General features: G+C 39.9%; 3 protein-coding genes and 1 long non-coding RNA gene across 4 annotated transcripts; all 4 read right to left on the minus strand.

Moving 5' to 3' along the window:
* Positions 1-4,191: 4,191 nt before the first annotated feature.
* On the minus strand, positions 4,192-48,817 carry LOC117300282 (mucin-2-like). The gene is made up of 42 exons (XM_033784016.1): positions 48,782-48,817; positions 48,221-48,444; positions 45,983-46,094; positions 40,193-40,219; positions 37,187-37,348; positions 36,857-37,033; positions 36,138-36,749; positions 35,810-36,001; positions 34,969-35,580; positions 34,641-34,832; positions 33,800-34,411; positions 33,472-33,663; positions 32,631-33,242; positions 32,303-32,494; positions 31,462-32,073; positions 31,135-31,326; positions 30,294-30,905; positions 29,966-30,157; positions 29,125-29,736; positions 28,797-28,988; positions 27,956-28,567; positions 27,628-27,819; positions 26,787-27,398; positions 26,460-26,651; positions 26,075-26,236; positions 25,484-25,573; positions 25,216-25,437; positions 22,856-23,017; positions 22,526-22,702; positions 22,257-22,418; positions 20,327-20,821; positions 19,571-19,747; positions 18,660-19,067; positions 16,135-16,313; positions 15,369-15,482; positions 14,875-14,932; positions 12,199-12,549; positions 11,575-12,012; positions 10,024-10,055; positions 8,659-8,763; positions 6,433-6,481; positions 4,192-4,478 (listed from the first exon to the last, which is right to left on the minus strand). The coding sequence occupies exons 2-42, from the start codon at positions 48,350-48,352 to the stop codon at positions 4,192-4,194; spliced, it is 11,514 nt and encodes a 3,837-aa protein (XP_033639907.1). The 5' UTR covers positions 48,353-48,444; positions 48,782-48,817.
* A 153-nt stretch (positions 48,818-48,970) lies between these two features.
* LOC117299833 lies at positions 48,971-51,645 on the minus strand. Its single transcript, XR_004520110.1, has 3 exons — positions 51,558-51,645; positions 49,743-49,958; positions 48,971-49,000 (listed from the first exon to the last, which is right to left on the minus strand). It is a non-coding gene; the product is annotated as an uncharacterized LOC117299833 (long non-coding RNA).
* Positions 51,646-51,850: 205 nt separating this feature from the next.
* Positions 51,851-98,328, minus strand: LOC117300283 (SCO-spondin-like). Its single transcript, XM_033784017.1, has 26 exons — positions 98,270-98,328; positions 94,263-94,418; positions 89,927-89,991; positions 88,445-88,543; positions 87,337-87,402; positions 87,010-87,187; positions 85,256-85,401; positions 82,842-83,309; positions 82,023-82,148; positions 80,328-80,436; positions 78,449-78,706; positions 76,236-76,446; positions 74,565-74,946; positions 73,924-74,054; positions 72,497-72,606; positions 72,283-72,338; positions 68,887-69,154; positions 67,338-67,387; positions 65,970-66,035; positions 61,124-61,396; positions 59,963-60,273; positions 55,977-56,133; positions 54,886-55,126; positions 53,259-53,507; positions 52,494-52,552; positions 51,851-51,879 (listed from the first exon to the last, which is right to left on the minus strand). The coding sequence occupies exons 1-26, from the start codon at positions 98,326-98,328 to the stop codon at positions 51,851-51,853; spliced, it is 4,323 nt and encodes a 1,440-aa protein (XP_033639908.1).
* Positions 98,329-102,525: 4,197 nt separating this feature from the next.
* LOC117300284 (mucin-2-like) lies at positions 102,526-112,068 on the minus strand (the record flags this gene model as incomplete). The annotated part of the gene is made up of 22 exons (XM_033784018.1): positions 102,526-103,028; positions 103,728-103,781; positions 104,682-104,960; positions 105,642-105,878; positions 106,011-106,172; positions 106,340-106,576; positions 106,709-106,870; positions 107,043-107,279; positions 107,413-107,574; positions 107,748-107,984; positions 108,116-108,277; positions 108,451-108,687; positions 108,820-108,981; positions 109,150-109,386; positions 109,519-109,680; positions 109,847-110,083; positions 110,216-110,377; positions 110,549-110,785; positions 110,918-111,079; positions 111,251-111,487; positions 111,620-111,781; positions 111,948-112,068. Coding segments are annotated over 22 exons (4,368 nt in total), but the record flags the coding sequence as incomplete, so codon positions are not given.
* Between the last annotated feature and the right edge of the window lie 2 nt (positions 112,069-112,070).

Raw genomic sequence — 112,070 nt, forward strand, 5'->3', positions numbered from 1 at the left:
TTGCCACCAACATTTTTTAAACTTTACTGGATTATAATATTAAAGTTATATATTCATGCATAAATCATAAAACAACTTTTAAAACAAAATTATCAGCCTTTTTAAAAGACCGGGCAAGTTCTGTATGTATTCAAAATGTTTTGGGGCACTTTTGATTCATAACTTCAGTTATTTTAAACATGTAAAGGAAAGATGTTGCACACTTTACTTGGGTCTAATGTTCAAACACACTTTACACATTCTTTATTGGGTTCCTGAAACTACCATCTGGGCCCATACAGCTCCTTAGGCAGGAACAAAAATATGCTTGATTTTGTGCTAAGCAGAATATCAGTCATAAAATTGTGCACATGATTTGGTAGTTTGGCTGGGTAGCCTCGTTCAAGTGAGCAACATTTTGTTGAGCATAGTTACTTTTTCTGCTTAGGTAGCTCTATGCAATTGGACGCTGAGCTATCCAGCCCTTATTTTAGTGGTCTTTGAGAAACCTTTGAAGGAGGCAACATTACAACAGCATGAGGCAACAGTGGAGGCCGTGACCACAGTGTAATTTCAGGCCTGATTATATACCTGTCAAACAATTTCAAACATGAATAACTTGTTAACAATTTTGTTTCTCCCATCACCTTTGATAAACTCTTCTGAACAAAACTTATTTCTGGTTATTGATAATTTTTTGGATACAAAGACAAATTAATATGGTTTGTAATTAACCATCTACAAACATCAAACCAAATAAGTAAATATAAATACTCAATACTTTGATGATACACAACTTGAGAAGAAAAAAACCGATGTCATAATTTATAAAGACTTAGCTTAATTGATTTCACACAGGCAGTGGCTTATATAAGGTACGTCCTTCCATGGCGAAACAGCCCAACTCAAAATTACTGGTCCGTTGAGATCATTTCTTTGTAAATTGAGGGTTGTTTTCCATTTCAAAGTTTCAAAGGCACGCTATGCATGGACGCGAACATAACTTGTCTTATCTTGGCTTCTTGTTACACTTTCACCCCGTTTTTATGGCAAATAGCTTATTTGTATCCATACACCCCTCTTAATATTTATGCATGACGTCATAATTCTTACCCAAAATGAGGCTATGGGCGCATGTCTGCCACCACTTGTAGTGGCTGCGCCCATCGCCTCTTTTTGAGCTGGCATTATGACATACCTCATGCATAAATATTAAGAGAGGCGTTTAGAGTTATATATAAGACTAGAGGGCGCACTGGCCTAAATACGTGGCCCCGGCATTCGCACATGTAGCCATTTTCCAAGTTGACAAAAACAGCACCGCACAGCTATGTTTGTGCGGCCATGTATGTAAGATGACAAAACAGCTTCGCCAATAAACACAAATTCCAACGTGTACATCATATTCAAAGTGCGTACAGAGTGGCGCGCGTGTCTCCTTGCGATCCCGTCGCGTTTGTGCAAGCAACATCACCAGTGCGCCCTCTAGTTCTTATATATAACTCTATGCTTATACTGTGTTTTTGCTTTTCTCAAATGTATTTTTTTCTAGTTGGGCTGTTTTTGTCATAAAAGGGCCACATAGCGCGGATTGGTTGCACTCCACCATTGCAGTGCAGTGCAACAGAGACTGGAGCCTTACCAAGGCTAGGGCTATATAGCCCGGGTTGGTTGCACTCCACCATTACAGTGCAGTGCAACAGAGACTGGAGCCTTACCAATGCTAGGGCCACATAGCCTTGGTTGGTTGCTCTCCTCTGTTGCAGTGCAGTGCAACAGAGACTTGCGTCTTACCAAGGCTAGGGCCACATAGCCTGGGCTGGTTGCACTCCTCTGTTGCAGTGCAGTGCAACAGAGACTTGCGTCTTACCAAGGCTAGGGCCACATAGCCTGGGCTGGTTGCACTCATCTGTTGCAGTGCAGTGTAACAAACACTGGTGTCTTACCAAGGCTAGGGCCACATAGCCTGGGTTGGTTGCACTCCTCCATTGCATACGTATAGTGCAACAGAGACTGGCGTCTTATCAAGGCTAAAAAAGCTAACCTTTACAGCAATTAGGCCCTATGTATACAGGCCTGTATGCTTCGTTGTTGAAAGGGCAAGAGCACCAAGGCATTTTCTCCTTGGTAAAGGGCTCCCGATGAAGAAATTGTACATTTCTACTGGAGCATTTCAAGGGCACCAAGGCAAAGACCACGGGGGCATTCAGGCAATCGCCTTAGTTGCCGCCATGAAGTATCAGGCCTGAATACATATATCTTTTTTTTCAATCAAACTCAAATATTAAAAGACACTATTTTCAATGTTGTACCAAAACAAACAAAAAATCACTTTGCCACCAGATACTAAAAATGTTTACTTGATTATTAATTAAATTTAAGTATTCATGCAATTATAAGCAAAAGGGTAATTCAATCTTAAAACAACTTTTATAACAAAAAAGGGAAAATAACTTACAATGCTAACGCAGCAAAAGTACTTTCCTCGGCCATGGTCATAAGCGATGCTAGTAATAGTCTTTTAAAAAGACCTTGTAAGTTGTGTGTGTATTGAACATTTTGGGGGAACACTTAACATGTCAAGGAAACAAGTTGTACATTTTACTAGGGTCTAATGTTCAAATACACGCAAGACTTGAACAGTCTTCATTGAGTTCACAAAACTTCATGTAAACATTCTTTTGTCCTTCTGAAAATTTAAAGAAATAGAAAGGATTGACAAGTACATGTGTATAAATTCTAGAAAAGTATTTCATCTGAAAGCTCACCAACTCTTAAGTTCATACCAGTACCAATCCTCCAGAGAAATATTTCATCTGAAAGCTCACCAACTCTTAAGTTCATACCAGTACCAATCCTCCAGAGAAATATTTCATCTGAAAGCTCACCAACTCTTAAGTTCATACCAGTACCAATCCTCCAGTGAAATATTTCATCTGAAAGCTCACCAACTCTTAAGTTCATACCAGTACCAATCCTCCAGAGAAATATTTCATCTGAAAGCTCACCAACTCTTAAGTTCATACCAGTACCAATCCTCCAGAGAAATATTTCATCTGAAAGCTCACCGATTCTGAAGCTCGTACCAGTACCAATCCTTCAGAGAAATATTTCATCTGGAGGCTCACTGATTCTAAAGTTTATACCAGTACCAATTCTCTGGTGAAATGTTTCCATGTGAAAGCTCACTGATTCTTAAGTTTATACCAGTACCAATTCTCTGGTGAAATGTTTCCATGTGAAAGCTCACTGATTCTTAAGTTTATACCAGTACCAATTCTCTGGTGAAATGTTTCCATGTGAAAGCTCACTGATTCTAAAGTTTATACCAGTACCAATTCTCTGGTGAAATGTTTCCATGTGAAAGCTCACTGATTCTAAAGTTTTAACCAGTACCAATTCTCTGGTGAAATGTTTCCATGTGAAAGCTCACTGATTCTAAAGTTTATACCAGTACCAATTCTCTGGTGAAATGTTTCCATGTGAAAGCTCACTGATTCTTAAGTTTATACCAGTACCAATTCTCTGGTGAAATGTTTCCATGTGAAAGCTCACTGATTCTTAAGTTTATACCAGTACCAATTCTCTGGTGAAATGTTTCCATGTGAAAGCTCACTGATTCTTAAGTTTATACCAGTACCAATTCTCTGGTGAAATGTTTCCATGTGAAAGCTCACTGATTCTAAAGTTTTAACCAGTACCAATTCTCTGGTGAAATGTTTCCATGTGAAAGCTCACTGATTCTTAAGTTTATACCAGTACCAATTCTCTGGTGAAATGTTTCCATGTGAAAGCTCACTGATTCTAAAGTTTATACCAGTACCAATTCTCTGGTGAAATGTTTCCATGTGAAAGCTCACTGATTCTTAAGTTTATACCAGTACCAATTCTCTGGTGAAATGTTTCCATGTGAAAGCTCACTGATTCTAAAGTTTATACCAGTACCAATTCTCTGGTGAAATGTTTCCATGTGAAAGCTCACCGAGTCTAAAGTTCATACCAGTACCAATTCTCTGGTGAAATGTTTCCATGTGAAAGCTCACTGATTTAAAGTCAGGCCTGTTTAGCACTTAAACAAAAGGCTCGTTTTATTTTTGAAGTTAAACTGTAATCAAGAATCTTCCCTTGACATTTTGTTTTCCTAGTTGTATTTTTTGAGGGAGGCAAAGAATGGTTACAATGATTAAATGTTGTTAACTGCTCTTTCTCTTCTTAGAGATTTTCGACACAGCTTTTACAGGTACATTCTTCTATCACCTGATAGGTATGACTGTAGGTCGTTTGATCATCACACTGCATTTCAACAGTATTTTCACTCAATCGAGTTGGACGACAACATTCACAGAAACTTCCCATCTTGAGCTCTATTGTGGTTTGGGCGTAAACATAAGATGGACAAGACCCAGAGCAGCTCGTCTCACGAATCATGTTGGCGGAAATGCAGTTTTCAATCACAAGGTAGTTTAGGTTGCTGTTGTTTTTGCAACTCGGTATGGGAACTGTTGAGAAAGCAGAATGATCATAGGATTGTTATTGACTTTACTGATTGAATAATTTGTAGATGGGGCTTCTAAAAACACTTCAATTTTATTTATGGGGATGCGATGTAAAAATGTAAAAAGTTGGGTTTTGAGGCACGTGGAAACTCATGACAAATGGCCATCATCAAGTCGAGTGCCATGTGGAAGCTTGAGCCTGCCCAGTGATTTCTCTCCAGATGTTTCGATCCAGCATGCAGGAGGGTAGTTTCTCAGCGCTGGCCAAGCCCGGTGTTTCGCTTCAGGGTGTCAACGGAGAGACATCTTCTCTCACGAGAGGCCTTGCCTGGTGTAGGCTCCCAGAAGATGGTTGGGCAAGTGGCAAGCTCCAAGTGGCGGACACAGTGGCAGGAGGGGCTCGTTAGCCATGGGAGGCAATCCACCTAGGAGAAGGCACTCTGATTCCAAACCCGGGCAGGAGGGGCTCGTTAGCCATGGGAGGCAATCCACCTAGGAGAAGGCACTCTGATTCCAAACCCGGGCAGGAGGGGCTCGTTAGCCATGGGAGGCAATCCACCTAGGAGAAGGCACTCTGATTCCAAACCCGGGCAGGAGGGGCTCGTTAGCCATGGGAGGCAATCCACCTAGGAGAAGGCACTCTGATTCCAAACCCGGGCAGGAGGGGCTCGTTAGCCATGGGAGGCAATCCACCTAGGAGAAGGCACTCTGATTCTAAACCCGGGCAGGAGGGGATCATTAGCCATGGTGAAGGCAGCCGTCCTAGGAGATGGAAAACTTCGACTTCAAACCAATTGTCTTGGGAGAGGAGTTGCGACCACCCAAGTACTACCTCCGCAATTGAAAAGCCTGAACAATTCTATTGAGCCCCTCTATAACCAGTACCTCTCACGTTACCAATTCAGGTGATTTTACTCTGTGCATCACTAGAACTACAGCACTACATGTTTCAACCCAGGCTGGAATGTAGCCCCAGATGTCGCGCAAGACCCCAAATGTCGAGCACGAAAAAAAGATCAGCATCAGTGGCGAAGTCGCAAAACACCTTCCTAATCGTTCTTTCGCTAGCGATTTTGGTGGGAAAAATTGAATTCATAATGCCTAAGCGTGAGGAGGGTTGGCCAATAAGAAGATACACTTACCATAGATTACCATATGAGATAACCTAGATACGACGTGCGTGTGCATACGCGGCGATATTGTACCTACGCACAAATATTCCCGGTTTTTCATGGATAAGGACGCACTGAGTCACGTGCTCAGGGCAACGAACAGAAAATGCATATATAAATATTTCATGATCATGAATATTTTAAAACTGACTAGATATAACAGAGTTGTTAAAGGCGCTTCGCCCCTTGCACTGGTCTCTTTTCGCGCATGACATTTGGGGGTTCTGCCTGTGTGCGCCTTGAATGAAGGCTATGTGGACTGCTGCTCTGTTCTGTGGGCCTTCCTTTACTTTTTCTAATTTGAATTTGGAAGTTTTGATAAAGTCCTGAAATTAAAGACAGTGGACACTATTGGTAATTGTCAAAGACCAGTCTTCTCACTTGGTGTATCTCAACATATGCATAAAATAACAAACCTGTGAAAATTTGAGCTCAATCAGTCGTCGAAGTTGCGAGATAATAATGAAAGAAAAAACACCCTTGTCTCACAAAGTTGTGTGCTTTTAGATGGTTGATTTCGAGACCTCAAATTCTAAACTTGAGGTCTCAAAATCAAATTCGTGGAAAAATACTTCTTTCTCAAAAACTATGACACCTCAGTGGGAGCTGTTTCTCACAATGTTTTATACCATCAACCTCTCCCCATTACTCATTACCAAGTAAGGTTTTATGCTAATCATTATTTTGAGTAATTACCAATAGTGTCCACTGCCTTTAAGGAAAAACAAATTCTGGGGAACTCAAAACACTTGTTTATAAGTGCTGTATGTTTGGAGGGTACTTACCACAGACTGGGCAGCAGCTTTCTGTTGGAGCACTCTCCATTGTTGAACCCTAGTTGAGATAAGATACAAAAATAGGAGTATAAGAGATGTCAAATTTGCATCGGGGATAAAGAATATTAATTTGGGTTTTTACCCATACACCGATGTGTGTTAGCACTGTATACTCAGTACTTTCCCGAGTCTTGTGAAAAAATTTCACAGGCATGTTACTCGGGTGGGATTCGAACCCACAACCCTTGAAATTCTAGAGCAGTGTCTTACCAACTAGACTACCGAGGTTGCCCGGTAGCTAGAGGCAGTTTGAATCCTATGTTTTGGCAGTGGGTACCGCAACGATTATAAGAGATGTTAAATTTGCATCGGGGATAAAGAAAGGAGTATATAAGCCTATGTATGGTTGAACAGCACTATCTGAAATGTGAGCGGCTGGAAGAACAACCAGTGATTGTATAGATGGCTTGTTTTCTCAACGTCTTGATTTGGAATATGGCATACCACAGGGATCGATAGTGGGTCCCGAACAGTTCAACATCTTCACCATTCCTTTGGGTAACATCCTGCGAAAGCATAGCTTACAGTTTCACATCTACGCAGATGATACACAGGTATTAACCCACATCCCAATGACTTAACCACAAGGAATTGAGTTGCTTATGACGTCAAATGAGTAGGGCACCTTTGCCTAGAGGTCGAAGGGGGTTGTCTATTGGCCAATCATATGCGCAGCGCGTACATATATGTGCATTTCTGTTATTTCCTCATCAGTGTACAGTACCTCCAAGCATGCAACTGCAACTTCACCAAAAAAGGGGAAATTACAAAATGTTACTGCTTTGTATAGGATTTTTCAATTTTGAATGGTATAACTGAGATTAAAAAAGAGAAAATCAGCTGATCCGAAGAAAAGTGGCATGCCTGTACCCACAAATGGTGGCTTGATGAGGTCAATGCTTAAGGTTTATTCTAGACCTGGTACATCCTGGGCTTACAAAATACAGGTTTAGACACACTGTGGACTATTTTCCTTCTCTTTGGTCTTTACATCTTTCAAGAAAATTTAAAGGAGCAAAGACGCTAAGCTGGAGAATTTACAAGCCAGCATAAAAGCTGCTCACAATTTGAAAAAAAATCAAAACGTTTGTGCTTACTACATTTAGCAGACAAATCTGCTATTAAAGCAGGAATGCATTTGGACAGAAATTCCTTATCCTTGGCAGAAGACTCTGCAAGTGTCATTTATATCAAACAAGAAAAAATCTTAAACAAGTTTTTCCTTGCCATCACAATATTCTTTTTAAATTTTAGTTTAATCAAATTCTTCAAAATAAAATTTTTAAATTTGTCTATATTCTAATAAGGGAATCAATGTGTGGTGAAGAGGTTTTAAACTAGTGGTTGAAACCTGCCGAGGCCTGGTTCTTGATAATTTTACCGAGACGAAGTCCCTTTCATAAATACCTCTTTGGTCAAAAACATCAACACTTTTGGGTCAAAAAGTAAAACAAAATGCAATAATTATAATTGTTAAATGATTTCTTTCAACACAACACCCCTCCAGCTATGAAATGGTAAGGCCCTCAGGTAAACAACTCCTTATAAGGAGATTGCTGTGCGCGTCGTGCGTATCATGTGACGTGGCACAACTGTTTCAGCCGTTGGTCTCGACCAATAGGAATGAAGAAACTGTCTTATAAGCACAGGTGCAAGCTCGCTTGTCATGCCCATGTTTAAACACTTTTTACTGGTGTTATATCATCCATTTAAACACCCCCACGTGATGCCCTCTCAATCAATCAGAATGGATAAACTGTCTTAGGCATTTATGAATACAAATTTAAGTATTTAAATCGCGCATGTAAAATTCATTATGATTGGGACCAGCTTGGTCGGGAATATTCAAACAAACGTAGAGCAGAGTCTAAGGGTTGTTTAATTTACTTGAGACTAAAAACACGGCAGCATCAGGGATGTGATACATATAGGTTATTGAAAAAAAAAAAAGATATAAGCGCAAAGGGCAAAAGCATGCGAGCTCGAAAGCATGCTAGCTCGAAAACTTGCGAGCATGAAACCCAATGTTAACATTTATCTTTGGTTTTAAAAGCCCAACTCTGCTATCTGGGGCATTTTAATAGTTGGTGTTTTTTTTTAGGGGGGGGGGGGCAAAAACCCCACAGAATTTCGTTTGACATTTTGGGAAATCACATCGCTGCAACATGAACTTACCTCTGGACACTCGATTGGGTCACACTCCGGTTGTTTCACGATAACTCCGCCCTCCTCGCAAATTCCATAATGGCATGGCTCTTCAATGATTACAATCTCTCCTTTCTAAATGATTAAACAAAATTATCTGATTATTTTCAGGGGGGTGAGATTGTTTTGAGACTAAAATTACTAAAAGAGAGAAAACTTTGATGAGGAGATCAAGAATCAGGAATGTACAGGAAATTCCATTTAAGAGGTTTCCTGACTCTCTGATCTGCACCAAAACATTAACTCATCGTGCAGTGCAAAAACAATGTATCTCGATTTCAACAAAAATATGGCACAAAAATGCTCCATGCAAAGATGGCGTCAAATACTATTTGAGGACAACATTTAACACTCACATAAAGACATTAATCAGAGTCAAATCATTGGTCTCTGTGATGGCAGTTTCATTTCTACAGAGCAACTCAAGAAGACCAAGTGTGATCAACCAGAACCCTGACATATCACTTGCATTTTAATACCGCATGCTTACTTTCATCTTAACAAGTGGATATACCTAGCCCCCCGAATCCAACACAACAGAAACCCAGAGATGCCAAACTCACTTCATGATGTTTGAAGCTCTGAAAGGAGTGGATAGTAAAAGGTCTTGATGTTTCAATAAATATACTGTGCTTGTCTTCAGGAGACAAGCACAGTTTACTCTTCAATAAAATGAGTCCCCACCGGCTCTTTTAAAGAGCCAACACTCCTCCCCACAGAGATAAGTGGATGCTCAAGTAGACCCAGTAACTGGGGCGCTGTACTCCTTTTTTCAAAATGTTGTCATTATCGGTTGTAATTGTCATTATTGACAACATTTTGAAAAAGTAGTATGGCGCCCTAGTAACTGGGTCTAAGGTTCAAGCAGGTTTACTCGTTAGAGTCTTCACTTCCTATTAAAAAGCATTTAAAGGTAAAGTCATAGATTGGCTTTTCCCGCTACAATGGAGATTTATAGACAAAACAATTTAAAAAGATACATTAAAAGTCGACAAGTGAAAGCTTCATTGTCACGTAAGAGTGTCAAATCTATCCCTGTTTAGAAAGAGGACAGCAGATACTGTCTGAATATCCGGCAGCAGTATTCATGAACGGACACCAACCCAGAGAAATCTGATAATTATTTTATCTCAGATTAAAAAGTTTTATGATTCATAGATCAACAAAAAATTTGGTGAACAATAATCCAAAACATAATATTTTAAAGGGAATCATTTTTCAAAAACAATTTATACTATCAACAACTGCAGAGCTTCTCCATCAACAAAGTGTTTAAGATTTGAGTTTAGAATTAAGAAATCTGAGTTATCCAGAAAAACAAGGGAGTGTGTTTACCTTATAATATGAGCCAAGATATCCACATGGTTCTAAACAGGATAGAACAAAAAAAAACAATTTTAAAAAGAAATCATCCAGAATTAAATCATTCACCTATTTCCCTAATCCTTAAAACTTACTGACTGAAGTTCAGTGACTCATAAGTTATATTTTTCATCATTGTATTATTCTGGTAATAAACCAAAGATGCCGTAAAGCGAACTTTGTTATGTAACCAAAGAGAGCCTGTAAACAAGGGTGCTTGCTATTGTGGCTAGAAACACTGGGGTTTACCCCAAATCTTCCACCGAGTGTTCTGGATTCGTTTACGTGTACCACCAAATCCCAAAGACAAAGCAATTGTGGTGAAGTATCTTGCTAAAGGACACAAATGCCAGGACTGAATTGAACCCACACTCTGCTGATCAAAAACAGCAGAGCTTGAGTCTGGTGCTCTTACCACTAGGCCACACCATGCTAGGTGGAACAGTAAGGCAGCCTTGGGCTCGTTGGGGGATTTAAAGGAAACAGCAGAGCTTGGGTCTGGTGCTCTTACCACTAGGCCACACCATGCTAGGTGGAACAGTGAGACAGCCTTGGGCTCGTTGGGTGATTTAAAGGAAACAGCAGAGCTTGAGTCTGGTGCTCTTACCACTAGGCCACACCAAGCTAGGTGGAACAGTAAGGCAGCCTTGGGCTCGTTGGGGGATTTAAAGGAAACAGCAGAGCTTGAGTCTGGTGCTCTTACCACTAGGCCACACCATGCTAGGTGGAACAGTAAGGCAGCCTTGGGCTCGTTGGGGGATTTAAAGGAAACAGCAGAGCTTGAGTCTGGTGCTCTTACCACTAGGCCACACCATGCTAGGTGGAACAGTAAGGCAGCCTTGGGCTCGTTGGGGGATTTAAAGGAAACAGCAGAGCTTGAGTCTGGTGCTCTTATCACTAGGCCACACCATGCTAGGTGGAACAGTAAGGCAGCCTTGGGCTCGTTGGGGGATTTAAAGGAAACAGCAGAGCTTGAGTCTGGTGCTCTTACCACTAAGCCACACCATGCTAGGTGGAACAGTAAGGCAGCCTTGGGCTCGTTGGGTGATTTAAAGGAAACAGCAGAGCTTGAGTCTGGTGCTCTTACCACTAGGCCACACCATGCTAGGTGGAACAGTAAGGCAGCCTTGGGCTCGTTGGGGATTTAAAGGAAACAGCAGAGCTTGAGTCTGGTGCTCTTACCACTAGGCCACACCATGCTAGGTGGAACAGTAAGGCAGCCTTGGGCTCGTTGGGGGATTTAAAGGAACACGTTTCCTTGGATTGGTCGAGACCAACTCGTCCGATCCAAGGAAAAATGTTCCTTTAAGGCAGTGAATCAACATTGAGGTAGCAGATTCTGTTCCCACACGAAGTGAGTAGAAATTTCATCTGAAACTGTCTTCTTTTGAATCAACTACCTTCAGCCATGTAAATTTACCGCATACGTGTAAGTGACAAACGGATCGTAAAAGCAAATTCCCAATGTTTGCGGCTCAAACTTGATTGTTACATAAACCATGAAATTTAATCAAAAAACCTTACCCTCTTTGTCACAGCCAAAGGGCTTCACTTCGAAGCTGGAAGATGCATTGGGATGCACCAGGTACACTTTTATAGCGGTTGCAAAAGTGTTTGGTGGTAGGCGGATCTTAGTGCTTGAGTCGCCTTCAAAGATATAACCTCCATCTGAGTTGTTAAGGCGTTCAAACCCATCTCGAATGTCGTAATGGGTTTCAAAAGCAACTGTCACTTTCTCTGAAGGATTTGAACTCTTAATGAGGACTGAAGTGATTTCAATCGTTGTGTTGATGGTAATGATAAGGTGGGATCCGGTGTGTGGATTGCTGACTTGTGTTGAGGGGTTGGAAGGTGTCCAACCAGCAACTGGTATTGGATTCGGTGTCCCCAAGTCGTTACCATCTTTGTATTTTCTTGTTATTTCAATACTTGGACTATCATCAAGATCTTCATCACAGGGTGCTGGTGAAATAGATCAAAGCAATAAATCAGATCAACAAATACACAAATCATGATGACAAAGGAATTATATCTTTAACATTTACCAACAGACCTTTTCACTAAAGCTTGTCGATCACAGCATGGAGGAATATCACAGTATATAGAACAGTTTTATACAGTGTGTATCAAATTTAAAACTTAACATACATGGAGTTGTTGACACAGTAGTGGTTGTTGTCTCGGTCGGGGTGGTCGTTGACTCTGTAGTGGTTGTTGACTCGGTTGGGGTTGTCGTTGACTCAGTAGTGGTTGTTGACTTGGTCGGGGTTGTCGTTGACTCTGTAGTGGTTGTTGACTCGGTTGGGGTTGTCGTTGACTCGGTAGTGGTTGTTGACTCGGTTGGGGTTGTCGTTGACACAGTAGTGGTTGTTGTCTCGGTCGGGGTTGTCGTTGACTTGGTAGTGGTTGTTGACTCGGTTGGGGTTGGGGTTGTCGTTGACTCGGTAGTGGTTGTTGACTCGGTCGGGGTTGTCGTTGACTCGGTAGTGGTTGTTGACTCTGTTTGAAAAAGTAAACCATGGAACATGAAAAAGAGGAAATGGGTAAGACTGCTGTTTTTTATTACTCGCCTAAAGAGCTGTTTAAAAATATCAGACTGCAAACAACTTCAAAAATCTTTAAGTGATCCTGTTGTTGTTACTGCTGCTGTTGTTGTTGCTGCACTTGTTGTACTTGCTGTTGTTTTATTCGCTGTCGTGACAAATAGTGAAATAGTTAAAAAGAGACACATTTTTTAATTTTTGTTTAGCAATCTTAGGTGTTGTTGTAGGCACTGCAATAGAAAAGCACAAATAAACCCATAGTTCTTTAAAGATACAGCCCTTTCTTTTAATCACCTACAAGACACTTTGCTTTTATTGCTCCAAGCTCCTCCTGAAGGTGTTGTTCTCGTTTGTAATGGCTGATTGGAAAGCAATGAAACTCAAGGATTTTCTCACACAGATGTTAGGTTCCTGGTATCCAAATATAACCAAAGTAGCAATTTTAATCAATGTACAAAGTGCCTTGAAGGGTCTTGGTACTTTTTGCAGGACACAAGAAACAATGTTCACAGGTCTACACTAAATTTAAACACGCTTCAAAGATAATTATTGTAGAAAGCTTCCCTTAAAACAGTATTTACTGAGGTGCTGTAGTTTTTTGAGAAATTAGTAAAACAAGTCCGAAAATAATTTTCATCTCAGTCAGATGAAAATTATTTTAGCATGTAAAACACATTTTCGTGACATTTCTTTACTCATTTCTCAAAAACTGCAGCACCTCAGCAAGTAATATTTTAATGGAAGCCTTCTAATATCAGTATCTTTAAACTGTGTAAGTTTAATGTAAATCTGTGGACATTGTGTTTTGTGTTTACTAAAAGTACCCAGACCCTTTAAGCTCTAATAAAAGACCTCATGCTCCCTCCTTTAGATTATGCGTTACTCGAGTAAATAATAAAAAAGCCACTGAAAAAAATCCTCTCCCTATACATTGTATCTCAACGTATACATAAAATAACAAACCTGTGAAAATTTGAGCTCAATCGGTCGTCGAAGTTGCGAGATAATAATGAAAGAAAAAAACACCATTGTCACACTAAGTTGTGTGCTTTTAGATGGTTGATTTCGAGACCTCACATTCTAAACTTGAGGTCTCGAAATCAAATTTGTGGAAAAATACTTCTTTCTCAAAAACTGTGTCACTTCAGAGGGAGCCGTTTCTCACAATGTGTTATACCATCAACCTCTCCCCATTACTCATTACCAAGTAAAGTTTTATGCTAATAATTATTTTGAGTAATTACAAATAGTGTCCACTGCCTTTAAAGTGATCCCCTGGCTGTCGCTTTTCAGGAAGTATCGTAATTTGGGTGTGATGCCTGGCTAAATGGCAGTAAACGGTTATATGCCTTCTGACTACGACCCCTGAGCAACGATAGTGCTAAAAAAGGGACACCGCCAATATAGGGCTAGACAACACAATTGGTAGAGCACCAGAATGTTAATCCAGACGTCAATGGTTCGAGTCCCTCTCTAATCAACTTTTTCTTTGTTTTACACCCCCCCAAAATTTTGTTTTTGTCATTGAAAGCTTTCAAAGGCATATTAATCTAGATCTGTAGCTTCAGGGCTTTGGTCAAACGAAAACTTAAACCGAAGGTACTTTTAGTGCCTTCTACAGTTTTGAAAGTGTCAGCTATTGCCGAAAAATATGTTTTACATGTATAGTAAGTAGGATTTGAAACTTTGCATGGTGGAAGTAAGATATAGAAAAGTTTGCGGTAACACCATGTAATAACAATCTCTCAATGAGTTGGGGTGGTTCTAAAAAGAACCGTTGGATTAACATGTATAGTGTAAAAGGTTTTCTCGATACGAGTAGCAGCAGCATCATTACAAAACAAATTGTAAGGCGGACCAACAGATTTCCTCCAACTTTTGAGAGGAAAAAACAAATTTAACAATAGACAGATACTGTATGGCCCTTTATAATTAACTTGATGGTGAATTTCTTTGGTGGTATGTAGTTTTGGTTGTCTGTTCTGACTAAATTTGTGTGAGAAGTCGCCAGACACACAAGGCCTGAAGGCCACTTCAAGGTGTGGGCTACAATTTATTTTTTCCAGAGGCCCTTGCCACCTACTCCTAGGGCTGAAACAGGGTTACCCCTTTCACAGTTCATATGAATGTTGGCTCGGGTATCTTCAATTCGAAGCCTAGCCGGTAGAGCAGAAAGCACTACCTCCTCAATTTGCCGCATCAGAACGATGACAAAATTTTGCTGTTACGGTTAAGGCAGCACAATGAAAATAAGAATACATCCTTAGAGACTCATACCTACCTATTGGAATGCAGTGGCAGCATCGTAGATCATCTGGATCTTCATTAACAAGTTGATACTGTTGCAATAAAAAATTAAAAAACAGTTACAAAAATACTTATTACTTGGCATTATATATACTTATTTGTCAAGTCGGTTTTAATATTTAGGAAATAACATCTCAGGTACATGTATAACCCTCAAAAACACTAACTTATTAAAATGTTACATCGGTGACAATCAGATGACGAGTTACATGTACAGTATGTCCTTTTTACAAATAATGATTGATAGTTTAGTGCAGAAAGGATGTAGCTCTACTTAAAACTTCTGAATGATCATACAAAACCAATGAGGATATGACCCTGTGACAAATGTAGTACAGCGCATTTTTTGTCCCGTGTCTCAAAAAAAAAGGTCAAGATCGTTTATTGTCTGTTTCACTGATATCCGCATAATTTGTATTACAATGTGCAAGATATGACCTTTTGATCTAGTTCTGTGATGTCACTTACCCCTTCGTCGCACCCATCTTCATACTGGCAGTATTCACCACAGCTGGCATTACACAGAGCATAATTCTCCCATTTACACATGATGCAATCACCTGTATACCAAATCTCATCGATCTAGATAAAAATAGCAACATGTGAAAAAGAGAAGTCTACGATCTCAACTTACAAAACCCCCTAAAAAAAACAAAATAAAAAAGTATACCTTTAGTTTTCAGGCCTGATACTTCACAGAGGCCATGAAGACGATTGGTGCCCTTGCCCTTTCAAAAACAAAACTGCAGGCTGGTTTTCAGCACCCCTTCATTGTTTTAATCCGTAGTAAATAGGGTGCGTTCAATTAGCTTCCCCAGGTTGACCCGATCTGCCCCCCCCCCAGTCGGTTCAAATAGCGTTGACGTCATTCCGGGGGGGGGGGGGGTCGACTGGGTCAGCCCCAAGTGCCCTGCTTTTGGAACAGGTCACTTGGGGTTGGCCTGAGGTGCATGACATCACCAAGAGAGGGTGAGTGATCATTCGATTAGCTCTTGTCAAGGGCTCAGGCACCTATAGTTTGTGTATTCCATGCAGATATGGATCATTCTCCTTGGATGCACATAACCACTTGACGATATCTCGGCAATGCTACCAGCATTAGAAACAAGCATTTGCTGCGGTCTGAGGGAGGGATTCAAACTGGGGCCCACAGAGGAGAAAACCTGGGGAAAACAACCGCCGAGCAAACCTGACCCTCTTAAAAGTGACGCGATCGCATGAATTGTCTACTTACCCCGTGATCGGAATTGTCACATGGGCAGTTAGTAACACATCTCCCGCTCTCCTCATCCCAGTATTGGCCAGGTGGACAGCTACATCCAGGGATACATATTTCAGGACATGGCACAAGTGGCTGCTCACATGTACGGGGACACGGACAGTCTTGATAGGTCATAGGTGAACAATCTGTCACTGGAGGAAAGACGAAAACCAGAAATTTTTAATAATAACAGTCGTTTTATATACATGTAGCGCTTTATACACCATCTGAAAGCGCCGTTGTAGACCTTTATCATGGTGCAGCCATCTTGATTTTCTCCCATTCAAATCAATGTGACCAAACTGAGGCTGGAAAGTGAATTAAGGCCCGGTCACACAGGCCTCGATAACGAGAACGAAAATGAGAACGTTAAAAATGTACGCCCTTGATTAGTTTAAAGAGCGTGGGCGCAGTCTGCGTGGAGCACTTCAACCGATATAATGCCTTCTCTTTGGTTCGTTATCGTTTTCGTTATCGCTGCAGTATGACTCGGCCTTTAGTCTGGTTCCTTTTGGTACATTGAGTATTAGGCCTATCCGAATTGGCGACTTTGGCTATAGCTACGGCTAGATCAGCGCGTCTGCCAGTGTTGAAGAAAAGCAGACGCGCGCACCCTAGCCGTTGCTGTAGCCGAAGTCGCCAATTCGGCCTTAGAATCGGTTACTTCTCCTGGATACAGGGAAACTCGGAAAGTATACATCCTTTGTTTTTACATTGAATTACTTGGATTGTTAAAGACCTGCTTGAACGAAAATGTCAAGTCGTAAACTTTGCTGAAATTCACTTAAAATGTTTTCAAAGAATAGGGAAATCGAGTCATATGACTATAAAAAGATTTCAATTGTGTAAAAAAACAATCATTTTGAATGCCCTTATCCAGTGCTTTTCTGAGAGATTTGCGAAAAGCCCTGTTACGTAATCACTCTCAAAACGTCATCTCTTGGAGCTCCAATTTGTAAAGCCGCTTTGTTGCAGCGTGGAGGCATAACAAAGCAAGCTCCCAGAGATGACGTCAGCGGCATTGTCCTTTGACGCGCGCTCTCAACGGCAGAAGTGTTTTTAGTTTTTCCAAAATCTTTAGGTTGGGGCCTGATCTTTTAATCGATAATTACGAAAAATTCAGAAGTGTGCACATATCAAAATTACATTGAAATGGTGAACAAGTGCATTATAAACAAGTTACAATACCATTTCCGTTGAAAACATTCCGCTCAGGTAGCTGTTTAAAGAGCCAATAAAGGATGATCTCAATATTTCATCTATTACCTTTTGATGGCCAAATAGACATCGCAGATACCGGTTAATAACCATTTTACTCTCAAAATTTGCATTTAGTAATAAATATCTCGAGTCAAAAATGCACCCAGCCACGCGGCTTTTTCAGCCGAGAGTCAAAAACGGCTTATCTATTATAATGACCCTGGACGCAAGTGACGAATTTCCCCTATTGGTTTTGAACAAGGTTCTCCAGCTTTGGCATTTCCACATCAAATAATAGCCGCCACTGACGTCACGATTCCTTTGTCGCGCGGGTTTGTTTGACCCCACGTTTTTCAGAAATTTGGCGAGGAGCGTTCTGGAGAAAACCCATATTTACCATGTTTTAACAGGAGGTAAGAGACTCGTTATATTTGTTATGTTTCTTGGATGGACTGCAGCTGTTAGAAAACTGTAATATCTATATATTTGAGCTCATCCTTTATTAGCTGTTTAAACTTGATGGGTAAGCAGTTGATTTGCCTGGGACATTTAGCAGCACTACAGTTTTGTTAGTTACACTAGAAACAAAAAGGAATGGACGCCTCAAAAGGGCAGAAAATGGTAGACGCGCATTGTTTAGAGGTGTGTGAACACGTGCACCATTCTTTTCAATCAACAAGTACCCCCGGAATTTGAGCCAAGTCCTAAAGGTGAAAGGCGAGGAAACATCGACCAAACATCAAGTGTAGTGGCCGAGCGGTTAAGAGCATCGAATTCGAACTCTGGTGTTTCTGATCAGCAGAGTGTGAGTTTGAATCCCCAGCCGTGACACTTTTCTCCTTAAGCAAACACTTAACCATTGCTTCATCCTTCAGATGTGACATGAAGCTGTTGGTCCTGTGTGTTGCGGAACGCATGTAAAAGAACCCCGGTGTTCCTGGCTGTGGCTGCTGTAGTTGCCTAATAAGGTCTCGGAATACATCACTTCAATAACCTTTTCTGTAAAAATGAATGGACTATGCACCTTCAAGCCTTGTTGATACATGTAGACACATTGTACGTGTGCTTGCACGCACTTCACACGCGGCGACTTTCCACGTCTACCATGCTGGTGGGCAATAGGTTTATGTGTAAACGCCGCGTCACCTAAAATGCGCACTTCACTGAATAACGCACAGTGACATTGCCCACCAATATAGTGCACCCAACATTATTCTGATGATGACGTGAGGTGGACTGGGTCAATATAAGACTTAAATTATTATTAATCTTATTACATTAATATCAAGGACACCTACCAGGAGTTGTTGATACTTGTGTTGTTGAAATGATGGGTTGTGCAGTCGTGGTCGGTAGAGTCGTAGGTGCTGCTGTTGTAGTTTCACAACCAACGTGCACAATCTCACAACACTTCAATCGAATCTCGTAATCAAAACAAAACGGAGGATAACTTTGATCTGAATGTATGCACCGGAAACCATCCGACTTGGTACACGATGAGCGCTGGCCAGCCCATTCGCTTGATATATCTCGTCTTGTCTTTACGACGCAGATGATATCTGTCGGTAACTCGCAGAAGCTGTAGAGCTTTCTAAGATCACTTATGAGCTCATACTCATAGGGTATATCTGTGACCTTGGCACCGTCGACTTCATCATCTAGCCAGTCAGTCCATGTACAGACTTCCTCATATTTCGGAACACACGCTAAGAACAAAAAAGGGTTGATAAACATTTAGCAATCTGAAGGGCTCCACAGCTTGTCAACAAATGTAACTCCAGGCACTATGGACTACACTCCCATGTTTTCTCCAACACCCAGATTCAAACAGGGTTAACTGACGGCAGTTTAAAAAAACCGTGTCCCCGATGGTACTTATTTTGACAAGGTCCCTTCATTCAAGGTACAAGGTGTAGCATGCAGCATCAGAGTCCAGCTTTCTCAAGAAGCTGATCAGAGCATACTGATTGAAACGTCGAGTTGAAACCAATGGTTCTTTTCAGAACCGACCCAACTTATTTAGAGATATTCATTTCATGGTGTTATCGCAAACCTTTCTATAATGTACAAGGTCTATTTTTATGTTTTGTTTAGTTCCTATAACTAATTGCTACATATTAGTGTTTTATAACGTAGAACATTTTTATCATTCCTGTTATTGCCGCGTGTGCTGTCTGGAAGCCCACTAAGGTAAAAATACAAATTATACCTGTAGTTGTTGAGACTGTCGTGCTACGAACCGTCGTTGTCGATTCGGGCGTACTTGTGACCACAATGGTTGTTTTGGATGTGGTTGGCTGGGATGTTGTTGGGCTTGCTGTTGTCACTTCTGTAATTGTCTCAGTTGTGGTTGGAAGTGGGGTAGTCTGTGCAGTTGTTGATGGAACTATGTTAAATAGAAAGAAATGTAGAGGTTATTCACTGTCTTAAATAAATAAATTGTCATGAATTTTGTGTATTTTAAAGGCAGTGGGCACTACGGTAATTACTCAAAATAAATATTAGCATGAAACCTTACTTGGTAATGAGTAATGGAAAGCTTTTGATAGTATAAAACATTGTAAGAAACAGCTCCCTCTGAAGTAACATACATGTAGCTTTCAAGAAAGAAGCAATTTTCCATGAATTTGGTTTTGAGACCTCGGAATAAGATTTTGAGGTCCTGAAAGCATCTGAAACCACACAACTTCGTGTGAAAATGCTTCTTTCATTATTATCTCGCAACTTCGGCGACCAATTGTGCCCAAGTTTGTTATTTTATGCTTATGTAGAGATACACCAAGTGAGAAGACTGGTCTTTGACAATTACTAATAGAGTCCCTCGGATCAAATGCTGATTTGTTGGTAGGATTATTACAAAAGATATAATAAAGGTCTCAGCTGATTAATTGATGAGAATAACAACTGTCACAGCATTTTTACAAGAATGTTGCAAATTCCGACACTCAAAACCAAATTTACTCACTCGCTTCTTCGCAGCCATCAAAGCTCACTGTATAACCCAGATTACTGGCAACATAATCTCCCTTCACAATGTAAACGTTCAGTCGTGTAACAAAGGGTGTGTCCTCCGGAAGGCGAATCTTATCTCCAGTCAGACCGTAGAAGATGTAACTATTATCAACACTCATCAAATCGGTATCGGTGGATGTTCCGCTCAACGTGTATTTGAAGGCAACACTCACTGGATGCTGTATGCCATCATTGGAATTGATTCGCACGGAGGTGATTTTAACCCCCACGTTAAAATCAACCACCATGTGCGGTCTATCGTAAACTTCCTCTTCAAGATCAGGCATTGGTAGATTGCTGGGGATCCATGGATCGTTTCGGAGAAGTTGCACGGTTGTTGCGCTGGAGAGGTGTCGTTGGACGATGACTGGCTCGTAGTCGTCCAGATCTTCGTTACAATAACCCTCGGTGGTGGAGAAAGGTTGGGTCGTTTGTTTCGGAGTGACAACTACAACCAATAAATAATATTAATAAACTGTATGTTATTTTGTATATGTAATAGGAATAATAATGGCTCTATTTTCTGTCTTACACACAATTATCCGTTTATTTCACATTTATGTCAGTCATTTGTGTGTGTGTGTCCATAGGCTGGGGAACAAAAGCCGCTGCTGTACCCCAGACACTGTCGTTTGTTTTAAGGGAGGGTACACGTTTGGTAATTACTCAAAACAAATATTAACTTAAAAACTGACTTGGTAACGAGCATTGGAGAGCTGTTGATAGTATAAAACATTGTAAGAAATGGCTCCCTCTGAAGTAGCATAGATTTTGAGAAAGAGATAATTTCTCACTAAAATAATAGCTAGAAGTGTTTTATTCCTATCTGAAAGCACAAAAATTCGTCCAACAAGGGCGTATTTTCTCTCATCATTTTCTCGCAACTTTGACGACCAATTGAGCTCAAATTTTCACAGGCTTTTTATTTTATGCTTATGTTGGGATACACCAAGTGAAAAGACTTGTCTTTGACAATTACCAAACGTGTACCTTCCCTATGAACTCCACTTTTGTATAACTTTTATAAAATGTAGATGTTCTATAAAATTTACTTCATTATATTATAACAATATGCTCCAATCATGTAGTTTTAATACATATATGAATATATATAAAATCATTTATATTTTATGTTGATGTTTGTTTGTAGTAACTTTGCTCGGCACCTCTGAAAAACAGTGTTTCACTGACATGACTGAGAGGTTTTCCCAAGGTAAATAATAAACAAATAAATAAAGGTAGGATGTAGGCTTGGGGATCATCCGGATCATCAGAAGCCTGGCTGGTTGAGCAGAAAGCACTACCACCACACTTTCCATAGGATCCGCTAAATCACAAGCCAAAACTCATGCACAAAATGGTACCATGCAGGGCCCAATTTCATGGCTATGCTTACCGTAAGCACAGAATCGGCGCTTACGGAAATCAGGGAATTCTGTGCTTACGGCAAGCGTATTTCACGGGCTAGCGGTAAATTTTTGCTTGTGCGAGTGCGTACTCCACATTACTAGGCATTCTACGCTTACAAGGTTAGCGCAGAAGTTCGGTGCTAGCATGTCAAACGGGGAATCGTGATCGTAAGCGCAGAATTCAGCGTTAAGCAGAGCCATTAAAATGGCCCAGTTTATAGACAGATCCAGTAGGCTCCGCCCACAACGCATGTGTGAGCAAAAACATGTGGGGCTCTCCAATGCCTTTCTGCACAACTCTGCCGCGCGCGCCAACATACTCGTCGCATGTCGGACCTTATTTGTCGGACCTTAGTTGCGTTGTGATTGCTCAATACACAATGGGGCGGAGCTTAGTGCATCGGTCTTTTACCAACCGCATAATGTAAAACCTTGGGTTATCTTAAGAAATTTAAAATCTTCAAAATAGCGTACCTGTGGTTGTCTCAACTGTGGTTGTTTCTGTTGTGGTTGCTTCAGGGGTGGTGGTTGTTTTGGTTGTAGTCAATACTTCAGTTGTTGAAGGAGGGGCAGAAGTTGTAGGTGCTGCAGTGGTTGTCACACGAGTAGTAGTTGCTTCAGTAGTTGTTGGGACTTCTGGAAAAACAGATAATTATAACCGGTCAATTCAAACCTTCAGATAGGGCAGTGGTAAGTATTTGACTTTGTTCCAAGTATATTAAAGCGAATAACTTCAATCTTACCTGTCGTTGTTGGCTGTGTAGTGGTGCGTACAGTAGTTGTCTCATCAGTAGTTGTTGCTTCTGGAGTGGTGGTTTGTACAGCAGTGGTAGTGATAACCTCGGTGGTTGTAGGTGCACCTGTAGTTGTGGGTGTAGTGGTGGTTTCACGTGTCGTTACAACAGTTGTAGGCGCTTCGCCTACGATGTTAATTAAATTGTAAAGATGACTTTACTAACTGGTATTTCTGCAAAGCTTGCCTTATACATGTATAAACACAAGAGGGCAACAAATCTGTCCAGACAATTAATGAACTTTAAACTTATTTAGGTCTAGGAATATTGACATTTTACCTGTTGTTGTCTCCACAATGATTGTCTCTGTGGTGGTTGCCTCAGGGGAGGTTGTCACAATTGTTGTGCTGACTTTTTCAGTCGTTGAAGGAGGACCAGAAGTTGTAGGTGCCTCAGTTGTTGTCACACGAGTGGTACTCTCTATGGTTGTTGTTGGCGCTTCTGGAAGTTACAAGACAGTTTTTAAATTGGTTACTCTACCGGGGTTTGAAAATTCATTATTAAGTTTACTCTCAAATGAACAGCCAACCAGCATCAATATGTAATGTTCTTGTATACGTAGAAAGAATGACAAATGTAGAGGATGCAGGGAGGCGGAGGGCATCAAAGCAACTCTATCATCATGTAAATAAAGCTGTTAAAACTTCTTTATTACTCGGATGCCCTGGCTGCCGCTTCCCAGGTTGTATCGTAATTTGTGTGAGATCCCTGGCAATATGGTAACGGTTGCATGGCTTCCGACTGGCTGCCCAGAACAAAGATATTGACAAAATAGAGACACCGCCAATATAGCATAGATAGCTCAGTTGGTAGAGCGCCGGCATGTTAGTTCGGAAACCGTTGGTTCGAATCCCACTCTAGTAAAATCTTTGTTCAACCCCAAAATCATTTAAAAATTTACCCAGTCAATTTCACTATAGACCATTTGACCTTTGTTTACAATAAGTGTGACCTTGTACATTCTTTAAGTATTCTGGCAGGCACTGTACTACACAGAGCCTATGGGAAAGTTGACATTTTGTGTCGTAATTTCCACATAAACAAAAAGTTATGAAAGTAAAAGCTGGACAAGTTTTGAGATGTGCCTCCTTTCATCATATCAAAAGTTTATAAGAATTAGACAGTGCAATCTCCATAAAATATAAGATTTTATATTTTCTTCCATTGAGCTGTGTACAAATCATGCCTGCAGGAAGTCCGGGCTCTGTGGCTCTTTTGTAAACATGTGATGTCACAGGTCACATCGTCTATAATAATAAGACATTTGTAAGGCGCCAAATGCGAATAAGACAGCTACTCTTACCACAGCCAAGGAACCACACAGTAATAATTCAGTGTCTTGCCTAAAAACACAAGAAACTTTGTCGATAAACCCAGGATTTCAATCAACAGGCAACCCAAACTCGTTCATCTGCAGATAACTCATTACGAGAAAGAAGCAAGAAAAGAACATCCTTTTCCTCTGGCAATTCACACCTGTTATCTATGGGTGCTTTGATTAGCTTCCCTGTGTCGACCCCAAGGTGCTCACTCGGGTGAGCCCCTGACAAGAGATAATCAAATGATCAAACGCCCACTCGTAGTGATACATGTATCATGCACCTGGGGCCAGCCCCCAAGTGACCCACTCCACAAGCAGGGCAGTTAAGGCTGACCGGAGTGAGCCCCTAGAATGATGCATAGCTATTCGAAAGTACCTGGGCAGACCGGGGAAGCTATACGAACTACTCCGTGTGTACATTGTAATTCTTTTTCCAAACACTTAAAGGCAATGGACACTATTGGTAATTACTCAAAATGATTATTAGCATAAAACCTTTCTTGGTGACGAGTAATGGGGAGAGGTTGATGGTATAAAACATTTTGAGAAACGGCTCCCTCTGAAGTAACGTAGTTTTCGAGAAAGGAGCAATTTTCCACGAATTTGATTTCAAGACCTCAGATTTAGAACTTGAGGTCTCGAAATCAACCATCTAAACGCACACAACTTTGTGTGACAAGGGTGTTTTTTCTTTCATTATTATCTCGCAAGTTCGATGACCGATTGAGCTCAAGTTTAATTGTTGACAATTACCAATAGTGTCCACTGCCTTTAATTAATAAAAATAATAATGATGGACATTTCTAGTGCGCTATGTCTGTCAATGATGACACTCCTGGTGCAAAAAACAAGAACTCTGCTAATACACAATGACACAAGACAACCAAAAGTTTGGAGGCAAAAGTTTGCGAAATAGATATGTTTTGTGATGATTTTTTAATTAGGAACAAGTATCTGCTTTTCTGAGTTGAAGTGGGACGCTATTCCAAAGAGATGGCCCGGCATGTGAAAAAACAGCGATCACCCCAGGAGTGCAGGCAACGTGGAACGTTCAGAAGCAAGTTGTTTGAGGAGCAGAGCTGTCTGGTAGGTTTGTACACATGGATTAAGTCGTTGATTTTCAAGTCAATTGGATCTCAATTAGATCATGCACAAACTAGTATGGCTGCAGACTGCCCCAAAGTAATGCAAAGTAAACAGACCCACTTTTAAAAAAGGACGTATACCTTCCAAGGTTTTGTGGCAAAACTTGGATTTTCATAATAGAGCTTTCCCATACTGTTTTTGTTCAAACGAGTATCACAACAAGGAGTTTTACCAGAAGTTGTTGCCGCTGTAGTGGTCGTCACAATTGTTGTGGCCTCTTTTGTCGTTCCCTGAGGAGTAGTTGTGTAAACAATAGTCGTAGAAGCTTCTTCAGTTGTTGTTGGAGCCTCTGTGGTTGTGACTTCGCCAGTCGTTGTTGGCGATGCAGTTGTGATAATTGTTGTTGCTCCAGTAGTCGTGGCTACAGTTGTCCCAACCTCAGTAGTTGAAGGAACTAAAAACATAAATCATTTGAATTTTTCCCCTGATTATTAAAAGATACACAGTTCTTTGAGATAAGACAGTTGTGATAATTGTTGTTGCTCCAGTAGTCGTGGCTACAGTTGTCCCAACCTCAGTAGTTGAAGGAACTAAAAGAATAAATCATTTGAATTTTTCCCCTGATTATTTAAAGATACACAATACTTTGAGATAAGACATTTGCTTGATATTGTTTAAAGGCACTGGCCTAGGACACTATTGATAATTATTCAAAATAATTGTAAGCATATAACATTTACTTGGTATGTAACAAGCAATGGAGAGCTGTTGACAGTATAAAGAATAGTGAGAAACGGCTCTCACCTCTGAAGTAGCATAGTTTTTGAGAAAAATGTAATGTTCTACCTAAATATTTGAATTTGATTTCAAGACCTCATAATTAGATTTTGAGGTCTCGAAATCAAGTATCTGAAAGCACAGAACTTAGAGTGACAGTAGTGTTTTTTTCTTCCATTATTATCTTGCAACTTCTACGACCAACTGAGTTCAAATTTACACAGGTTTGTTATTTTATGCATATGTTGAGATACACCAAATGAGAAGACTGGTCTTTGACAATTACCAAAGGTGTCCAGTGGCTTTAAGCTTACCTGCAGTTGTGCTAACAGTGCTTATCTCTTTTGTAGTTGTTTCTGGAGAAATTGTCACAACCGTTGTTATGACTTCCTCAGTCGTTGAAGGAGGGCCAGAAGTTGTAGGAGCTGCAGTGGTTGTCACACGAGTGGTAGTTGCTTCAGTAGTTGTTGGGACTTCTGGAAAAACAGATAATTATAACAGATGAAATCAGACCTAGGGATGGGGCAATGGTAAGTATTTTGACTTTGTTCCAAGTGTATTAAAGCGAATAACTTCAATCTTACCTGTAGTTGTGGAAAAACAGATAATTATAATAGGTGAATTTAGACCTTGGGATGGGGCAATGGTAAGAATTTGAATTTGTTCCAAGTGTATTCAAGGGAATAACTTCAATCTTACCTGTAGTTGTTGGCTGTGTAGTGGTGCGTACAGTAGTTGTCTCCTCAGTAGTTGTTGCTTCTGGAGTGGTGGTTTGTACAGCAGTGGTAGTGATCACCTCTGTGGTTGTAGGTGTGCCTGTAGTTGTGGGTGCGGCTGTGATTTCACGTGTAGTGCTGACAGTAGAACTGAACACCTCTGTGCTGGTAGAAACTGAAATTTAAAATGCCACACAAATGTGAAAAGCAGGCATTTGTTCTCTAAAGATGCAGAGGAAAAATCTTAACACAGATAATTTACATGAATATTTCCCTATAATTTAAAAGTTAGCTTGAAGATTGGATTTACCTGTCTCTTCACAGCCGTTGAAGACTATTTTATAACTTGCATCAGCATTTGGTCCAACAAGGAATACTTTCAGTCTTGTTATGAATGGCAAGCTTGATGGTAAAGAGATTTTGGTGTCAGTCTTTCCGATAAAGATGTTTGAATTTGCTTCATCGGCAAGTGGTAGGTATTTAGCACGGTCACTTGGCTGAAACTCAAAGGCAATGGTGACATCCTCAGGCACTCCATCTTCATTTGTGACAATTACAGATGTAACTTTACTTCTTGGGTCGAAGGTCACAGTCAAGTGTGATCCTTCATGTGGAGTTTCAGTGCTCTCTGGAGGACTGTCTGGTTTCCACCATTGATCGGGTGTAACCAGTGAAGAGCTGTCAGAATTTTCTCTTGAGACTGTCACTTTGTCATAATCATCAAGGTCCTCAGCACATTCTTCAGGTGTGGTTGACGGGCCAGCTGTGGAGGTCACAGTGCTTATCTCTTTTGTAGTTGTTTCTGGAGAAATTGTCACAACCGTGGTGCTGACTTCCTCAGTCGTTGAAGGAGGGCCAGAAGTTGTAGGAGCTGCAGTGGTTGTCACACGAGTGGTAGTTGCTTCAGTAGTTGTTGGGACTTCTGGAAAAACAGATAATTATAACAGATGAAATCAGACCTTGGGATGGGGCAATGGTACATGTAAGTTTTTTGACTTTGTTCCAAGTGTATTAAAGCGAATAACTTCAATCTTACCTGTAGTTGTGGAAAAACAGATAATTATAATAGGTGAATTTAGACCTTGGGATGGGGCAATGGTAAGAATTTGAATTTGTTCCAAGTGTATTCAAGGGAATAACTTCAATCTTACCTGTAGTTGTTGGCTGTGTAGTGGTGCGTACAGTAGTTGTCTCCTCAGTAGTTGTTGCTTCTGGAGTGGTGGTTTGTACAGCAGTGGTAGTGATCACCTCTGTGGTTGTAGGTGTGCCTGTAGTTGTGGGTGCGGCTGTGATTTCACGTGTAGTGCTGACAGTAGAACTGAACACCTCTGTGCTGGTAGAAACTGAAATTTAAAATGCCACACAAATGTGAAAAGCAGGCATTTGTTCTCTTAAAGATGCAGAGGAAAAATCTTAACTGAGATAATTTACATGAATATTTCCCTATAATTTAAAAGTTAGCTTGAAGATTGGAATTACCTGTCTCTTCACAGCCGTTGAAGACTATTTTATAACTTGCATCAGGATTTGGTTTAACAAGGTATACTCTCAGTCTTGTTATGAATGGCAAGCTTGATGGTAAAGAGATTTTGGTGTCAGTCTTTCCAGTAAAGATGTTTGAATTTGCTTCATCGGCAAGTGGTAGGTATTTAGCACGGTCACTTGGCTGAAACTCAACGGCAATGGTGACATCCTCAGGCACTCCATCTTCATTTGTGACAATTACAGATGTAACTTTACTTCTTGGGTCGAAGGTCACAGTCAAGTGTGATCCTTCATGTGGAGTTTCAGTGCTTTCTGGAGGACTGTCTGGTTTCCACCATTGATCGGGTGTAACCAGTGAAGAGCTGTCAGAATTTTCTCTTGAGACTGTCACTTTGTCGTAATCATCAAGGTCCTCAGCACATTCTTCAGGTGTGGTTGACGGGCCAGCTGTGGAGATCACAGTGCTTATCTCTTTTGTAGTTGTTTCTGGAGAAATTGTCACAACCGTGGTGCTGACTTCCTCAGTCGTTGAAGGAGGGCCAGAAGTTGTAGGAGCTGCAGTGGTTGTCACACGAGTGGTAGTTGCTTCAGTAGTTGTTGGGACTTCTGGAAAAACAGATAATTATAACAGATGAAATCAGACCTTGGGATGGGGCAATGGTACATGTAAGTTTTTTGACTTTGTTCCAAGTGTATTAAAGCGAATAACTTCAATCTTACCTGTAGTTGTGGAAAAACAGATAATTATAATAGGTGAATTTAGACCTTGGGATGGGGCAATGGTAAGAATTTGAATTTGTTCCAAGTGTATTCAAGGGAATAACTTCAATCTTACCTGTAGTTGTTGGCTGTGTAGTGGTGCGTACAGTAGTTGTCTCCTCAGTAGTTGTTGCTTCTGGAGTGGTGGTTTGTACAGCAGTGGTAGTGATCACCTCTGTGGTTGTAGGTGTGCCTGTAGTTGTGGGTGCGGCTGTGATTTCACGTGTAGTGCTGACAGTAGAACTGAACACCTCTGTGCTGGTAGAAACTGAAATTTAAAATGCCACACAAATGTGAAAAGCAGGCATTTGTTCTCTTAAAGATGCAGAGGAAAAATCTTAACTGAGATAATTTACATGAATATTTCCCTATAATTTAAAAGTTAGCTTGAAGATTGGAATTACCTGTCTCTTCACAGCCGTTGAAGACTATTTTATAACTTGCATCAGGATTTGGTTTAACAAGGTATACTCTCAGTCTTGTTATGAATGGCAAGCTTGATGGTAAAGAGATTTTGGTGTCAGTCTTTCCAGTAAAGATGTTTGAATTTGCTTCATCGGCAAGTGGTAGGTATTTAGCACGGTCACTTGGCTGAAACTCAACGGCAATGGTGACATCCTCAGGCACTCCATCTTCATTTGTGACAATTACAGATGTAACTTTACTTCTTGGGTCGAAGGTCACAGTCAAGTGTGATCCTTCATGTGGAGTTTCAGTGCTTTCTGGAGGACTGTCTGGTTTCCACCATTGATCGGGTGTAACCAGTGAAGAGCTGTCAGAATTTTCTCTTGAGACTGTCACTTTGTCGTAATCATCAAGGTCCTCAGCACATTCTTCAGGTGTGGTTGACGGGCCAGCTGTGGAGATCACAGTGCTTATCTCTTTTGTAGTTGTTTCTGGAGAAATTGTCACAACCGTGGTGCTGACTTCCTCAGTCGTTGAAGGAGGGCCAGAAGTTGTAGGAGCTGCAGTGGTTGTCACACGAGTGGTAGTTGCTTCAGTAGTTGTTGGGACTTCTGGAAAAACAGATAATTATAACAGATGAAATCAGACCTTGGGATGGGGCAATGGTACATGTAAGTTTTTTTACTTTGTTCCAAGTGTATTAAAGCGAATAACTTCAATCTTACCTGTAGTTGTGGAAAAACAGATAATTATAATAGGTGAATTTAGACCTTGGGATGGGGCAATGGTAAGAATTTGAATTTGTTCCAAGTGTATTCAAGGGAATAACTTCAATCTTACCTGTAGTTGTTGGCTGTGTAGTGGTGCGTACAGTAGTTGTCTCCTCAGTAGTTGTTGCTTCTGGAGTGGTGGTTTGTACAGCAGTGGTAGTGATCACCTCGGTGGTTGTAGGTGTGCCTGTAGTTGTGGGTGCGGCTGTGATTTCACGTGTAGTGCTGACAGTAGAACTGAACACCTCTGTGCTGGTAGAAACTGAAATTTAAAATGCCACACAAATGTGAAAAGCAGGCATTTGTTCTCTTAAAGATGCAGAGGAAAAATCTTAACACAGATAATTTACATGAATATTTCCCTATAATTTAAAAGTTAGCTTGAAGATTGGAATTACCTGTCTCTTCACAGCCGTTGAAGACTATTTTATAACTTGCATCAGGATTTGGTTTAACAAGGTATACTTTCAGTCTTGTTATGAATGGCAAGCTTGATGGTAAAGAGATTTTGGTGTCAGTCTTTCCGATAAAGATGTTTGAATTTGCTTCATCGGCAAGTGGTAGGTATTTAGCACGGTCACTTGGCTGAAACTCAACGGCAATGGTGACATCCTCAGGCACTCCATCTTCATTTGTGACAATTACAGATGTAACTTTACTTCTTGGGTCGAAGGTCACAGTCAAGTGTGATCCTTCATGTGGAGTTTCAGTGCTCTCTGGAGGACTGTCTGGTTTCCACCATTGATCGGGTGTAACCAGTGAAGAGCTGTCAGAATTTTCTCTTGAGACTGTCACTTTGTCATAATCATCAAGGTCCTCAGCACATTCTTCAGGTGTGGTTGACGGGCCAGCTGTGGAGGTCACAGTGCTTATCTCTTTTGTAGTTGTTTCTGGAGAAATTGTCACAACCGTGGTGCTGACTTCCTCAGTCGTTGAAGGAGGGCCAGAAGTTGTAGGAGCTGCAGTGGTTGTCACACGAGTGGTAGTTGCTTCAGTAGTTGTTGGGACTTCTGGAAAAACAGATAATTAAAACAGATGAAATCAGACCTTGGGATGGGGCAATGGTACATGTAAGTTTTTTTACTTTGTTCCAAGTGTATTAAAGCGAATAACTTCAATCTTACCTGTAGTTGTGGAAAAACAGATAATTATAATAGGTGAATTTAGACCTTGGGATGGGGCAATGGTAAGAATTTGAATTTGTTCCAAGTGTATTCAAGGGAATAACTTCAATCTTACCTGTAGTTGTTGGCTGTGTAGTGGTGCGTACAGTAGTTGTCTCCTCAGTAGTTGTTGCTTCTGGAGTGGTGGTTTGTACAGCAGTGGTAGTGATCACCTCTGTGGTTGTAGGTGTGCCTGTAGTTGTGGGTGCGGCTGTGATTTCACGTGTAGTGCTGACAGTAGAACTGAACACCTCTGTGCTGGTAGAAACTGAAATTTAAAATGCCACACAAATGTGAAAAGCAGGCATTTGTTCTCTAAAGATGCAGAGGAAAAATCTTAACACAGATAATTTACATGAATATTTCCCTATAATTTAAAAGTTAGCTTGAAGATTGGATTTACCTGTCTCTTCACAGCCGTTGAAGACTATTTTATAACTTGCATCAGCATTTGGTCCAACAAGGAATACTTTCAGTCTTGTTATGAATGGCAAGCTTGATGGTAAAGAGATTTTGGTGTCAGTCTTTCCGATAAAGATGTTTGAATTTGCTTCATCGGCAAGTGGTAGGTATTTAGCACGGTCACTTGGCTGAAACTCAAAGGCAATGGTGACATCCTCAGGCACTCCATCTTCATTTGTGACAATTACAGATGTAACTTTACTTCTTGGGTCGAAGGTCACAGTCAAGTGTGATCCTTCATGTGGAGTTTCAGTGCTCTCTGGAGGACTGTCTGGTTTCCACCATTGATCGGGTGTAACCAGTGAAGAGCTGTCAGAATTTTCTCTTGAGACTGTCACTTTGTCATAATCATCAAGGTCCTCAGCACATTCTTCAGGTGTGGTTGACGGGCCAGCTGTGGAGGTCACAGTGCTTATCTCTTTTGTAGTTGTTTCTGGAGAAATTGTCACAACCGTGGTGCTGACTTCCTCAGTCGTTGAAGGAGGGCCAGAAGTTGTAGGAGCTGCAGTGGTTGTCACACGAGTGGTAGTTGCTTCAGTAGTTGTTGGGACTTCTGGAAAAACAGATAATTATAACAGATGAAATCAGACCTTGGGATGGGGCAATGGTACATGTAAGTTTTTTGACTTTGTTCCAAGTGTATTAAAGCGAATAACTTCAATCTTACCTGTAGTTGTGGAAAAACAGATAATTATAATAGGTGAATTTAGACCTTGGGATGGGGCAATGGTAAGAATTTGAATTTGTTCAAAGTGTATTCAAGGAAATAACTTCAATCTTACCTGTAGTTGTTGGCTGTGTAGTGGTGCGTACAGTAGTTGTCTCCTCAGTAGTTGTTGCTTCTGGAGTGGTGGTTTGTACAGCAGTGGTAGTGATCACCTCTGTGGTTGTAGGTGTGCCTGTAGTTGTGGGTGCGGCTGTGATTTCACGTGTAGTGCTGACAGTAGAACTGAACACCTCTGTGCTGGTAGAAACTGAAATTTAAAATGCCACACAAATGTGAAAAGCAGGCATTTGTTCTCTTAAAGATGCAGAGGAAAAATCTTAACTGAGATAATTTACATGAATATTTCCCTATAATTTAAAAGTTAGCTTGAAGATTGGAATTACCTGTCTCTTCACAGCCGTTGAAGACTATTTTATAACTTGCATCAGGATTTGGTTTAACAAGGTATACTCTCAGTCTTGTTATGAATGGCAAGCTTGATGGTAAAGAGATTTTGGTGTCAGTCTTTCCAGTAAAGATGTTTGAATTTGCTTCATCGGCAAGTGGTAGGTATTTAGCACGGTCACTTGGCTGAAACTCAACGGCAATGGTGACATCCTCAGGCACTCCATCTTCATTTGTGACAATTACAGATGTAACTTTACTTCTTGGGTCGAAGGTCACAGTCAAGTGTGATCCTTCATGTGGAGTTTCAGTGCTTTCTGGAGGACTGTCTGGTTTCCACCATTGATCGGGTGTAACCAGTGAAGAGCTGTCAGAATTTTCTCTTGAGACTGTCACTTTGTCGTAATCATCAAGGTCCTCAGCACATTCTTCAGGTGTGGTTGACGGGCCAGCTGTGGAGATCACAGTGCTTATCTCTTTTGTAGTTGTTTCTGGAGAAATTGTCACAACCGTGGTGCTGACTTCCTCAGTCGTTGAAGGAGGGCCAGAAGTTGTAGGAGCTGCAGTGGTTGTCACACGAGTGGTAGTTGCTTCAGTAGTTGTTGGGACTTCTGGAAAAACAGATAATTATAACAGATGAAATCAGACCTTGGGATGGGGCAATGGTACATGTAAGTTTTTTTACTTTGTTCCAAGTGTATTAAAGCGAATAACTTCAATCTTACCTGTAGTTGTGGAAAAACAGATAATTATAATAGGTGAATTTAGACCTTGGGATGGGGCAATGGTAAGAATTTGAATTTGTTCCAAGTGTATTCAAGGGAATAACTTCAATCTTACCTGTAGTTGTTGGCTGTGTAGTGGTGCGTACAGTAGTTGTCTCCTCAGTAGTTGTTGCTTCTGGAGTGGTGGTTTGTACAGCAGTGGTAGTGATCACCTCGGTGGTTGTAGGTGTGCCTGTAGTTGTGGGTGCGGCTGTGATTTCACGTGTAGTGCTGACAGTAGAACTGAACACCTCTGTGCTGGTAGAAACTGAAATTTAAAATGCCACACAAATGTGAAAAGCAGGCATTTGTTCTCTTAAAGATGCAGAGGAAAAATCTTAACACAGATAATTTACATGAATATTTCCCTATAATTTAAAAGTTAGCTTGAAGATTGGAATTACCTGTCTCTTCACAGCCGTTGAAGACTATTTTATAACTTGCATCAGGATTTGGTTTAACAAGGTATACTTTCAGTCTTGTTATGAATGGCAAGCTTGATGGTAAAGAGATTTTGGTGTCAGTCTTTCCGATAAAGATGTTTGAATTTGCTTCATCGGCAAGTGGTAGGTATTTAGCACGGTCACTTGGCTGAAACTCAACGGCAATGGTGACATCCTCAGGCACTCCATCTTCATTTGTGACAATTACAGATGTAACTTTACTTCTTGGGTCGAAGGTCACAGTCAAGTGTGATCCTTCATGTGGAGTTTCAGTGCTCTCTGGAGGACTGTCTGGTTTCCACCATTGATCGGGTGTAACCAGTGAAGAGCTGTCAGAATTTTCTCTTGAGACTGTCACTTTGTCATAATCATCAAGGTCCTCAGCACATTCTTCAGGTGTGGTTGACGGGCCAGCTGTGGAGGTCACAGTGCTTATCTCTTTTGTAGTTGTTTCTGGAGAAATTGTCACAACCGTGGTGCTGACTTCCTCAGTCGTTGAAGGAGGGCCAGAAGTTGTAGGAGCTGCAGTGGTTGTCACACGAGTGGTAGTTGCTTCAGTAGTTGTTGGGACTTCTGGAAAAACAGATAATTAAAACAGATGAAATCAGACCTTGGGATGGGGCAATGGTACATGTAAGTTTTTTGACTTTGTTCCAAGTGTATTAAAGCGAATAACTTCAATCTTACCTGTAGTTGTGGAAAAACAGATAATTATAATAGGTGAATTTAGACCTTGGGATGGGGCAATGGTAAGAATTTGAATTTGTTCCAAGTGTATTCAAGGGAATAACTTCAATCTTACCTGTAGTTGTTGGCTGTGTAGTGGTGCGTACAGTAGTTGTCTCCTCAGTAGTTGTTGCTTCTGGAGTGGTGGTTTGTACAGCAGTGGTAGTGATCACCTCTGTGGTTGTAGGTGTGCCTGTAGTTGTGGGTGCGGCTGTGATTTCACGTGTAGTGCTGACAGTAGAACTGAACACCTCTGTGCTGGTAGAAACTGAAATTTAAAATGCCACACAAATGTGAAAAGCAGGCATTTGTTCTCTTAAAGATGCAGAGGAAAAATCTTAACACAGATAATTTACATGAATATTTCCCTATAATTTAAAAGTTAGCTTGAAGATTGGAATTACCTGTCTCTTCACAGCCGTTGAAGACTATTTTATAACTTGCATCAGCATTTGGTCCAACAAGGAATACTCTCAGTCTTGTTATGAATGGCAAGCTTGATGGTAAAGAGATTTTGGTGTCAGTCTTTCCGATAAAGATGTTTGAATTTGCTTCATCGGCAAGTGGTAGGTATTTAGCACGGTCACTTGGCTGAAACTCAACGGCAATGGTGACATCCTCAGGCACTCTATCTTCATTTGTGACAATTACAGATGTAACTTTACTTCTTGGGTCGAAGGTCACAGTCAAGTGTGATCCTTCATGTGGAGTTTCAGTGCTCTCTGGAGGACTGTCTGGTTTCCACCATTGATCGGGTGTAACCAGTGAAGAGCTGTCAGAATTTTCTCTTGAGACTGTCACTTTGTCATAATCATCAAGGTCCTCAGCACATTCTTCAGGTGTGGTTGACGGGCCAGCTGTGGAGGTCACAGTGCTTATCTCTTTTGTAGTTGTTTCTGGAGAAATTGTCACAACCGTGGTGCTGACTTCCTCAGTCGTTGAAGGAGGGCCAGAAGTTGTAGGAGCTGCAGTGGTTGTCACACGAGTGGTAGTTGCTTCAGTAGTTGTTGGGACTTCTGGAAAAACAGATAATTAAAACAGATGAAATCAGACCTTGGGATGGGGCAATGGTACATGTAAGTTTTTTGACTTTGTTCCAAGTGTATTAAAGCGAATAACTTCAATCTTACCTGTAGTTGTGGAAAAACAGATAATTATAATAGGTGAATTTAGACCTTGGGATGGGGCAATGGTAAGAATTTGAATTTGTTCCAAGTGTATTCAAGGGAATAACTTCAATCTTACCTGTAGTTGTTGGCTGTGTAGTGGTGCGTACAGTAGTTGTCTCCTCAGTAGTTGTTGCTTCTGGAGTGGTGGTTTGTACAGCAGTGGTAGTGATCACCTCTGTGGTTGTAGGTGTGCCTGTAGTTGTGGGTGCGGCTGTGATTTCACGTGTAGTGCTGACAGTAGAACTGAACACCTCTGTGCTGGTAGAAACTGAAATTTAAAATGCCACACAAATGTGAAAAGCAGGCATTTGTTCTCTTAAAGATGCAGAGGAAAAATCTTAACACAGATAATTTACATGAATATTTCCCTATAATTTAAAAGTTAGCTTGAAGATTGGAATTACCTGTCTCTTCACAGCCGTTGAAGACTATTTTATAACTTGCATCAGCATTTGGTCCAACAAGGAATACTCTCAGTCTTGTTATGAATGGCAAGCTTGATGGTAAAGAGATTTTGGTGTCAGTCTTTCCGATAAAGATGTTTGAATTTGCTTCATCGGCAAGTGGTAGGTATTTAGCACGGTCACTTGGCTGAAACTCAAAGGCAATGGTGACATCCTCAGGCACTCCATCTTCATTTGTGACAATTACAGATGTAACTTTACTTCTTGGGTCGAAGGTCACAGTCAAGTGTGATCCTTCATGTGGAGTTTCAGTGCTTTCTGGAGGACTGTCTGGTTTCCACCATTGATCGGGTGTAACCAGTGAAGAGCTGTCAGAATTTTCTCTTGAGACTGTCACTTTGTCGTAATCATCAAGGTCCTCAGCACATTCTTCAGGTGTGGTTGACGGGCCAGCTGTGGAGATCACAGTGCTTATCTCTTTTGTAGTTGTTTCTGGAGAAATTGTCACAACCGTGGTGCTGACTTCCTCAGTCGTTGAAGGAGGGCCAGGCGTTGTAGGAGCTGCAGTGGTTGTCACACGAGTGGTAGTTGCTTCAGTAGTTGTTGGGGCTTCTGGAAAAACAGATAATTATAACCGGTCAATTCAAACCTTCAGATAGGGCAATGGTAAGTATTTGACTTTGTTCCAAGTATATTAAAGCGAATAACTTCAATCTTACCTGTCGTTGTTGGCTGTGTAGTGGTGCGTACAGTAGTTGTCTCCTCAGTAGTTGTTGCTTCTGGAGTGGTGGTTTGTACAGCAGTGGTAGTGACAACCTCGGTGGTTGTAGGTGCACCTGTAGTTGTGGGTGTAGTGGTGGTTTCACGTGTCGTTACAACAGTTGTAGGCGCTTCGCCTACGATGTTAATTAAATTGTAAAAATGACTTTACTAACTGGTATTTCTGCAAAGCTTGCCTTATACATGTATAAACACAAGAGGGCAACAAATCTGTCCAGACAATTAATGAACTTTAAACTTATTTAGGTCTAGGAATATTGACATTTTACCTGTTGTTGTCTCCACAATGATTGTCTCTGTGGTGGTTGCCTTAGGGGAGGTTGTCACAATTGTTGTGCTGACTTTTTCAGTCGTTGAAGGAGGACCAGAAGTTGTAGGTGCCTCAGTTGTTGTCACACGAGTGGTACTCTCTATGGTTGTTGTTGGCGCTTCTGGAAGTTACAAGACAGTTTTTAAATTGGTTACTCTACCGGGGTTTGAAAATTCATTATTAAGTTTACTCTCAAATGAACAGCCAACCAGCATCAATATGTAATGTTCTTGTATACGTAGAAAGAATGACAAATGTAGAGGATGCAGGGAGGCGGAGGGCATCAAAGCAACTCTATCATCATGTAAATAAAGCTGTTAAAACTTCTTTATTACTCGGATGCCCTGGCTGCCGCTTCCCAGGTTGTATCGTAATTTGTGTGAGATCCCTGGCAATATGGTAACGGTTGCATGGCTTCCGACTGGCTGCCCAGAACAAAGATATTGACAAAATAGAGACACCGCCAATATAGCATAGATAGCTCAGTTGGTAGAGCGCCGGCATGTTAGTTCGGAAACCGTTGGTTCGAATCCCACTCTAGTAAAATCTTTGTTCAACCCCAAAATCATTTAAAAATTTACACAGTCAATTTCACTATAGACCATTTGACCTTTGTTTACAATAAGTGTGACCTTGTACATTCTTTAAGTATTCTGGCAGGCACTGTACTACACAGAGCCTATGGGAAAGTTGACATTTTGTGTCGTAATTTCCACATAAACAAAAAGTTATGAAAGTAAAAGCTGGACAAGTTTGGAGATGTGCCCCCTTTCATCATATCAAAAGTTTATAAGAATTAGACAGTGCAATCTCCATAAAATATAAGATTTTATATTTTCTTCCATTGAGCTGTGTACAAATCATGCCTGCAGGAAGTCCGGGCTCTGTGGCTCTTTTGTAAACATGTGATGTCACAGGTCACATCGTCTATAATAATAAGACATTTGTAAGGCGCCAAATGCGAATAAGACAGCTACTCTTACCACAGCCAAGGAACCACACAGTAATAATTCAGTGTCTTGCCTAAAAACACAAGAAACTTTGTCGATAAACCCAGGATTTCAATCAACAGGCAACCCAAACTCGTTCATCTGCAGATAACTCATTACGAGAAAGAAGCAAGAAAAGAACATCCTTTTCCTCTGGCAATTCACACCTGTTATCTATGGGTGCTTTGATTACATTGTGTAGCTTCCCTGTGTCGACCCCAAGGTGCTCACTCGGGTGAGCCCCTGACAAGAGATAATCAAATGATCAAACGCCCACTCGTAGTGATACATGTATCATGCACCTGGGGCCAGCCCCCAAGTGACCCACTCCACAAGCAGGGCAGTTAAGGCTGACCGGAGTGAGCCCCTAGAATGACGTCATAGCTATTCGAAAGTACCTGGGGCAGACCGGGGAAGCTATACGAACTACTCCGTGTGTACATTGTAATTCTTTTTCCAAACACTTAAAGGCAATGGACACTATTGGTAATTACTCAAAATGATTATTAGCATAAAACCTTTCTTGGTGACGAGTAATGGGGAGAGGTTGATGGTATAAAACATTTTGAGAAACGACTCCCTCTGAAGTAACGTAGTTTTCGAGAAAGGAGCAATTTTCCACGAATTTGATTTCAAGACCTCAGATTTAGAACTTGAGGTCTCGAAATCAACCATCTAAACGCACACAACTTTGTGTGACAAGGGTGTTTTTTCTTTCATTATTATCTCGCAAGTTCGATGACCGATTGAGCTCAAGTTTAATTGTTGACAATTACCAATAGTGTCCACTGCCTTTAATTAATAAAAATAATAATGATGGACATTTCTAGTGCGCTATGTCTGTCAATGATGACACTCCTGGTGCAAAAAACAAGAACTCTGCTAATACACAATGACACAAGACAACCAAAAGTTTGGAGGCAAAAGTTTGCGAAATAGATATGTTTTGTGATGATTTTTTAATTAGGAACAAGTATCTGCTTTTCTGAGTTGAAGTGGGACGCTATTCCAAAGAGATGTAAATGTAAAGAGAAAATTATTGAATGAAATGAAAAAGTAGCTGTTAGGAACTGCTTCCCAACCACAGAGAGTAAATGAGGCTGTCAGATTGCGCATAGTTTTGTAGAAGACAGCCCCAACAGACAATCTACATGTGCAAACAAGGAGCAAGACTAACAGGTAACAAGAAAATATTTACAAAACACGAACCGGGTTGCTATAAGAGATGTATGTATAAACTAGCAGGACTAAGGCTGTCAAACAATTGAGGAATACAAAAAAGTAGCTGTTAAAGCCATTATACACTTTCGGAACAGAAACAAAAAAAGTTCACAGGTTTACAAATAATTTACAGGGTTTACAGAAGGTAATGGTGAGAGACTTCTCTTGAAATATTGTTCCATGAAATGCTTTACTTTTTGAGAAAACATTAAAACACTATCAATTCTTGATAGCGAGAATTACGGATTTATTTTAAATACATGTCATGACACGGCAAAACGCGCGGAAACAAGAGTGGGTTTTCCTGTTATTTTCACCCGAGTCCGATGACCGATTAAGCCTAAATTTTCACAGATTTGTTGTTTTATATATGAGTTGTGATACACGAAGTGTGGGACTTGGACAATACTGTTTACCGAAAGTGTGTAATAACTTTAAGAACTACTTCGCAACCACAGCTATTCCTGTGAGAAGAACAAAATTTAAAGTCTTTGTATTTAGTGATAAAAAAAAATCTTGGGGGTACTGCTGCAATCTGAACAAAAAGTATTTTCCTTTAAGTATTGCGTATAAAAAAAAAAATATAAAAAAAAATAATAATAATAATAATAAAGACTTGTCATACGCACGTGTCCACCCTGGGATCAAAATGAAATAATATAATATACATGTAGCAATTAAAAACCTCTTTTCAACCAAACGTAATACAAATTAAAACGTAATAAATTAGAAATTGCTCAAAGATATGAACTTGCCTTCTTCTGTTGTACTTGCTGTTGGCTCTGTGGATGAATTGAAAAAATTAATAATAATAATAATAATAATAATAATAACTGTATTTATAACACGCCTTTTGCCAAAGGATACAAAGCGCCAGGTATTATTACTGCATGGAGTGGGGCGAATTTTGAGATATAAGACCCAATCCTTAAGCACCATGTAATGGTTTACAAGGTGCTTTGGCGCAATATGCTGCCAATCCAGCCAGGAACACCAGGGTGAACCCCTTCTCTTTTCGATAAGTGCACTGGATTCTTTTACATGCGTTTACACAACACATGGGACCAATGGCTTTACGTCCCATCCGAAGGACGAAGCAATGGTCAAGTGTCTTGCTTAAAGTGTCACGGCTGGGGATTTGAACCCTCTCTCTGCTGATCAGAAACACCAGAGTTTGAATTCTGTGCTCTTAACCGCTCGGCCACGACACTCCCGATTAAAGTTATAACTGATACTTCACTTTCGTTCGAGGTCTTTCAAACAAATTTTGTGAAACTGTTGTTTCTGAACGGCACTGGACACAATTGGTAATTACTCAAAATAAGGTTTAGCATACCAACTTAGTTGGTAACGAGCAATGGAGAGCTGTTGGTAATATAAAACAGCTCCATCTAAAGTAACGTTCATCATCTCACTCAATACACACAAGTTTGTGCATCGAGGGTCTTTTTTTTTTATCATTCTCTTGCACACTCGATGTCCTATTAAGTAACAATTTTCACAGTTGGTCTTTGGTCTTTGACAACTACCAAAGGTTTCCAGTGCCTTTAAACTTATCCATGATTTTCTTCAGAATCGTGAGCAGAATTTTTCTCAAAATAAGGTTAAGCATAAAACAGCTCCCTCTGAAGTACATGGTTTTTGACTGTAATATTTTAATGGAAGCCTTCTAATATCAGTATCTTTAAACTGTGTAAGTTTAATGTAAATCTGTGGACATTGTGTTTTGTGTTTACTAAAAGTACCCAGACCCTTTAAGCTCTAATAAAAGACCTCATGCTCCCTCCTTTAGATTATGCGTTACTCGAGTAAATAATAAAAAAGCCACTGAAAAAAACCCTCTCCCTATACCTTCCTTGAAAAAAAAATAAATAACAAAAATCTGAAATTTAAAACAAGGGAGTGCTGCAAAATTAAACCTTTGTAGAAAAGAAAAAAACAGAAGTGTCAGTTTGATTCTAGGTTTTTATTTTCTTTAAATCATGTTTACATTATAATAGATGTTTAATTTTCATTGAGGATAAAGAATATTAATTTTGGTTTTTACCCATACACCGAAGTGCGTTAGCACTGCATACTCAGTACTTCCCGAGTCCTAAAAAAAATATCACAGGCATATTACTCGGGTGGGATCCGAACCCACGACCCCATTCTAGAGCAGTGTCTTACCAACTAGACTACCGAGGTCGCCCGGTAGCTAGAGGCAGTTCGAATCCTATGTTTCGGCAGCGGGTACCGCATCGATATAATAGATGTTACATTTGCATCAAGGATAAAGAATATTAATTTTGGTTTTTCTACCCATACAACGTTTTGTGTTAGCCGACTACAATAAATAATAATAAACCGACTTTTGAAAAACATTTCTCTGTGCAGACAAAAACAATCGAGTCTAAAACTTCAACAGAAAATTAAGCTCACCTGTTGTTGTTGCTGCTGCTGTTGTTGTTGCTGCTTTTGTTGTGCTTGCTGTTGTTGCTGCTGTTGTTGTACTTGCTGTTGTGTTAGATAGTGAAGACAAAATAATAAGAGGGGAAAGTTAAAAAAGTTAATTAAAGGATGGAGTTCTATTCCTACCTCCATGATTAAAGTAAGCATCAAAGGAAGTACAAAAATACTCCATTTCCGTTCCAACTCGATAATTAACATTGGGGTGGTCGTTGACTCAGTAGTGGTCATTGACTTGGTTGGGCCTGTTGACTCTGTGTGAAAAAAATAAACCAATGAACATGAGAAAAAAAGGAAATGGGTGTGATCGTTGCTTTTTATGACTCGCGTAAGAATGTTTAAAAAATAAATATCACACTGCAGAAGCTCCTTGTTAGAGGGTTGGGATCACTTTGTAAACATCTTGACAACTCAGCAGGGCCCAATTTCATGGAGCTGCTTAAGCACAACATTTTGCTTAAGCAAAAAAATCCTTGCTCAGTAAAATCAGATTACCGGCCAAGACTCCACTCAATTGTTATGCTAAGTTAACAACAGCTAAATACCAGTCACAAGCAATGTATATGGCATCAAATTTTGGCCAGTAACATGTGTCAAGTAAGCAAGCTATTTTCGTGCTTAAGCAACTTTTTTGCTTAAGCAGACCTATGAAATTGGCCCCAGGTACTAGGAGCTCTGGTTGAAGTGTGAGACCTATTCCTTTGCTGTGGCACTACTATTACACCACAACAAAATGTTGGTTATCAAGATTAGTCTTTATTTTTGTCGTTTCACAATTTCCGTCCTATGTCAAATGTAAATTAAAATCAATATCAAAGGAAGTGAAAAAAATACTACATTGCCGTTCTAAATCGATAATAAGTGGCTTTTCAAAAACATTTCTTTCTGCAGACAAAAAAAACGAGCCAAAAACTTCAACAATCTTTATGTATACCTGTTGTTGTTACTGTTATTGTTGTACTTGCTGTCGTGACAGATAGTGAAAACAAATGACAGGGGAAAGTTAGAGAGAGACTAAAATTTTGGTTAAGCAAACAGCTAAATTGACATCCATTGTTTTAAAGGAGTGGCTTAATAAATTGGGTTATCACTAATCCTTTATACTTTAACTCTTTAAATATTCAAGGATCTCACCATCTTCTTCACAGCCGTTAACAATTACTTGGTATTTATTTGAATAGTCAGGGTTGACAAGGAAAACTCCAAGATTCAAGGCAAATATGTCTTCAGGTAGGGGGATTTTACTACCACTGGAAACTTCAAAGATTGATGAACCGTCTTTATTTAGAATTTGAGTATAATATCGCGTCTCAGCACTCCGTAAAAGGAATAATACAGTTAACTTCTCCTTTCCCTTCATGCTGTTGATGATGACTGATGTGAGTTGACTCTGTGGTGTGAAGCTGACATCCAAATAAGTAGTTTCATCGGGTTTGTTCTCATCATTTGATAGCGCTGCTGGACTCCACCAATTTTCAGATATTTTATACTCTGCTCGTCTGAGCAGAGCATACTGCATCTTTGTACCCGTAAGTCTACTATTTAGAGGTCTTAGGAGCAGAGCGCTCTCCAAACACCTCCTCTTGTTAGGTGTTCGGGCCAACAGCCCAGCACACCTCTTATTTTTGTTCGTTTTTCATTTTTGTTGATGCGCTTCTTCTTCTTGAATCTTCCATGCCCAAAGGGCCTTCCCCAAACTCATATGAACTTGAAACTTCACACATAGTTAGAGATTCATTAGGAGAGGAAAAATGTGTAAGTTACGTCATGATGGCGTCATCTATTCTTGAGTTCAAAATTAAAAGTTTATTATTTAAAAAAATAAAAACTTTTGGTCTACATGTACATGATGGATCCTTAAAATCGATATACATGTATCATCGGAAAGTCCGTTAATAAGTTCATTGATAAGTGCATATCCTCACCCACATTAGCTATTTTGACAATCTATACATCATAGGAAAGGGCTTAACGTACTTCACAAAAATTGATATATGTTTGTGACCTTCTCCTGACCCATAGACCTGTCTAAACTGGAAGTGCATGAAAAATGCTTTAAAAAGGCGTTATTTCATGGATTTTTCTTCATGTCAATTGTCCACCAGGCATGTACCCTTTTTGTTACCTTGTTTTTGTTATGACAACAAACTTATGTCAAGTCAGATTTATATTTATATTGTTACTCTTATTCTTCACACCATGCAAATCTTCAAACACCATTTAAACCCATAGTTCTTTAAAGATACAGCCCTTTTTTTATTCACCTACATGTACAAGACACTTCTGAGGTCTCCAAATCAAATTCATTGAAAATTTCTTCTTTCTCAAAAACTACGTTACTTCAGAGGGAGCCGTTCCTCACAATGTTTTATACTATCAACAGCTCCCCTTTACTTGTAACAAAGGAAGGTTATGTGCTAATAATGTGTTTGAGTAATTCCCAAGAGTGTCCACTGCCTTTAATGGACAAATAAATTATTGAATTGAATTGACCTGTGGTTGTTGCCTTATTTGTAGATTTTTTTTTTTTGCCGCTCTCTGTATTTTTTTTAAAATGGCATTGTATATTTTATTGCTACTCGTTGCTTTTGGTATTCCTCTATGTATTTTAAGTCCTGATGTGTTATGTGATTTTAATGGGCTTACTTTTTATTGTTCATTGCGTTTTTGATCTGTGTTGTATTCCCTCACTTTAATTTTGGTCATCTCTTTTTCTTATTTTTATGATTCTCTGCATTTTAAACACTGTTTGTTTTAGTATTTTATTGTTTACTTCCTAGATGGTTTACTGGTTTATATATTTTTATTGTTAATTGCCATGCGCCTTGGAACAAGTTTGCCTGGAACTGGCGCAGTATAAATAAGTTATTATATTTTTATAAATTATTATTATTATTATTTGAAGGTAGTAGTTGTTGCTATTGGAGTGGTGGTGTGTATATAGTAGTGGTTACCACCTCGGTGGTTGTAGGTGCAGCTATAGTTAATAATTATGAAAAATAATTTGCTGTTCTTGCACTGTGGACCCATTTTTTTATGCCCCGTCAGTATTTCCCTAGAAGGTTTATGTGGAGTTACGTGTTGAAGTATGAGACCTATCCCCAGCCGTGACACTTGTGTCCTTCAGCAAGACACTTAACCATTGCTTCGTCCTTCGGATGGGACGTAAAGCCATTGGTCCCATGTGTTGTGCAACGCATGTAAAAGAACCCAGTGCACTTATCGAAAAGAGAAGGGGTTCACCTCGGTGTTCCTGGCTGTGGCTGCTGTATGCGCCGTAGCACCTTGTACCCATAGAAAGTTTGTTCATGTATATACTCAGCGCCTTGAGTACCTTGTTTGGTGGATGCGTGCGCTATATAAGACTTTGATATTATATTATATTATTCCAATTCATAGCATCATGTAATGGCTACATGGTGCTGTGGTGCAATATTGTTATGTCACAAAAAAAATTTACAATCTTAATTACAGACTTGTATTTACTTTTTTTTCACAATTTCCGTCAAAAGTTTTTTGTTGTGCTTGCTGTTGTTGTTGCTGCTTTTGCTGTGCTTGCTGTTGTTGTTGCTGATTTTGTTGTGCTTGCTGTTGTTGTTGCTGTTGTTGTTGTGACAGATAGTGACGACAAACAAATAACAGGGGAAAGTTTGACTTACAGGGAAGGTACACGTTTGGTAATTACTCAAAACAGTTAAATAAATGGTTGATAATGACCAGCTGGAGCTGTTTATTACCCGTTGTTTTTTGGGTACATTTGTGCGTGTTAGCCCACAGCCTCGTTCCCAGGGGTGATCGATCTCGCCGTGCCAGAATAGAAGGATGCACACGAATGCATATCCGAAAACCGTCTCAGTCATAAAAATGCAACACACGTACAGAGCTCAAGGAAAGGATGCTGGAAAACGGATAAGTTTGACAGAGTTTCTTACTTTATTATGCCTTTTAACCAAAACCTTGCAGGGTTGTGGCCGTGCGATCACACGGCCACAACCCTGCTGGTTTTAAACGGCAGTTTAAGAACTCGTCGCTACCCTCTTATTCCCTTAGGAATAAAATATTCTGTGAACACTTGAAAGACAAGAGTGACTTCTTACCTGTTGTGGTTTTTATGCAGTCGACGATTGGCGAACATACAAGTTTACTAACTGGAATTGACGGACTCTGATCCGTTTCACACACGCATTCTTCACATTCCCCAGGTTGATCCTGTACAGAAAGTAAAAACAAAATATTTGTTGCATGAACGTTTTTTTTTCTCCATCTATAGACAAATCCAGGCGTGCAAGTGCTGGGCGCCGCCATGGGTGCCGCGCGGCACTGCTGCAGTGTCTTTGTGCCTAATTTTGTGCACAAAGACATGATGAAATCTTTTTCCTTTTCACTTTTTATGGAAATTGAATGTCTTCCTCGACAATCTACGCAATTTCCCTGACATGGCTGCATGATACTACATTCTTGATAACTTTTTTGTAATAAAGCACAAAGTAAAATACTGAAATTCTGACAAAATGTAACGCATTTTATCGACTTTTATGCAGTTTACATGTCTTTTTCCCCTAACTCACCTAAGACAATCACCGTTTTCAAGATGATTCGGTTCTATTTAGTTGCAAATATTTGTGGTCAGTGATCTTCATTAGTATATCATGATGTCCTGGCAAGAAAATTGTGTAAGTCGTTGAGGGAAACATTTAATTTCCATAAAGAGTGACAAGGAACATGATTTCCTTATGTCTTTGTGCAAAAAGTAGGCACACGTACACCGCAGCAGTGGCGTGCGGTGCTCAACACCTGTGCGCCTAGTGCACGCCTGGGTTTGTCTATATTCACCGAAGTTGAATGCTTTTGTCAAAAAGCCAATTTGTCAATTTCACATATTAAAGAGAAAATAGTATCAGCTGTTGCAAAGTGTTCACCAACCTAAAGGACCTATGGCGCATATGCAATCATTGAATTGGAGACTTTGAGACGATGGTGGCAGCAGACTTACCAGGTAAATCCGATGCTCTCCGTAGTATGCGAATGCTCAGAACTATGTAAACAATGACAATTTCCCTAATAAGTCTGCAGCCACCTAGCATTCCAAAGTCTCCCATTGTTTTTCAACTTGCTAAACTTTGGGTAATATCTAAGAAACAATTACCCAGTTCTCAATTACGTTACCGATGATGTAAAGATTGTAAAAATCAAATTTTTTAAAATAAAAAACGTTGATGTAATGCGGCACTCGATTATCATCAAGACAGCATTTTCAAGTCATCTATATGAGGTTAAATTAAATTTTAATCTGAGTGATCTTTTGCGAAGAGTTGGAGGGAAGACGAAAAAAGAGAAAAGCGGAAAAGAAAGAACAACTTGTACCATGTCAAGAGGTGTTCGGATGAAGTAGGAATACCTAAATAATAGAGAGGTTTCGCAGAGTCACCGATACTCTTACGGTTTCGCAGAGTCACTGATACTCTTACGGTTTCGCAGAGTCACCGATACTCTTACGGTTTCGCAGAGTCACCGATACTCTTACGGTTTTGCAGAGTCACCGATACTCTTACGTGAACGGATACGTCATGATACGTCATCACTTTTTGAGGTCCATGTGACGTATAACCGTGGTACACAAGTCAGAATAGTCGCTCAGAACGGGAATCTGTCGCCATACACGTAAGTAAACAACGAGTATATTTTGTAGCGGATTGTTATTTTTTAATGTACGTACCAGGTTTTCACCATGTCTATTAGAGGTATCATACATGGATGAAGTTGGACATTGTTAACCACCATGCTTCAGAAAAAGAGAAATGGCGATTGTACATAGGTGCAGCCATTTGGTTAATAGTGCCCTCTTGAGCCTCAAGTTGAGGGTATTCGTTAGAACGTTGCGAAACAAAACTGCACAGCTCACTTGACGCGAACGCGTACGGTTCGATATCTGAATGCGTATTCGTATCCGCGACTCTGCGAAACCTCTCTACTGAATAAGACAGACTACTACATTGTATTTTCATCTTTCTTCCTTATAAACAACTAGGTCGGACCTTTCCAAAGTAACTCTGACTGGAAAAAGTGCCAAAGTAAACCTCTTCTTGGCACATTACAAATTCAGGTAACCATCGTGCTAATTTTCTAGGTGTTTTCGTGGGCATGAAATACATTAATTTTGATTTCTTTTTGTGTAACTAAAATTAGTTTGCACCATATACTGTCCAAATCAACAGCAAAATAGATATTGAGTAAGAATGAAATAGATCCGTAATGTTATTTTGAATGAATAAAACTGTGAACCTGGGAGGCAAGTACCCAAAGAAAATTTCTGTGGATGCAACATGCAACAATACCTGTTCAAGTCTGACACACATGTTTGAATTCCAGGTAAATCCCATCACGCCCTCCAAGTAGCCTGCACCAAAACCATCTCCAAAGTCCCTGTGGTACCCATCATCACATGGGCATGTGTCTTCACTTTGCATACTACATTCATATATTGGTGCAAAAGGGGCAGAACTCAATGAGCTCTGAATTGAACAAGGAATGGGTTCGCTGACATGACAATCAGGGCAAGCTATAGATCGGGAGAAGAATACAAAATAAAGTGTTTTTTTTTTCAATGTTGAATTCCGAACAGATTCAAGTTCAACCCCCACCCCCCCGTCCCCCTATTCACCGGTTGAATTTCTGTGTGCTTTCTGCCTCTCTCACTCTATTTATGTATTTCCATTTGAGTGCTTACTGTTTAAAGGCAGTGGACACTATTGGTATTTACTCTGACAAGTATCAGAATAATTATTAGCATAAAACTTTTTTTTCACAATTTCCGTCAAAAGTTAAATTTCAATTAAAGTAAGCATCAAGGAAGTTAATATATAGTGCACATTCGTTCAAAAGAAAATTAAGCTCACCTATTGTTGTTGCTGCTGCTGTTGCTGCTGTTGTTGTTGCTGCTTTTGTTGTGCTTGCTGTTGTTGTTGCTGCTTTTGTTGTGCTTGCTGTTGTTGTTGCTGCTTTTGTTGTGCTTGCTGTTGTTGTTGCTGCTTTTGCTGTGCTTGCTGTTGTTGTTGCTGCTTTTGCTGTGCTTGCTGTTGTTGTTGCTGATTTTGTTGTGCTTGCTGTTGTTGTTGCTGTTGTTGTTGTGACAGATAGTGACGAAAAACAAATAACAGGGGAAAGTTTGACTTACAGGGAAGGTACACGTTTGGTAATTACTCAAAACAGTTATATAAATGGTTGATAATGACCAGCTGGAGCTGTTTATTACCCGTTGTTTTTTGGGTACATTTGTGCGTGTTAGCCCACAGCCTCGTTCCCAGGGGTGATCGATCTCGCCGTGCCAGAATAGAAGGATGCACCATGGTGCGACAAGGGTGTTTTTTCTTTCATTAGTATCTCCCAACTTCAACGACCCAAATGAGCTCAAATTTTCACAGGTTTGTTGTTTTATGCATATGTTGAGATACACCAACTGTGAAGACTAGTCTTTGACAATTACCAATAGTGTCCAGTGTCTTTAAAGCACCGTTTAATGGTTTATGAGACGCTGTGGCGCAATATGCTGCAAATCAAACCAGGAACACCATGGCGAACCACTTTTTCTTTTTAATAAGTGCACTGGGCTCTTTTACGTGCGATACACAACACACAGGACCAATGGCTTTACGTCCCATCTGAAGGACGAAGCAATGGTTAAGTGTCTTGCTTAAGGATACAAGTGTCAGGACTGGGACTCAATCCCACACTCTGCTGAACGGAAACACCACAGTTTGAATTCAGTGCTCTTAACCGTTCAGCCACTACACTTCTGTAAATTACATGTAGTTGTTTTTCCCCACATGATGTCAACTGATAATGTACCTATAGCCTTACCAATGGTTGTTGTATAGCAATTGTTCTGTATACAGTCACACTTCAGTACGCAATGGCTACCATTAAACTGAGTTTCTTGAGAGCATTCACAGCAAAATTCTTCTCCTTCGGGGTCCGTAAAATTGTTTGGTTGACACTCATTGCTAATTTCTGGGCACACATGCTGGCGACATTTTACACTACAGTTAGTTTGCACTGATGCGTAAGGACAGGTAGCTGCAATGGAAGAGAAACAGTTTTGGATATCAGTCAAAAAGCATTGTGTCCATAAAAAATGAATAAATAAACACGCAAATAAAAAAATTAAAAAATCAAGGGAAAAAAATAAAATAAATACAGATAAATAAATAAATAAATAAATGAAAATGGCATTTAGGCACCGTGAACTTTTGAAATTGCACAAATGCTCAAATGTACACACAACACAAACATTACAGTAATGAGAAAAACATGTTTTTTTTAACAGAGTCTATGGCCTAAAGCAATGCGTCAAGATCACTTACGCATATAAAACGAAAGATCACACCAAAGAACACAACATGCCCATAGGTTTGTATAAACAATGCCTATCGCATAATCTGTCGTATGCATCAAGGAGCAATTGTAGCAGATGATGGACTCAATGGGTATAGACCCATTGCACAACGCACAGGACACTTGACACGCGTCTCCTGTCTGCCATTTTGGGGTTCAAAATATGCACACAAGGATGGTACACGTGTTTACACACACATTGGTGCGTAAACACATACCGTATGTATACCATCCATTTGAACACATTTTGACACCCAAAGTTGCGGCCATGAGACACTCATGTATGAGCACTGCGCATTGTGCAATAGGGGAAAAGCACATTCTTTTGAAAACTGTACTTGTGTACTTTAACCAAGTTACTGATTTGAATGTGATACCTAACACACTATCAGATAATGTACCTAGTGCAAAATCCATCGCTGTAAAAAAACTACAAATAAATGATCAAGGTGGCTTATATTTGGGGACAGCATTGCTGATAATTTAAATACTTAAGGACAATAAGATTGTGGTCCGTATAAAAAAAATATACATCAACATGGATTCGAGGAATACACAATACGGATGCATATTACATGTACGTTTATGCAATATGCAAACAGTCCATGGACACATTGATTTAAGCCTGAGACCACAAATTGTAGTTTGAATGGTCAAAATAGTCTATGGAATTTGCACACTATCATGGGGGAGTGTTTGGTCATGCCGAAGTGTGTCCTTATGTTTCCTGCAAACACTTGGCCCAAGCTGTATGCCAAGCAAACTGAATTGGCAAACATTTCTGCCTATGAGTTAGCAGTAACAAATGTCATCCACCCTATTTCAAATGACCTTTTTAAGCACCCTTTGTGAAAAAACCAGTTGACAAATTAACGTCTGACAAAATGAAGTTAGCTGTGAACTTTTGTATTCATGCCTAGACTGATTTGTATAGCAGACTACAGGGTGAGTCAAGCAAAACTTGACCAGGATGGGTGATTTTTGGGTGATTTTTTTCAAACAAATGACACTCAAATCAGAACTGCAAAGTCGTGCTTAAATACCAGAATAAGGTCAGCCAAATAGTAATGTCAAAAGAATTACTTGTGACTGGTATCCTGTTAAATTTTGCCAAGCAGAAAATTTAAAAGCAATAACTGTTGTTAAAGTAGCCCTTTGAAGTTGGGCAGAAAGCTTGAGTAAAATTCACTTGACATTGACGAGGAATGCCAGTCTAGAAATAAAGGAAAGTCTTATTTAGAACTCTACGAATAAGAAAAAATATAAGACATGGTTACTCACATGGTGATGGTAAGTCAGGAATATCAGTGGTGGTACTTGGGGTAGGAGTAGACTCAGTGGTGGTACTTGGGGTAGTAGTAGACTCAGTGGTGGTACTTGGGGTAGGAGTAGACTCAGTGGTGGTACTTGGGGTAGGAGTAGACTCAGTGGTGGTACTTGGGGTAGGAGTAGACTCAGTGGTGGTACTTGGGGTAGGAGTAGACTCAGTGGTGGTACTTGGGGTAGGAGTAGACTCAGTGGTGGTACTTGGGGTAGGAGTAGACTCAGTGGTGGTACTTGGGGTAGGAGTAGACTCAGTGGTGGTACTTGTGGTAGTAGTAGACTCAGTGGTGGTACTTGGGGTAGGAGTAGACTCAGTGGTGGTACTTGGGGTAGGAGTAGACTCAGTGGTGGTACTTGGGGTAGGAGTAGACTCAGTGGTGGTACTTGGGGTAGTAGTAGACTCAGTGGTGGTACTTGGGGTAGGAGTAGACTCAGTGGTGGTACTTGGGGTAGGAGTAGACTCAGTGGTGGTACTTGGGGTAGGAGTAGACTCAGTGGTGGTACTTGGGGTAGTAGTAGACTCAGTGGTGGTACTTGGGGTAGGAGTAGACTCAGTGGTGGTACTTGGGGTAGGAGTAGACTCAGTGGTGGTACTTGGGGTAGGAGTAGACTCAGTGGTGGTACTTGGGGTAGTAGTAGACTCAGTGGTGGTACTTGGGGTAGGAGTAGACTCAGTGGTGGTACTTGGGGTAGGAGTAGACTCAGTGGTGGTTTTTGGGGTAGGAGTAGACTCAGTGGTGGTACTTGGGGTAGTAGTAGACTCAGTGGTGGTACTTGGGGTAGGAGTAGACTCAGTGGTGGTACTTGGGGTAGGAGTAGACTCAGTGGTGGTACTTGGGGTAGGAGTAGACTCAGTGGTGGTACTTGGGGTAGTAGTAGACTCAGTGGTGGTACTTGGGGTAGGAGTAAACTCAGTGGTGTTTCTTGGGGTAGGAGTAGACTCAGTGGTGGTACTTGGGGTAGGAGTAGACTCAGTGGTGGTACTTGGGGTAGGAGTAGACTCAGTGGTGGTACTTGGGGTAGTAGTAGACTCAGTGGTGGTACTTGGGGTAGTAGTAGACTCAGTGGTGGTACTTGGGGTAGGAGTAGACTCAGTGGTGGTACTTGGGGTAGGAGTAGACTCAGTGGTGGTACTTGGGGTAGGAGTAGACTCAGTGGTGGTACTTGGGGTAGGAGTAGACTCAGTGGTGGTACTTGGGGTAGGAGTAGACTCAGTGGTGGTACTTGGGGTAGGAGTAGACTCAGTGGTGGTACTTGGGGTAGGAGTAGACTCAGTGGTGGTACTTGGGTAGTAGTAGACTCAGTGGTGGTACTTGGGTAGTAGTAGACTCAGTGGTGGTACTTGGGGTAGGAGTAGACTCAGTGGTGGTACTTGGGGTAGGAGTAGACTCAGTGGTGGTACTTGGGGTAGGAGTAGACTCAGTGGTGGTACTTGGGGTAGGAGTAGACTCAGTGGTGGTACTTGGGGTAGGAGTAGACTCAGTGGTGGTACTTGGGGTAGTAGTAGACTCAGTGGTGGTACTTGGGGTAGGAGTAGACTCAGTGGTGGTACTTGGGGTAGGAGTAGACTCAGTGGTGGTACTTGGGGTAGGAGTAGACTCAGTGGTGGTACTTGGGGTAGTAGTAGACTCAGTGGTGGTACTTGGGGTAGGAGTAGACTCAGTGGTGGTACTTGGGGTAGGAGTAGACTCAGTGGTGGTACTTGGGGTAGGAGTAGACTCAGTGGTGGTACTTGGGGTAGTAGTAGACTCAGTGATGGTACTTGGGGTAGGAGTAGACTCAGTGGTGGTACTTGGGGTAGGAGTAGACTCAGTTGTAGTACTTGGGGCAGTAGTAGTAGTAGCAGTAGTTGTTGTTGCGTAGCAGCCAGGTATAGGAAAACACTCAATCATGCGATTTCCACATACACTGTTGAAGAAAGGGCATTCAAATGTAAATCATGTACTGTAATAATCTAAACACAGCCAACGAACAGATTTGTTTTCTTCATCAATTCTTCTACTTGGTGATTACACTATGATAAAAAATGGTAGCCAAACGGTTTTGTTTGATATATTATGTTCTTTCATTTTTCATTTTTGGTATAGCTGTGTTCTACAGTACTGGGAAACAATTCCTGGCAGTCTACAAAAATGAAAACAGTCAGCTTCAAATTCTCACATGATCTTTTCTATTGGTGTTTGAGTGTTTGAGTGTGGGCATGAAATGTAGTAGGATGCCTCCAGGTTTGTTTTACTAGAGTGTTCACTAATTAAAACATTAAAATGGTACATTAAAAGGAACATGCAAACACTATAACATTGCTAAACATCAATCAACTAGTGAAGGTGAAAAAGCTATGTTCAATCCAGAGCAAATGATCGTGTTCCAAATAATATAAGACAAAAGGAGGCAGGCTGACACCAAAAAAATGGTTTAAAGGTAGTGGACACTATTGGTAATTACTCAAAATAATTAATAGCATAGAACCTTACTTGGTAACAAGTGATGGGAGAGGTTGATAGTATAAAACATTAGGAGATACGGCTCCCTCTAAAGTGGAGTAGTTTTCGAGAAAGAAGTAATTTTCCACAAACTTGTTTTGGAATTTGAGGTCTCGAACTCAAACATCTGAAAGCACACAAGTTCGATGACCGATTGAGCTCAAATTTTCACAGGTTTGTTATTTTATGCGTATGTTGAGATACACCAAGTAAGAAGATTGGTCTTTGACAATTATCAATAGTGTCCAGTGTCTGAAGGATTTAAAGTAATATGGAGTCGAACAAAAATTTACTTGAGAGGGATTTGACCGACGACCTCCTGATTAAGGATCAAATTGAACCATCTAGCTCTATGATGGCAGTATCCCTATTTTGTCAATATCTTTGTTCGGGGCTGCCAGTCAGAAGCCATAGAACCACCAACAGATATTTGTTCGGGGGTGCCAGTCAGAAGCCATACAACCACCAACAGATCTTTGTTCGGGGTGCCAGTCAGAAGCCATAGAACCACCAACAGTTCTTTGTTCGGGGGTACCAGTCAGAAGCCATAGAACCATAGAACCACCAACAGATCTTTGTTCGGGGGTGCCAATCAGAAGCCATACAACCACCAACATATCTTTGTTCGGGCGTGCCAGTGAGAAGCCAGAGAACCACTAACTGGCGTTGAACCAGGGATCTTACTCAAGTTTATGATACAACCAGGATTTAAAATAATAAAAAGCGGCATAAAATGGTTCACATGGCAACCGTGTAAAAATAGTGTGTGTGTTAAGTCCAACAAGGCCCTTAGAGTTCCTTACCATTCTTGACAGTCGTCATTGAAGACAGTTCCAGAGTCCACAACTTCATCTCCATATTGGCATGGGCAGATGGATGTATCAATACATCTACCATTATGTAAGACTTTACCAGGTGGGCAGTGACATCCTTCAACACAATCTAACTGTTGACAATCCAAGTCGTCAGTGGTATTAAAACAAGTGTCTGGACAAACCTTCCCACAAGGGAGGTAAGTAGATCCTTCCACATTACACTGCAAACCTAAGAAAATACAAGCACAATACAAGCATTAGGCATGAAACTACAGTTTCTCAAAACAAAAATAAAATTCACTAGTCGTCATTGCATTTGTGCACAAATGCATAGCTGTTTCGTCAATAAAATTTTCACATTTTTCAGCTTAAGTTTAAATTATTTTGTGTATTCAAAGCAGTTTTGCCTAATCCGGCATATAAAAAATAAAAACAATTAGATTATACCTTGCTCAGTTTGCAATTTATGACTTAACGGTGCAAACATTAAACAATCATAAAAATCATGTGATGATTTCAGCATGACGTCATATCACAATTCACAAGTACTTGCCAATATCTGACAACCTACAAAGTTTCGACATCAAACGATCATTACTTCGGGAGTTATACGAGTTCAAAAAGTGCATATTTAATGCGATCCCTGAAAGTTTCACTGCAACTGCTCTTTAGGAACTATGCAAAAAAACGCAATTACTTAAGATGACAACTATGATAATAATAATTACAAAATTTAACAAAAACAAGAGTTGTTTCACTGGACTACACTACGAAACAGCTAATAAAGAGGTAACTGCCAGTCACAAGTGAACTGTGTTTTTCAATTATGGATGGCCTGACTGAGATAATATGTGAACAGCAATTACATGCTCCAACAAGGCCCTGAGAAAGAATGTGTTAACACAGACCAGTTCTCATGTAAGTTTCAACATTATACATGTAACACCCTGTAAAAACAACTTTTTTTTTAACCCTGAGCCAACAAACTTTACTACCTATCCAAATCATAAATTTCACTTTTTATTTTATTTTGACTTCAACCAAAACAAAACTGAGGGTCGAGAATTTTGAACACTCACAACATAAGCCTTCATTTCTCCATTTAATTGGGACACCTCCTTGCGTGCACAGTTCTGCGTAGTTGCTGATTGCAGTACATAAACACTCACAGTCACCGCCACGATCACATCCACAACTGTCGAACAAACACCTCTCGTAATAAATGTCTGGGTCCACCTTAGAAACAAAAGAACCATCAAAATGCTTATTAGATATCCTAGAGACCATTCAGTTCAAATCAACATAATATTTATTTTTTTACTTATGCTCATTCTATTACACTACGCCATTGACACAACACTAGAAGAAGAAGTACATGTAGATGATACATAGACAAATAATACACTTTTAGAATTTGGGTATTTTTTGTAACACAAAACAAAATGTCCACAGATTTTCACTTAACTTACACGGTTTCAATATCACGATACATGTAGTAGAAAGCTTCCCTTTAAAAGTTATTTACAGAGGTGCTGTAGTTTTTGAGAAATGAGTAAAACACTGGACATTGTGTTTTGTGTTAGAAAAAAGAACGGACACCCTTTAGGGACCATGGATAAACTAAGAATGCGGCCGCCCGCGGTCAGACTCGTTCTAGAACGAGTCCGTCCCAAAATTGTCACGCGCCCGTCCCAAGATGGATTAAGCGCTTCACTGATTTTTAAGGTCCCTCATTATCGAACTCTATTGTTGGTGCCTTTTGTTGTTCAGATTACATGGACAAGGCAGCTCGCAAGTAAGCCACGAAGGGGTGAAGGATTAGTGTTTGCGGTCTAGCTCAGGTATACACCAGACAATGGGTTGGAGATGTCCATGTACAGCCAACCCTCGAGTTTGCCAAAGCCAATACAATAATATGGTACTGCCATAACAAGTTGAAGTGGTGACTATTATTCTTAAATTTGAAATCATTGCCAACTTATTTTGTATCTACATCTAATTATTACATTAGGACCTGTGTTTACAGAGATGCTTACACTTACACGATTTGTTCATAAAGGTACCGCGAAATCATGCTGACCGGCTTGCAATCACACAAAACACAACCCAAAATTACATCGTAGTACACAAACACACTATATCCAGCGACACACAGTGTTTTCACTATTCAGGCCTAGTAGTCTTGTTACTTTGCGTGCAACGAACTATAATGCAAGAAACATTGAACGCTAGAGGGCTTTCCTAAACAATGTGATATAGCGGGAGAGCCGCCCTCCGTTGGAAAATTTGCGCAACAGTCTACGAAATTAGTTACAACCGCCTTGAGATTAAGACTTTCGGGAGAATCTGGTGTCCGAAAATTGCAATACTAACCAGCGTACAACATTGGCGCCGTTGCTGGTACCTTGGGCATGTCAACAACGTGGTGAATTTTCAGCAGTTCCTTGGGAATATTTAGCGTGTTTAAGAAAAACTACATAACGTGTTGGCTTCATTGTTCAAACATGAAACATTTTGGATACCTTGGATGTACAAAAAAAGGTATAGTTTTACTGTTTAATGTAAGATGTTTTTCCTATTGATTTTGTTTTATTCTGTTGTATTTTGGGGGATTATTTTGCATGGCGGTCGTGCGAAAACGCAATATTTTTTATTTTTTAATATGCGGTTGTGTTTTGACTTATTGCGTGAAAAGGGCTAGGATTAATCTTTTTGTAACTTAAAAAAAAACTAGTCAAAATATAAACTAGACCGGAGACACAGTTATTATAATTTACATGGATCTTTGGTTGTTGTTTATATATTGAAACGACAGTTTACGTAAATTGCAGTGGAAACAACTTGGGTTTATATCTACCCAGATAAGCCGATTATAACTACACAGTGGTTTTCGGCCTCACCATTGTTCCTTTGTTATACAGTGGGTCTTCCTCAAGACCCGGTGGGTGAGAAGAACGCGTTCCACTGCGTAGATTTTCTTTTGTTCAATTTGTCACGCGAAGGAACGCGTCGCGACGCGGTCGTTCCCGTGACATAGTTTATCCATGGTCCCTTAAAGGGAAGGTACACGTTTGGTAATTACTCAAAACAACTATTAACTTAAAAAAAAGACTGACTTGGTAACGAGCATTGGAGAGCTGTTGATAGTAAAAAACATTGTGGTAAACTACTACCTCTGAAGTAACGTAGTTTTTGCGAAAGAGGTAATTGCTCACTAAAATATTCTAGACTTCTAAAACATTCTAGACGTCTGCCTAGAAGTCTTATTCTTATCTGAAACCACACAAATTCGTCCAAAAAGGCTGTTTTTCTGTTTTTCTTTCATAATTTTCTCACAACTTGGAGGACCAATTGAGCCCAAATTTTCACAGGGTTGTTATTTTATGTTTATGATCGGATACACCATGTGAAATTACTAGTCTTTGACAAGTACCAAACGTATTTAGTGCCTTTAAACAAATACAGGTGTATATTAGTTGCATTATCTGTTATGCAGCTTTCCCTCTGTCCTTCCACGCTTCCCGCATTACATTCCCTGAATGCAGTTACCACCTTAAAGGCAGTGGACACTATTGGTAATTACTCCAAACAATTATCATCATAAAACCTTTCTTGATTACGAGTAATGGGGAGAGTTTGATAGTATAAAATATTGTGAGAAACAGCTCCCTCTAGACGTAGATTTGGAGAAAAAAGTAATTTTCCACAAATTTGATTTTGAGCTCTCAAGTTTAGAATTTGCATCAGAAAGCACACAACTTCGTGTTAAAATGGTGTTTTTCCTTTCATTATTATATCGCAAATTCGACGACTGATTGAGCTCAAATTTTCACAGAATTGTTATTTTATGCATATGTTGAGACACACTAACTGTGTCTTTGACAATTACGAATAGTGTCCAATGTTTTTAATGTTCCAGTAATCTAACCTTGCATTTACCATCCTTTTGTCCACACTAATTAACTCTAATTGGATCATAGCCAAACCATTTGTTTGCAAATAACAAACTTTGATTTGGCTCAAATGTTCTGCCTGTTTCTGGATGCATTCCCTTAACTTGTTGCTCCTCTTTCAAAGAAACTGGACACCTTAGGTACATGTATATCAAAGACCAGTCTTCTCACTTGGTGTATCTCAACATATGCATAAAATAACAAACCTGTAAAAATTTGAACTCAATTGGTCGCCAAGGATGTGAGAGAATAATGGAAGAAAAAAACACCCTTGTCGAACAAGTTGTGTGCTTTCAAATGAATGATTTCGAGAACACAGCTGAGCTCTCAACATCAAGTAAACTAGCTCTCCTTGTCTCATTACCAAGTAAGGTTTTATGCTAACAATTGTTTTGAGTAAAACCAATAGTGTCCAGTGCCTTCAATGATATTAATGGATATATTTTTGTTCGAGCCTCTGCCTTCAATGATATTAATGCATATGTTTTTGTTTTTGCCTCCGATGACGAAAATCCTCTTTTGGATCAAAAGCTGAAGGCCGTCTCCCTTGCTACTGGGTTAATAATGAAAGAAACAAACCTTGTTGCACATATTGTTTGCTTTCTGATGCCTAAGAAGGCTTAAGGCCTGAAGTCTTTTACTAATTTTGTGAAAAATTACCTCTTTTTGAAAAACCATGTTACTTCAGTTTTAGCACGTTTACCATATTTACCAGTTATGACATTATTACCATATTTGGCAAGTACGCTTTACATGCTGAAATAACTCAGTACCCATACCCTTTAACACAAAAGATGAGTTGAAACCATAGAGTTATATATAAGAACTAGAGGGCGCACTGGCCTATATACGCGCCCCGGTATGCACGCAGGCGGCCATTTTCTAAGTTGACAAAACAGCTATCTCACAGCGTGTGTTTGTGCGGCCATTTTGTAAGTTGAACAAACAGCATCGCGTGAGCGTTCAATAAAAACAAACTCAAACGTGTATTTCATATTCTACTCGCGTACAGAATGGCGTGCTTGTCATCTTGCGGACCCGTCGCGTTTGTGCAAGAAGCATCACCAGTGCGCCCTCTAGTTCTTATATATAAATCTATGGTTGAAACATACCACATGGTGGCAGGGCTCAAAGACACCATTTACATCAAGGATGATGTTGCACTTGAACCTTGCCCAGGCGTCTCGTCCGGGATGATTCTCACAGGGATCTACACAGTCAGTACAGGGCAGCTCACAGCTATCCGATGTCTTCCAACTGTGTCCAAATAAACGAGGAGTCGCTGCGACATCTCCAGATCTCGTTTGAAAATCATCTTCAGCATCATCGTTGAAGTTACCACACAAGCCACAAACTTTGCCTTGGTAGTCCGGGTCGAGTTTCACATGAATGCTCGTCATCTTGTCCCACTTTAGTTTGATCCCTGTGTGTGATATGAAGTCTTAGATATTCCAAGTCCTAGAAATACACCATGATAGTTTATCCTGCCACCGATTTCAAACCTATTACACATCTGCACAAGTCAACTTGCGCAAGATTCTTGGTGTTTGTTCTGACAACTTAAGCAATAAACGTTGCAAAAGTGCACTTATGCAGAAACGTAAAGATTCCTGAAATCGGCGACTGGATCTTCCCAGGTTGAGAGCCATTTCCAGAGCTCATTAAATGCAGAAATTCCAGTGGTTTATGCACACTCCTTTTCTACTTTTAACCATCACTGGACAATTTCTTTTACTTTAAAGTCATTAAAAAAGTTTGTGTCACTCACCTTGTTTGGTAGGAATAAGAATGAAGAGAAAAATTTGTCGTCAAAGTTGCGAGAGAATAAAGGAAGAAAAGACACCCTTGTAGCACAAGTGTGCTTTTAGATGCTTGAATTCGAGACCTCAGCTGAGGTATCAAATTCAATTAAAATATTTCAGTGAGAACTTACTTTTTTCTCAAAAACTACATTACTTCAGAGAGAGCTGTTTCTCACAATGTTTTATACCAACAGCTCTCCGTTGCTCGTTACCAAGTAAGCTTTGATGCTAACAACTAATCTGAGTAATTACAAATAGTGTCTAGTGCTATTTACCATCTTTCAGGCATGGGAGTAACTATAATGGGAGACAATAATCCTATACTTTTGTACACATAAAGTGAAGAAAAAAAGAGGGAAGTCAAAACACAAAAAGAGGAAATCAGCTGAAAAGAGGAATTCTCACATGCCTGTTTAGACAAGTTCTTAGAAAAATAACTTTGAAGTGATAAAAAAACTTGGTGACACTCACCTTGCTTGGTAGAAATAAGAACGAAGCGAAGAGTTGATCTGATTTTGTATTGAAGTTCTGCTCCATCCTGTGGGGGCGGAGTGATCACAGGTTCTGAACCCCGAGCCAAGACGATTGTTACATTCTGGAAGGTGAATGTCACCGTCTTTGTACAGGTGAATCCAGCCGATCCACAGATAATATTCTCAACAACCACCTTGAAAGTAGACGCACTCGTTTGATTTAAGTCACTGCAATAACACTCGTCAGTTGTCAACACATAACTGCAGGCACCTTTGATAATAACACACAGAAAAAGAAGAATAAATTTATAATAATGATAATGATTTTTTTCTTTCTTTCAGCGCTTTTCATGCCCCAAAGGCGTCCCAAAGTACTTCCCATTGTTACAATGGGTCTTAAAGACAGTGGACACTTTTGGCAATTGTCAAAGACCAGTTTTCTCACTTGGTGTATCTCCACATATGCATAAAATAACTAACCTGTGAACATTTTAGCACGATTGGTCATGCGAGATAACTATGAAAGAAAAAAACACCCTTGTCACACTAAGTTGCGTGCTTTCAGATGCTTGATTTCGAGACCTCAAATTCTAAACTTGAGGTCTCGATATCAAATTCGTCAAAAATTATTTCTTTGCTGAAAACTACGTCACTTCAGAGGGAGCCCTTTCTCTCAGTGTATAATACCATCAACCTCTCCCCATAACTTGTCACCAAGTGAGGTTTTATGCTGATAATTATTTTGAGTAATTACCAAAATTGTCCACATTCCTGAAACTATCTCACAACTCTGTGGAGTAATCTTCCTTGTGCAAAAAATGCACAAGTCGGCTAAATTAAGTTTGTTTGACTATTCAGACATTATTCTTTGTTGTGCATTGCAGAATTGAATAACTTCAGGGCACCAGATTGGCCCAGTGCTTTCTTCCCCTGCATTTCACCTCTGTGGACCCTAGTTTGATCCAAGGGTTCAGTGCTTTCTTTCCCTGCATTTCACCTCTGTGGACCCTAGTTTGATCCAAGGGTTCAGTGCTTTCTTTCCCTGCCTTTCACATCTGTGGACCCTAGTTTGATCCAAGGGTTCAGTGCTTTCTTTCCCTGTCTTTCACCTCTGTGGACCCTAGTTTGATCCAAGGGTTCAGTGCTTTCTTTCCCTGCATTTCACCTCTGTGGACCCTAGTTTGATCCAAGGGTTCAGTGCTTTCTTCCCCTACCTTTCACCTCTGTGGACCCTAGTTTGATCCAAGGGTTCAGTGCTTTCTTTCCCCGTCTTTCACATCTGTGGACCCTAGTTTGATCCAAGGGTTCAGTGCTTTCTTTCCCTGTCTTTCACCTCTGTGGACCCTAGTTTGATCCAAGGGTTCAGTGCTTTCTTTCCCTGCATTTCACCTCTGTGGACCCTAGTTTGATCCAAGGGTTCAGTGCTTTCTTTCCCTGCCTTTCACCTCTGTGGACCCTAGTTTGATCCAAGGGTTCAGTGCTTTCTTTCCCTACATTTCACCTCTGTGTACCCTAGTTTGATCCAAGGGTTCAGTGCTTTCTTCCCCTACCTTTCACCTCTGTGGACCCTAGTTTGATCCAAGGGTTCAGTGCTTTCTTTCCCTGTCTTTCACCTCTGTGGACTCTAGTTTGATCCAAGGGTTCAGTGCTTTCTTTCCCTACATTTCACCTCTGTGAACCCTAGTTTGATCCAAGGGTTCAGTGCTTTCTTCCCCTACATTTCACCTCTGTGGACCCTAGTTTGATCCAAGGGTTCAGTGCTTTCTTCCCCTACATTTCACCTCTGTGAACCCTAGTTTGATCCAAGGGTTCAGTGCTTTCTTCCCCTACATTTCACCTCTGTGGACCCTAGTTTGATCCAAGGGTTCAGTGCTTTCTTCCCCTACATTTCACCTCTGTGGACCCTAGTTTGATCCAAGGGTTCAGTGCTTTCTTTCCCTGCCTTTCACCTCTGTGGACCCTAGTTTGATCCAAGGGTTCAGTGCTTTCTTTCCCTGTCTTTCACCTCTGTGGACCCTAGTTTGATCCAAGGGTTCAGTGCTTTCTTCCCCTACCTTTCACCTCTGTGGACCCTAGTTTGATCCAAGGGTTCAGTGCTTTCTTTCCCTACATTTCACCTCTGTGGACCCTAGTTTGATCTAAGGGTTCAGTGCTTTCTTTCCCTACATTTCACCTCTGTGGACCCTAGTTTGATCCAAGGGTTCAGTGCTTTCTTTCCCTACCTTTCACCTCTGTGGACCCTAGTTTGATCCAAGGGTTCAGTGCTTTCTTTCCCTGCCTTTCACCTCTGTGGACCCTAGTTTGATCCAAGGGTTCAGTGCTTTCTTCCCCTACCTTTCACCTCTGTGGACCCTAGTTTGATCCAAGGGTTCAGTGCTTTCTTTCCCTGCCTTTCACCTCTGTGGACCCTAGTTTGATCCAAGGGTTCAGTGCTTTCTTTCCCCGTCTTTCACATCTGTGGACCCTAGTTTGATCCAAGGGTTCAGTGCTTTCTTTCCCTGTCTTTCACCTCTGTGGACTCTAGTTTGATCCAAGGGTTCAGTGCTTTCTTTCCCTACATTTCACCTCTGTGGACCCTAGTTTGATCCAAGGGTTCAGTGCTTTCTTTCCCTGCCTTTCACCTCTGTGGACCCTAGTTTGATCCAAGGGTTCAGTGCTTTCTTTCCCTACATTTCACCTCTGTGAACCCTAGTTTGATCCAAGGGTTCAGTGCTTTCTTCCCCTACCTTTCACCTCTGTGGACCCTAGTTTGATCCAAGGGTTCAGTGCTTTCTTTCCCTGTCTTTCACCTCTGTGGACCCTAGTTTGATCCAAGGGTTCAGTGCTTTCTTTCCCTGCATTTCACCTCTGTGGACCCTAGTTTGATCCAAGGGTTCAGTGCTTTCTTTCCCTGTCTTTCACCTCTGTGGACTCTAGTTTGATCCAAGGGTTCAGTGCTTTCTTTCCCTACATTTCCCCTCTGTGAACCCTAGTTTGATCCAAGGGTTCAGTGCTTTCTTCCCCTACATTTCACCTCTGTGGACCCTAGTTTGATCCAAGGGTTCAGTGCTTTCTTCCCCTACATTTCACCTCTGTGAACCCTAGTTTGATCCAAGGGTTCAGTGCTTTCTTCCCCTACATTTCACCTCTGTGGACCCTAGTTTGATCCAAGGGTTCAGTGCTTTCTTCCCCTACATTTCACCTCTGTGGACCCTAGTTTGATCCAAGGGTTCAGTGCTTTCTTTCCCTGCCTTTCACCTCTGTGGACCCTAGGGCCGATTTAATAAAGAGTTAGTCCTAGGAGATAGTAACAACTGAAGACTGTCACTGTCCGTACATTGAGATAAGACTAGTCCTTACTCTTTTCTGAAATCCAACCCTCGTTTAATCCAACCTCCGATTTGAAACTTGCATGTGGATTGATAGAGCAGGATTTGAACCCTCGACTTTTGGATTCATGTGTCGGAGTGGCAGGAGATTATGTCCCCTATAATGGCAAACTATGTGCAACCTATTTTTGATAGCACCCTCTTTTGAACCGTCCACTGCCAGCCTATGTTAATGGAACACGTTGCCTTGGATCGGTCGAGTTGGTCTTTGAAAAGCGTTTTGTGACCGTTTGTTATAAAATGCATATGGTTAGAAAGATGATGTAAAAGTAGAATACAATGATCTACACAAATATGCCTTGAAATTGCGTGGTTTTCTTTTTACCTCGTCCAATAACACGGTCGGCCATTATGGGAGTCAAAATTTTGACTCCCATAAATGGCCGACTGTGATAGTTCGTGACGTAAAACAAAAACCGTGCAGTTTCGAGTGATACTTGTGTGGATCATTATATTCTACTTTTAAAACATCTTTCTAACCATATACATTTCATAACAAACGGTTTCAAACGCTTTTTATAGACCAACTCGTCCGATCCATTGCAACATGTTCCTCTAATTTCCCATTTATGGGGGACCGAATCTCATGCGGACAGATTTCTTTACAAACTAAAGCTTTCCATAGCCCTATGTTGGCAATCTCCTCTTTTTGTCAATAGTATTGTTTGGCGTGCTAGTCAGAAGCAACACAATAATTAGAAAGTCAAGCTATTTATAACACACCTCTTGCTTGTTCTATATTCTGGTTGGCTGAAACACGGTCACGTGGGATGCACTAATATAGGCAAGTGATCGCGCGCGCCTGTTTTGCGGGAATAGTACCAGAGCGGGCACTAGTCTTTACAAATAGTGCCTGCAGTAACAGCGCCCTCTCTTGACTTGAACCGTGAACAAACTACAAAATTCCTTTTTCTGTTCTTATTTTAAATTTTAAGACCGAGCTGTGTTATAAAACACATATTGACTGGCATAATTCGGTAACTAGTGTTTGTCTATTCCCCCTCGGGCCTGTGAGTGACCAGAAGAGGTCGCTCTTCTGGTCACTCAAAGTCCCTCGTGGGAATAGACGTACTAGTTACCTCGTTGCCAGTCAATATGTGTATACTATAGCCCTATGTTGGCAATCTCCTCTTTTTGTCAATAGTATTGTTTGGCGTGCTAGTCAGAAGCAACACAATAATTAGAAACTAAAGCTATCTATAGCCCTATGTTGACAATCTCCTCTTTTTGTCAATAGTATTGTTCGGCGTGCTAGTCAGAAGCAACACAATAATTAGATATATAACTAGTTTGTTTTTGGTGGTTTGTTTTGACACCCCTACACATTATATGCACCAGTTTCAATATTACAATGTATGGAGAATCAAGAGCGAACACTCTATAGCTCCTGTGATTCATGGGTTCAAAACACAAAGATTTCATCAAGTCATTATATTTCTACACAAGGTTTTTCCAAATGCTGCTCTCAAAACTTACCCATGAACTCATACATCCTACTATCATAGGTCAGATAATGGGGATCCCCATACCCTGAGCAAGTACCTGCAAAAGAAAATAAATAATAATGATAATAATAATAAATCTTATAAAGCGCTGGTATTCTGTTTGACTGAAACACGGTCACGTGGGATGAACTAATATAGGCTAGTGATCGCGCGCGCGTGTTTTGCGGGAATAGTACCAGAGCGGGCACTAGTCTTTGCAAATAGTGCCTGCGGTAACAGCGCCCTCTCTTGACTTGAACCGTGAACAAACTACAAAATTCCTTTTTCTGTTCTTATTTGACATTTTAAGACCGAGCTGTGTTATAAAACACATATTGACTGGCATAATTCAGTAACTAGTTTACGTCTATTCCCCCTCGGGCCTGTGAGTGACCACAAGAGGGGCCTATTTCCCTCGGCCTTCGGCCTCGGGAGATAGGTCGCTCTTCTGGTCACTCAAAGTCCCTCGTGGGAATAGACGTATACTAGTAACCTCGTTGCCAGTCAATATGTGTATACTATTCACTGCGCTATAATTATGACCAAGGGAAAAATAAATGGTAGGCTTGACTGAAGAGGTAAGTTTTGAGATTGGATTTGAGTAAAGAAATGTCAGGTTGTGATCTACGGGTGAGAGGCAAAGACAAGTTTACTATTGTACACCAAACCATACTGTGGCAGTTCAAAACATCAGCATCAATTCAGGTGACATGGATAGCTAGTGCATTGAGGGCTCAACCATTCACCAATTATAATAATAACAAAACTCAGTTTTTAGGCAGCGCTTATAAACCCAAAGGGCGTCTCAAAGCGATTCCAAGATCACTGATGGGCCATGACATTCATTTTTTAAACTATCTCAGCTCCCTGGGGAGTATTATTACTATTATTCATGGTTTATTAAAACACTGCACGACGGCGGCTCAAAGCCGCATTGTACATGTACAGTCATTCAGTCATTCAGAATACTACTATATCACAAGCAAGAATGAAATATCAAATATATAAACACACAGGCAACACATTTGTGACCAAAAAACATTAAAAAGAGCACAAACAAATTTTGATTAAATTAAAAATCAAAAGAGTACAGCCTGTGCAGCCAAATTTGTAGAGCACTAAGCTAAATCAATCATCTCTAGCATCACAGGTACCAATTTACCCCTGGGTGGAGAGGAGCATCTATAGCTACATTGTGTAAGTGTCTTGCTCAGGGACCAAGTGTCACGACCAGAACTCGAACCCACACTCTGCTGAATAGAAAACACCAGACCTTGAGTTCGGTGCTCTTATCCGCTCGGCCACGTCACTAATGTGACTACAATCGAGTAGTGCTTAACAACTGCTCATTTAAACTTACCAGGGCATTTTTTTTTTGAACATAACACTTTGGAGTTTGGCTTGCACTGGCTGAAAAATCAAAGGTATATTGAACATATATCAAACACTTTAAGACAAAAATGTAGTCTTGTGGAACTGTTCTTTAACTTTCACTAAAACAACCACTTACATTGTACAATAGACTTGATTCAAGTCCCATTCTCGTGTGAGATGTCCCTAAAGCATGTCACCCCAACTTACTATAAAACAACACGTACGTAGCATACATTGCAGTGCGCGCCAGAATGGGACTTGACGAGGTCGTTTCTTACTCTGCACATTGTTATTGGAAAATCTCCCCACAAAACCAATGGGAGTGTGGACGCACTGGCCCGCCGGTAAAATATTCATTATACTCTGTGACATCACAGTGCAAGACATTGTAAGGCACGCGTCTATACATGGCGCGCGCACGTGGGGCGGGCAAACTCATCAGCAGGCAAGGGGGGTGTCGGTATCATAAGTCGTTGAATTGCACTTCCCAGTATTCCAATTTTGCAAACAAATCCGACCTCAATGTATGTTACAACGTATTAACTTAAATTCAAATGAACATTTAGTGCTTTCTTTTTTATAATTATTGGTTTTTCAAAAATGTGTTTCAATCATCAACCAAGTACTGACCCACAAATGAGAAATGAACTAGTCTTTCTTCTTGGGTGCGTTTGATTGGTCAAAACGTATCACGTGGAAATGTTACATATTCATTAGTGAATACATTTACATACCAGGCGACTGCGACATCGTCAAGTCCCTGTCCCACATGCTGGGGAATGCAGAGCATCACAAAACAGTAGTTTCCTGGGGATGGCACGGGATTGGGACTTGAGTGCAAGTCTAATTGTACAACGGCGATCAGACTTTTTTCTGTATCTGCACCCACTCTCTAGAACTCTCTTCCTTTATATATCCGAGCTTTAACGTCTCCGTACACTTTCAAAATACTGCTAAAAACCCACCTACATGTATTAAATATTTCTTATGATTGACCTTCTTGCTTGTAAATTTTTACCATTCATTTTGCCAACACGTTTATGTAATTCATTAGTTTTATTCCTCTTTAAGCTACCTAAATTGTATTTTTTTTTTTTTTTTACTCGCCCTGTTTTTTGTTTTGTTTTTATGCGCCTCCAACTAAGTTTAGTCTTAGATAAGTTTAGTCTTAGATAGATGGCACTTTATAAGTTTTAACTATTATTATTTCATCTTTTTACAGCATGCAAAAGAAAGATAATATTTTCATTTGTGCCGGTAACTCCTCGAGTCGGGCTACGTCCGGTAGCCTTACATGTGTAGATCTCAAGGGTCTTTCTTAGGATCCTCGCTGTTCCCAACAGCCCCGCCTTCTACAACAGATCTATTCTCACATTTGTCCCTATTTCGTCCAGATGTTTCCCCAGTGCTTTCGAAATGGTGCTGTAATATTATTATTATTACTCAAACTCGAGCCCTCTTAGCTGAATATGAGCTTCATCATGAATGCTGCATTAAAATCTTCTACACTTTGGTGAAACTGTAAAAAAACTTACCACCAGTTGCACTTTTTCTTGAAGGTAGCACCAATGTCATAGCTCTGACCATTGTAGTAACATGGACATCTGGATGGATAAATGCATGCCGAGCCACCTGCTGTCGTCTTTGGATTAATCACCATACCGTCTTTACATCGGCATCCTTTTTTTCCCGTATTGGTTTTGCTCCACCCAAGGTTATAGTTTTCACAAGTTCGCTCACATGCAAGACAAGACAGCCACTCTTTGTTTGATTGGCATATTGACGGACCCTTTGTACCGTTATCTGAGAATTGATCAGAAATAGATAAGGCATTGGTTGTTAGTGTTAAAGGGAAGGTACACGTTTGGTAATTACTTGAAAACAAATATAAACTTAAAAACTGACTTGGTAACGAGCATTGGAGAGCTGTTGATAGTAAAACACATTGTAAGAAACTGCTCCCTCTGAAGTAGCATAGATTTTGAGAAAAGGTAGTTTCTCACTAAAATAATTAAAGACTTCTAGCCAGAAGTCTTTTATTATTCCTATCTGAAACCACACAAATTCGTCCAAAAATGGTGTTTTTTTCTCTAATAGTTTTCTAGCTTTGGGGGTCTAAGGGCTAGGATTGACCGGGAATGTGTGAATGTACTGAGCCACATCTTTGAAATGTCCCAGATGGTCAGCATCTCCAACAGCCTCTCCTAGTCAAACTCCTACTTGCCCGGCTTCACGTGCCGATCGCTGTTGCGAACTGTGGGCAGAGGTGTGCAGGCGGGTTTCTGGCGCCTTAAAACCAGATTGCTCCGGGCAGATGGGGCTCGTAGGCCTAGGAAGGCAGCCCATCTAGGAGAAGGAAAACTCTGATTTCAAACCCGGGCAGGTGAGGCTCGTCAGCCATGGTAACCCATCAAAGCTATTTGGCAGCGGGAATAGTGTCGGGTCGTACCGGCACCTGTCTTTCCACCCTGAGGTCTAATTTGTGTGCCAAGTCAGCAGAGGAAGTCCCACAGCGATGGTGAGGAAGGCGACGACAGCAGGCTTGAGCAACTGGGAGCTGTTAGCTTGACTCCCACACGTGGGCAGCCCAGATGTGATGGTCGTACGCTCGTCAACCCTGAGCAGAGGCGACGTTCGGTCCTGTCTGAGTGACCAGGCAGCTTTTTCCAGAGACAGCACTGCCTGCCTCAATCCGAGGACGCCCCTAGAAAAGGTGGGGTATACAAAGCCTGCTAAAATTAACCCTGGCCAGACTATCGCGACTGGCGGGGCTCTACCAATGCGATCGAAAAACACAAAAACTGCCTCGAAAGATTATCAAAAATGGTAAGATACAACTGGTTCTATCCAGCTGGAATGTGCGGACTCTACTTGACCGTGCCAACAATGAGTGACCGGAACGGTAAACTGCTATAGTCGACAGAGAGCTAGCAAGATATCACGTCGACCTTGCTGCGCTGTCGGAAACACGGTTTACTGGACAAGGGTCGCTGAAGGAACAAAACTACACATTCTACAGGTCTGGAGGGGACTCTCATCAATCAGGCGTTGGCAGTAATTGAGGACATGTCAACTGACCTCACCAGTGGCGTGTACATCCGCACCAGGTCGGACGGTGGCCTGTTTTATCTATCGAAAAACCCTTGTGAGATGTCTCTGCGATCTCCTGTATGCCGACGACACTGCACTGGTAGCTCACTCCCTTCCTGACATTCAAGAAATCCTGAACCGCTTTGCACAATCAGCAAGTGCCTTTGGGCTGACAATCAACATTAAGAAGACAGAGGTGCTATATCAACCTGCTCCTGGTCAAACCCCCATGAAGCCTGACATTCTGCTGGATGGGAGCCCACTCAACGTCGTCCAATCGTCAAGTACCTTGGCTCCACTCTCGCAGCTGGAAACACTCATGCAGAGCTCAATGGCAGGGTTAAGGCTGCAGCTGCGTCATATGCTCGCCTGAAAGACCGACTGTGGAGTCAACGTGGCATCAGACTGACCACAAAGTGCAAGGTATACCGGGCTGTGGTATTGAGCGCTATGCTCTCCTCGGCAGAAACCTTCACTCTCTACAGAAGACACATTAACAGGCTCTCCACTGTGCAGCTGAGACATCTCCGCACAATAATAGGTATTTCCTGGAAGGATAAGGTCACCAACGTTGAAGTTCTCAATCGCACCAACATGCCTTCCATTGAATCTATCCTGGCCCAAATACAGCTGCGCTGGACTGGACACGTTCTCCGTATGCCAGAGGAACGCATCCCCAAGGCCCTTCTATACAGCGAGTTGTCCTTAGGGAAGCGCACCCGTGGGCGCCTTCTGCTCCGCTACAAAGATGTGGTAAAGAGAGCCATAAGAGCAGCGGGTATACCAGATGACTGGGAATGCCTGGCAAAAGACCGGCCTGCTTGGCGACGGCTTGTCCAACAGGGCGCTGGGCATATACAAGATTCATGGGCCCAGAGCCAGGAGGAGCGACGTGCACGAAGGCACGCCCATGCTGAAGGACGACCTCTGCAGGCATCATCTGACAAGATGGCCTGACGATGATGAGTTTTCTAGCAACTTTAATGACCAATTTAGCTCATATTTTCACAGGCTTGTTATTTTATGCTTATGTTGGGATACACCAAGTGAGAAGACTGGTCTTTGACATTACCAAGCGTGTACCTTCCCTTTAAAGAACAGCTGCATGAGCACCAATGGGCTGCTGAGATATTATGAGGAGCATCATTAAGTCACACTGGTATAAATAAAAATAAATAAAAAAATCAAGTCAACAGAAGAATAGATAAATGTTTTTTACATCAAACATTGTGAGAAATGGCTCCCTCTGAAGTAATGTAGTTTTTGGGACAAAGTTCACTTCTCAGGCCCCCAGCCTTTTTAGGCATCTGTTAAAGCACAAACATTTGTGCAAAATGGGTGTTTTTCTCTCATAATTTCATGTATATGTGGGGCTATACATGTACACCACGCGAGAATATTGGTCTTTGATTGGTGTCCAGTGCCTTTAAAGACACTGGACACTATTGGTAATTGTCAAAGACCAGTCTTCTCACTTGGTGTATCTCAACATATGCATAACATAACAAACCTGTGAAAATTTGAGTTTGATTGGTCGTCTGAGTTGCGAGATAACTATGAAAGAAAAAAACACCCTTGTCAAACGAAGTTGTGTGCTTTCAAATGCTTGATCAGAGACCTCAAGTTCTAAACTTGATGTCACAAAATCAAATTCTTGGAAAATTACTTCTTTCTCGAAAACTACGTCACTTCAGAGGGAGTAGAGCCGTTTCTCACAATGTTTCATACTATCAACCTCTCCCGATTACTCGTTACAAAGTTATGTTTTATGCTGATAACTTTTTTGAGTAACTACCAATAGTGTCCAGTGCCTTTAAAGCTTATGATTTACATCAACTTACGATCATCAGCGAGACAAACTTCAGTAGTGCATGTCACCACTCCACCTGAGCATGTGCTACAGATAAACATAGTTTAAGATACAGTTACTGGGTAAAACATCTTGATGTACTGGGTAAAACATCTTGATGAGTTTTACTTCATCATACTATTTTCTTGATTATTTACTGTTGTACATGTAAGGGAGATTTTCTACTAATAGTATTCAGTACTTACCAATTATTACATTCGCCCATCCATGTTTCCCCACTTTCGTAAGTCAATCCTTGGTCGACACAAGGACAATTAGAAACAGGTATACAGAAACCTGACCGATCACTTTCAACCTAATTAAAAGACCAAACAAAATAGTGTCATGGCCGCGTGGGGAAATCATAGGAGTGTGGGTTCGATTCCCAGTCATCACACTTTTGAACTTGAGTATGACACTTAAAGAAACTGCACACTATTGGTAATTGTCAAAGACCAATCTTCTAGCTTGGTGTATCTCACATATGCATAAAATAACAAACCTGTGAAAATTTGAGCTCAATTGGTCATTGAAGTTGCGAGATAATAATGAAAGAAAAAACACCCTTGTCACACAAAGTTGGGTGCTTTCAGATACTTGATTTTGAGACCTCATAATCTGATTTTGAAGTCTCAACATCAAAAGCATGAAAAAAATACTTCTTTCTCGAAAACTACGTCACTTCAGAGGGAGCCGTTTCTCACAATGTTTCGTACTATCAACCTCTCCCAATTGCTCGTAACCAAGTAAGGTTTTATGACAATAATTATTTTGAGTAATTACCAATAGTGTCCACTGCCTTTAAAAGAAGTCCTTACACAGTGCATTTTACAATAACGTACATGTATCAATGCATTTTACATGTCCTGGTCTTTGAGCCAGTAATCTTTCTCAGCTCCCTGGGGAGTATATAGAGCCCCGAGCCACCGGGGTGTTCCGAGAGCTTTTGTCAAACACAATATTAACCTCTACCATCACAGGTACCCATATATTCCCCTGTATGAAGAGAAGAAATTGTAGTGAAGTATCTTGCTCTCATATCATGACCGGGATTCAAACCCACAGTCTGATGACTTAACCAGCAGAACCTGAATTTGAATCTCTAAAAAGCTTGGCCACGACACCCACATGTACCACAACTGCTTCTCTTCCCCCAGGGCCCAATTTCATAGCGCTGCTTAGCAGCCGATTTTTTGCTTACTGTGCGATTTCTATTTCATAGCGCTGCTTATCGTAAGCACACGAAAAGGTATGCTTACCTTCCGGTGCATACCGCATGAAAATAAATGACGTCACAATGCAAATCCACGGTAAACACGCAATATGGCCGCCCAATTTTTCTACTAACCTGTGAAATACGCTAAGGCTTAAGCATAATTTTCTGCTACAGTAAGCTCACAAACTTGCTTACCGTTAAGCAGTGCTATGAAATTGGGCCCTGGTGAACAATTACAACCTAAAAGAAGGCTCAGACAGTATTGTGTTGGACTAAGCACTACATGTAATTTAAGCAGCTTGGGGTTATATGCTCCAGAGGGAGTTGAGAAAGTTTGAGGAATGGTCTAAAACTAAGCCTGATGACAGTCCCCAGTTGTCATGTTTGTCTTCACATAAACCTCAATATTGTAATTACCTCTCCATTTGGACATTGGCAACCTTGAACACAATTCTCCAGACAGCCAACATCGTTGTTAATATCACTGCAGGTCACTTTACAGACTGAACCGCATTCTTTGTACTCCCTTCCGTCTGGACAGCTTACAGCTATAAAGAACAATAAAGATTCATTCATAAATACCACAGTTACTTTAGGCAGTCCTATTGGTTGAATGTTAGTCACATGACCATCTAAAAGAGATGACTGGGGCTGAGGACGATCATTCAGAGGTCTTAAACACTAGAGCGTGTTGTCAAACTACATGTAGCTTACAGTTAGATCATTAAAGATTCATTCATAAATACCAGTTACTTTAATAGGCAGTCCTATTGGTTGAATGTTAGTCTCATGACCATCTTGTAGTAGCTGATCATGAAGAGATAACTGGAGCTGAGAACGAACAATCACAGGTCTTTTTTAGACACTTAAATGTTGTCAGGCGATTGGCCCAATGCCCCTGGTTATGCCTTGATCAAATGCTCCAGTAGAAGTACAATTTTGTCATAGGGTGCCATTTACCAAGGAGACAATGCCTCCCGTCCTTGCATTACATGTAAACGAAGCTTACATGCCTGAAATCCTTAATAATCTCTTAGAATCATGACTGGGATACTTACGGCACAAGTTGTCATTTCTCCAGTTGATAGGGACGTCTTGGTTGGCACACTCCAATGCATAAGCTGCAAGTATCGCACACTCATTTAAGTCTACGAAAGTGCTACACTTGTACTCCATATCATGTTTACAGCTCTCATAGTATGGTGTGACGTCGACCTTTGCTCCACAAACGTCAAACGGAGCCCTTTTCAGTTGTCTGCAAGTCTCAATCACTTCGCTTCGGCATCGGTAGAGAAAAGTCAATTTGGAAGCTTCAACGCAGGAGGCGTTTGTGTTCCATGCAGGGGTAAAATCTGCGAGGGAAGCCACTTCTGAGGAACTGGCAGGGAGCTGGAAATCATCTCTCTGTTTTTTGTTGTAGTTTCCACAAAGACCGTGAATCTATAAAAAGAGATTCAATGTTTGTCACAAACAGCTATGTTTTCTAGTTTAATTGTAGTATTGAATTTAAGAGAAAAGAGGTTGGGGAATAAAATAATAATAATTATAATAGTAATAAAAACAATTCAAAATTTTTAGCAGTTTTATGATTCTATGCACTTTTACAGAACAAAATACACAAGAAACAGAAATGGTGCTCTGGATCCATAACGTCATAAATTTTTCCAAAATGCTAAACAGATGTCTTTTCAAATTACTTCTGCACTTTAGGTTCGTTCTGTGTTTCTTAGGTATTCAGGCAAGCTACATTTATAATAATAATACACGGTTTTTATATAGCGCTTTTTCACGGGGTGTCTCAAAGCGCTTCCGACATTATTACCCCTGGTCATCACTGGGCCTTAAATCATTCCTTAAACCATCTCAGCTCCCTGGGGAGTATACAGCCTGTGCGACAATTATATGCGCTACATGGCTAAACCAATCACAAGAACCATCTCTGCCCTCACAGGTACCCATTTACCCCTGGGTGGAGAGAAGCAATTATAGTTAAGTGTCTTGCTCAGGGACACAAGTGTCACGACCTGGAATCGAACCCACACTCTGCTGAATAGAAGCATCAGAGCTTGAGTTCGGTGCTCTTATCCACTCGGCCATGACACCCCACATTGTATTCCATAGAACAGTAGCTGAATGTGAAAAAACCTGTCACCGTATGATTTCGTCATAACTTGTGGAACACAAAACAAAGATTTTTTACTGGAGCGCAGCAATCTTTTTGGTTCATACTGTGTCAACAATTCAATGAGGAATAACGGGTGACCCTTCGTTACACTGGAGTTTAGTATTCATGGTTGCTGTTTTAAAGGATTAGGGTACTTTTTGTAACACAAAACACAATGTCCACAGATTTACATAAAACTTACACTGTTTGAAGATAATGATAGTAGAAAGCGTACCTCCAAATATTAGTTGCTAAAGTGCTGTAGTTTTTGAGAAATGAGTTAAACAATGTCATGAAAAAATGCTTTATACATGCTAAAATAATTGTTTTCTCATGATCACTGAGACGAAAAAATTTGCCATGATATTGTTTTACTCATTTCTCAATAACTACAGCACCTCAGCAAGTAATATTTTTAGGGAAGCTTTCTACTATCAGTATCTTCAAACTGTAAATTTAGTGTAAATCTGTGAACATTGACTAGGCATCCTATACTTTAATGCATGATAGCCCAGAAATCTAGCCGTAGCTGTAGTCGCTAATTCAAACATGGCCGAAAGGTTACCTTGCCGAGCATTTCTTCTTGGACTGTCAGGTAGATACCATTAGCTGTGCTCCACATGATCTCAATACCATGGTTGGGTAAAACTATACGGGCGACCATGGAAGATAAACGGCTCGCTGTGACCGTGCCATCGACACTGGAATATGGAAGCTTCAATCCTTGTGCAGCTTTGCCATCTATTGTGACCATTAATTCATCAATACTTACGATTCTGTACCGAAAAAGTGAAGAAACCTTGTCAAAAATAGTTCAGGAAAACCAGTGGATAAGTACTTTCTGCCACAAGGTTTTTTATCAAATGCTCATTCACCTTGTTTGAAATGTGCCGGAGAAAACATGAGAGAAGTTCTTAGCGCCTGGGGTCTTAACTTAGGGAATAACAGTGCGAGGACCCGGTGTTCACTGAGTAGTAATTACCGGGTTGGTGGCTGGCGCTGTTATAACGGACCGAGCCGGAGGCAAGGTCTATTAACAGTCTAGCCACCAACCCAAGGAGGTCATTACCACGCAGTGAAGACCTGGTCCGAACATTGTTATTCCCATTTATAAATACCTTTTCAAAGAAATAAACGACTCAAGTTGTCCAAATTGTGAGACTTTTCTCTCGGCGATGGTTCCCGTCTTTTTCGTGCGTTAATCACATCTGATACTTTGAGACCAGTGACTCTTAAAAAGAATAGTCTGTGAGGCGCCCTCACTGGGGTCAAAGGAGGAAAAAGATTGAACAATAGCTGTTCTTTGTGCATTAAAACGCATGCATGAGCTCAGCGTCCATGTAGCATGTCGCTGTAAACAAGACCATGTATGGACAAATGAGCAGTACTGCAAATGAGTATGTACATGTACGCATGCACCTGTTTCATCAAAATTGATACATTTTCAGAGCGTACACCATGCCCGAAGTTCCAATTAAACCAAGATGAATAAAAGCATGCGATACAGTGCAAAGCGCAAACTAGTTGTACACAACGTATGCAGGTTTAGGGGCCGCTTTTTTGCTATTTTCCAAAGCCGATCCTTCATCCGTTAATACATCCCCACGTGATCGGGTTTTGGCTTGAAACTGTCCAAGGTATTTATTAGTATGGTTTAACAATTGCAAGGACTTAGTCTCACTAAAAAATTACACTACAAAAATACAATGACCTCCAAATATTACAGATCACTCGAGAGAACTGCAAGTTTGTCCATGCTACATTTAAACAACCAGTCAAACTTCAGAGAGCTGGGCACTGCACAGGGCATGTCAATAGTGCATCAGAGAGCTGTGTGTCGGGCTGAGCGAGGTACCTCTCTCAATAAAAATATAGTCCAACAGAAATCCCGAACAAAAATATGACATAAGAGACTTGTTACCAGGCCATACTATAAGAATAATAATAATAATAATGATAATAGTGGCTTCTTATATACAGGGCGCATAAACCCTCACTCAGTGACTCAGCTTAAGGTACTTTGCAGTATTTTCCTGCAAAGTATGTGCAACTACGTTGAAAATATGAGATCTACTCCTCTTATACATAGCACCACGTAATGGTTTACAAGGTGCTGTGGCACAATATGCTGCCAATCAAACCAGGAACACAGGGGCGGATCCCTTCTCTTTTCGATAATGTGCACTGGGTTCTTTTACTTGCAAATACACAACACACGTTAACGGGACCAACTGCTTATCAGGTTGTATATGGATTGATTGGTGCATATTTATAAAGATCTATACCTCTTGGGGCAAGCAGACTTGAAACTGCAGTTTGCAAACCAGAGTGAAGCATGCACTCACTCTGGTTGCTGGTTTAAGGCAGTGGACACTATTGGTAATTACTCAAATTAATTATTATCATAAAACCTTTCTTGATTACGAGTAATGAGGAGAGGTTGATGGTATAAAACAGTGTGAGAAACAGCTCCCTCTGAAGTAACGTAGTTTTCGAGAAAGAAGTAATTTTCCACGAATTTGATTTTGAGACCGATTTAGAATTTGAGGTCTCGAAATCAAGCATCTGAAAGCGCACAACTCCGTGTGACAAGGGAGTTTTTCTTTCATTGTTATCTCCCAACTTTGATAACTGATTGAGCTCAAACTTTCGCAGGTTTGTTATTTGATGCATATGTTGACATACAGAAAGTGTGAAGACTAGTCTTAGACAATTACCAATAGTGTCCAGTGTCTTTAAGGAGAAAAAATACGTAATGAAGTTTTCATGAGAACTCACCTATACTCAGTGCCATCTGAAGTCATTACAGTAACGTAAGGAACACAATCCGTTAGTGAAGTACAACCTATCTTATCAATACCGATGGTAAATGGTGGACCTTCCTCTCCAATCCGTTGACCAAGTATGTATGAACATTGCCAGTTGAAATGAAAATGGGTACCGTCAAACGTACGGAAGGTACTCCCAGACACAATGGAGCAAGTTGCTGGGCACGGTAAGGGGGTACATTCAGCAAGCTTTCCCTCAATACATACACTGAAGAAGATAACAAAACAAATAAATTGCTGATCTTCATTGTAAATAAAACATCCTTTTCCTCGGGCAACTCACACCTGTTATCTTAATGTAATTCCTTTCCAAAACAGTGAAATAACTAGATATTAAAAAATAGTTAATTCCTGCCGTGTGAAGCTCTATTCTTGTTAAATAATAACCAAGGACCCTTGCTACAATTTGTAGTGTGAAACAGTTACTGTGCAATAATTAAGGACCCTTATCACCCCCCCCCCAAAAAAAAAAAAAAGACACAAAAAAAACCAGGAATGTAGGTAGATCTATGTTTAATCGAGAAAATAACGGGAAAACCCAGCCTTGTTTCTGCACGCTTCGCCGTGTCATGACATGTGTTTAAAATAAATCCATTATTCTCAATATCGAGAATTGATAATTGTTTAAATGTTTTCTCAAAAAGTAAAAGCATTTCATGGAATAATATTTCACGGAAGACTTTCACCATTACCCTCTGTAAACCCTGTAAGTTATTTGTAAATCTGTGAACTTTTAATTTTTGTTCTGTTCAGAAAGTGTCAAATGGCTTTAAAGACAGTGGACACAGTTAGTGTATCTCAACATATGCATAAATAACTGTGAAAATTTGAGCTCAATCGGTCATCGAAGTTGCAAGAGAATAATGAAAGAAAAATAACCCTTGTCCCACAAAGTTGTGTGCGTTTTAATGGTTGATTTCGAGACCTCAAGTTCTAAACTTGAGGTCTCCAAATCAAATTCTTGGAAAATTACTTCTTTATGAAAACTATGGCACTTCAGAGGGAGCCGTTTCTCACAATGTTTTATACCATCAACCTCTCCCCGTTACTTGTCACCAGGAAAGGTTTTATGGCAATAATTATTTTGAGTAATTACCAATAGTGTCCACTGCCTATAAGAAGTCATGTGATAGGTTGTTAAATAATTACATAGAAACAACGCGACAGACAAATCAGTACCCTAAACCCCGGTTCAAACGTCCTGCAAACATAGCAAATGCGAATGCGGTACGAATTTTGACTTCACAAACTCGCCACAAATAATTCAGAAAAGCTGAGCTGTGTTCAACTCCTGTGAAATATTAGCAGCGTAAAACAGCCATGTGACGTCAAAAATCACAAGTATGATCCCGGCTTTACTGGGAACCTTGGTTATGGTGCTCATGTAAAGGGTCCTTAAAGCCATTATACACTTTCAGTAAACAGTGTTGTCCAAGTCCCACACTTCGTGTATCACAACTTACATAAAATAACAAACCTGTGAAAATTTAGGCTCATCTGGTCATCGGAGTCTGGAGAAAATAACAACAAAAACCACTCTTGTTTCCGCGCGTTTCACTATGTCATGACATGTGTTTTTAAATAAATCCGTAATTCTCGCGATCGAGAATTGATATTGTTTTAATGTTTTCTCAAAAAGTAAAGCATTTCATGGAACAATATTTCAAGAGAAGTCTTTCACCATTACCTTCTGTAAACACTGTAAATTATTTGTAAATCTGGTAACCTTTTTTTTTTCCCTGTAATGAAACTGTATAATGGCTTTAAGTCACATAGCTGAGTTACAAAATCATTGCGTTGAGATGGCAGAATGAAATGTTTATACGCACCAAACCTTGCATTTCTCCTTCATAAGTGAGCCAGATGGGAATAGTACTTCAGCTTGTGAACACGGACATCTTTCTTTCGGAACACACTCATCTTTATTAAAGTAAGTTCCTTGACAAAGATAAGAGACAATCGATAAAACACTTTTTTTATAAAAAAAATATTTTGTATAATGAATGCCAACAAAATTTGTTTAAAAAATAAGAGAGCAGTACCTGTATTATGATTAAGTCCACCCGTTTAGAGAATGTTCTGCAATGTTCTTTACATTGAAGGTCTTAGGGCCTTGTCACTAACTTGGAGGCAGACAACTACGGTGCATGCTACAAAACCACTTAGGTAACACGGACATATTTGTTCAAACAATGTGTTACGATTCCCAAGGAAAAAATGCAAACATTCAAATGTGAATGGATTCCCTTCTGATTCCAGGCATTGAACAAAATAATACAGAGAGTAGAGTGACATGGCCGAGAGGGTAAGAGCATCGAATTCAAGTTCTGGTGCAGTCACCAGAGTGTGGGTTCGAATCCCGGTCGTGACACTTGTGTCCTTGAGCAAGATACTTTACTATAATTGCTTCTCTTCACCCAGGGGTACAAATGGGTACCTGCGAGGGTAGAGGTTGATATTGTTTAAGAAAAAGCCACAAGCTCCTTATAGGCAGCTCAGGGCTGTATTACTCCCCAGGGAGCTGAGAAACATTTTTAAAAAGGGATGTTGTTGGCCCTATGACCAGGGCACTAATGTAAAGCGCATTAATACGGTTATTGTGAAATGCGTTATATAAGAATTTGTTATTATTATTATTATACTAATTTTTATAATAGAGAATTTTTTTTTAATGAATGGGTCAGTCTTCAACAGTGATTTTAATGTCATAATTGAGTCAGACTGGCGGATTTCTGGAGGGAGTTTGTTCCAGAGGTAGGAGCCGCTATACTCCCACTTTCTTACAGATGGTGGGAGTAAGTGTTATTGTGTCATGAGGTTACGGAGTTGGCTGTCGCAATGACATTTTAAAAATATTTATTGGTTTATTTCATAAAAACATTAGAAAGGAATGAACAGTATAGGGCCCAACATGGTTGAATTGAACTATAACAGTATACACATTTCTTTCAAAAGAGCTAAAAGGTTAAATAAACACACAATAGGTAATGAGCAAGAATTACAAACAAGCAAAACAACAAACAATCAACCAGCACTTAACCAAAATGAATGAGACTTAACAAAAATAGACGTACATGTAATCTAAGGGACACATTGTGGGTAAAAACCCAGCATTCAAATCCAAACAGTTCAACTTCAAGGAATTTGAAGAAGAAATAAATGCGGGGAAAAAAGATAAATTGAGAGAAGATTGTTGAGATACATGTAGACAGGTGCTGGGGAGTGAAGGCATTTCCAGACAAAGAGCATTATTTTCAACTGGATTCTGTCAGAAACCGGAAGCCTGTGGAGTTGAGTTATTCCTAGCGTTTTGTTCAACCGGCTGCTGGAACTGGATAAATTGCCTCATGTGACATTGCCGTTATACTTCACAGAGGCAATTGTCACAGTGCCCCTAGTCATTGCCTCGGTGCCCATTGAAATGTTACCAAGTTGAAGTTCCTTCATGCACTTGCCCTTCACTAAACAGCACTAACTGTATTGACCTTTAACAAGAGTGAGAAGTTGAAATGAGTTAAGAATACCTGCTGGACATTCACAGCCAGGGACGCATGACTGTATGGTGCCTTGACTGTAGTAGTAGTTTTCACAGGTCAAAGCGTCGGCCGATCCACATTCATTGTACACCATGCCTCGGTCGCAAGTAATAGCTGTGAACAAGAACAAAACAAAGTAACGTCTGACTTCAAAAAAGGAAAAACCTTTTTGAGTAAAGATTACCAATCTTCTAAAATGTTTTAATGGGAGGCAACGAAGGTGGTTGCCTCCCTTCCCCCTGGTCTTTACCTTGGTGCCCTTAAAATGCTCAAGTAGAAATGTACAATTTCAATATAGGTTGCCCTTTACCAAGGAGAAAATGCCTTGGTGCGCTTGCCTTTTCAAAAATGAAGCATACAGGCCTGTTTTAATGATCTTTTGATGCAAGCCATCAACAGAAGAACTGTAGCAAGTCTGTGAAAACCTTGACATAATTGGGCCTATTATTGTTATCGTTAGTTATTACAGTTTAAGTAGTGAACGACTATCAAAAAATAGTTAAATGATAAACAAGCAAATTATAATCAAGTTTCAATAGCAGACTCATTCAAAGGTTTTGGCTCAAGTGGTTGTTTAAGTCATTCACCCAATAAAAACATCACAAATTGAATGCATGTTCAAGGGAAAGTAAACATTTGGTAAACTCTCTTTACAATAAAACATTCTTGGCGATGTACTTGAAATTTTAACTTGAATGACGAGCAATCTGAATGAATTTTAGCATTCCTTAATACAGAATGAACAACGTTTGAGGGCAGTCTCTCTGTTTTTGTTTCTCGTTGAAATATTAATTGATATGAACTTACGGCAAAAATGGGATGACCTCCATTCAACCAGTATACCATGGCGTGCACATGATTTGGAGTACCTTGAATAAATCTCACATAAATCGCAAGACGTGTCTTCCAAGGTACACATGGACAAGGTGAACCAGCAGGAATTATAAAACGGCTCGATCAGAACCTTGGTGCGACACTCCTGGAACCGAAAATCCGATGCAAAATCTGCACAAATTGCAAGGACTTCCTTTTGTTGGGCGTTGGTGAGATAAGTAAATGGGTCTTGGTACTTGAGCTCAAGTGGCACGCACTGATGACCAGAACTAAACTGATCCTCAGAGTCGCGTACCAAAGCGCTGTCAAAGTCATCGCTAGGATTGTTGTCATAGTCACCACACAATCCACTAATCCTGCTTTCTCCTTCATCAGAGGCTTTGTACAGACTTGATACTGTAATGACTACATGGTTCTGACCATCAAAGATTACACGGGTGTCTGTAGAATAATAAGAATAACAACTAGTCGGTAAGACACTGCTCTAGAATTACAAAGGTTGTGGGTTTGATATCCAAACCGATGCCTTTGATTTGACCAAGCTTGGGAAAGTACCAAGTTTACACATCGGTATATATGGGCAAAACCAAAATGATTAATCATAACAAGGGAATCAATGAGTGGTAAAGAAGTTTTCAACTAGTGGTTTAAACCCGCGCCGAGGCCTGGACTTGATCATTTTACCGAGACGAAGAACCAGGCCTCGGCGGGTTTAAACCACTAGTTGAAAACTGATTCAACACACTTTGATTCCCATTCATAAATACCTTTTCTGTCAAAAAACATCAACACTATTTGGTCAAAGGGTAAAATAAATGCTGAAATATAATTATTCAATGATTTCTTTCAACACAACACCCCTCCAGCATGAAATGGTTAGGCCCTCGGGTAAACAACTCCTTATAAGGAGATGCTGTGCGCATTGCGCGTATCATGTGATGTTGCACAACTGTTTAAGCCATTGCTCTTGACCAATAGGAATGAATAAACTGTCTTATACACACAGGTGCAAGCGCGCGTCACTCCAATGTTATAACACTTTTTACTGGTGTTATATCATCCGTTCAAACAACACCTCGTGATGCCCTCTCGACCAATCAGAATGGTTGAACTGTCTTAGGTATTTATGAATAACTAATAACAATGGGGACCTTCCCTGAATATCTTGATGAAATAGGGACAAATGTGAGGGTAGATCTGTTGTAACAGCACTTCTGGTAACAGAACGGATCCTGATGAATACTTTTGAGATCTAAGGTTACGGGATGAAGCCCAACTGAAGGAGTTACCGGCAAAAAGTTTATAGGCATCTTTATTTTTATTTCTCTTTTCTTTTCTCTTCTCACAGAGCCATCGCAACTCACATAAAGAGTTTATATGGCGTCACCGCAAACCTTACTAATTCAGTATTTTCCACCATGCAAATAATGTCGTAGCCTTAAAACCACTGGACACTAATGGTAATAACTCAAAAATGGTAATGGTAATAACTAAAATTTGACTTAATAACGGGCAATGGAGAGCTGTTGATAGTATACAAATATTGACTGCTTCGAGTGCTATGGTTAAAACTATGACTCCCGAGGTGATCCCCGGAGCATTCTATTTTCCCGAGGCGAAGCCGAGGAAAAATAGAACACTCCGGGGATCACCGAGGTAGTCATAGTTTTTAACCATTGCACGAGTAAAAGCAGTCAATATTTGTTTTATAACACCCCAAACATTTCTAAATACTGTACTATTATTATTAAGTTACAGACCTGAATGCTACAATCCACGGACGACGCGAATACAGATTGCAAACACTTTTACTTACTGTGTTCAATGTAGTGTAGTGCAGTCCGAAATGGTTACAGACTATTAATTTATCATCCTCGTACACGCAACGGACGTCTGGGTACTGCACGCCGTGTGCTAGTCTATCGGACTAGCGCACGGCGCCGTGTGCTAGTCTCCGGACTAGCGCATGGCAAACCGGCGCACTATCACACGGCCATCGTCTAGCAAAACTAAGACATGTCATGTGACGCGCTCTAAACCAATGAGCAGGCAGAATACTTACAAGGGGTGTTATAATATAAAACGTTGTGAGAAACGGCTGAGGTAATGTAGTTTTCAAGGAAGAAGTAATTTTTCCACAAATTTGATTTTGAGACCTCAGAATTAGATTTTGAGGTCTCGAAATCAAGCATCCGAAAGCACACAAAGATGCGTGACAAGGGTGTTTTTTCTATTACTTTCTCGCAACAGACGACCAATTGAATTCAAATTTTCACAGGTTTGTTATTTTATGCATTTTATATTTTATGCATGTTGAAATACACCAAGTGAGAAGACTGGTCTTTAATTCTTATCTTTGAATGAGAATATGAATTCGTTTCTCTTACTGTCTGTTTCTTCATAGATGATGTCCATCCCTTCTTTGTAGATGTGCTGACCATTTGAAGTAAGGTACGGCAAATCAACTAATTTATTGTTATAGTGAACTACACCATCGGCACCCAAGGTAACCTGGGAGTCAATCATCGCCTCCCTGTTTACAAAATAAAAAGCATTGAAAGATTTTAATTTACTTTTCAAATAAATGACGATGTAATAAATATGATAGGAGACGCCAAGTCTGCTTTGCAAGTAAGAAATAAGTAACCTTGTGAATAAAAGGCACTATGGACACTATTATTGGTAATTACTATTTTAAGGCATCCGAAAGTACACATTCTGCAACAAGGGTGTTTTTCTTGTGCATCAAGGGTGTTTTAAAGGAACGTTAAAGAATTGGTAACAAACAAAAATCGTGAAGATCACAGATTTACATAAAACTTACACGGTCTCATGATGATGATAGTTGAAAACATCCCTTGAAATATTTCTGTCTGAAATATCATAATTTGCAATGAGAAATAAATAATCTAACTTCGCATTTGGAGTTTATCGCTAAGTGAGCATTTTATTCATTTATATTTTGGCATCGATGCAATGCAAAATTTGTAATCGGTTTTTCAGTATTCTCTCAGGACCCAGATGGCTGATCGATCTCAAACTTCTACAGGTTTGTCAGTTTATGTACATGGTGGATTACATAAAGTGCTTACACTGCTCGCAATTGTTTTGTTAGCAAAAACCAATTCTGTAATGTTCCTTTAAGAATGAGCAGTTGAGTTCGATTTTTCACAGATTTTTTTATTATGTGCATAATGTTGGGATACGCCAAGTGAGAATACTAGTCTTTGACATTAGGCCGAGTAAAAAACATGTTTCACGTCCAGGTTTTTCAAAAAAAGGAGGAAGAGGGGCTTTTTATTTTTTATTTTTTATTTCAAGATGGCCGCCATTCTTTGTTAAAATGTCAAATATCCATTGTTTTTTCTACTGCTGAAATACACAAAACATAAATGAAACAATTTAGTCGAGGCATTCACTGAGATCATTTAAAATAACCCTATTTAAAAAAAAAAAAAAAAAAATGTGCATACAAAAAATAAAATAAAAAATAAAATAAAAAAGGAGGCGGCCTGTAAAAAGGAAGCGGGCGGGGACGCGAAACATGTTTTTTTTTTTACTTGGCCTGATTTAAACAGTTGTCAAGTGCCTTTAAAGGTAAGGTCATACATGTAGACTTTTCTTTTAATGGAATGCTAATAATACGTAGGACAAGTATATTAAAGTTGATTATCATTTGCCCGTATAGATGGCATATTTTACACTGAGTGATGCCCAGGACATTATTGCAAAGTAGATATTTGTTACCAGCCAAAAGTAATGTCTGAGTAACACTACTTGGTCAAATGGTTTGACTGCAGGACTTGCAATCACAAGGTAGTGGGTTCGAATCCCCCAGCTTTTCGCTGATTTAACAATGACTAGAGTAGATATTGTCGTCTAGTTACTGAATCACAATTTCTGGATTTTTTGCAATTCATAATCATAGACGTTAAACCAATGTTTGTATGAGAGAGATTGGTTGTTGCCGGCTTGGTGTTTATATCCCCTTGTGGGAGTTTGCCGAGTTCCCTTGATGGGCAGATCATCTAAACAAACAAACAAACAAACAAACAAACAAACAAACAAACAAACAAACAAACAAACAAACAAACAAACAAACAAACAAACAGACAAACAAACCTGCAGTTGGTTGACTTACCATATTATGACTGTGCTTTTACAGGATGAGTTTGCGCAATGTGATCTTGGCAGAATGTCCACAGTCAATTCCAGTTGCTCTTGTTGATAGAACACCAGATTGTGCTTACAATTGTATGGGTAGTTGTAATTCAGTCCATCCAAGGTGCGCACGGAGCCACCCGAAAAGGAACAAATTCCTAGAGTACACAGTTTTGAAGAAAAGCATTAGAAATCACAGTCGTGCTTTTCTTTCTCAGTTTTTCAAAAGTTCCAGAATTTGATAATCTTAGGAAATTTTCTGGATTCTGGACCAAAAAACCGGAGACTGTTTGTTGGGCAAACTCACCGTCATAGTCTCCATCTATTGTTGTGTCAACTGTTGGGTCAAACGGTAGCTCTGTGTACAAGCTTCCTAAAAAGATAAAATGTCAACAAACCCCAACAATTATTTTAAAAATAAACAATAATAATAAAAAAAAGTATTTTATTTTTTACGCTATCCACATTTTGTTAATTTTTTTCATAAAGCAAAACCAAACTAATGAAATTAAGTGGTTTCAAAGAGGCTTTTATTTATTTGCTTACTTTTTGTGGGTAATATTTTTTAATATTCCGTCACAATAATCACAACAGGTCATTAATGTGATATTGCCAGCGTGACCCTCTTGAAACAAGGCAAAAACTCTTTAGTTTGAGGTACGAAGTGTCTTGTAAGAAGGTACACCATGCTCCAGGTACGCAGTGTTTGACTTCACAATTTACCCTGCTAAAAGCACAGACACTATTGGTAATTACTCAAAATATTTTTTAGCAAAAAAAACTTACATGTACTTGGTAACGAAGAATTGAGAGCTGATGATACACTATGTAGTAGAAAACATTATGAAATGGCTCCCTCTAAAAGAATTTTATTTCGAGACCTCAAAATTAGATCTGAGGTCTCGAAATCAAGCATCTGAAAGCACACAACTTCGTGTGACAAGGGTGTTTTTATTTCCATTATAATCTCGCAATTTTGACGATCCCATTTTCACAGGTTTGTTATTATGAGCATGTTGAGATACATGTACACCAAGTGAGAAGACTGGACTTTGACAATTACGGAAGGTATCCAGTGTCTTTAAATACACTATTGGTAAATACTAAAAAAAAATACTAAAGAAAAAAGGTCATTTTTTACTCAAATATTGAAAGACTTAAGGCCTCAAGCCTTTTGTGACGCATCTGAAAGCACACAAATTTGTGGAAAAAGGGGTTTTTCTTTCATTATTTTCTTGCAATTTCAGTGACCACTTATTGAGTCAAAGTTTCACAGATTTTATATGTGCAATGTTGGGATACAACATGAGAATACAGGTCTTTGACAAATTAATAACCAAAGGTGTCCAGTGCCTTTAAGAAGGTATCCAGGGTAGGAAATGGTCAAGGTACGAAGTGACCTGACACCGTCCTACCTTTTATCTCAGCATTCTCATCCACGAGTCGTTTTGAGCAGAGCCTAGACTCCAAGTTACATTCAGGGTTTTCCTCATCGCAGATGCCCTCACAGATAGCTGGACAAATGAAACAATCAAACAAATTGTCAAAACTCCTGACGCAACATCCAAGTCCTGCAGTAAGGGTTGCATTATTATTTAGAAAAACATCTTCTAGTACTAGAAGCAACAAACAAAGTCCTCAGTCCTCTTAAAGGATTTGGGTACTTTTTGTAACACAAAACACAATGTCCACATATTTACATGAAACTTACACCGTTTGAGGATAATGAAAGTAGAAAGCATTACCTTTTAATATTAGTTGCTCGTGCGCCCGGAAGACGATCGAACTTGATCATTTAGAGGACGTAAAAGTCGTAACAAGGTTTCCGTAGGTGAACCTGCGGAAGGATCATTAACGAGGAACGAACAAAGGACCCGCGCCGGGTCCACAGCGCGGGGACCCCGTCTGACACGGCCGCTCCATGTCATGAAGATACGTCTTTACATGCCCAAATAATGTTCGTTTCATGGTCACTGAGACAAAATTTTTTTTCATGACATTGTTTTACTCATTTCTCAAAAACTACAGCACCTCAGCAAGTAATATTTTCAGGGAAGCTTTCTACTATCATTATCTTCAAACTGTGTAAGTTTAGTATAATTCTGTGGACCAGTATTGTGTTTTTTGTCCTACAAAATGTACATAGATCCTTTAACAGACTTACGAGTGGTAATTTTTTTTTAAGAGCATAAAAAACACGTATACATCAGGCTCAGAATTACAAGGAGACCATGGCCTGTTGCCTCAGGCCTTAATAGGGCCTACGCCCCTTCCATAGGCTTCAAGATTTTCCAAAATGGCAGCACCCTATCCTGCATGTCCTATGCATACATGAAAATGGCCTTGCCTTCTCAGAATAATGTCAGATTCCAGACCTGCTACATGACAACACTAAGCTGGGCTCAATTTCATGGCTCTGCTTACCGCCAAATTCTGCGCTTACGATCACAACTCCCCGCTTACGTGCAAGCGCCGAATTTCTGCGCTAGCCCTGTAAGCGTAGAATGCCTAATAATGCGAGTATGCCCGCGTAGAAGCCAAAAAGTACACTTGCCTTAAGCACAAAATTCCCTGCTTCAGTTAGCGCCACGGTAAGCAGAGCCATAAAATTGGACCCTGGTTGAGTGGTTAAGGGCATCGAATTGAAGTTATGGTGCTAAGTCACCAGTATGGGATCGAATCCCGGTCGTGACACTTGTGTCCTTGAGTGAGATACATGTACTTTACTATAATTGCTTCTCTTCACCATCATTTTCAATGATTGTCATTTGATAGTATGGCGCATATTTCATGACAGTTTCCTTTGGCTCCCCCTCATCAAAAACATTCGTCAGGTTTGGTTTCTGCGCCCCCCCCCCCCACCCCCCCCCCACCCCCACACCAGTCAAGGAACTTACCCTCTCCACAATCCTCAGATTCGACACGTTGGAAGCTTTCTTCAGTTTCATCGCAACAAACCCATCTGAGTTAAAACACATCATAAATGCAAACAAAAAAACACACGTAAGGGACTGTTTAATAATACTCAAGTCCTACCTAGCTAGAACTCTGAGGTTCTGCTATTGATAACGTATTGTAAGATGCCAGTATTTAAGGTGTCCCTAAAATGGTGGCATATCTTTTACCTCTCTGTGCGCGCTGTAAACAACCCCTAGATAAAATGTTTGTGGTTTGACTTGCCAAGCAAAGAGTCTCCTCTCCCTTGACCAAAAGTAAGAAACACGTAAGTGCCGGGGCAAAAAATATTTATGTAAAATGATAAGAATGTGTAAACAAAAATTCCTGTAAATACTGTGCAGTCATCTTGTTTTTTTGAGGAGATGAAGTTACCAAAATCTTCTTGGGGGGGGGGGGGCAACTTACCCTTGACCAGTTCGGGATCACTCAACATCTCATTGCGTCAAACGGTGCCGCACTAACTTATATATGTAAGGTAAAATCATACTACTGGACTGCAGTAGAAAGTTTATTTAGTTGATTTTGAGAAACATTAGGCCTACTTCAACAAATTCTTGTATCTGATTTTTTTTGTGTGAGAAAATTAAACTTGGAGGGGTAAATAATGCTTCTAAAGTTCGCTTCACTTTTTCATTTGCCTTTGCTGGAGTTTTGTGGTTTTGTCGCTGTGTTTTTGCGCTGCTATTGAAGACACTTGCATGACATTCACTTAAGAAAGGAAGTCCAAGTCCATGCCAACACACCTCTGAAGTTTCGTGTCCTTGAGAGACACTTTTATGCAATAAAGGGCACTCTACTGATTCAGAATAGATTCAACTGATCCTGAACTGGTCAAACAGGTGACGATACTTTTCTCAAAGCCTCTTCAAAATCTTTTTTTGTCAGTGAATACTTGGTGAGTTTTATGTCATGTTTAGGTAAACTGATAAACTTTTTTGTTTAAGATATCAAAGAGAATGCAACAAAAAACAATGTGAATTCAAACAGTGATCCAGGGATAACTTTCCGTATGGCGCCACTACTTTTTCACTCATTTTTAGAAAAAGGGATATCTCATTGAGGTAAATTAGAGGAAAAGTTTCCGTATGGCGTGGCGCGCCACCATTTTTTCATTCGAAATAAAATAATATAGTATCTAATTTACCTGATTGATATATCCCTTTTTGTAAAAATGAGTGAAAAAGTGGTGGCGCCATACGGAAAGTTATCCAAATTGGATACTAGTATATGTAATGGGATGAAATTGCAGCCCCCTTTTTTTTTGTTACCCCTAGTTTACCTATGTCCTGCTCGGACTAGGGCGAGTCTAGGGGTGGGTGGTTGCCTGGTGGTGTGTGATGAGTGGGTGATTGGTAGCAGGCTTTGCAACCAATCACGGCTATTGAGGAAGGGATGTCTAGGGGTCAGTGACCAAACCCAAGGAAGTGGTTTGACACTTGGCCACTGGATACCTACAGAGGACGGATCGTGTTAGAATTAACCCTTCAATAATTACACTTTGCCTCTGTCGGACATCTACGTTGGATTGCGCCAGCCCAGCTTTATCACCACAATAATTGTATATTCATCCCCTGTCCTGCTCTAGGTGAGTTTGATTTTACTTTTATCTTTCTTGTGAGCCTAGCTAGGTTTAAAAGTTAAAGTAAAGATCGGCGTGTCGCGTAACATTTAATTTGAACAATCGCTGCATACTTTCAATTGTGTAAGAATAGTGTTTTAGATTTTGATGACTGAAGTTCTAGAAAAGAAGTTCCTTTTTACATGCTCTTATTTTGAATTGATAATTGTTGACTTGTTGTTTTCCATGCTCTTTTGACTTTTGATGCTTACAAAATGTGAATTGTCATATTATATTTTGTCTCAGTATGATTTAGCTTTTAACTTGATTTATTTAATGTTGGTTTAGTTTCTGCATTATTCAGTACTTATTTGTTTCATGGTTCAATTTCATTGTCTACTTTGCCCAAGACCAGATACTTTTATTAGCGTCTGTTTTATTGAGTGGTTGATTTGTTTGATTCCACCTGTGGATTAATAGAACAACTTATTTCTAATAGTACTTTTTGATACGAGTTTGGCAAGAGACAAAGACTAGTTTTGTATTTGAAGTTTCTTTGATTTAGTTTTATGCATCTTTCTTTCTTGTATTTACTGAAACTATACTTTTCAGCCAGTGATTACTTTTATCATAGTTTTGCTCTATGGTTTCATACATATATCTTTGCTTTTTAACTTCTTGTTTGGTTTTCAATGTTTTGCATTTACTTTTATTTAGACTTCTTTAAAGTTTATCATTGTATATAATTCATTGCAGTCAAAACCAATTCCCACGGTTTTTCATTGTTTATTGTAAACATCTTGATTTCATGGCACCAAGGAGTCATTGTTCCATGAAATGTCTTAAATACCACAAACTATGCAAGGGATGTAGTTTCCCTTAATTGGTTTAAATACCCTGTCCATCATTTTGCTGGGGAATAGTGTGACCTTTTATAGCACCCATACTGCACTGGCTAGTGTAACAGTCTCACACAGCTGTTATTGTTTCACACTTAATTTACTTTCAAGATTAGTGATTTCTGTTTAAGGATTATAAGGTTTATTATTAGGTATTTAATTTTAGTGTAGTTTATATTTTTGAATGGCATAGTATTAATTTTACACTTGGCCACTGGACACCGACAGAGGACGGATAATAGTGTTAGAATTAACCCTCCAAGTTCCTTCAATAATTACACTTTGCCTCTGTAGGACATATACGTTGGATTGCGCCAGCCCAGCTTTATCACCACAATAATTGTATATTCATCCCCTGTCCTGCTCTAGGCCGAATCCAAATCAAGAGAGCCAGCAGGACAGCGTGTCATCAACTGTAGCCTATTTATCTTCACTGCATTTTTGTCATACCCAGTTGTACCAGAACAGTAATCCTGTCCCCTGATCAAGGACAAGAAACTGGTTCTGAAGTCTTCAAGTTTGTCATCATAATCTTCGCAGCCCCAATATCTCCAACTTTGCTGGAAGAACTTTTTCATTGTCACACCATCTTCAATTCAAGTTATCATCAGCGTCCGTCCAAGTCCACCACCAACAGATAGGCCATTCATTTATTTTTGTTTTATATTTCCATTGTATAAAGTTTCATTGTTATTTTCGTTGCATTTTAATTGTCGAGACCCGCCGGGTTTGTTTTTCTCCTCTTTTGTATTTGAGATTTTATTAATTATCTCATTTGCACTGTATAAATACAGCGTTTTAAATTCGCCTCTCCCTTTATAGTAGTCGGGATTTGAATAAAACTTTCTTCATATTTTACAACACCACAAAAACAGCGTGTCCCTTGTAAAATTTATTATGTTTCAGCACAGAGTGCGCTAGCCGCACTCAAACATCGAATGAAAAAGTGGAGGCACCACACGGAAACTTTTCCCTTACGGTTACGTAGTAAAGAGAGATGTGGGAACAAACCTCAGACAATAACTAAACCGGTGAAGACTAAATAAGGGTAAGAAAGACAACTTTATCATTTTTATGAACACCACAATGAATAAAATACATTCAATCAATTGTACGTACCAAACCAAACCCTTCAATTGTGGGACACACAGCGAGAGAGCAACGAATGAGCAACACGCCGTGGTTCGACGCACGCCGTGGTTCGACGCGACGGCACGGCGTGGTACACCTCCCATTTTTGACAAAATCATATTTCCTTTTTGCGAAACAATGCTTGCATTTTGACGAGACATTTAAGCCTTCTTCATCTATGTGTCGCCAGGGAGCTTTCCTTCACCGAATGAAGATAACGTGGAGTCAAGTAGAGACACTTTTCAACCAAAATTCCAAACAGAACTTTCACTGAAGAAAGTGACACCGGTGCGCCGCACGTACACGAGAATCAAATCGTAGTAAGAATATTATCTTGCCGGATGGTGGCGCTATAACAAAAAAGGAGGCGTTCCAAAAACTTATTTTTTTCTTAGAAAGTACCCTTTATGTAACTAGTGGCAACAACAATACGCAAAAAATAGTGTACCTTCTCGTTATTTACTTCACTGCCACGGAGTGAGTACTATCTCGACTTTTTTATTAGCTGGCTCCTAGGTCATCGCCAGGATAAAACAGTGCTCTTGAAAACTAAAGTTACACATTCTTTTTATATTAAAATAGCGTCAGTGAATTGTTTTATGAATGATGGAAAGTACGGGATGCATTTTAACGCAAAAAAAAAGAAGGGACAACTTTGTTATAAAGAAATGATTGTTTAACCCTTACCTTAGCACGTAATTTCTTGTCTGTTGGTTAATCGTCAGGTAGCTTCTCTTTTCGAAGATGTTGGAGATAGATGGCCATTCATTCCCAACGAAGTACACTCGTTCTACCTTCCTGCATACCTTGTCGGTTGGCAAATCAGTACCCAATGCAGAACATCTTTAAGACAATGAAGTAAACAGCTCATTAAAGACATTGGACAATAATTAGTAATTGTCAAAGACCAGTCTTCTCACTTGGTGTATCTCAACATATGCATAAAATAACAAACCTGTGAAAATTTGAGCTCAAAATTGGTCTTCGGAGTTGCAAGATGAAAGTAAAGAACACCTTTGTCACACTGACGAAGTTGTGTGCTTTCAGACGCTTGATTTTGAGACCTCAGAATTCTAAATCTACGGTCTCAAAATCAAATTCGTGGAAAAGTACTTCTTCTCGAAAACTACGTCACTTCAGAGGGACCCGTTTCTCACAATGTTTTATGCTATCAACCTCTTCCCATTACTCGTTACCATGAGCTTTTATGCTGATAATTATTGAGTGATTACCCAAAGGGTCCACTGCCTTTAATACCTGCAGTTTTTTTTTTTTTTTTTTTTTTTTTTTTTGGGGGGGGGGGGGGGTTTATTGTTCTAAAGTTTTCGTAGTCTGAAAAGGTTGCTGTGGAGACAGGGTTGCTGTGGAGCAACAAATATTTTACAATTCCCCCGCAAAATGTGAAAAGCATGCTGTGGGTTTTAAAAATCAATTGCCAGGCTTACAAACATTAAATTTCCCCCCTATTTTGTTCACATTATATCGCACAACTTTTGTCATGTTTGAGTTTCAATGCTGATATCAAAATGAACCCCCCCCCCCCCCTTCGCTTGGTTTGAGCAGCAAAGGATAAAAAGTCTACCCTTCCATACTACGGTTGGGTTTTTGAGCGACAATGGAAACAAGCCTCATCCCGCTCTTTTTGGATGGAAAGGGGGAATACTCGGCAATTCCTACTTTGTTTTCCACAAATATTTCATGGAGAACAAAAGCATAATATTAATTTTAACATTTCGAAAACAACTTCAAGAAACTTGAGTTGCAATAAATTTACCCACAGTGAACAATGAAAATTGTAGCTAATATTTGACCTGTTATTACGCAGTAAACATAATGTACTGGGCAATTTTCGACCAATACATATTTTGACCAATGTTGGTTTACATGGTAACATAATAATTTTATTGGTTAATGTTCGTTGCCTATAAAGTTGGGTTTATGCTTTTACACTTATTCTGGTTATACTTATTTACCTACTCCCAGCTAGTTGGTTAAAATAAGATTTTCATAATATTGGTAAAAGCCATTTGCACATTAATTTGGTAATTTTGTCAACTTTCACAAAGTTGGTTAACCGGAACAAGTCACTATAAAATATGGGACAGCTGTCACCACAGACACAGGGTGTGTTCGATTAGCTTCCCTGGGTTGATCCCGATCTGTCCCGGTGCGTTCGAATAGCTTTGACGCCATTCCAGGGGCTCACCCGGGTCAGCCCCCAGTGCCCTGCTTGTTTTTGTGGAGTGGGTCACTTCGGTGTGACCCGAGGTGCATGACCGCACCATGAGAGGGCAAAATGTGATCGTTCGATTAGCTCTTGTCAGGGGCTCACTCGAGTGAGCACCGCAGGGTCGACCCGGGGAAGCTTATCGAACGCACCCAATCGTCTGTAGACGTAAGACGCCACATGTTCAGTCTTTTATGGGTGCGTTCGATAAGCTTCCCTTGGTCGACCCTGCGGTGCTCACTCGGGTGAGCCACTGACCCACTCAACAAGCAGGGTATTGGGGGCTGACCCGGGTGAGCCCTTGGAATGACGTCAAAGCTTTTCGAACGTACCGGGGCAGACCGGTGTCGACCAAGGGACGAACGCATTCAATGGGTGCGTTCGTTTAGCTTCCCTCTGTCTCAAAATCAAGCATCTAAAAGCACACGAGTTCATGTGACAAGGGTGTTTTTTCTTCCATTTTTATCTCGCAACTTCGACGACCAATTGAGTTCAATTTCACAGTTTTTTTTATGCATATGTTGAGATACACCAAGTGCATGAGAAGACTGGTCTTTTACAATAATATTCAATATTGTCTTTGACAATAAAAATATTACCATTAAGATTGTCACATTTTGTTGTTAATCTGAACTTCCTAGCAGGTCAAATTCCATTTTGCACAATAATAATTGGTCTTTATCAACTTTCCCCAAGAGTTAGTCAACTTGTCGCATCATTAATAATACATGTCTTAACATCTCTAAAACGTTAATTTTGGTTTTTACCCATACACTGATGTGTGTATAAGCACTATTTACCCATTACGTTCCCGAGCCCTGTGAATCACAGGCATATTAACTAGGGCGGGATTCGAACCCACGACCCTTGCAATTCTATAGCATTCTGATACCAACTAGACTAACGAGATTGCCCGGTATCATCGAATCCTATGTTTTGGCAGCGGGTACCGCAACGCTATAAGAGATGTTAAATTTGCATCGGGGATAAAGAATTAACTTGTTTTTACCTAGCCTATATATACAGCGGTGTGTGTTAGCACTGTATACTCAGTACTTTTCCGAGTCCTGCGATAAAAATCCCACCCAATTAATTTTATGCCTGTGATATTTAAAAAATATATATATACAAAAATCAACCATTATTTTGTTGGTAGTTCTCATTGCCCAATTGGTTCATTAGTGTAGGTCAAAATTCCAGGGAAACCGTACATTTCTATTAAAAACAGACCAATTATTTGACAAACGATGTTGCCCAACATTTGTTCGTTCGATGTTTGAACAGTGTAAAGCGGACACAAGCTGAACTATACACCGAGCCCACTTACAATTCCAGAGACTAATAACACATTTTCAGGTGAAAAGTACAAGAACATTAAAAATATAGTTTGCACGAGATTGTGAAAATATAGTTTGCAAATAATTTAGAAAAAATAGACTAAAACGGTCGTCGAAGTTGACAGAAAACAATGGAAGAAAAAAGTTGTGTGCTTTCACATGCTTGAATTCGAGACCTCAGAGCTGACGTCTCGAATTCAATGCAAATACTTTTGTGAGAAATTACTTATTTCTCACAAACTATACGTTACTTCAGAGGGAGCTGTTTCTCACAATGTTTTATAATATCAACAGCTCACCATTGCTCGTTACAATGCAAGTCACGTTTTTATGCTAACAATTATTTTGAGTACCAGTGGTGTCCACAGTGCCTTTAATGGTCTGACGTATCGAAGACTAATAATGAGGAATGATCTGCTATTAGGGTCCAAGCATCTCCTCACTTAGTGTATCTCAACATATGCATAAAATAACAAACCTGTGAAAAATTTGAGCTCAACTGGTCGTCGAAGTTGCGAGAAAATATTGAAAGAAAACAACACCCATGTTACACGAAGTTGTGTGCCTTCAGATGCTTGATTTCGTGACCTTGAATTCTAAATAATTATGAGGTCTCGAAATCAAAATCGTGGAAAATTACTTCTTTCTCGAAAACTACGTAATTTCAGAGGGAGCCTTTTCTCACACCATCTTATATACTATCAACCTCTCCCCATTACAGTCGTTACCAAGTAAGGTTTTATGCTAAAAATTAGTTTGACTAATTACCAATAGTGTCCACATAGTGAAAAACGCCACTCTTTACATTTCGAGTTGTCCCTCATCAGGTTCTTTTAAAGTGGTGGTTATTCACTCTGTTAGAGGGGTTTCACTCCAGGACAGTAGAGTGAAAAATCAGAATGCAAACTATGATGTAAAAGAGTGGAAGATCACTCGAAAAAGAGTTGTTCCTCATGTATGCTCCGATTATGGCTCTTCAAAGAGTGCCTTTTCACTCTTTTGGTATTTAGAGAGTGCATAGCTGTCAGTCTGTTTCCATGGGTTGCATGGATAACTTTGAAAACAAATCTTATTCTTAGCGCACAGGTTGAGAAAAAAACATAATTTTCTTAGGGAAACTATATACTTACCGAAGAATCCCAAACGACACAATCACAAGGACCATGCACTGGAGCAGGCCATGACCCATGATGGTGCTATGTTCGTCTCCTTCGTCAGAGCTTCAGCTACCCTTCAAACACTGTTTACAGATAACTGGAGTGAAGTCGGCGCCCACAGCCTTTGAACAAATCGAGTCAAAGTATTGCTTTTTATGTGAGACATAAAGGCGAGGCCCCTACGTGGAGGTAGTAAATCAAGATTCTGATTGGTTGAATGATGCTGGTTACAGAAATCATTTTCAAAATAAGCCATAATCATTGGATAGTACCCAAACTGCTGTTTTGGTTGCTTGCAATTTCATTGGCTAGAAAAACCAATATGCAAATAAATGGCCGAGCCCCAAATTTAAATAATATCTCCACACGAACCCAATCCTTCTACCCCCCCCCCAAAAAAAAAAAAACGCCGAGTTTGCAATTATTAAGCACAACATGTGCACTCACAGAAAGAACATACTGAAGTGTTGATTCTTAATTTGTACAAAATTGAAGTTTTTACAAACAAACAAATAAACTGCCTCCAGGATTCGCAACATCTGCTGTGACTATAAGCAATGTCATTATCATTAACCGAATATTGTAATTAATTTGCGCGTCTGTATTCTATCAAATAGTTTCATGCTTCAAATGAAAAGCAATGTAAATGTATGAAGTTTGTACAGATGCTGAATTTATTCATAATTAATAGAACATCTGGTAGACTAAAAACAATTTCAACACAACAATAGGATAAAAAGTTAAACATTCGGGGTGTGCAAATTTATTACCCCTTCATATATATATTTTATTTGATGCATAATATTGTTTGGTTCCAAAGGAAATCCGTTTACTCATCGAAAACGAACTTGTTGTTGTCATTTGCTGTATAAGCCTTTTAATGAATTCTGTGGAGATTGTCTAAAACACACAAAAAACAAACACAAACACAAACACAAACACCCAAACAAACAACTAAACAAACACCCAAACAAACACCCAGACAAACAAACAGACAAACAAACAAACAAACAAACAAACAAACAAACAAACAAACAAACAAACAAACAAACAAACAAACAAACACACAAACACACAAACACACAAACACACAAACAAACAAACAATTAAACAAACAAACAAACAAACAAACAAACAAACAAACAAACAAACAAACAAACAAACAAACAAACAAACAAACAAACAAACAAATATTCAAAGTATTCAAAGACAGAGACTATTACAGTATTGAATGATTGTCCAGTACATACAATGAAGTTTTTTCAAACAAACTGCCAAGAAAGATATTAAAAGAATATCCCCTCATTGCAGTATTGATTTGTAATTTGTACAAATGAAGTTTTTATAACAAATAAAATTTCTCCATAAAAAAAAAATATCACACAAAACTGCTGAGCTAGAAATTATTTTAAATATGCATTCATAGACAGAACATATTGCAGTATTGATTTGTAATTTGTACAAATGAAGTTTTAACAAACAAACTGCCCCTAGGTGTTGTTACATCTGCTGTTACGATCAACAAAAAATATTAATATTAATAAGAAAATTTTAGTTTGGGTGTCTGTACTTCGTCCTGTTGTTTCATGCTCACAGAAGAAACCAAAATATAATTGTTTTCGTTGTGTAGTAATGCTTAATTTGTTCATAATTAGAAGAGTAATTAAGACACAAATAAAATATTGTGAATCACTTTTTAAGTTGGTATTAAAAAGGGAAACTTTCACCAGAGAAAAGAGATTGTGAAACGGTATAATCATTTGCAAGATTTATTCATGTTCACATACATACAGCATTATAACTACCCTAGCAAGTAGATTAATATAAACAAAATATCTTTCGGCCCGATTCAATTAATTTAATACATGAATACCAACCAACATTTAGTGACATTTTTAAAGAAAACACAAACAAAACACAAGCATATAATCTCTTTTTAAGCTTCCAAAAATATCTGTATTATCTATAATATTTACTCGTCAAATTATTACATCACAATATATTTTTGGAAAATAAGTTAATACTTCAACACAACAAAGTAAGTAAAAACTAATTTTAATTAGAACAAACAGACAAAACAACTTACCATCTTCTCTTTTTAACAACCCTAATTAAAGTCCCCATGCAACTAACATACAATTTCTGCAATTTCATGCAAAGCTTCGAACACTAAATACAATTTCTGCATTTAAATACGAATTCTGTCCAAGAATTTCCTTGTTCGGTAAAATAATTCAAATTGTTCGTATTGGCTGTCGTGGCTTAACTATTAACAGCATCAAATTCAAGTTCTAGTGGTATAGTCATTAGGCAAAAAAAAAGAAACAGTTGATCGTCCCCGCCCGCATCCTTTTTTGGGGGCAGCAACCTTTTTTTTTTAGTATTTATTATTTTTCGATTTTTGTAAAAACAAAAAAAAAGTTTATTTTTAATTTTTTACTTACCGAGGACTTACCGAGGAGCTTTTCCCGAACTAAGGTGATGCTCTCGAACACTTGTAACTGTCCGTTTCATAAGACAATATTAGTGAGTGCGGACCAGCAAATCTTTTTTAGTGTTAACACAGGTCCTCATGCAACTAATAAAATAAGGTATAAAATAAGTTTGCGGTTCATTTAAACTGAAGAGTTTGTGGCCCGTTTTATTTGAAATACTAAGCGGCCATCTTGAAAAAAGTAGTAAATAATAAATAATACGGCCCTCATCCTCCTCTTTTTTTAAAAACCCGGACGATCAACTGGTATTTTTGGTTTAATTGGCCTTAGGGTGTGGGTTCGAGCCCCGGTCATGACAATTGTGCCTTCAGCAAGATATAACTGCTTCTCTTTATCCCTGTGGCTAAAAATAGATACCGACTGTATCTAGGTATACCCATTCAAAGCAGGGACCTATAACAAAAGAGGACACTAGAGTCCACTATTCGGGAAAGGTCAACAGTTGGCAAAAGAGTACAAAACCAATGGGACACAAAAAATGTGTGTATAAACATAAGGTCCACGGTGGCAGGCGTATGGGTGTGTTGACATTATGTATGAAAACGCCTTTGGCGCCCCTCGGCAATCTATGGCTGCAACATTCCCAGTGAGCTGAGATAGACTTCATTATATCCAGGGCACTCATTAATGTAAAGCACATTGATATGCAAAATACATCGATATGTTAGGGTGCGTTCGTTTAGCTTCCCTGGTCTGCTGGTTTGTTCGAGATGCTATTAAACTATTTAATATTAAAACATGCATCGTAAAAAGGAGGGGAAAAAAGCAACTACTGCGCAGTCTACGATTACTAAAAACGTTATATCATCAATCATGGTCATTGTCATCAGGGCCCATTTACGCAGAGCTGCTTAAACAAAAACATTAGCTAAGCAAAACAAAATTAACCTTACCAGAATCAGGTTACCAGCAAAATCTGCCATGTAACAAGTACAATTCGTGACTGGTATCCTGCTCATTTCTGCGTAGCAGAAAATTGTTTAGCAACATTTTCTGTTTAAGTAGCTCTATGAAATTGGGCCCTAGAGTTAAGTTCACTTCGAAGCAAAATGTGCTAAGTAACTTTGTGAACTTAGCTGTCACTTTCTCCACTGCTTTCCTCTTTCTGTTTTAACAACCAGGGCCCAATAACATGATTCCGCTTACCGCTGAATTCTGCGCTTACGATCACCATTCCCCACTTATGTGCAAGCAGTGAATTTCTGCGCTAGCCTTGTAAGCATAGAATGCCTAGTCACGTGGATTACGCAAGCGCAGAAGCCAAAATTCGCAGCTAACCCTTGAAATTTTGAAGAGCCCAACTGTTTCTTAGTGGATTCTGGTAGAGGAAGACATGCTCTATCAAATGATTTTTATTTCGTTGATTTTTGGAATGATACATTTTTTCAGAAAACTTATTAATTTTTTGATGAAAGAATTGATTTTAGCATGCAATTCTCATCAATTTGATACAAAATTTGCATATATGTGATAAAAATTGACATGGTTATGACATATTTTTACCAAAAAGGTGGTATTTTACCCTAAAAATGTCAGATTTTAGTGGTTTCTGCCCTGACCACATGGAAAGTCCGATCGGGCTGAAAATGGTGTGCATTCATTGCTCATTAGGACCTACAAGCACAGCAATTTTTATCAAAATCGGAAGACATGAGGTAAAAAAGTGCGTTGGTCTGACATGGAATGACCCAGGTTTGTTATTTTATGCATATGTTGAGATGCACCAAGTGAAAAGACTGGTCTTTGACATTTACCGATAGTGTCCACTGTCTTTAATGCGAGAGTTGCATTGTGCAAAAAGCAAACACTACCACCAAACGAAAAACCAAATAAAAAGATACTCATTTGACTTCACATAAATCTTTGTAAACAAATTGTTGGACCCAAGAAAGTTAAAAATGGAAGGTGTTTAGTTTATCCCTCTCGGTATTCGTTGACGACCAGAGACATAAACGGGTCGAATTTACAAGGATGGCAGGCACATTCCTTGATCTCATAATAAGGATGGATAAACTCTGTTCCGTTCTGACAGCGCACCTGAACGTAGTTCTTGTGTAGTACAGAAGGCGTGCAACATCCACAGTTGAACTCGACGGTAGAGCTTATCCCAGTGAGCACGTGGCTGTTGGAGGGGCACTGTCCAACACAATCTGTGTGTTTGATCGGCAGCGTCGAGATGCAATCCCCGATGTACAAAAAGTTGTAGGTTTTCTGGAACTTGCACGGTGACTCAACCACTGGGTAGAAAATAAATGACCATCAACATTTAAATAAAACAAACTGCTTTCTGGAACTTGTATTTTGTCGTATTGAATGTGTAGAAATAAATTAAATTTAGCATTCAAATGATACCGACTGGTTTACTGGAACTTGCATTTTGTCGCAACGAATGCGTGAAATAAACCAAATTCAACATTCAAAGACACTGGACACCTTTGGTAACTGTCGAAGCCAGTCTTCTCACTTGATGTATCTCAACATTAGCACAAAATAACAAACCTGTGAAAATTTGTTGTCAAAGTTAATAATGGTAGAAAAAACACCCTTGTCACACGAAGTTGTGTGCTTTCAGATGCTTGATTTCGGGACCTCAAAATCTAAACCTGAGGTCTTGAAATCAAATTCTTGGACAATTATTTCTTTCTCAAAAACTATGTCACTTCAGAGGAAGCTGTTTATCACAATGCTTTGTACTATCAACAGCTCTCCATTGATCGTTAAAAATTAAGTTTTTATGCTTACAACTATTTTGAGTTATTACCAATAGTGTCCAGGGGCTTTAAAAGAATGATTGAATCAAGTATAAAATGATGAAATGAATATGGGGTGGAGATCTGTCCATTTTCAAGGAATCTGCCCAGCAGTGTGTAGAGGGCTTTGTAGTGCAGCTGATAAAAAACAGGGTAATAATTAAATGCATAAATGAATTAAATTACCTTCTGTTGTTGTTGAATAGGTGATGGGCAGCTGGGCAGTCGCTGTAGTGCCAACTTTAGAAAGAGAAAAAAATTGCATTTATTTAGATTACGGAATATCTGCAGAGCCAGTAGAAAGTCATTTGTATACCAAAATATTACGTATCGAATTCGGTCATGATGGGATTCAATTCAATATTGGTTTATTTCATAAAAATACATCACCAAAAAAAAAAGGGTAAAAGACTTAGGGAAAGGGAATTTGGTTTACAATAAAATACCATTTAATATACAAATAAATAATGTTAAATGCAATATTAAAAATATTACTTGAGTTTCACAGACAAACAGGAATTGTAAAAGCAGCGTTTAAAACAAAATTAAAGAAATTGTAGTTTGTTTCAACATTTCAGTATGTCAGGCAAACTTTTTAGTATGGCGGGGAAAGTTGTCTCGGCACTGTTTAGTATGCCTGACGAGAAAAGAATGTCACACACAATGTACAGAAAGCCTTCAGAGAATGTAATGCAAGAAGAGAAGCGAATAAATAAGTCAAACTGTTAAGCAAGACACTTAACCATTGCTCGTCCTTGTGGAAGTGTTGTGGCCGAGCGGTTAAGAGCACCGAATTCAAACTCTGGTGTTTCTGATCAGCAGAGTCTGGGTTCGAATCCCCAGCCTTGACACTTGTGTCTTTAAACAAGACACTTTACCATTGCTTCGTCCTTCGGATGAGACATAAAGCCTTTGTGTTGTGTAACGCATGTTAAAGAACCCAGTGCACTTATAGAAATGAGAAGAGGTTTGCCCCAGTGTTCCTGGCTTTGGTTGCTGCACATACGCAATAACCTATCTTTCTGAAAGTTTGTATATATACTCAGGGCCTTGAGTACCTTGTTTGGTAGATACGTGCGCTATATAATATAATATTATTATTGTTGTTATTGTCTACACAAATTTGAATTGAAACCTTACCTGAAGTGGTGGCATTTGGTGAGATAGTTGTCGAGACTGGAACAGTGGTGGCGTTTGGTGTAATAGTTGTCGAGGCTGGAACAGTTGTGGCGTTTGGTGTAATAGTTGTCGAGGCTGGAACAGTGGTGGCGTTTGGTGTAATAGTTGTCGAGGCTGGAACAGTGGTGGCGTTTGGTGTAATAGTTGTCGAGGCTGGAACAGTTGTGGCGTTTGGTGTAATAGTTGTCGAGGCTGGAACAGTTGTGGAAGACACCTCCTCAGTGGTAGAAGGCTGGGATCCTGCTTTACATAAAATAAAAGAAAATTACAAAATAATTTTGTTTTCAAAGAGACACCTGAAAACATTCAAGTTTAACAAAAGTACAGCACTCTGTCATTAATGTAAAGACAATTCCTGACACAATTTATACATATTAATGGTGAAAAAATAAGTAATCAAAAAATAAGCAGGCATACAGGCTCTTAACAGGCAAACTAAATCACACTCAGAACAAAAGTAACAATTTAATTTTACCTTTTAGATTTTGTTTAAGGACACTGGACACTACTGGTAATTGTCAAAGACCAGTCTTCTCACTTGGTGTATCTCAGCATATGCATAAAATAACAAACCTGTGAAACTTTAAGCTCAATCGGTCATCGAAGTTGCGACATAATAATGAAAGAAAAAACACCCTTGTCACACGAAGTTGTGTGCTTTCCGATGTTTGATTTCGGGACCTCAAATTCTAAATCCGAGGTCTCAAAATCAAATTCGTGGAAAATGACTTCTTTCTCAAAAACTAATCCACTTCAGAGGGAGCCATTTCTCACAATGTTTTAGACTATGAACCTCTCCCCATTACTCGTTACTACATTTGTAAGTGCGGTTTTATGCTAATAATTATTTTTTAGTAATTACCAAGAGTGTCCACTGCCTTTAAAAGAAATGTTTCATTAGATCTGAAGTAAAGAAATTACCAGTAGTTGTAGATTGTGGACTACTGGTAACAACAGTCGTCTTCTCAGAGGTTGTTCCTGTAGGAGTGGTTGTTACGATGGTAGTGGTTGTGGTGACCACTTCAGTTGTTGTGGGTACAGCTGAGGTTGTAGCTGCAGCTGTAGTTGATGGAACCGATACTGTAGTGACATTAGTCGTAGTTGTCGATGCTTGTGTAGTTGTTGGTCCAGCTGTCGTAACTGATGTTGTGGCTGGCCCTGCATCAAATCAACAAATACAAACACATAATTAAGCAAACAAATAAAAAAGAACGAATCAGCAGTTTGTCTGGAACACCCCCCTGAGCAAGAATGGAAAGGTAAAACTAAAGATCATTCTTTCGTACTTACCTGAAGTTATCTCCACAGTGGTTATCTCTGTGGTGGTTGCCTCAGGAGAAGATGTCACAACCGTGGTAGTGGTTTGTTCAGTTGAAGTTGGACCTGCAGTAGTTGTACCAGCTGAGGTAGTTGTTACACTAGTGGTTGAGACTTCAGTACTTGTTGCTTGTCCTTTGAGAAAGAATTTAATGGTTAATAAAATATTTCTAGACATATGTTTAGTAAGCTTATTACATATTTTGGAAGAAACAACGCCAAACTTGTTCACATCTTCACTTTAGACAGAAATGAAAAATGAGGCTTTGAAGTAGAATAATAATTATGAAAGGAAAATTTACCAGTGGTAGTTGACACTGGGCTGGTAGTCACAACAGTTGTCTCCTCAGAGGTTGTTCCTGTAGGAGTGGTAGTCAAAACAGCACTAGTTGTTGTGACCACTTCAGTTGTTGTGGGCACAGCCGAGGTTGTAGCTGCAGCCGTAGTTGATGGAACCGATACTGTAGTGACATTTGTCGTAGTTGTCGATGCTTGTGTAGTTGTTGGTCCAGCTGTCGTAACTGATGTTGTGGCTGGCCCTGCATCAAGTCAACAAATACAAACACATAATTAAGCAAACAAATAAAAAAGAAATAACCAATAATTTTTGTGGAACACCCCACAGAGTAAGGTTGGAAAGGTAAAACTAAAGATCATTCTTTTGTACTTACCTGAAGTTATCTCCACAGTGGTTATCTCTGTGGTGGTTGCCTCAGGAGAAGATGTCACAACCGTGGTAGTGGTTTGTTCAGTTGAAGTTGGACCTGCAGTAGTTGTACCAGCTGAGGTAGTTGTTACACTAGTGGTTGAAACTTCAGTACTTGTTGCTTGTCCTGTGTGAAGGAATTTAATGGTTAACAAAACATTTCTAGACATATATTTTGTAAGCTTATGACATTTTTTTGAAGAAACAATGCCAAACTTTTTCACATCTCACTTCAGAGAGAAATGAAAAATGAGGCTTTGACGTTGAAGTAGCAGAATAATAATGAAAGGAAAATTTACCAGTGGTAGTTGACACTGGGCTGGTAGTAACAACAGTTGTCTCCTCAGAGGTTGTTCCTGTAGGAGTGGTAGTCAAAACAGCACTAGTTGTTGTGACCACTTCAGTTGTTGTGGGCACAGCCGAGGTTGTAGCTGCAGCTGTAGTTGATGGAACCGATACTGTAGTGACATTTGTCGTAGTTGTCGATGCTTGTGTAGTTGTTGGTCCAGCTGTCGTAACTGATGTTGTGGCTGGCCCTGCATCAAATCAACGAAAAAAAACCACATAATTAAGCAAACAAATAAAAAAGAAAGAACCAATAATTTTTCTGGAACACCCCCCAGAGTAAAGTTGGAAAAGTAAAACTAAAGATCATTCCTTTGTACTTACCTGAAGTTATCTCCACAGTGGTTATCTCTGTGGTGGTTGCCTCAGGAGAAGATGTCACAACCGTGGTAGTGGTTTGTTCAGTTGCAGTTGGACCTGCAGTAGTTGTACCAGCTGAGGTAGTTGTTACACTAGTGGTTGAGACTTCAGTACTTGTTTCTTGTCCTGTGTGAAGGAATTTATTGGTTAACAAAAGATTTCTAGACATTTATTTAGTAAGCTTATGACTTTTTTTTGAAGAAACAATGCCAAACTTTTTCATATCTTCACTTCAGACAGAAATGAAAAATGACGCTTCGATGTTGAAGTAGGAGAATAATTATGAGAGGAAAATTTACCAGTGGTAGTTGACACTGGGCTGGTAGTCACAACAGTTGTCTCCTCAGAGGTTGTTCCTGTAGGAGTGGTAGTCAAAACAGCACTAGTTGTTGTGACCACTTCAGTTGTTGTGGGCACAGCCGAGGTTGTAGCTGCAGCTGTAGTTGATGGAACCGATACTGTAGTGACATTTGTCGTAGTTGTCGATGCTTGTGTAGTTGTTGGTCCAGCTGTTGTAACTGATGTTGTGGCTGGCCCTGCATCAAGTCAACAAATACAAACACATAATTAAGCAAACAAATAAAAAAGAAGGAACCACAAATTTTGCTGGGACACCCCCGGAGTAAAGTTGGAAAAGTAAAACTAAAGATCATTCTTTTGTACTTACCTGAAGTTATCTCCACAGTGGTTATCTCTGTGGTGGTTGCCTCAGGAGAAGATGTCACAACCGTGGTAGTGGTTTGTTCAGTTGAAGTTGGCCCTGCAGTAGTTGTACCAGCTGAGGTAGATGTTACACTAGTGGTTGAAACTTCAGTACTTGTTGCTTGTCCTGTGAGAAAGAATTTAATGGTTAATAAAATATTTCTAGACATATGTTTAGTAAGCTTATTACATATTTTGGAAGAAACAACGCCAAACTTTTTCACATCTTCATTTCAGACAGAAATGAAAAATGAGACTTTGATGTTGAAGTAGGAGAATAATTATGAGAGGAAAATTTACCAGTGGTAGTTGACACTGGGCTGGTAGTCACAACAGTTGTCTCCTCAGAGGTTGTTCCTGTAGGAGTGGTAGTCAAAACAGCACTAGTTGTTGTGACCACTTCAGTTGTTGTGGGTACAGCCGAGGTTGTAGCTGCAGCTGTAGTTGATGGAACCGATACTGTAGTGACATTTGTCGTAGTTGTCGATGCTTGTGTAGTTGTTGGTCCAGCTGTCGTAACTGATGTTGTGGCTGGCCCTGCATCAAGTCAACAAATACAAACACATAATTAAGCAAACAAATAAAAAAGAAAGAACCAATAATTTTTCAGGAATACCCCACAGAGTAAGGTTGGAAAGGTAAAACTAAAGATCATTCTTTTGTACTTACCTGAAGTTATCTCCACAGTGGTTATCTCTGTGGTGGTTGCCTCAGGAGAAGATGTCACAACCGTGGTAGTGGTTTGTTCAGTTGAAGTTGGACCTGCAGTAGTTGTACCAGCTGAGGTAGTTGTTACACTAGTGGTTGAAACTTCAGTACTTGTTGCTTGTCCTGTGTGAAGGAATTTAATGGTTAACAAAAAATTTCTAGACATATATTTTGTAAGCTTAGGACATTTTTTTGAAGAAACAATGCCAAACTTGTTCACATCTTCACTTCAGACAGAAATGAAAAAACGAGGCTTTGAAGTAGGAGAATAATAATGAGAGGAAAATTTACCAGTGGTAGTTGACACTGGGCTGGTAGTCACAACAGTTGTCTCCTCAGAGGTTGTTCCTGTAGGAGTGGTAGTCAAAACAGCACTAGTTGTTGTGACCACTTCAGTTGTTGTGGGCACAGCCGAGGTTGTAGCTGCAGCTGTAGTTGATGGAACCGATACTGTAGTGACATTTGTCGTAGTTGTCGATGCTTGTGTAGTTGTTGGTCCAGCTGTCGTAACTGATGTTGTGGCTGGCCCTGCATCAAGTCAACAAATACAAACACATAATTAAGCAAACAAATAAAAAAGAAGGAACCAATAATTTTGCTGGGACACCCCCCAGAGTAAGGTTGGAAAAGTAAAACTAAAGATCATTCTTTTGTACTTACCTGAAGTTATCTCCACAGTGGTTATCTCTGTGGTGGTTGCCTCAGGAGAAGATGTCACAACCGTGGTAGTGGTTTGTTCAGTTGAAGTTGGCCCTGCAGTAGTTGTACCAGCTGAGGTAGTTGTTACACTAGTGGTTGAAACTTCAGTACTTGTTGCTTGTCCTGTGTGAAGGAATTTAATGGTTAACAAAACATTTCTAGACATATATTTTGTAAGCTTAGGACATTTTTTTGAAGAAACAATGCCAAACTTTTTCACATCTCACTTCAGGGAGAAATGAAAAATGAGGCTTTGAAGTAGGAAAATAATTATGAAAGGAAAATTTACCAGTGGTAGTTGACACTGGGCTGGTAGTCACAACAGTTGTCTCCTCAGAGGTTGTTCCTGTAGGAGTGGTAGTCAAAACAGCACTAGTTGTTGTGACCACTTCAGTTGTTGTGGGCACAGCCGAGGTTGTAGCTGCAGCTGTAGTTGATGGAACCGATACTGTAGTGACATTTGTCGTAGTTGTTGATGCTTGTGTAGTTGTTGGTCCAGCTGTCGTAACTGATGTTGTGGCTGGCCCTGCATCAAATAAAAAAAAAAACCCACATAATTAAGCAAACAAATAAAAAAGAAAGAACCAATAATTTTTCTGGAACACCCCCCAGAACAAGATTGGAAAAGTAAAACTAAAGATCATTCTTTTGTACTTACCTGAAGTTATCTCCACAGTGGTTATCTCTGTGGTGGTTGCCTCAGGAGAAGATGTCACAACCGTGGTAGTGGTTTGTTCAGTTGAAGTTGGACCTGCAGTAGTTGTACCAGCTGAGGTAGCTGTTACACTAGTGGTTGAAACTTCAGTACTTGTTGCTTGTCCTGTGTGAAGGAATTTAATGGTTAACAAAACATTTCTAGACATATATTTTGTAAGCTTATGACATTTTTTTGAAGAAACAATGCCAAACTTTTTCACATCTCACTTCAGAGAGAAATGAAAAATGAGGCTTTGACGTTGAAGTAGCAGAATAATAATGAGAGGAAATTTACCAGTGGTAGTTGACACTGGGCTGGTAGTCACAACAGTTGTCTCCTCAGAGGTTGTTCCTGTAGGAGTGGTAGTCAAAACAGCACTAGTTGTTGTGACCACTTCAGTTGTTGTGGGCACAGCCGAGGTTGTAGCTGCAGCTGTAGTTGATGGAACCGATACTGTAGTGACATTTGTCGTAGTTGTCGATGCTTGTGTAGTTGTTGGTCCAGCTGTCGTAACTGATGTTGTGGCTGGCCCTGCATCAAGTCAACAAATACAAACACATAATTAAGCAAACAAATAAAAAAGAAAGAACCAATAATTTTTCTGGAACACCCCCCAGAGTAAGGTTGGAAAGGTAAAACTAAAGATCATTCTTTTGTACTTACCTGAAGTTATCTCCACAGTGGTTATCTCTGTGGTGGTTGCCTCAGGAGAAGATGTCACAACCGTGGTAGTGGTTTGTTCAGTTGAAGTTGGCCCTGCAGTAGTTGTACCAGCTGAGGTAGTTGTTACACTAGTGGTTGAAACTTCAGTACTTGTTGCTTGTCCTGTGTGAAGGAATTTAATGGTTAACAAAACATTTCTAGACATATATTTTGTAAGCTTAGGACATTTTTTTGAAGAAACAATGCCAAACTTTTTCACATCTCACTTCAGAGAGAAATGAAAAATGAGGCTTTGACGTTGAAGTAGCAGAATAATAATGAGAGGAAATTTACCAGTGGTAGTTGACACTGGGCTGGTAGTCACAACAGTTGTCTCCTCAGAGGTTGTTCCTGTAGGAGTGGTAGTCAAAACAGCACTAGTTGTTGTGACCACTTCAGTTGTTGTGGGCACAGCCGAGGTTGTAGCTGCAGCTGTAGTTGATGGAACCGATACTGTAGTGACATTTGTCGTAGTTGTTGATGCTTGTGTAGTTGTTGGTCCAGCTGTCGTAACTGATGTTGTGGCTGGCCCTGCATCAAATCAAAAAAAAAAAACACATAATTAAGCAAACAAATAAAAAAGAAAGAACCAATAATTTTTCTGGAACACCCCCCAGAACAAGATTGGAAAAGTAAAACTAAAGATCATTCTTTTGTACTTACCTGAAGTTATCTCCACAGTGGTTATCTCTGTGGTGGTTGCCTCAGGAGAAGATGTCACAACCGTGGTAGTGGTTTGTTCAGTTGAAGTTGGACCTGCAGTAGTTGTACCAGCTGAGGTAGTTGTTACACTAGTGGTTGAAACTTCAGTACTTGTTGCTTGTCCTGTGTGAAGGAATTTAATGGTTAACAAAAGATTTCTAGACATTCGTTTAGTAAGCTTAGGACATTTTTTTGAAGAAACAATGCCAAACTTTTTCACATCTCACTTCAGGGAGAAATGAAAAATGAGGCTTTGAAGTAGGAAAATAATTATGAAAGGAAAATTTACCAGTGGTAGTTGACACTGGGCTGGTAGTCACAACAGTTGTCTCCTCAGAGGTTGTTCCTGTAGGAGTGGTAGTCAAAACAGCACTAGTTGTTGTGACCACTTCAGTTGTTGTGGGCACAGCCG

Source organism: Asterias rubens, chromosome 15, assembly GCF_902459465.1.
Source record: "Asterias rubens chromosome 15, eAstRub1.3, whole genome shotgun sequence".
NCBI lineage: Eukaryota > Metazoa > Echinodermata > Asteroidea > Forcipulatida > Asteriidae > Asterias > Asterias rubens.

Excerpts from the sequence above, each read along its gene's own strand:
- LOC117300282 (XM_033784016.1), bottom strand. The coding sequence starts at position 48,352 with ATGCAAAGTGAAGACACATGCCCATGTGATGATGGGTACCACAGGGAC. Across the intron at positions 35,581-35,809 it reads TACACAGCCAACAACTACAG|AAGTCCCAACAACTACTGAA; the intron begins GTAAGATTGAAG and ends CTGTTTTTCCAG. Across the intron at positions 33,243-33,471 it reads TACACAGCCAACAACTACAG|AAGTCCCAACAACTACTGAA; the intron begins GTAAGATTGAAG and ends CTGTTTTTCCAG.
- LOC117300283 (XM_033784017.1), bottom strand. The coding sequence starts at position 98,328 with ATGGGTCATGGCCTGCTCCAGTGCATGGTCCTTGTGATTGTGTCGTTT. Across the intron at positions 80,437-82,022 it reads TGGCTGTGAATGTCCAGCAG|GAACTTACTTTAATAAAGAT; the intron begins GTATTCTTAACT and ends ATCTTTGTCAAG. Across the intron at positions 60,274-61,123 it reads TCTTATTTCTACCAAGCAAG|GGATCAAACTAAAGTGGGAC; the intron begins GTGAGTGTCACC and ends TATCACACACAG.